Source organism: Lacerta agilis, chromosome 16 (assembly GCF_009819535.1).
Source record: "Lacerta agilis isolate rLacAgi1 chromosome 16, rLacAgi1.pri, whole genome shotgun sequence".
Taxonomy (NCBI): Eukaryota; Metazoa; Chordata; class Lepidosauria; order Squamata; family Lacertidae; genus Lacerta; species Lacerta agilis.
The window spans coordinates 23,482,479-23,611,673 of NC_046327.1; the positions used below are offsets into that span (position 1 = coordinate 23,482,479).

Below are 129,195 nucleotides of genomic sequence, written 5' to 3' on the forward strand. Positions count from 1 at the left end.
CACATTTCACCCCGTGGTCGCCGTCGCCAAGAGAGGTTTCCTGTCTCTGTGGAAACTCTGTCTTCGGATCCCATGTGTCAGAGCTCATCTGGGAAAGCATTTCTTCCTCGAAAACTGCATCAGCTGGAGAGATGCGAGGCCGCTGTTCTCCAGCCTCTGACAGTTAACTCATTTCATGCTGCCGTGCAATCAGTCACATGCACGGGTGCAATATAAGACCCCCCCTCCCTTTTATTATGCAATGTGCGGATAAACACACACCTACTATAATAATATTAAATAAATGTTCTGTATTCCAATCCATCATAGCCCCGCCACGGAGAAAACACAACGACCCTCGTTTCATTTTATTTTTTAAAAAGCAACTCTTACACACGCAAGGAGGGAGTAGAGAGGCGCTCGGTTTGTTCCCATTCTCTGCTTTACAGTACTTTCGGCACAAGATCGGGGTTTTATAATCTGAATTAATCCGGAGCAAGTACCGCCGCTTGGTTCCGTTTACACACAAACGTGACTATCTTCACTCCACCCATACTTCTCCGTTGAGAGTGAGAAATATCCGCTCTTGCAGCAACCCTGATGATACACCCGGATGACTAAAAGGGCGTTAAGGGCCATCACAGACCCAGTCAGGGCAGGTGATGCTGAGTGTGCACCCTTAGTGGTTATTGGCAGAGTTACAGGGCTGAATAATTCATCCTTGCCCAGTCCTCACGCAGCATCTGGAAGGTAGGAAACACTCTGCACTGCAGGGTTAGCTTTGTGGATGTAGGAAGCCTCTGTAACAGGCAGATAAAGCCTCTTTTGCCACCTAGAACCCTTTAATGTCTGGAGCTGCTAATTTGCTCGGATCCAGTTGCGATGAAGAAGAGGTGCGGAAGAAAGGAAAATCGTGAGGAGGCCGAAAAGGCGGCTATTTCCATAGGAAGGGGGAACTGCACGCTGGCGCAATCTATCGCCGTCTCTGCATGAGTTCCTGTTCTGATACAGTTCTGCAAACACGCCGTTTCCCCTTTCCCGTTTCTGGCCGATCCAAGCGGACGGGGCTGGTCCCGAAGCGAGAAAGAAAAGAAATAAGAAAAGCTTGCTGGACACCCCCCCCCTTGCATAGTTTACGCGGCGCTTTTGAGGCTGGCGTCAGCGGAGCTGGGAGGGAGGAAGAAACAGCCAACCAAGGGAGTTTCTCATTCGGGATCTGCAGTAGCAGAGGCGAGAAACTTCTTTTCCCAGAAAAGACTGGACCTGGTATACAAAAAGGAGACGGCGGCACAAAGGCAGATCCAGAATATTATTTATTGCAAACGGGCGCGCACGCTCTCTGCTCCCCGCCGTCTCCCTGCCCGCGCAAGAAAAGGCAACACAGCGGATGCGAATCGGAGTGGATTTCGCCGCTGTCCCGCCAGTATTTTTGAGAGGAGGGCCAAAGGGTGTGTGCGCGCGTTTAGAAATCCGCTGCGTGGATGCCCTTCGCTTTCCCTCCCCCTGACGGCGTGCTGCTGCTGCTTTTGCAAAGAGGCGGTGCTGCGAGCAGCTGCTGCTGCGTTTCCTGAGGAGATCTGCTACCTTTGTTTTTCTCTTGCACCGAATTACACCCCCACCAGGAACACCCCGCACACGCTCGTGGGCCAGGCGTGGAGGGAGGAGGAAGCAGGCCGGGGGGGGGGGCAAGCAAGGGGCAGCTGCCGCTTCTCTCTCTCTTTCTCCTCCCCTCCTCCCTCCCCTCCGCTTCCCTTCTACCCACCCCCGGTGTACTTTGCTCGGCTGCTCCTCCTCCTCTTAAGGAAGTTTCCTCCCCCTCTTCTTCTTCTCTTCTTCTTCTACGAGCGCCGCCGCTGCACTTCCCCGTATTTCGCAGCCTTGCCTAACCGCCCGCCCCAACTACTCCCGGGGTGGGGGGAAAGAGAGAGAGAGAGAGAGAGGAAGGGCTTTTGGCCGGCGGACCCCCCTTTCCTCCAGCACAGTGGGGCTGAGCAGGGCACCGGCGACCCCCGGCCCCTGAGCGAGGCCGAATGCCGGTGGCGGCGGCCAACTCGCACCCCCGCGCGGTGCAGCAGCCCGACGCCCGCCCCTTCGCCGCCTCCGTCCGCCTACGGGACCGGGACCCCGCCAAGCACCAGCACCAAGGCGCCGAGGAGCGCCCGGAGCCCCACCGCCACGGCCAGGCCGCCGGGGAGGCGGCGGCGGCGGCGAGGGCAGCCGGCGGCAGAACGGCGGCTCCTTCCGGCGCCGCTTCACCGCCCGCCCTACTCGCTTTCTCGCCGTCTTCTCCGCCGGGCCCGCCGCCGCCGCCCGAGCCCCCACGGACTCGTTCGCGCTCCCGCTCCGGATTCTTCAGCCTCCTCGCCATGAACGGCGGCGGCGCCACAGCCACGGCAGCTGCCGCCGCCGCGCACTTCCAGCCGCCTCCGCCTCCTCCTGCCCCGCCGCATCTCCATGGGCCGAGCCTGCCCGAGTTGGGCGCCCGCAGCCAAGGCAGAGGGAGCCCCGCTGGACACGGGCACCCGCGGGCCCCACCGGGAGCCAGGGCGCCCGCGCCAGGTAACGTTGGGGGCCCAGGCGGGGTTTGGGCGATGGAAAAGACGGGAGTGTGGGGCGCTTGGGGGGTTGGCCATGTGGGAATGGGGGAACGGCTGTGTGGAGTAAACACGGAGCGGCGGGGGGTGGGGGTCTCGGTGTGGAGGAAGAGGCCGGCGGGGAGGTGGGGGTTGGAGGCAGCCTCTGAGGGAACGGGAGGTGACAGGATGTTTGTGAGGTGACTAATAAGTGGGTGCTGAGGTGAATTCCGCGTGAGGCGCCGAGCAAATATTCCAGAAGGCGAGGGCTGGGAACAAAAAAAGGGGGGGAGAAACACCCCACAAAAAGGGAAGCGCGCGGGGGCGGGGGATCGAAAAAAAACTTGGGAATGCCTCGGCCAGCCTTCAACTTAATCATGTTTACTTGGGAGTGAAGTCCCACCGAGTTCAATAGGGCGCAACTTCCTCGTGAAGTGCGTTTAGGATGCCACCCTCTTAAAAGCCTCCTGGCCTTAACATGATGCGTTAATTTGCCAGGTGCGGGGTCTTCTCTTCTAAAGAGAAGCCATAATAAACCGAGGAAATGATTAAAACCCAGAGACAAAGAGTACAAAAAAACCACCCCAACCACCAAAAGCACCCCCCCCCAACAACATGTGTTAGGCAGGATGGAAATGGAAACTGCTTTTCCTCAGAGGGGTGGGGTGGGGGCTGAAGCTGCACCCCCACAAAAAAAACCAGCATTTTGATTTCCCACAAAAGTTGTCACATTCAGCGCTACTTCTCCACAGCTTGTTCGCCATCACCCCTTCCGCTTCTCAGTGGTGCTTTCCTGTTCCTCTGTGTTTGTGGGTCGGTGTTAAGTGTGTTAGTGTAAGCATTCTCTTCTAATATGAAGGGCATTAAGCATGCTGACTGTTTTTGTGTGGAGGGGCCGAGAGAGGGGAGAAGGCCTTGGACATGGGGAGGACTTTTCCTGTGCTTCTGTCGCCTGCATGTTGGTGACACATGTGTATCTTCCACTTCTGGGAATGAGGCTCCTGATTCTTTAGTAATAAACTTGGTGTAGTCTGTGAATCGGTGTGGACGATTAAATTGTGTTGTCACCTGGAATTGGAAGCTGGAAGACTGTGTTTGGAGTGAATGGCAATACTGTAGTGTGCATATGGAGATGAAAAAGAAGCAGCTGGCTTTGGGGTAGGGAGAAAAAGTTCACAATGTGGTAGACTAAATAACTTGAACAATTTTGCAGCTGGTGATTTTCAGAACTGCTAAAACTTTTAAGTGCATTGAAGCTAGAAATAATGTGACGAAGTTCAGTGTGGCGTTGAACCTAACAAGGTGCTGTGGTGGGGGAAGAGAGGGGGGGACTTTTCACCTTTCACAGATATCAGAATTTGTGACCCTGGAAGACCTGAAATGCCTGCCAAAGAAAACTCTAGACCCGTGGTTCCCAACTTAGGGCACCCCCCCCCACAGAGGGGCAATTTGATTTTTAAGGGGGGCAATTTGGAAGCTTGTTTAGACCAAGTTAATGGCCTTTTAGGCTTTCTCCATGTGATTAGGAGTTCACTTTTTGAATAATAAGAATTATATGTCACGGGGGGGGGGTCAGGATTTTAGAGATTAAAGGTAAAGGGACCCCTGACCGTTAGGTCCAGTCGCAAACAACTCTGGGGTTGCGGCGCTCGTCTCGCTTTACTGGCCGAGGGAGCCGACGTTTGTCCGCAGACAGCTTCCGGGTCATGTGGCCAGCATGACTAAGCCGCTTCTGGCGGAACCAGAGCAGCGCATGGAAACGCCATTTACCTTCCTGCCGGAGCGGTACCTATTTATCCACTTGCACTGGCCTGCTTTCAAACTGCTAGGTTGGCAGGAGCTGGGACCGAGCAACAGGAGCTCACCCTGTCGCGGGGATTCGAACCACCAACCTTTTGATCAGCAAGCCCTAGGCTCTGTGGTTTAGACCACAGTGCCACCCGCATCCCTCATGCTTAGGTTGGGCATGGCCAAAAAAAGGTTGGGAACCACTGCTCTAGACCCTAGAACAACCACTGTCACATAACATGCACTATATTATACAATAATATCCATACCAAGTAGACATCTGTACAGCAAGTATACATGGTATATAATTTTCTTTTTTGGGGAGTGTTCTGTGTTTTCTTAGTTCCATAGAAAGAATCATGTCATTGACAGGGGAGCTTGTAGTTGAGAATGCCCATTTATTTGTAAATGAATTAAAATATTTTTTCCCTTTGAACCTGTGATTGTAATTGCTTTCTTGACTTTTCAAAATCTTATTGGTTCTGATTTTGACATGAGGTGTTCAAACAATCCCATGGCTTTAAGAATAATAACTGATACAGTAAGGCAATATTTTCAGGTGTTTCATGACTAATACCACTTTATGGAATTAATAGTTTGGAATAAATTAGAAGTGCCAGAGCTTTAAGTTTTCTTGGAAGTCACTCCCTCTGTCCTTGATCTTCCTCCTAATTCCACATGTACGTGGGCTGGTTGTTGTTACTCACTAGTGAAGGAAAGGCACTCTACAAGTTGCATTGCTCATATGAGCACTTCTTTAAAAATCAGGTGTCAGGTATCCATGAGTTCTGTATCAGATCAGGCTCTTGAACTACACTGTGATAAGTTCAAGTTTTATCTAAATTAAGCAACTTTTTCTGGGCATAGATGTCAACCCTCCCTGCTGTTTCCCAATGCTATAATAAGGGAATTTCCCACAAAAAGGGGAAAGGTTGACCGCTATGTTTCTGGGTGCTGGAGATAATAATTTTCTGCACTGCACCCACTAAGTAATGTTAAAATGATCAATGTATTTTATTAAATGTCAACTTTCACCTCGGTAAGATAATCTTAGATATGATTTGCATTTAAAATAAGAATTGCCTTTTAATACTTGAGGACATGAATTCTGTTGCTCTCCTGAAAGTTCACATGTAATAAAGCCCCATGAATTTGCATTTGTGGGGCTGGTATGATCTGAAAGATGACTGGTCCTAATTTCTTCAAAAACCTGTAAACCTAGTGTGCTGATGAAACAGCAGAGAAAACAGTACTTATGGGCTGGGTATGTATTTCTTTCAGCAGGGCAAAATCTTTTTTATTATTATTGTGGTAGCTGAATTTCAGATAACCAAAGAAAAGTTAAATACATCTTTTATTGAATTGGCTTTGTGCTGAGCAGCTGATAACTGATTTTGAATGTTAGGCCTATGTGTAAGGGATTATTTACAATAGTATTCAATGAGAGATACATCTTTTTCTGTTCAACTTTAAGAACTACAAATATTTTTAAGAATCTCAATTCTAAACATTCTGGCAGACGCTTTGTTATTCCATTTTTATTTAATTTGAATACTTTTGAAGTCATTAAATGGAGTAATGTGGAATAAAGAGCAAAATATGTGACATAATTTGTAATGTATAGAGAACATGCTTCAGTACTAGGTTATTTTAAATGTTTAGCTAAAGTGACTGATGTAGTCCTGGGGCAGAGCCAGTAATGATGGTACATATAATACTTTCAAATAAAGTGTTAGTTTTACATTGGGCTGTAGTAAGTAATTCAAAATAGTTTCAGTTCTTCTTTTCATTAGAGTTACAGTATTTCTTAGACTTGAAAAATTCAGACATGCATATTTACACCTGCACATGATTACTCAAGAAAACGCACTGAGATGATGGAACTAGTTTCAATTAAGTGTGCATAGGATTACAATTGTCATAGGAAGACATAAAGCACTCCTATCACATCTTGGAGACAAGTGTTAGACTTCATTGCATTTTATTATTTTAAAAAATAAATGGAATAGACTTCCAATTAATGATGTCATTCTAAACCAAAAAGAGGTTAGTTGTAGATGATCAATCCCTTCTTTTTCACATAACAACAGTGGCTTATCCTCGGATAGTTTCTGGTTGAACTATTGCTTCAGTGGAGAGTAAACCAATTGGGAGTTCATACTTTGGCTGACCTTTGTAGCAAGCCATTGTCATCATTAATACAACCCTTTACCTTCCCCTGCCCTCTTCCTATGTGTGCTATGCACAATCTTCAAATCTGCTTGGGGGGTTGGGGGAACCCCCAAGACCCATTTAGGAGGCACATTATTCAGTTTATTCAGTCATTGAATAAACTCGTTATATAAATTTAAAAACCTGTGGTAAGCTTTCAAGTTATCCAGAACTCTTCTTCAGGCAAGATGTTATACAAAGCAGGGGTTGGGGGACACACACAAAGGAAAACAAGGTTCAAACATTAGAATGATGTTGTAGCTGTGAGGTTAGCTTGTTCTAAGATTGCAGGCTGGATAAGTCCCTCTCAGGTGCTACAGAAACCAGGTTACACATGTATAATTCTGGGATAAAAAGGCAATGACTGCTACTCATTTCTGAGAAATTAAAGTCTAATTTGTAACCCAGATCAATCCCAAACCTTAAATGGAACACACAGGTTGCTGGGTAGGCAGAGACCAGAAGTAAAGAGAAACATGGCAGCCTTTAATTTAGCAAAGCCACTGATTAATTTTGATGTACTAAGTAAAAAAGCCAAATGAAGCCAAATTGTATGGTATTACCAAGTGCTTTGAGGGGATGTCCTTGGCTGTGCTAAATTAAAGAGATCTTGTGTAATACCTTTCCTGATGAAGAGTTCTAGAGAACTCAAAAGCTCGCCACACTTTGGTGACATTTTGGTTGGCTCTACTAAAGGCATTGCCCAAATGTGACTGTTGGGTAAGTGAGGTGTTTCGTATTAAGCTGGGCTTGGAGAATTTGGGAGAGGAACAGAGTCTGCGGCTGCATACACCTTACCATTTATTCTGGCTCCAGTGTGCTCCCACTGCTGAGTATAAATCTGTATACAAATGTTGTTACCAACAACCCTGTACTGTAGTTCAAAGCTTTCCAAATGGTGTCGTAACACTTTAGTGTGTCGGCTGCAGTGTGTAGGTGTGTCACGCAAACACTCCCCATGTGTCACCAACATGAAAAGTTTAGAAAGCTCTGCTGTAGTTTCTTTAGAAATACTGTTGTCTGATGCTTTTTCTCTCAAACCAGCTTCAACCTGGAATGAAAACTTAAGCTGCATTCACTTTGCAGTTAAGTTGAGGTGTGCACATTGGAGACAGCCATTGTGCATGCATGGATGACAGCTTATGCACAGATGAGATCTTCATGTTCGGGGGTGAGGGGTTGCAGGGGCAAGGAAACCAACAGGTAACATGCATAATTGAAGACATCCCCACATCTTCTGTAGTGTGCATATAAAAGTGCATATGCAACTTGAAATGCAGCAGGGGAAAACTTACCTCACTGTGTTTTAAGCTGCTAATGTGCACATAGCCTGACTGTCTTGTCCAGCAGAAGCTGAGAGACTCCTCCCTTCTCAGATTTCTGTGATTGAGGGGGAAGGGGGAAGGGTCTCTTGCTTTGTGCTGGGCAGCTAGCAGAAGATGATAGCCAGTAAGAGACATATGGTCATTGCTGTTGACCACACAAATGGGCCTCTGTAACCATTGCTGTTCCTCCCTACTTTGTTTCTATGCTGATAAGATGACATAGTGGAGGTTCCATACTCCCTTGTATTGTGTATGAGGGTGTATGTGCTTTTGAAAAGAGTGTTTCAGTGTAGAAGAACTAATTTTTGTAGTTTCAGCTTCTCATGCTGCTGGAATTCCCTCTTCTACCGGTAATAATAAGAGTGTTGTCCTCTACTGCATCTGATGGTATCACCCCCCCCCCCTTCTCTTAAGTTAACAGGTGGGAATCCTACTTGTGGATTCTCCTGATCTATCAAACTATTTCTGCCTAGAAGGACAGACATACTTACACTCTCCTTTCAAATCAAACTGTCTAGCTATTTTAAGCAGCCCAGAGGACACAGTAGTAAACTGCTGCTGGTCAAGTGCAAACTGTACAGTGGTGTAAGCATGCAGTAAACCAGTAGTATAGTTGTAGATTGAGCATATCTATATGCAGCTGGAAATTGATATATTTTGTGGGGTTTATTTTTAAAAATAAAAGATTGAATTATTAGCATTTCAGTTGTGTGTCTTTTTAAACAATCTTGTTTATGAATTTTGCAAATCTAACATATTTTAAAGCCTATATTCTTCTAATCTTAAACTGGAATCATGATCCTTTATCACTCAAATTGAGTTGAAGTCTGCTTTTTCTGTAAAAAAGGAAAAGAAAAAGATAAGCAGGTTAAAAAAGACATCTGAGTCAAACATAAAAATATGACCTAGTTATAGGACTGTTATTACTATGGGCTTTTTTTGAACCAAAGAACAAGCAAACCATCATCATTCCTAGGGTATAGGAACCAGGAGATGTAATTCTGTATTTCCCTAGGATCATCCACTGGATCCCACCTGGATGAACTTGTTATTTCGTTTATGCCTTGTACCTCCCTGAGATCTGCAGTGTGTTCAGTTCTGAACATTTTATTATTTTACTAACCAAACAAGGAGGATATTTACTTTTGATTTCATGAAGAAACACTGTTTTGCTCACTAACAACAAGCAGTTTTTAGAAAGTGATAGGCACTCAGTGACCTTGCTTTGTTTGTGTCCTGCATGTAGATAGAGATAACCAAACAGAAATCTCTCTCTCTCTCTCTCTCTCTCTCTCTCTCACTCACACACACACACACACACACACACACACACACGGCCAGGGGTAGCCAATGTAGTACATGCCAGATAAACTACATTTTTCATCAGCTCCAGCATTGGTCAGGGATGATGGGAGCTTGAAGGTTACTATCTAAGCTTAAAATAATTATAGGAATATCATCTTATGATCGTTAAGGATGTCTTTATTTACAAATCACTGTTTTACTATTTTATAGTAACCAGTTAGCATTCAAGTGTATTCAGGAAATGTATGAACTACAGTTTTACCTACTACTGGTGCATCAGGTACAGCTATTCCTAGTCAGAGATAGCCTGACCATGGTGATCCATGCATTGATAACCTCAAGACTTAATTGTTCCAATGCACTGTATGTGGTGAAGACTTAATTGTTCCAATGCACTTGTATGTGGTGCTACCCATGAGCCTAGTTTGGAAGCTCCAGCTGATGCAAAATGCTACGGGCAGATTTTTTTTTAGAACAGGGACAGGGTACTGCCAGCCCATAACTGAGGTGCTTAAAAGCTTGCACTGGCTGCTCATATGTTACCAGCACAGGTTCCAGGTTCTTCTATTTTTACAAGGTTTTTAACAACTCTGGTCCAAGATATCTTAAGGGCCACCTGATGGCTTATATTCCTGCTTGAGCACAAATAAATTTGGGGGAGTCTCTTGTTTGTGGTCTCCCATGTCTCAGATCCACAGCTTGCAACTACTTAGGAAGCTGAGCATTCAGTGTTGTGTAGGCCTAGTCCTGTGAAAGTCCCCCCTGAGATTAGAAAGACACCCTCCTTGCTGAATGTCAGGCACATGACAAAGACATTCTTCTTCCACCAGGCATATTAATGTAGTGTTTGGCTTAGTGGTGCCTTTTTATTCTCTGTGAGGTTTATTTTTACTCTCACTGCTTAGAATTGATAATGATCAAGCAGTATATAAATGCAAACCATACAATATGGAGTAATGTCAGAAGGATAACAATGTTACAGTAAATGCAAATAATTTTGTGGCACGTTGAAAGACAAATTTATTGTGGCATAAGCTTTTGTGGGCATGAACCACTTCATCAGATACATGGGAGGTGTGATTTATATTGGTCCACTATGCCTCCATATTTAGAATGTCACTCTTTAGAGAATAAAAATTACATTGAAAGTACTGGTAGCTTCAAAATATGCACCTGTCCATATCAAAATGACATATTTTAAGTCTTGATGGGGTTACACTCCCTCTGAAGTGGGTATGTAGCTTGAGGGTATTTCTGGATCCTTAGTGTTGCTCGAGGCTCAGGAGGCCTCAGTAGTGTGGAGTGTCTTCCATCAGCTTTTGCTGGTGGCCCAGCTGCACCCATATCTGGACAGAGATAGCATAACGTACGCCATCTGGTAACCTCTAGGTTTGATTACTGCAACACGTTATATGTGGGGCTGCCTCTGAAGCATAGCTGTCAACTTTTCCCTTTTCTTGCGAGGAATCCTATTTGGAATAAGGGAATTTCCCTTAAAAAAGGGAAAAGTTGACAGCTATACTCTGAAGATGGTTCAGAAACTTCAGCTGGTGCAGATTTGGCAGCTAGGTTGCTCACTAGGGCAAGACAGTTTGAGCATATTACACTAATCCTGGCCCAACAGTACTGGATGCCAGTTAGTTAGACCAATAAAAAGTACTGGTTTTGGACTGTAAAGCCCTAAATACGGTAGCTCAGGACTGCAATACCTCGAGGACCGCCTTTCACCATAGGAACCAATCCTGTGATCATTATCTGAGGCCCTTTGATGCCATATCTTTAGATGCCATGTGAAATTGTTTCTCTTCAATCACCTGTTCAGCTAATTAACATTTTATGTGGAAGGGAGTTTATTGGTTTGGTTTTTTTTTAAAAAATGCATTTTGTATTCTCATTTTGTATTTTTCTGTTGTAAACTGTCCTGGGATCTTTGAATGAAGTGCAGTATACAAATTTAATAAATAATAATGATGATAATAATAATAAACTTGGCTCATTGTATGTTACGTAAACATTGGAGGGATAGGTGAGCTAAAGGAGTGTCAACATGGTATTTTAAACTGTCACTCTTTGTAATCCCAAATAATTCATTTAGGCTTCAATCCTATGCACCGTTCCCTGGGAGCAAGTGCCTTCCTCCTGAGCTTAGAGAACCTATGTCTAAGACTAAACACACATAGGATTGTGATACTTGCAGGGGTGTTAGGAAAGTATAATTATGGAGTTAGTGCATTTAGAATTGTTTGGGCCACATCTTCAGAGTGCTCTTTAATGAAATTGGCTATCACAAAAGTACTGCCAAATAGTAAGATGGGACAGTGAATTTCTGTGCTCAGTTCTTTTTGTTTTATCAGCAGTCTTGGCAAACTTGAGTTAAAGTGTTCTGTGAAATTTATTAGTCAAACTTTGTTCTTATTTCCTTACTTTTTAAAATGTAATCTGAGATCACTACACTTAATACATGATAGAAGTGTCACTGTGGTTCAGTGTTAGAAACTGAGATGAAAGCTAGGAGCTAATGGCACCTTAAACCTAGGTTATGGGTGCAACAATGGACTGTCTAGGCTCCCTTTTTTATAACAAGAATACAAAGCTGAAAATGAATGAACTGCAGCTAAAATATTAAGTTCATTTTTTACATGGTCTAGTCCAGGCATCCCCAAACTCAGCTCTCTAGATGTTTTGGGACTACAACTCCTATCACTCCTAGCTAACAGGACCAGTGGTCAGGGATGATGGGAGTAGTAGTCCCAAAACATCTGGAGGGCCGAGTTTGGGGTGCTTGGTCTAGACCTTCCCTTGCCCACGTCCCTAATATTGTTAAATGGGTCTCTTCTCCAGTCTTCAGAGAGTAGCTGGAAGTGGAGAGACAGAAAAAGGTCCTCCTTTTTTCCACTCTGCAGTTTTAATCTGAAATCTTAGGTGCAGTATGGCACTCAGAGCTCAGAAACTCCTCGTGCTAATGAAATCCCCTGTCACAAAATGTGCCTAGAACAATGGGAGTTTCAAGCACTGCTGTGGTTTAGAAATTAGTGTTCCAGTACTGACTAGGCAAATCTGGATTCAACTCCTGTTCATGAGTTCATGAGCAAGTCATTCTATCATCCTTGGTATATTTATGGAAATGGTATTGCTAAATACCAACTTTACAGGACTGATGTGCAGTTTAATAAAGTGAAAACACTTTCCCCAGATGAATTCAGGAAGTAGAAAAAACTGTTTGCATATCAAATGTTATGAAAATCATTGAGGGAGTATATACATTTTGTTAAATAATTAAAATAAATGTTTAATATGCATAATTCAGGTTTTCATCAGTATATTCATAATTAATGCCAAAGTTATCTACCACAATTTCATATGTATGCTTATTTGATGGCAAATGTGCATAGGATTGCAGCCATAGGTTGTGTACATACTGACTCTGAAGCACATTCTCCTCCTCAAAGTAATTCTGGGCACTGTAGGTTACTCCTCACAGACTTACAATTCCCAGCAATCTGTAGCAAACTACAGAGCCCAGAAAAAATGTTTTTATAATGCTTTAAATATTGTGTGCGTATTTGGCCTTAGTCATTGAATTAGCAAAGCAATATTGGGATGGGACATTTTGCTGAGCAACTTACCGTAACTTCTCTTTCATATAAGAACTAGATCCTAGAGACACAGAGGCAAAATGAGGAGGAAAGCAGTCTTTAGCCATATCTCTGTCTTGTAGGAGATAGAGAGGGAAGCAGCTTGGGCAGGTTTGCTCAATATGTGACTTCTATATCAGCCAAGCAGCCCATTTATTGTGGCCTGCCAGTAGCTTGCAGTCACCATTCCCTTCATGTTTTGCTGTCCTAGACAGGCAGAAAAAACCCAGGAGGTTTACCATACATAACTGCTGGTTGCATTTGGCTTGGTGAGTCGGAATTTGTACAGGCCTTGGCTAGAGACAGGTTTCTCGGTTGGGAGGTGAGATCTTCCTTGTAATGGAACATTTTAGTTGGCTAGTTTATTTATAAGTACTGTAGATGTTTTCGGCTTTATTAAGGGAAACTTTATAAAAATAAGTTTTGAATATGTCAAGGCAGTTTTTGGGATACCCTTGCTTTCTTGCTAATACCTCAAATCTCTCATGGTATTTAGGATTGTTTTATTAACTGTACTAAGATCTTTAGGGTTAGTCTTCAACATGGTTCAGTTTCATTTTTTTTAAAGGCAGTAAAAGTGTTCATAATCAAAAGGCACGTATTTACCAGTTTTACTATCAAATACTGTGATGACAGGGTATGAAAAGCTGTCTTCTAAACTGCTTTAGTTTGAAAGAATTCAGTCAAAGTGATCTACGCCCTTTTTTGAATACCAGTATGTAAAATTCATCATGTGAAGGTTATAAACCATGTAAAAAGCAGTGAATGAAAAACCGCTAGTTCACAGCAATCTTGACAGATGTTGTACATTTTCAGCAGTGTGAATCTTGAATTGGCACAATATTTTTAATTGTTTTAAAGCAGTATGTTTTGGCTTGTAATTGAAAAGCATGTACTGTAGCTTTATAGCAAGATGTATCCTTAAAATTGACATTTCATGATACCCTTAAATAAAAAAATTGAGTTTTCATAATTTATTTTGAGCAAGTACAATAGTTTCTTGGCAATTTAAAAAATTGTGATTGATTTTTGGTAGATGAAAACTGGACTTCCATATTTAGTCTGTGCCTCCTTTTAATACCTTAAATTAGGTTAGTCTGCAACACATCCTTAATGAAAACTTGGACAGCAGAGGTTTACAGTATTTAATGGAGTGCAGACATACAGAAATAACTCAGTACCTCTGCTAAGTGACATTTATCTTGAAGCTTCGGAATTAATTACTAAAGACTTGGAAAGTACAGTTAATAAAAGAATTAAGTCTCTTCTTCTTCTCTGCCTTTTTTTTTATTTCTTCTTCTTCTTCTTCTTCTTCTTTCTTTCTTTCTTTCTATTTTCTCTTTCTCTCTTTTAATCTTATATCCTTCTCCTTTTCTCGTTTTGCTTTCTTCTAGTTAGCTAAGATATGAGAGATTTATTTCTTTATTCTTAGGTATAAGGAAGTATGCATCTGTATATGCATATGCTTGTATGTAATTATATTTTAATTGAACAATAAAGGATTTTTAATAAATAAATAAATAAAAAGTCTCAATAAATAAGTAAATATATAAATGGCAATATTTAATAGCCAGAAGCACATAACTTAAACATTTCCCCCATTTCATGTAGCTGTTGAGAGCTAGTATTGGACTGGGAAGAACTTGGTCAGTGAAGTTTACTGGGTGGCATGGAGTTTGTCAGTACTGTATCAGCACCAAACCTTCCTCATGATGGCTGTTGTTTGAAATAATTTCTAGACCACCCTTTATTTTTTTTAAAAAAATCCCAAAGCAAAACACATCTGAAAAAGACCATGTGAAAAAATGAACCCATAGCCTATGTTTAAGGTGCCATTTAGCTCCTAGCTTTCAAGGTGGTAGGATGCTGGAGTAGATAGTTCTCATTTAGCAAGTTCTAACAAGGTTCTTCCTATAACTTGTGTGAGTCAATGAGTCCTAAGACAGAACTTTCATGTCTCATGTCACCTCAAGAGACACATACACAAAAAGGAAACACAATACCCAAACTCAAAAGTAAGCTGAGGTGCAGAAATAGGTATGCATAGAAATCTGTATATTATACTCTCCCCCCCTCATAAACATGCATGTGCACATACGTGCAGCCCCCGTTTACGCATGGTCAATATATTCACAACCGTGCATACGTGTATTGTGCTGAACCCAGAAGCGACCTGGAAACGTCATAAAGATGTCACTGAAACATCGCTAAAAAGGTGGAAGCCTGTTTGCAGGCTTTTTCAATGGGCTTCAGTTATACACAATTTCACTGATGCATGCAGTGCCTTGGAACATAACCCCCATGTAAACGGGGGCCTGCCTGTAAAAATATTCATAATAAATATTTCTGACAAAACTGAAAACCTTGGTCTGAGGGGGAAAAATATTTACAGGAAACTTGCCTATCTTATCTGTAGAAAATCTGAGTACATAAAATAAGTCTTGAAATATGTAGGTTGATACCGAGGTGGTGTTTTTTCTAGTGCCCAATCTGTAAATATAGATAATTCCAAATTCACCTCATGTCACTTCAAACATGATGCATTTCAATTGAGTTGTTTCACTCATTTTGTTATTTGTCGGCTGCTGAATAATCAAATGATGTATGAGAATATGTGAACTACATCAGTTATCTTTACTGGGAACTTATCTATCCACCCTTGCCCCTTTTTGAATAAATTATTGTAGCATGAAGAGCCTGGGTGAATTTAGTTGCATTAACTAAACTTTGTAAAGGATTATTAAGGCTTGGAATAATATTAGGCCAGAGGTTTGCAATGCTGCATTTTTAAATATGAGCAAAACACTCATGGATGAAAGATGGCAAATGGTTGAAATAATTTATAAGTTCATCTCATGTATTGCTAATCATGTTACCAGTTTTGAGAGCATACTTCTGCTAATGAAAGCCTGCATCTGAGACTTTAGGCATTTGACAGATGTAACATAAATTGCACTGTTAAACTAGCTGTGTCTATGAATAATAAAATCTGCAGACAGAAAAGTATTTCATAATTGCGGGGAAGATGTATTTCTGTATGGTATATTAATATGAAATATTGGAGTGAGTGAGAATTGTTCATTTTCACTCTGTATATATTGGGATACCCCCCCATACCAGCTGAAAAAATGTGAAGGGGTTCTTCAAGCAAGGGCATTTTGAGTCTGCAGCTCCTATTGATTTAAATGGGAGTTTAGTATCCATTAGCTTTCTGAATCAACCCTAAGGCAGTTGAAGTACCAATGTCCTATGTTATAAGGTACAGAGCTGACATCTGCATAGCCAGAGTCCATCTGGATATGGCATAAAGTCAGCAATGGCTTAGCTAGAAATGAGGCAGAGATGATTTGGAGATGTTACTCTCTACCATAACCTTTGTGAAGCTGACAGCAGACTAAAAGATTTAATTCCATCTTTTCAGAAACAGATATAGTAATACACATGCCAGCTGATTATTTATTAGTCTTAGCAAGATATGCGTAAAGTGTCCAAAATGCAGTCCAAGGCACATCTGTAAATAGATTTAATGAAATATATTGGATTTATACAAATTAGCCAGGCATTTTGGCATTCAGTTAACCCAGGTTTTTTAAGCAGCTACTTGCCTGCGGTGAGCAAGAACAGGTGATCAAAAAGGAAAGCTTTTTAATATGGGATTGAATGTTTGTTTCAGGTTTCCTGTGCCATACAAATAACTAAAGCAGATATTTGATAAAGTAAGCTAGTTACAGTTTTGGTGGGTTGTTGATTTGCAGGAGTGAGTTGCCAGCTGCCCATTTATTGCCTCCAGGTGTTTAGCAGAGCAGCAACCATTGTAACTGGTGGGAGTGACACTTGGTGGGGCAAAACAGATCCCTTGATTAAAAGCCTATTTAAACAATTGTGCAGAAGAGGCAATGTTAAAGAAGTTTGGTAATGGTGAAGGAAGTGGCAGTAGTGTGAATAGATAAGAATTATATTTTCCATATATAGAAATGCTGAGTATGGAACTGGCCATGTGTGATGCAGCTAATTTATATTAAGATGATAGAAGTGTAATTATCAGTTCAGGGCTGCTGTGGGCTATGCCAATTGGGTGTCCACACTAAGTTCAGCATCACTATGGCAAGCCGAGGTATGCCAGATTGCCCAAGGAGAGGTGAACTGGTAGTGGGACCGCGCTTGTGAATAGCTGCTGGAGCCTTACCTGGGCAAGACAGTGAAACCTAGAAGTGTGGTTACCTTCAAAGGGAAAAAAGGGAAAGGGTGGCAGTAGTTGTGGAGAGGGCAGTACATGTTCGGTCTTCAAAATCATACCCAGCCTCCATCCTCCATAAAGCACAGTAGTGGAAAACTCAGAAATTTGTTCATTACGCTGTGAGATTTTAGCATTCTTAATAAAGTTGTTATCCTACTGTGACTTTCAGATATTACTAATGGACCTTTGTGGGTTACCTATGCTTTTTGTGCACTCTGGTGAATATCAAAATTTGTTATCCAAAAGAGAGGTCTTAAAACTATAAATAAATTTATCTACTACCACCTGAAGATGGAAGTTTACTTTGAAGGTGTTACATGCCTGCAACCACTAAACAATATTCTGCTTGGCTGCTTCGACTATTTTTACCTGGTGCGTCAAAATTAATGATATAAAAATACAACATTTTTCTTTACTTAATTTACTTCTGCTTTCTCACAAGAGAAAAGAAACCCATGTGCTCTATTTGGTGCTGGTGAAAGGTCTGAGTGAGTGCTGGCTTTAATAGTTTCAATTTAAAGACTACAGCCATTCTTTTTCTCGTTCCAGCAACACTTAGGTCCCATCTACATCATACATTTAAAGCACATCTTCTGCAAGAATCCTGGAAACTGTGGTTTATTTAAGGGTGCTGGGAATTGTAGTTTTGTCAGAGGTAAACTACTTTCCCCCAGGATTCCTTTCTTTGTGGATGGGGCTTTGGTGTATGGTGTATGCACCAGTATGCACCTTGAAGCTGTTTTCCTCCAAATGGAGACTCGTTTAATTAAGGCTGTCAAAACCTGCATTATTTGTGCAGTCCATCTTGGGGCACTGCAGACTTTGGACCTTAAATGTCATACTACTTTCCCCCTCTATATCCCATCCTCAATTTTCTTAACATCCAGTCTGATAAAGTGTTGTGGAGAACTTGAAAGTTTGTTCACTATTTGTAACATTTTTGTCACTCCTAATAGAACCTGTATTAGCCTGTTTTTGAATCAGAATTAGTGTCTTAACAGGTTTGTGTTACAATGCCTCTGTCCCAAAACAATAATCCTAGCAAAGAGATGCCCTTATGCCTGCAGGTCTTGTTCTCAGTCTACTTTTAAAGTTCACTTTATTGCATGCACAACACAAGTTATTTTTAAAACACATGCCATTGCCACTTCAATACAAACTTATCAAAGGAGCTAAAATGTGAAGAATTAACTACAGCTCCCTCTTAGATTGGGAACAAAACATCAAGCTGTCACAAGCTGAATGACATCCAAAAATCTTTAAAGGGATATTGTCAGGGAAGAGAGAAGACACAATATTACAACTAGTCTTTTTTTGAGGGGGGCAGGGAGAGTGAACTTAAGGGTATGTGCAAACAAAACATCAGTGATGGAGCCACTCTGGAAATATATTTCCTGCATTAATGTTTGAATTACTCTATAGTGGAGCTTGATGGGAAAACATTTCTTCAAGTTTGCCTTGGAAAACAGCTGTGTCCAGTGTTGGTTGGCTGCTGACCTTTGATGTCATGAACCAACCTCCTCCTTTTCAAAGAAAAAGAGATTGCTTTATAAAAACACATTAATGAAAATTTAATTGAATAAATGCACATGTAGAGCTTGGGGGAGGGGAAGAAAGCACACAACCTGCCTGAAAAAGGGGGGGGGAGGCCGAACTACTAACTAAATTAGCATTTATATTGCTGGTAGGTCTGTCTGTCACATACCTTATGAAGGTGGGAGGATGCCAGGCTTACTATGGGAGAAAAATCCTGCTGAGACCCCTCCTTTAACATTTCATTTGTACACAGCTTTCAAAAGTATCATTTTAATTACAAATTAACTGCTTCCATTTTTGCACCTCTCTCTTCATCCTGTGTTTACAGAAAGAGCTGAGATTTCACTTGCAGGATGCATTGTTTTCTCTTGTATGTTTTTTTTATTAAAAAAAACCCTTTGATTATTGATAAAGCAGCGATTTTGTAGCTGTGCTTCATCCTATCACACATCCAGGTATGGATTTTCTCAGTGTCCTTTAGTGACTGAAGAGGCAAGCAAATACGTAGCTGGAATGAAAGGGGCAATAGGGATGTAGGCAGCAAAGGGAGAGGAAAAGATAACAATTGGTGATGTTCAATAAAGCAACAAGGTTATCCCTGTACAACAGGTTTCTTAGACTGAGGGTCAAATAAGACAATACTTTAAATTGGTTAATGCATTTAGTGTTTCTGATTTTTCATATGTGGGAGGGGTTGGTTACCAGAATATACATAAGGGTTTGTTTCTCTTTAATGCTTTTTCTTTGCACTGTTGTCTTGTCAAAAACTAACCTTTCCTGAAGCTGTTTATTGCCTGCAAGGGGACCTTGGAGCTATATAGCAGGTTGTATCTCAGAATTAACTTTCTGAGATAAACTGTTTTCCAGGACCCTGGAAGTTTCTGGTGTGTGGTGTTAGTTTCCCAGCTTGAAATATCTGCAGCTCCCTCTTTCAACTAGTAGCAAGGGTAATTCAGGGAGTATAGGAAATTGCTTGTGATGTAGGTTCCCTTTTTGTGGTGCTCTAATCAGGGTACAGAAGTAGCAGCTACACTTTTCATCCCTGAACCACCTTTGCCTCCAGATATCTTTCTGTAGTTGTCTTCATTCATCATTGGGCTCTGTTGCATTTGCCTCTTCACTATAAATATTGTGAATGTATACATAAACTTCTGTGGGAAGTGCAAGGCAAAAACTTACGTAGAAAGTGTAAACAGAAATCTTCTATCCCAACTGTGCACTAGGGCTGGGCAATATCAGATTTTCAACATCGTGATATATCACCAGCCAAACATCGCAGTCTGGCGATATACCATGATGCTGAAAAAACAAGCTGCATTGGCCTCAGCCTGCAAGGCACCAGGTGAAATTGCCATAGCTGAGGCGGTTTCACCCCAGCACCTAGCAGGCTGGGACAACACAGCTTGTTTGTATGGCTCAGCTGGGCTGCAGGAGGGCTCCTGATCCCCAGCTGAGACATCCCAGTGCTCATGGACGAGCGGGGAGAGCACCGGGGCTCCTTTGTGTGTCTCTGCTGGGGATCAGGAGGGCTCAACATCCTCAGCAGAGCCATCCCCAGTGCTTCCCCTGCCCCCATGTCAGTGCTGGGCTGGGGGATCCTTTAACTGCTTGACTGAGGTGAGTGGCAACCACACACTCCTCAGCCAAGCAGTTTAAACATGCAGAGGGAGGAACAAGCTGTATTATCTCACTGCTGCAGCTTTTTTCCTCCCTCTGCGCAGTATGAGGGCAGAGTGGGATGGCGATTTCACTCAGCGATATACCACTGGTGAAACTGCCACCACTCCTGAGTCCCTCTGCTAGCAAGGCTCGCTGGAGGAAGTCACTAGCAGAGGGACTCGGGAATGTGGGGGTTTCACCAGCGATATACCGCTGAGTGAAGCCAACATCATGGTCTGCTCCTCATACCGGTCCTGGGTGAAATATTGATATACCGACCAGGCATACCGTGCACCAATTTAATTGTTTAATTGCGATCCTGTTGTTTGAATCTAAACCAAGTTGGGCTTCATTTGCAGTTGGCTGGAAAGCAAGTAAAAGGGCTTGATTTTGAGTCAGTCTGTGTAAGTGTTAGCTCCGTGACACAAGGTTTATTAAATCTGTTCTGCCTGCCTGCATACAGACAAGGGAGAGAAGTTATATTGTTGTCTTGCCCTGGGCTGTTTTTCATTGCATTCCTGTGACTAAAGCCTGTAGTGTGGGAGGGTTTATAGGAGTGTCTTTCTGCCCACAAGTTAGACATGGGATTTTTAACCTAAGTCAGTTTCGGAATATCTCTGCCTGAACAGTAGATTTAGAACAGTTTTGCCCTGCCTTTTCATAGAGGCTCAAAGTAGCTTTCTAGTGTGCTATTGTAATCCTTTCCCTGTAATGATTTCTAGCCCCTAGTGGAATACAGTGTCTCTGGAAAGGAAAATCTTAAATTAGCCTTCAGTATTGTGAATAGCATAGATATTTGTAAGTAAATTGTGGCTTCTAGCAACATGATGGAATGCATTTTGGGGAGGGAACTCCATGACATGTAGCATATTGCCATAATTTTAGACATTCTGTTGTGAAGTGCCATGCTTTAATGCACACATATTGCTCTATTGCATTACAAATACACCCCCTTAAATGTGCAAATTTACACCCTTAAACATGAAAGCTTAAATGGCAGGTGGCTATTTCCTGATTTATCATTCAGATATACAGGGGGCATTAAATACCTTTATGTGGCTTCAACTGGTATTTCTTGTTGAAAAGATTAAAATGTAAAAGGAGGGGTTGGCGGACTGGCATTGCACTATGATGAGTGTGACTGAAGGAAGAAGTGAACTGGAAGTTCTCATGCGTTCTGAAAGTGGATGGAAGATGTGCAGGTAGATTAAATGAATGTAGCAGAAGTAGTCTCATTAAATGAGAGATCATCAATCTATTGTTTCAACAGTTGGTCACAACAGAAAACAAAAAGTAAATAATTGCATAAATAAAACATTTACTTGAACTGACATTTGTGCAGGAAAAATAAAAAGATAACGTGCACAAAATGCAGGAAAGAGCAGTATTCTTGGGGGGGGGGGGATGGCCAAAATTTGATAATTGTATATGGGTGGTTTTTAAAAGATATTTTGTATATACAAATCTCAAAAGAATGTAGTCTTTTAGCCTAAAAATCAAAGAACATATTCTATCATAAATTGTACCAATTTGTATCTCAAATGTGTTTTGAAAACAGTTGCTGGAGATGGGCAGAGCAATCCTATACAGTATACCAGTTATGTGGTGGTGGGAATATTGTGGTGGAACAGCACACTGTATGTGTTCAACCTGGAAGGAGAAAATAGTCGCAGAATACAAAAAGGCTTAAAAATCGCAGGCATCCTTGGAATGCCCATCAATAGGGGTGTTGGCTATAACATACACCCCTTTGCTGCCCACATTTGGAGCGAACCAATTAGCTTATGATGACTGAGACACATGTCTTTACATCACCATACATGCAACACACATGGTCATGCCAGAGCACCCCCAGTCCATCAGCTGCAGTAGCCTGGTCAGCAAGGAAAATGTTACTGGTGCCTCCAGACATCCCTATAACCACTGGTTTGGAGCAAAATGTGCAAGGGAAGGAAAGGGAGCTCATACAACACAGCATCTGAATGGGCAGGTGTAAGTGGTGCTCTGCCTGAAGAGGGGACTGTAGTGACTTGTGAGTATCCATATCCCTTCCCCTTTGGAGTTGCATTTGAGGTGTGTGTGCAGTGGTGGTGATAGTTTGTTCTGTTCCATGCATCCTAGCTTTGATCCTGCAGGGCAAAAGAGCTCATGAGCATTTGGCTAGCAATGACAGTGAATGGAGTGGATTGTGCGGCTTGTACCAACAGAGAACTTACTCTGTTGGGGTGGGGTGGTGGGCAGGAAGTCTGTCTCCTTTGTGTGGGAGAAATAGTTCTCCCACTGTTGGGGGTGGGAGGAAAAGCATTATGCTTCAAACAAGAACATAAGAATAGCCAACCTATGGGAAGTTCACAAGAAAGACCTGAGCATAACAGCACTCTCCCCACTTGTGATTCCCAGCACATTGACATTGTGAAGGTATACTGCCTTCAACAGTGGTGGTAGAACACAGCCCTCATGACTAGTGGCCATTGATGACAAAATACATACGACAAAGGGGATGGGCTAAGACATAGGAAATAATTGCAGCAGTTACACTTGGTGGCATGGTTGCCCACTTTATAGGATGTTCTGTCCTGACACCCCCAATTGCAGGAGTAGGGATGGTTGTTGGGTATTTGGGTCTGGTGTAGTAAAATAGGGGTGCTTTCATGGCAGTGACATATCTGGTGGTGTGGTGGTGGGGCATCTACCATATCTTATAGCCTCTCAGCCATGGCTGCCATACCCCAAACAGTAATAATCTGGACAGAAAAGTTGTTGGGCTTTTTTTTTTTTTTTTTTTTTTTTTGCTTTTGCAAAATCACATAAAAACTTGCTGTTTGGGGACTCTTTTTATGGATTATTGGCAAAAACAACACTGCCAACATGGGCTGCCATACGTCCAGATTTTCCTGGACATTTTACCAACTTCCGCCCAGACACTGCTGCCGACTGCAGTATTCCGGGATATTCCAGACATATGGCAACCCTAGAAGGATTGCTATGTTCATAAAGAAATGTACGTTGAAGATTTTTAACCTGAAGTTGCCTGCATTGCCTTTCTGGGCTGTAATATTAGTTTGATTCTACATTATAGATGTTTACCTGCTATTTAGCTAGATTTTATTTCTTTCAGACTGAGGGCTATACAACAGCATAGCTGTCTGCCCAGGCTTTTTTCTCTTTCTCCTCTTCTGCATACCCTTCTCCCTCTGCTACCCTGCACAACAATATTTGTTGTGTGAATGGGTTATTTGTTGTGTGGACGGGTTACTGTTGCTGAAAAGGGAAGCACAAAGGCTAAAATGTGGTTTGGGCATTTGGGAGTGTATGTGGACATGACCATATGGAACAATTATCTGTAAACACGGGTGTCTTCATTGAGTTTTGTCTGTATTGCTGCAGTTTGTATGATCACAGCAAAAGGGGCTTCTGTAGTTAAGTCAGAGTGACTACCTATACATTGTAGAGGCACCAGTTCCCATATCTTTGTATAGGAGCAATCATGCATGTGAGCAGAATTAGAGAGAGGGATTGTAGTTTAGCTCTCTTCCTGATGTGTTAAATTTTCTATTCACAAGTGTTTTATGTATGATGGAGCATTAAAACATGCAGTTTGAAATGTGTAGTCCCTAGAGGGGTGACTATTCTGTATCTGGAGATCATCTCTAACAGAACAGGGGAAGGGCATGCAGCACAGTTGTAGAGCATTTGCTTTGCATGCAAAAGGTTCTGTGTTCAATCTCCAGCATCTCCAGGTAGGGATAGAAATGTCCCCTGCCTGAAACATCGAAAAGCTGCTGCCAGTCAGTCTAGACAGTACTGATCTAGATGGACCAATGGTCTGACTCAGTATAAGGCAGCTTCCTAGCTGTGGATTTTACATGTCATCTTCTTTTGCGAAGATGAAAATTGGCTAACTGCATGTGTCCCATCCAGTCTTGTGTAATTGTGGATAGGAATTAAAACATAGGGTGGTACAATAAATGATTAACATGCCATCATCAAGTCAAGAAAGAACATAGCTGCTGGATTGCTGATGACGTTGAGGGTGGATCCTTGAACAATGAAATGCTCATGGCCAGGGGCATTGAAACTGGCTATTGCCAGATAGATTCAGTAACTAGGAGTAAGAATTTGAACTGCATAAACTGCTAAGATTCTCCTGTTCAAATTGGTACATCTACCAAATTATGTTCCTTCTGTTTGGTAGTCCTATCTAAATAGTTCTGAACTTGTCCATATAATTTGGTACTAAAGGAGGAGGCAGCACGAGAGTAAATCACATGTGTGTATATGCACCAGACTATTGATTCTATATTGTAACTTCACAAAAAGGACTTCCTGCTATCAAATGGAAATTTGATGTTGCAGTGTTTTGTCTCAGATGACTACAGCTATTTGATGAAATAATTTTGCGGTCTGTTTTTCCCCGCCTCTTGCACTCTTTTATAAGGGGTTTATTTTGCCATCAGCCGTCTTCCTACTTGTGCTAACTTTAGGGTGCACCAAGTCAAATGTAAGTGAAGGTATGAGGTGGGTGGCATGCGAATGGCTTAAATTGAGGGGATGGAAGTCCCCAACTATTCCTTTTTGACTATAAATATGATGAGATGCTACCTAGTGAATAATTTAAAATCTGTCTGTGGGCATGTTTATATTTCTGTATAAATGTATGCTGTTTACATTGCTGGCAGTTCACTTGGGTTTACACCAGCTCATGTAGGAAATAGGAGGGGAGGGAACTGAACTGTAAATATAAGAATAAAAGGGATTTTACAAGTGTTTAGAATCATAAGATAACAGTAGGGGTAGTTTGGGTGTGCTTTTATTTTGCTTAAAGAGTGTAATCCTTAAAATTGCAGAGCTAAATGCATTTGACACTCATTTTTTGAAACCCCCCCCCCCATGTTCTTGATTTGGTCAAATCAGGTTCCAGTTTTATCGGCCAGGTCTTAATGGTTGAAGCATTTTCTGCTGGGAAATAAGTGTCGGTGATTACCCTTAAACTAGAACATAGATTTCTTCATGTGTCTCTCTTTATATGCTGTCTTCCACTTCTGTGCAGTTTCTGTTTTCCTGAAAATGTAAATTCAGATGTAGTGGCAATATGAGAATGGGTTTGAACAAAGCTTTTGTTACATCAAAGAAGGGTTAATAGGATTCTAGAAAACATCAAAAGGAGTATTATCAGAAAGACATTGGAAAATACTACAGTATTTTACAGAACTCTGGGGAGACTTCTGCCTTGGGCTATAGCATCTAACTTAAGGATGTTCATCTCCTATAGGGATAGACAAAATTAGAATTGTGCGACTTACTTAATTGGTGGGTTATTCAGTGCCTTGACCGTAGCCCTCAGAAAATCTGAAATCTGTACAGTTGGAAGTTTTATTCCATTGTGTTGTGTTCTTACAGTGAATGTAGTATGATTAGTGATGTGTTTTAACATTAACAGTATAAGCTGTATGTTCGCATTCTTGGTCACTCTTCTTCAGCCAACTTTTCCACCTATCTCTAGTGCTTTGGCCTTATAATCAAGAGTGAATAATGATTTGATTTCCTGCTACAGCAGCATGTTTGTTCCCTCTTTGTCTCTCTTCATTTGTGCACCATCCATTGCCTATCTTTTCTTGGGAATTACCGATTACCTGTCTTGGAGGGGGATGTGCTAATGGACTGTGCTGGTGCAATTCAACTTTATGTGCATTATTTGCATCGAAGAAGAATATTGCTTGACTTGTCAGTGACCAAGTCCCAAATATTGTCAGCGACATGCTGAGCTTCCAACACACTGGATCCAGCATAAATTATGATACTAACATTAGCTTAGTGGTGGATGTCTGGAAAGGCAGAATAAGAAGAATGGATGTCATCAATGGTATTGTACAAGCCAAACTTTAAAAGCCTCAGAAATAGGACTTGGATCAAGGGCTTAACATATATGGCAGCAGTGAGGTAGCTATCCTTACTTCAACAGGAAGGAGGTTCTAAAGCTTGGGGCAGCCATCGTAAAATTCTGATTCTGAGCTGTTTGCTGCAAATGGGTTCATAATGTCAGTTGCACAGCCAGTAGAGAAGGGGTGGTGTACTTTTAAAGGTTTTTAAAACAGTGAGCAAAAGCAGTATGTGTTGTGGTCACAACTTCCTTTCTCCCCCTCTTCATTTTAAATGAAAATGCATTAAAGGGAAGGAATCAAGGCCACCCATATGCAGAGAGATTCCTTCACTTCAGTAAAATTGTGTCAAATGGACAATACCCAGGATTTCGACATTTTCTAACTAATAAAGTAGTTGAAATAATTTAATGTGGGTATCTAATACATGTCTGCCTTTTAATCCAACAAATCTCAGGTCTGTATGTCTGAGAACAGTTATTCTGCCCCCCCCTTTAAGGGTCAGCTAAGCTGATAGACTCTTAAATTATCAAATACAATACTGCTTGAGGTTCTTTGTGCTGAAATAGGATGACTGGGTCAGTCTTAATCGGAAATAACCATGACCCGTATTACTTTATTGTGACTTCCTCCTAACCCCCAACCCCAAAATCTCATAAAAGGATTTCCAGAAATAATAGCTTGTAAGAGCCAATACACCACACAACTTCATGGATGATATGGACTGGGAAGTGAGAATCTTATGGGCTGTGAACTCTTACTGATATGTTACATACATGGTTTTTCTGTAATTCAGAAGCTGTCCTGGTCTTTAATGTTTGAAAGTTTTATGTGATGTAGGTTGCTATTTGAGTCCTGTAAAAACTAGTGTGACACTGGAACACACTGGAGACTGAAATTGATTTTAGACAGGCTACTCTTCTCCATCATGTGCACATAGTTTATCAAATAGATGCCTCTCTGGTCAAACAGATTTTGGAACCTATATAAAAACTTGCAGTACATATTATCAAAGGTTGAAGTTGGATGAGTATACACATGAGCAGAGATCCTTCCTTAAAATTGCCTTTGAGTCCCTGAAAAGGTGACTGTACTTAAGTTGTAGTGGGAGAGAGAAACTGATGGCGGAGCACATGGGTATGGGCTGGGGGGCAGCTGCCCCCCCCAGACCAAGTAAAACAATCAAAATATTTAACTAACTGATCTTCACGGCAGTTCTGCCCCCACCCAAAAAATCCTGCCTCCCCCCCCAACAAAAATCCTGGCTATGGAGCAAATGGGTATGTGGTCTTTCGAGAATGGCATTTCTATCTCAGCTATGCAGCATCATATAAAATACCAAAACACAGTGGTATTTTGTTCTCTGGTGCTTTTTAGAGTTAAGCAAACAGTTTTCATAGGAGAAAGGAGGCAAAAAGATTATTCTTTACACAACTCTCTCCTACAGTCTCACTGTAGAATTCACTTAGCATAGCTCTCCTCTGGTCTTGAGACATGACCCTTGGGTTTAGCAAACAGAAACTACCACGGGGAAAGAAAAGCAAAGGGTAGTGTGCTGAATGAAAGATTGATATCAATAGGTCATAGGGCCATTGTTTTGCTCAAAGGCTGCTTTAAGTATGCATTTACATTTCTGTTGAATATTCAGTAAGCATTTTTCCCTGCTATTATGTGTGTGCTGCTAGCATCCTGGTGCTCTGAAAGAAGGGTTAAGAGTTCAGAACATAAGCAATTGATGATAAATTCCAGCCTCTTAGGGGTCTGGGTCTCCTTTCCTTGCATCTGTTTCCATTGATGCATTTGCCGCTAGAAATTAATGTATTGTGGCATACAGAAGCATCTGCATATATTTGGTTTCCCCCTACGTTGCAACCACCTCTGAATCTTTCTGAGAGTATATTTTAGTTTAATGATAGTCATGTCTCTTGACTTCTAGTCACGGGAACACATTATTTGAGGACAAAGTAGATGTAATACAGAAGATTGGTGAATAGTAGTTCCCCAAGTGCTGAATTCCTAATATACTCCCTCGCTGCTGTTGCTCTTGACACTTATTCAAAAAACGGAGATCTAATTGAAGAATTTCTTGCATCATGTCTAGTAGGTCCATAACAGAAAGGGGTGTGTGTGTGTGTGTGTTTGTGTTGCTGTAGAAAAGTGAAAGGTTTGTGGAACTTTCATCTTGGCTTGCATATGCTTTTTTAGAGTTGTAAACTTAAATCTGAAATTCTTTGCGGCCTGTAGGTGTTCTTGCTGCTGATTATTATTGTGGTCAAAGAAGCCTCACTTGTTCCTTGAAAACACCTGCATGTTGAACTGGGGTTTGCATTTGAAGCAAAATATTTTCCTTGATTTGTACATCCATTTTCATTCATGTCTCAGCATTTTTTATGCTCAGTGTAAATCTACCTGTTTTCTTTTAGTTGGTCTCTAAGGTGCTACTGGAAGGAATTTTTTTTCTTTTGTGTTCTGTACTGTATTTTCCTTCCCCGCTTAACTGGGTACAGTAGCCAAGCTGGCATTCAGACAGAACTGTGCCAAAATAAACAAAAAAAGAAAAACCAACCATCCATGGAATTGCGCCCTGGATGTTTGTACCAGGTTTCATTCTAATATTGTAGCCATGAAGTATGAAAAATAACATAAATATTCAGGGGAGAAGGAACATTCTTCCTCGGGATCTTTTCAAAATCCACTCCTTTCCCCTACCGGAACACTGGGAAGCTCCCATGAAATACTTTTATCTTTTGAAGTGAGTTAAATGTTTGTACCTCATATTTTGGGAAAGGCAATCTACTGCGTTTGAGAATGATAATGTGCTATTGAAAAGTGTTGTTATCCAGATTAAAAATTTTTTTTTAAATTAAAATAAGTCTTTATTAAATTTGTGTTTCTTTAAAAAAAGAACAAAACAAAACATTAAATCTTTCATCACACAAATAATAAACATAAATTTACAATAATCTCTTTCAAATTATACATCAACTTTAAAATATGACTTCATATTGCTTCTACAACGGTTTTCTTAGTATAATACTAAATTTGATATGCAATATGCTGCTGGGCTCTTAGTAAAAGAACAAGTGCAATGTTCCCTTTAAATACACACACACACACACACACACACACACACACACATTTTAGTATGACTGTACAGTATAAGACTGCTTCTGTTGCCAGATAAAACACTTTCTTCCAATGCATGGTTTTGTTTCTATTTCCAATTCACTCCTCCCCTCAACAAAGCCATTCTCAGATGGCAAAAGCTAAGATACATTTGCTTAGGTAGCATAGATACAGCCAGTTGTGTGTGTGTATCTCTCTCACTTGTATTGAGTATATTCACAATTTTGTTTAGACAAAAGTGAGACATTTGTACTTTGGAGACTGCAAGCCTATATTGTTCTTGCTTGGGAGTAAGCACCACTAAACAGATTAGGGTCTGTCTTCTGAGTAAACATGCATAGCATTGCTCTGTAAATTTAATAAATTTGCCAAGTAGTATAATTATAGTATGCTAACTACCTTATAAATTATGCAATTTATATTAAAACTGTAAGACAAATTTAGGTTTTATAAGAAAGGAGTGCATTTCAGTTTCCGTATTTCTGTTTTCCCTATGGCTTCAACAGTGTTACATCTTTAGTTGTAATGCTAACATTTATTAACAAAGTGTCAAAATGGTGAGTTAAACCAAAGGCCTTATGTCACTAGGCCAATAAACTGTTTCAGCCTTAACAAACTGCCTTTTCCTGCCTGCTCCCTTTCCCTTATTAGAATCTTCTGACATTGCAGCTTTCCACTTACCATGTAGTACCTGTATTTCCTCTTGCCGGACGCATGTACAAACACATACGCAAATACAGTCATTTGATCAGCTGAGGCACTAGGGCCATACTTATATGCTGCCCACACAACTCTTGCTCCCTCCCCCCAGCTTCCATGTTTGGAGCTGAAGGGGATTGTTTTGATCTTCTGCAGAGGTGCAATGTGATTGTTGTCGCTGTTTGTTTGTTTATCACATTTATATACCACCTTTATCTTCCAAGACTCTCAAGGTGGTGTGCATGGTTCTCCTCCCCATTTCATCCTCACAACAACCATGTGACTGGCTCAAGGTTACCTAATGAGCTTCATGGCTGAGTGGGGATTCAAATCTTGCTCTCCCATTCCATTACTCTACACTGGGTCTTCAGAGTCCTTGGGACAGTGTAAATGGTCTCATATTATCATTGGAACAGCCCCATGAACTAGGCTAGAGAGGAGAGATGGGGATTTGCCCAAGGCCCACCCTGCTTCAGAACTGGAAGAGTAGAGTGGGGTTTGGGTCATCACTCTCGCATTTAAAAGTCTGATCCACATAATCTGTGATACATGGACAGACATAGGTTGAAGATGGGGTTGCATTTACTCTGTGAAGATAAGGCGTGACCACCCAAATCTTTCTGCAGCATCATAGCTTCCTTGTCTCTGTGTATATTAATAACTTTAAGTATGCTAAGATAACAGTTTGATTTAGATGGGAATCATTTGTGGTAGAAAAAAATATGTAGTAGTGTGGCTTATGGAAAGTGTCTACACTTCTGAAAAGCACACCACCAAGAATGATCTGTTAGTAAGGAAGGGGAGAGAAACAAGAATTCACTTTCAGTTGAGCCAACTAGGATCATTTTGTTGTTACTGCTGTAATTCATGCTCTTTGTAAATGTTGTAGTGCACCTAAACTGGGAGGCTGTGTTGTTGTTTAAATACATACCGGTATATACTTGGAGTACAGATTCCAGTACATGTATTCTTATACTTCCTTTCAAACCCAGCCATTGTATCTGTTAAAATCTGACTTGAGTCAGACTGAGTCTCTATGCCAAAATTCCTATGCAAAGGAGCCAAGTTCCTACTCTTTTCTTTTATTTTCTTTTGTAAAAATTCTTGGTTAATATAATTTTACAGTCACAGCAGTTTACAGTTTCATTCCTACTGTGATATGTCTTATATTGGCAGGATTGGGAACTAACAGGAGAGTTACCCACAATGAGAGTTGATAAAAATAAATGGGGGGGGGTTACAGCTTTGTCTATTTGGCAATCTGTTTATGTCAAAATACTCACTCCTGCCACTGCTTCATAAGCAGCAGTATACTTAGGTAAAGGTAAAGGGACCCCTGACCATTAGGTCTAGTCACGGACGACTCTGGGGTTGCGGCGCTCATCTCGCTTTATTGGCCGAGGGAGCCAGTGTACAGCTTCCAGGTCATGTGGCCAGCATGACAAAGCTGCTTCTGGTGAACCAGAGCAGCGCATGGAAATGCCATTTACCTTCCCACTGGAGTGGTACCTATTTATCTACTTGCACTTTGACATGCTTTCAAACCGCTAGGTTGGCAGGAGCAGGGACCAAGCAATGGGGGGCCACCCCGACGTGGGGATTCAAACTGCCGACCTTCTGATTGGCAAGCCCTAGGCTCTGTAGTTTAACCCACAGCACCACCCACGTCCCAAAGCAGTATACTTAGTCTATATATATATAAACGTTCAAGATGGGTTGTTTGATGTAGCCGCAATGCTCCGTAACTGCTTTACTGATTGCCTTCAAATTTGGACATTCCTTGGGTATATGGGAGTGATCTTGCATGCCTCGATTGCAAATATACCACACCTTTCATAGGTGAAAATATGATTTTACATCAAAAAAATTTACCCCCTCCAGTAGACGTTTGAAGGTATAGCACAGTACACTCGTTTCTACCCCTCCTCCTCTTTTTCCACCATCACTGCCAGCAGCCCATACAAAGACAGATCGCCCTAAGACATTCCCCGACCCTCGTGGACCTGCAAATTGCCACCCGCCATTGCCAACCTCGCGTCGCCAACATGCAGAGCCGAGGCACGCAAACCGGTAAGCCCCTGTTCCACAAGTTGCTGCCTACCCTCCCCCACCTCCACAGGCAGTGACTTTTAAACAGAGCGAGCTTATTCTGTCCCCACTGCCCCCTGTACAGAACCGAGCCCCGAAAGCAAAACTTTACCCCATTCGCACTTTATGCCGCTTCCTCCGCCGCCTGCACACAGCCAGAATGTCATAAAATCATGCCTCCCCAATTTTTGCAGTTCCTTCGCACGTATCCACAGTCACAGAGCCGGACCATCAAACTGCAACCCGGAAAGCCCCCCACCACAAGTTGCTCCCGCCCATCGTCCACCTCCAGAGGCAGCGGCTTTCCAACAATGAAAACGCCGCCTGTAAAGAGTAAAGGCGGAAAACAGACCTGCGCCCGCAATTTCCTCTCTCAACTCACCAACCTCCACAGCCAGCACGGCCAGAAAAAAAAACCTTCCCCCCCCCGGTCCTTATTTCTCCCCCTTCCTAGCCGTGTCTGCCATTTCCTCCCTCACCTTGCCCACCTCTAAAACCAGGACAGTGCAAAACAAAACTTACCATAAAACGCATGGCATTAGCCGGCTACACCACGGGTAACCAACCTAGCGCCCGTCGATAGATCCACCCCACTCACCTTCTAAATCCGGCCAATGGACGGTCCGGAAATCATCCCCTTTTTTAAATGACTAGAATGTACCCCATACAAAAAAATCTTCCACCCTCCAAAAGACATCAAAACCATCAAAACAAACCAAGACAATCATAAAAAGACACCTCCTAACTGGACAAAGACAAAAACTACACGTCAAAACAGACTACACACACCCTACACTTCAACAAATTACGGTATGAAAACCATACATTTCCTCTTTTCTACTATACAAAAGTTGTTGACAAAATTCCACTGCCCTTCCCTCTCATAGTGCCTCAGAAAGAATTACAGTGCCAAAGGCAAGTCAGTGGGGCTGGTAGCTAAGTGGTAGAGCCACATAGAATCATAGAATTGTAGAGTTGGAGGGTACCCTGAGGGTCATCTACTCCAGCCCCCATAGTGCAGATATCCTGTCCACAGTTGTCCCTGGTGGACTCGAACCACCAACCTTCTGGTTAACAACTGGATTTACTGACCCATTGTACCACAGCATGCTTTGCATGAAAGTCCTTGAATCATTCTGCAGTACAATTTTATGATAAACTCAAGTACAGGGCATTGGACATTAGAAAGCAATTGTTGGGGTGTACTTTGCTGCAAGGGGCCAATGATCTTCATAAGATAATTCCACATACTTAGCTGTTCCTTTTTTTTTAATAGCAGTTCAGGGCTCAGTCAACATTATATCTGCACTAGCCTTACATGTAAAACAGTAGGAAGCGATACCCTAGTAGGATAAAGGGACTGATTCAGACATTGTGTTAAAACCATAGTTAAGGTTAAAAATCCCTGCTGCACTTCTTCTTTCTCTCTTTGCTTGGGTTTAACCCGGGTAACAAACCAAACAAGCTGGCTTTGTGTGTGTTTCTCTCCAAACAAACCATGAGTGGAAGCCAAGGCTTGCACTTTGCTTATTACTTAAGGTTTGTTTTGGAGAAACAAACCAGGAGAGTTAGTTCACACATAACTCAATGCCAGCCTGTGGTCTGTCTTCCCCAATGTGCCAATGGAAGCAACAGTGGAGGAGTGCAGCATGGACTTTTGAGCAGTGTACACCAACATACTGCTTGTTCACATTAAACCCCAGTATAACCTTAACTATGGTTTAAAGTGATGTCTGAACCTGGCCATTAATCATGCTCCTAATAGGTCAGGCATCTGATTATTCTATTTTCTAGAAGAGAGGAAATAATGAATTGTAACTATGTAAGATGTGCCAAAATGATTCATTGTCAAACTGAACATGTTAGGTACAAACATACAGTTCTTCTGGGAGAAAAGAGCTAAACAGTTTAACTAAAATAAAAGAGCATTCTACTCATATTTACTGTTCAGCTTGATGTTAGCTTTGCAGTGGCTCTTTCCTTCCGCAATTTATAAACTGGACAGTTTATTAAAAAAATTTTTTTTACTTAATAACGTTGTGGCAAATAATTGGTACTGTTTGAGCAACCGTACATCATGTGTATGAAAATGAGTTTTGGGGTGTTGGGGATTTCTTGGGTTGAGTACAAACTACCTAGATGAATACATCAGAAGACTGGGGCTTAGTTTGCATGTAACACTAAGCTAAACCATGGCTTAGCACAAACCAATTAATGTGTGGGTTCCTAGAGCAAAGATTCCAGTCATTTTGCTCCTCGGGTGGTTCTGCTACTATTTTGCTTTAAGTCAAGCCGGATTTTGTCTTTGCATTATATCCAAACCTGGGTTCATGGTTTATTTCCATGTTCAGTAAGCCATAGAACAAACCTTGGCTACAGCTTGTGGTTTAGCTAGAGCGAGAGATATCACAAGTCCAGGTTTCAACGTAACACTAAGCAAAATCATGGGTTTACTCACAGAAATTTGGGAATAGCACAATCTGAAGCGACCATTATTTTATGTCCAGGAAATTGCACATTTAGGCTATGCCATGGTTTAGCTTAGTGTTGTATGTGACCCAGGTCTGTGTGCCACAGTAAAAAGGTAAAGGGACTCCTGACCATTAGGTCCAGTCATGGACGACTGGGATTGCGGTGCTCATCTCGCTTTACTAGCCGAGGGAGCTGGCGTACAGCTTCCGGGTCATGTGGCCAGCATGACTAAGCCGCTTCTGGCGAACCAGAGCAATGCACGGAAATGCCATTTACCTTCCCGCCAAAGTAGTACCTATTTATCTACTTGCACTTTGACGTGCTTTCGAACTGCTAGGTGGGCAGGAGCTGGGACCGAGCAACGGGAGCTCACTCCATCGCAGGGATTCAAACCGCTGACCTTCTGATCAGCAAGCCCTAGGTTCTGTGTGCCACAGTGATATAATTTAAAAGTCCCCATGTTTTTAAAACACCCCTCCTCAATAGGTGACATAGCTGTTAGGACTGGGAAAGCTAATCTTTAAGTAGAGTGGAAGCCTCCAGAATGCTGGTTCTCTCAGACTTCTTTTGTTGTTGTTCAGTCGTTCAGTCGTGTCCGACTCTTCGTGACCCCATGACTTCTTAGGTTAGGTCATTTGACTAGAAAACATTCAACATTTTCTGCTAAAAACTTATGTAATTCATTGATTTGTGTGTACGTATTATCTGAATTAGGATCTCTATTAAAATAAAAGATACCTATGGGTTTCTGATCCCCTTTTTATTTTTATTTTTGCCTGCATATTTTTTGAAAGTTTGTGATAGTACATATTTAAGTTTTCGGCGGCAGCTGCATTGTCCATGTTTGAAGTGAAAACTATTAATCTAAGCAGCAGTGAGGGCTAGAAATGCTAGTGGAGCCTAGGATTCTTAGGATTTTAGGAGCATCTAGGCTGCAGAAACCAGTTTTTTGTGATATAAATTGTTGCCCGCCCCCAATTAGTAGAATTAATTTTCAGTATAGTGTTATGTGAATACTGTTGCCCTGAGTCCCTTTCAGTGTACTCGTTTTTGGAAAGAAGATGTCTTTGCAGGTCTTGCTTTATTCTTAGCCTCTCACATTCCAAGTATTACCTTGATGCTTAGTTAAAATAGTGGTGTCTGTTATGGATAATTTCTTTGCAACTGGCCATTTTGGCTTTCTGGATTTGAAATGCCGAGGCACATTTGAACTTGCAAGAACTTACAATTTTTGCAGGATTTTGACTACAAATATTTATTACAACTGTTATTCCTTCCCCCAAAGGAGACTGGACTATAGTATTTCAGGGCACTGGGAATTCAGTGTGCCCCATAATCCCTTCTCACAGAACTACAATTCCCAGGGTTTTTTGTGGGAGGAGAAATGATTCGACTGTTAAACCAGCCTGTGCAGTGTTTATACTTTCCAGTTAATTGCTACCATTTCCCCATTGCTTAGGCCTCATGTGACATCTTAAGGTGGTTTGTCTAAGATGCTACATACCAAGTTACTCAGATATAGTTTTCTTGGCCCTTTCCCTTACTCCCTTGTGATAATAATTACACAAGTCCACTAATTACATGAGCTCAGTATGTTGACTATTAGAGAGGAAACGGGATACCCCTTGTTGGATATTAGAAGAAACGGGATATCTCATCTTTTAAAGAAAATGCAAACTATTCTGCTTGCTAGTACACAACACAATGTATCAATATTGTGTTAGACCTATTATTTTAATAGATACTCATACCTTTTTTGCCTCTATCTTGAATTCTGTACCAGTACACAGTGCAAGTTTAGATGTGGCTTTGAGGTACATTTCTGCATAAAGCCTAAGGTATACTTGGACAACCAAACTACCAACATCAAAGCTTATGGAATCCTTACAATTTGGTTACTATATTGATTGCTATATTTTTAGTCTATTTTTTGTTTTGTTTGTAAGTAGTCCAGGGAATATTTTTTGGTATTAGAATCATAGAATCATAGAGTTGGAAGGGACTATGAGAGTCATCTAGTCCAGTCCTCTGCAATGAAGGAATCTTTTGCACAGTATGGTGCTTGAACCCACGGCCCTGAGATTAAGTCTCATGCTCTACCGACTGAACTATCCAACATTATTTTTTGTTGGCATCAGTCTGTCTTGAGAGACAATGGAGTGTGCATTGAGGGGTGAAGACAAAGCAGTGAAGAATTGAAGTGCCTGCAGAAACCGGTAACTCACAACTACTGTCTCCTACATTGATTTGCTGTGTTAGCAGCACTGAAGTGACCTCTCTGGGGCACAAGCCTGGGCAGTGTGTATGGAGGTCCTGGGTTGCCCAGAAAACAAGACACCCCCCCCCCCCGGTCTCACCAGTGTGGTGCAAAGGAAAGCAGAGCAATACACTTGGCACCAGCTTGGCTGCAGGAGTTGCCAGAAGGAGGCATAAAAGGTGCTATCAAACTGCCTTAGGGACCCCACTGGATTTGTGTAGGGTTTACTTGTTAGCTTTTTCTTCTCCCGAAGATCTCCTGCAAGGCAGCAGGTATGGATTTTTTCTTGGGAATTACTCACAAAGCCTTTCTCATGAATGAGTGTAGCCGCAAGGCAGCAGAGGTTTCAAATCAGAGTTATCCTTCTCCTAGATGGGCTACTGGTAAAGTCTGAGACTCTTAATCTCAGGGTCATGGGTTTGAGCCCCACATTGGGTAAAAGATTCCAACATTGCAGGGGCTTGGTCTACATGACCCTCATGGTCCCTTCCAACTCTACGATTCTATTATTCTACCTTCCCTGGTTGATGAGCCCCATATGCCCCTCATTTCCCTCTACAGCACATGAATCCAACAGTAAATGACTAATAAATAAATACTACAACTTAATAGAACTATTGGACATCTGCCCTTCAGATATTCACATTAACATTAGATGATTTTTTAATTATAAGTTGAAGCCTAATAGCACATTCTAGAATGTATTGCCACTTATACTAACTTTGCTTAGGTAACAGATAAAATTGACTGTCTAAAAATTTCTTGCCATGAAATTCACATTTGTATAATTGATTTAAAAATTGGCTCTTGTGAGCCAATAGAGCAATAATTGATTTTTTAAAAAATAAAATAAAATTGGGCTTTGTTCTACACAGAGGGAGGGCAGCCAGATGGCATACATTTAAGGCCTTAGTGAGATTTGACCCAGGGGTAGGGTGGGGGGTTGATTATGTATCATTTCCAGTGTCTTGGGTTGCACTTCATTTGCATATTTTGAAATGGAGCTAGAGAGTCACTTTGTAAACAGTTTATTCAGCAGAATACTGGAATTGGAGCCCTAAAATCAGAACCCTGAATAATGGAAATCATAACTAAAGCATACAGCTGTAGTTGCACCTTGTAGAAGAGGAATAATCCTGCAGATTCGAGAAAAGAAGTAGTACAGTGACTTGGAAGATGCAAGCAAATTATTGGGTTTGGGGTTTTTTTAATACAGTGAGTGAATTTGAGCTTTTCATTGATTCATTCATTTGTTACATGCATAATCCCACTTTTCCATAGAACTGAAAGTGGTGTTCATGGTGTTCCCAGGCAGTGTGCAGTATGGGTCTAGACAAGAACCAAACCTGTTTTAATTTAGCAAGGTGGCTATATCACATGTCTTCAGACCAGCAGGACGTTTTATATAGAAATATGTATCTAGAACAAATCTGTTATATTAAATAATTAAGATGTTTTGGGATGGGGTAATAGAAAGTTGAACAAGTTAGAAAATATTACCAGGGTATTTTGCAAACATGCTGGCAAAAGTTTCTAGTGGCATTCGTAATACTTTGAAAACGTGTAAGTGTATATAATATCTATATAATATAGACAAAAGTAAATGCTGAGCTTGAATATTGCCCTTCATGAAAACAAGACTGGGACAGATGCTCACTAATTGGAGCGAGACCAAGACAGACAGGGAGAGTGAAAGTTAATTTATGTTTGACGGGCCATGAAATAACTTTTTCATTTTGGCCCTAGCATGTCATTCTGTCTGACTATTAATGTGAATTGCTGTACTAAGCACTTCCATCTACTTTAAGATCCTCAAGGCGAGGCAACAGAATCCTGTTTGATTTTGTTCATATATACTTCTGTTTTAAGGTGCAAGTCACCTTGTGAGTTTAACCTACTTGAAGTCTGTTGTGAAGAATTCTGCCATCTCTATTTAAATATTCTGCAATTGTCATGAACAAGCACTTGGAAAATTGATAGGTGTTCAGTGATGGTGTTGTATACCTGAAGGAGCATCTCCACCCCCATTGTTCAGCCTCAACACTGTGGTCCTATTCTGGGGGTCTTCTGGCAGTTCCCACACTGTGAAAAGTGCAGTTACAGGGAACCAGGTAGAGGGCCTTCTCGGTCATGGCGCAATCTCTGTGGAACACCCTCCCATCAGATGTCAAGGAAATAAACATCTATCTGACTTTTAGAAGGTATTGTAAGACAGGGAGGCTTTTAATGTTTGATGTCTCACTGTATTTTTATATTATGCTTGAAACTGCCCAGAGGGGCTGTGATATAAGTAATAATAATTAACAAAATGATGATGGTGATGGTGGTGATGATGATGATGATAGAATATTCAGGTTGGCCACAAGTCATTGAGGATGGCAAACTACTTTTTGTTGTAGGCTACCACATTTCTGTGCTAAAAGCAAAAAAACTGAAGCAAAAACCCATCAAGCATGTGCACAAAAATAAGGGGTCTTGCCGGGGTGTGTGTGCTTTTTGTGCTGCTGAATATATAATTTACACTTACATGACTAATACTTAAACACTGATTTGTGAGAATACTTGTCATAACCTAAGGTTTTAGTCAAAATATTGTAGGCAAAATGAATAAAACATTTTGGGGAATCAGAAGTGCAGGATTGAGGGAGAAAATTAATCTAACCTTATATATATTCAAGTTATGAGAAGTAAAGATGCATTCAGCTACATGGGCTGCTGTGCAGACTGACATGAGCTAGTATGTTACGACTAATGGGCTTCTTATATTCATGCATTGTTAATGTTACGCTCAGACATGTGCAGCTTATACTGCAGTCTAGCATGTAAAGTTACCAGATATACTCAGTTCCGCATAAAGTAACTGATTATATTGGAGGTGAGTTTGCAGGTCTCACAACCTGTCACGGTAAAATGGTACATGATCTTGGAAACCCATGTATTTTATTTTTAAAACAATATCCTTTATTATAAGCTTTAAAATGTACACTCCTTCACTGTGGGACTTCAAATATGGCATAGAATGGTCTTGACATTGTGGAACATCTAGAGAATTGTATTAACTTTAAGGTGAAACCACCCATTCTTTAAGATCTCAGGTGAACTTCCAGAAAAATTATTATGGACAACAGGAACAGCTGCTTGCCTGGTATTTTTATTCTCTGGGGCTAATATGGCAATAATGATGCCAACTGTCTTATAATGAAAACAGCATTCAAGTAGTTGGCAGTTTCCAATTAGTTGCTCCGTTTACTGGAAAGAACAACTTTCAACAGCCTTATAGGTTTTATTTCACTTGGCAGTAATTGGAGTAGGTGAACAACAACCGGCTGGAGTTTACAATGCAGGGCTGGCAGAGAGGCAACTGATATGTGAACTGGAGAAGCAGCAAAGAGAGTGTGATCAACCCTGAGAACAGCAGCAGAGGAAAGATTGCATATTCTAGTTTCAGAAGTGGTATATATCCATATTCAGACAAATTATTTAATAAGATTTCTTGCCCATCCTCAACATAAGATCCCAGGGTGGATTACAGCAATAAAATACAGTACACAATTTTAAAAATTTGAAACCATTGCACAGAAAATTATTCCAAATGGAACAAAACTGTATAAATTCAGCGGAAGAGGTGTGTCCCACAAAACAAAGCTGCAAAATCCTTACAACAAAAATGCTAGATGCACCTTTGTAGGCTGGATTCCACAATGTAAGGGCTGCCACAGAGAAAGTCCTCACCTGGGTTGCCATTCCCTGCACTTTTGAGGGTGGTGGCACTACCAAAAGAGCACACTCTTTTGTCCTGATGTCCCCTGGACTCGGGGACCGGCAAACCAATGAGTCCCTGGATTCCTGTACCGGAATATCCTGCATTTGCATAGGCATGGCCACATCACATGCCACGCCTATCACCTGAAACAGAGCCTATCCGCAACTTACAAGTTGTGACTAATTGCTACACGGCAGGCGAAACCCAAATGGCACCAGCCAATCGGCCAAGTGGGGAAAATTCGTGCTGTGCCCCTGTCTCAATGACAGACGACACATGATGGCGTAGCAATGTCAAGCGCAAGCACTAAATACAGGGTGAAGGTGGGTGGGTGTTCCGATGTGTAAGGCCCCAAAGAGGAAGCTCAGCAGCCTCGCATGGGCTTAAATAGGTCCCGCATTGCTGTATTTTACGACGCCCCATTTGTCAGATTTCACCCCAGCAACACGGGACTGATCTATCAGGGGTTGTGGCCAGGATTTCCAGTTACCCCACAACACTGGGTCGAGTTGCCGGTTGCACCGCAACACGTGCCCTCTTTTAATGGAGGACCCGATTTATCGCACAGCCCTAGAAGGAATGGAAACCCCCTATCTGATAGTGACTAACCTGATTTCTGAAGGCAGGGAAAACTTGAGAAAGATTGGTTGGCTTAGTCAATGGGCTTGTATGGGAGAAGGCAGTTCTTCATTACCCTGTCCTAGACCCTTTAGGTCTTTGTAAACTAAAACTAGCACTCTGAAGTATTGCCAGAAGTTAATGAATATCTAAAGTGAATCTCTAGATAGGCAGGGGGAAATTGCTGTCTAAAGTCCTGGAGAGTCACTGCCAGTGCATGTGTAGACAATAGAGCTAGATAGACCAATGGTCTGACTCTGTATAAGACACTTCCCTATGTCCCTAGAGACCCTCAATGTTTCTGCAGCTGGAGTAATGTCCACATCAGTTCTTGCCTTCAATCAGTTCTTTTTACGTTACACCAGTACTTTCCTGATTATTTCCTTGCATCATAACAATGTTCACCCATTCCTCTATTTTTACATTTTCCCCCAGAGTCCTCTGGCCTATTTAGAGTACTTCTCCCTCCCCCTTTGATGAATCTATGTCCACAGTCAAACTAATTTTTGCCTATGAAGCCAATTCTAGCTGTCCACATTTGGGGAAGTTTGTAGCTTGTTTTCTGAACAGGGTTGAATTGCTGTTATATGGCAAGTTAGTTAGAGGTCCCCTGAGCTAATGTTATAACTGCTAGAAGGAAAGTCTGTATGTACTGATAAAAATAATTGTCAGTTTCCTGTTTTGAACTGTGCATTCTATTGCTATGGCATATTTTGTCTGGGCCACTTGACCAGGACATTCCTTTAACAGAAGAGGCTCTTCTGTAGAGTTTATTATGACAGTGTTCAAGGTGAGGAGATGATTCATGGGAGCACAGAGCATAGTTTTCTGGATTATTATTTTTGCCATTATTAAAAGAGGCAGCCAGCTGGTTAAAATGTAAAATACATGTATGGGACGTTTTCAGATATACCGTATGAACTCCATCTATAGATACTTGCATGAATGAATGCTGGAGTGGTCTGGTTCACCAGCTGCATCCCCCCTCTCCCATTCAACATAAATGTACATAAAAGAAGGTGCTATTTTGTATTTCCAGTTACAGGTGGGTAGCCGTGTTGGTCTGCCATAGTCGAAACAAAATAGAAAATTCTTTCCAGTAGCACCTTAGAGACCAACTGAGTTTGTTCTTGGTATGAGCTTTCGTGTGAAAGCTCATACCAAGAACAAACTCAGTTGGTCTCTAAGGTGCTACTGGAAAGAATTTTCTATTTTGTATTATTATGTTTGACTGTGTTCATCTTTTCATTGTTAATTTCTCTTAATTAAATTAAAACTATAAATATAAAATTTGAAAATGTCAAGTGGAGACAAAATTCTAAATAGTATAAACTTTTTCTGCTCACCTAAATACAGAATGGTTGTACTGCAACATAGATGTGGCTTTCACAGATGGTGCTTGACAGCTGAGTTGTGCACATGGGCAACAATACAAATGTTTCCTCACCCTGTGTGAATGTTTGAAAGTCAGAGCATTAAAAATACATTTTGATCGTTATAAGTGTACTGCAGGGGAGTTCTGTTTGTTAAATAGGAATCACCCATTGGAAGGTAGTTTCCCAAGTATTTCGTGGTATGAAATGGGGGGGGGGGTCTGCTTTTGACGAGATAATGTCAAAAATTCCACTGAGGATATGTAAGCTTTGATCATGTCTAATTTAGCTCTCTCTAGTTCAGCCTTCAGTTTCTCTTCTTCCCCCCACCCCTGGCAGCCACACACACACACCTACATGCATAACTTTCCTTATGCTGTTCTAAAATCCCCATTCTCCTGTAGGGGAGAAATGTGATCCTGCGTGGGTTGTCACCACCCATCTCACCACTGGTTATAAAGTATTTCTGTCATCATAAAATATCAGTGTTGTGTACAACATAAAGACATAAAATACCATTTAAAACCATTTAAAAACAAGACAAATAATTTAAATGATTAAACTACTGGGTAATAAAAAATTTATACAACTACTGTTATAAGAACAGCCTTCAAGAGACACCTGAAAGTCAAAAGTAAGAGTGCCTGCTGAATCTCTTTTGGAAGAGTGTTCCACAGCAAATCTTATCCATATTTGATATACAGTAACTGGGGGAAACTGCTCATTCTGCTACACCCAAATCCCTCCCTCCTTTTTGCAAAATGCCTGCAACAGGGGGTGCTTTGAAGTAGCAAAGGGGGACTACTGCAGACACTTTCTCCCTCAAACTTAATTACCTCTCCCCTCCTTTATCTCTGCCAGAATTCTCACTCAATTTCAAGCCACTAATGTGAATATATGTGAACAGACAGTAAAATAAATAAGACTTTTGAAGTGCATTGAAATAAAAGCAACTGTTTTGTAGCACCTCACAGTTTTATGTGTCATAAGCTTTTGTATATCCAGAGTCCATTTCATCGCAGACATAAATTGGTAAAACTTCTGATGTAATTTGTCAACACAAGACAACTCTTTTCCTCTTTTCACCTGACTTGTTCATAAATATTTGTCCTGTCTGGCTTTGTTTCATGAACCAAATTCAAAGGAGGAGGAGCGATCGGACAAATCAGAGCATTTTTTGAGTTTTCCCATTTTTTTGTTGTGTTTTTTTTTGCTTTTGGGTGTCAAAATTCCGTGGTTGGGAATCAATTAGAAATAGGAAATTGTCAACTTGCTATGTGAATGCTTGCCTAACAGATTATTTCCAGGGAAAGCATTGTTTTGGTAAGCCAGACCTGCATGTACTGACCTAGATAGTCCATTGGTCAGACTCACTATAAAATAGCTTTCTATGTACCCAGTAAGTCTTCAGAGCAGAGCTAACAAAGAGAATCTGGCTACAAAATAAGTATCAAATGTGACAAGGAACTTGCTTAATCATAAGGGGAAAGTGGAAGGCACCACCCCAAACTGTGGAATGCCCTCCAGGATCCACTGGGGAACTAGTTTCCTGTAGCCTGAATGGGAAAAATGTTAAGTACTGTATTCTGAATGGGAAGCCGTAACATTGACTTATAAATAATAAGGTGGAACCACACTCATTGAAAGACAGCAGTCAGGATCTAGAGAACATGGAAAGTGGCTTGCTGCATTCAAGGGGGCTTTGGACATTTGTTTCTCAAACTGCAGCTCTCCTTGTTGCACATCAAGCTTTGTTCCTAATATTGAGGGGACTTGCAAAAGCAGCTTGTGATACGGCATGATGGGAATAAACTGTTTGAAGAAAAACAAGGCCAAAATCCCACTGGGCATGTGCAAGCTCTTGGGCTTGCCAGAAGCAGCTTGTTGTGTCCCCGTATATTTTGTGCAGCCGTGACAAGAACTGTGCTCCAGTAGCTGTGGTAAAGCCAGCTAGTTTGCTAGTGAGGTGGCTCAGGCTTCAAATGATGTGAACTGGCGGTAGTCCATGAACAAACATCCAGAGGCCAAGTACTGGGTAGGGCTGGACATGTTTTTACTGAATGCAGAATAGTGGCTTCATAACAGAACACTGTTTTTCCATACTTCATGCTGATCAGGGAGGAAAAGGAGGGGGGAAGAGCAGTGATGTAGGGAAGGGAAGGGAACTCCAAACCAAAAGAATTTCTGTGGCATAATACGACTAGTAGCAATTGCTGTGGGACATTCTACAAGCTATTTTTTTCAGCTTCATGGGCTAGCAGTGGCATTTCAAGTGTATGGGTGGAGAAAAGCATGAAGGGCTCCTTTTAAGCATCACGTTCCTTTTCCTCTTCAACAGTTAGGTTGAAATAGTTCTTTAAAATACTTGAAATTAAGTGCAGTTGAAGAAAACAAAAATGCACACAAAGTGAAAGCCATGCTTTGAGAGATAGACTGCTCAACTGGAAAACTCTCAGGGCAGTGTACATAATAAAATTATTAATACGTAAAATCATCAGAGCTGTTCACAAGTATACATAAAATTATTATCAACAAAAAATGGATAAAATCAGAAAATCTTTTCAAAACAAATATAGACAACTAATTATATGTCTGGGTAGGTTTTCTGAAATACAGTAAAGAGGTTTTCAGCAGGGATCTAAAACAATATAGTGAGGGTGCCTATATAGGAAGTGTATGTAAAACAAAGTGTTTTGGGAGGAAGGATACTGTACTTACTTGGAAGAATGTTCTGGTAAAATCTGTTTAACAGTCTGTATAATTTTCAGTGTGCTGGGAGTGTAAGCTTTCTCACGTTACAGGGAAATTCTTGTCAGGCATAAGTATTCAAAGCAAGAAGAGTGGCTTATAGCATCTAGATTTAAACATTTTGAAAGCTTATGACATTAGGTGGTCCAGGAAAAGACCACGTCATTTACACTATGATATTGGGGAAACCAGCATGGACCCAAAACTTTGGTCTCTAAGAATTAGATTGTCACAAATGTAGTGTTAAGGATATGACAATCTAAATACTTTCTTTTAAATAATACCTTGGCAACAGATTCAGTTCAAAGAAGCCATATCAATGACAGGTACTGGCTATGTTTTGCCCACACCTCTTAATATTTATGCAGTTGTCCTCAAGTTGATGGCTTTGGGGTTTGCTGTTCTGTAGTTGTGTGTATGTGTGTGTGTGTGTCTTCAAAGGATGAACATACACATGCAGTTCAGAACTGGTCTAACTTCTCCAATAGGTTTTTATATACTGTATACTGGATATGTTGAATATGCCCTCATCATGTAATGAGTACCCATTTAAACATATATTTTTTACATTGTTTTTACATTGTTTTTATAAATGCAAATATCTTGTTTTATGCTGGTCTGTGACCGAATAAAGTAAGTATACTGTATACAGATTGCCACAGAGAAGAAAGTGTGCTTCAGTATTAAAGTTCTGTGTTTAGTATTATAATAAAATTGCCTATCCTTGTAGCTACTATTCTCCCACACATTTGTAATCTCTGTTAAATATCTAACCTGACCTGTGTAACACACAAGATGTACATAACTGTCTATTACAGCCTTCCAGCATACAATGTGTTTTCATTAGATCTTATTGCCACTTGCCTTGAGCTGATCTTATGCAAAAAGGAAGAGGCATATTGCCAACTTTCAGAGCAGTCCTATAGATGGGGGTAGGCATGTGACCCTGAATCTGATTTCGTGCAGTCCTTTGCCTAATTTCAGAATCCCTATGCTAGTTTATAAATTCAGATCTCTGTTCCTCGTCTAAGGAAGATAGAAGGGGTGGTGCAGAAAGAGGAAGAGGGCAAGGGGTGGCCCTACCTACCACCACTCATTCTGGCCTTGCCCGCTGCATGGCCTTTCACAGATTATCCCTTCCAGCTCTTAACTGAAAAAAGGTTGCTCACCTTTGCTATCGATGCCTGCTCAGAAGTAAGCCCCACTGAGATCTATAGTACGTATTACCGGGGGCGGGGGCGGTGATTTTATCCCATAGTAAGGTTTTTTTTTTGTAAATAACTTTAATTTTAAAGAGAAAATACAGTATCAAAACATCATGCTTTTTACATGCATAAAATATTGTTTTGAAAAGGGTACAGAATAAGAAAAAAATAAAAGAATTGTTAAAACAGAAAAAGCAAAGGGTACTGATAAAAGGCATATTATGCAATTATTGAAGAGTAAAGCATTCTACATTACATTTATGTATTGCTATAGAGGAAAGGGGAGAGGAAAGAGTGGAGACAGTATCCTGTAGGATTTTATATTTAGTCATTTCAGGAAATATACATTGTATTTTTAAGCAGCACAAGTTTACTAATACTGTTAAGTGCATATATACACATAGAATAAAAACATACATTAAAATCAGTAAAGGTATTTTGTTTTGCCTTGCCATCCAAGCTGCTTTAGTGTCTGTTTAAAAAGTAAATGAGCCTTTTTCCACCACTGCATATATACGTGTATCTTAATGTTTTGGCAGTAAAACACATACCAACCTCTTGTTGTGCACCCACCCCATTTTATTATAGAAACACCTTAGAAAGTGACAAAGGAAACAGGAGAATAGACTTTTATTGAAAAGCCGAGGGAGAATAAATGGCAGAGGTTCTGTGCTCTTTGGCTCAATCTGGGTTAAGTAGTTACATCAAAATTGTCAATTGGAAATGAAATTGGCCACTGTTAAATTCATAGCAGTTTGAGAAACTCACGAGAGGCATGACACTTGGTTATTTATCTGCTGACATTTGTACTGTATCTTCTAAGAACCCCATACTTGATACTTTAGTCTGGCAACAACTCTGTGAAGGTAGGCTTATGCAAGGAGGCAATGGCAACTTTCCCTTAAGTCCCCTCCATTGAGCCTTAAAAGCTGAGCAGATTCTCTGATCTGGGTTACCTGCATCTTAGAACTTAGTTCTGTAATCATTGCACAAATGTCTCCCTTAACTTGTGCTTGTGTATTCTTGGAATACAAATATTAAATCAATGAACAAGTGCACATTGTTAATCTGGAGAAAATGTTTTGGCAGTTCATGAAGAAATGTCTTCCTCCTGTCCTAAAACCACAAAGACGAAAGCCATGATAGCTAGATTTGAGTATATGGTTTGTGTTTTCAAATGCATTTTCCCCTTTCTTTACTTGCAGGTGGTGTTGGTGCTTCCTTCCAGTGCCAGTTAATCCATCAAGACCACATCTGTACTGATGACAGTGACAAGGTAACTGAATTAAATGAGTTTCCTTCAGGTATTAAAAGTGTCAATTTTATGCAATTGAAAATCTTGTTTAGTTGGAAGTTTTATAGCAAAACTGCTTATTTGTCTCAAGAGGATGTTGCTCTTTATTAAAACGGTGTACTTTTGTGTCATTTTGTTTTTTCTATTGCCACCACCCCCATGCGATGATGGGTGATAACTTGTACACAGAGAATTTCTTTTCTTCCTCTCGCAAAGTACAGCTGCTCTCATTTGGTTACTTTTGCCTTGCAAAGTATGAAGGAGTGTTGTGTGTGGGAATTTTCAGTTTCTGTTATATTCTCTTTGATTCAGAAAATATTTGGGTCTCCTTTCCTTCACTCCCAAAACTCACTTTGGGCCCACCTCAAACACTGAGATCACATGGGTATGTGGTTGCAATGCAACGTCGTGGGTAAAATGTGACAAGTTGTTTGTGTAAGCTGCTTCCTATTACGTAGATTTTAACTATACTGAAAGGATGCTACTCTTCAAATATGGCAAATGTGTGGTTAGCATAAACTGTTGGTGTGGAGCTCTTTTCAGATTATAAATTAATGTACACTTCTCAGATTATATGACTAATTTCCATGGCTTCCTGAGCTTTACAGGAAGGAGAAAACAACTACAATTAAATAAGTCTGTCACAGGAGAAAATTGTATGCCTCTATAAGGTCGTTGCAACTTGGAAGCAGTAGAGAGGATAAACTGCATAGGTGTCCCCCTTCCCACAACCCACACCCTGGACCTAAAATGAGAAGGTTCTCTCACCAGCTCTTCTGCTGCAAGATGAAATGGTCTTGTTTTTAGCCACCTTGGATTTTCTGTACAGCAAATTCTGAAGTTGAGAATCTTCTCACTTAGAGCTGTAAAAATTATTCTGTGTGTCTCTTCCACTCAACCATTCAAGGGAGAGGGAAAATTTACTTGCTTCCGAGCTAAGGATTTTAAGAGGATGTGGTTGTGGTAGCTACCTTCCCCCACCGCCTACCATTCAAGTTCTTCTGATGGATAGGGAAGGTGACAGTTCTCTCAGGTTGGAGCAGGGGTAGAGGTTCCAGAAGCTATGAAATCACTTTGGGGGGGGGGTTGAGTACTGTGGGTCCAAGGAATCTCAAGACAGGACTGAAAGAGGGTTCAGATCTTAGCTTAGTGATGAATAGGGTGACTTTGTGGGGAGGGATTGCTTTTTCTGCTTTAGTTGCCCAGTTGTAAAATGAGGAAAATATTGCATAAAGCTGGATGCAGGGAGGGAGGGAGGGAGAGAGAGAGGGAGAGAGAGAGAGAGATGCATAGAAAACACACCAGAATAATCACATGCAATATAAATACTTAAAAGAAATTATTATTTGAGAAGTGATGCTTTTGAGTTTGCACTTTTTGTGCTTTATTTTTAAATATGCTAATATGCATTTATTTCACCTTTTGCTTTTTAAAATTTCATCTTTGGTTTTAAGAGCAATTGAAGTAGCATTTGTCCTGCATTAGCGATGGTGGCATTTTGTTGTCTTTAGGGAGGGTGCTCAATATAGTTGTTCTCACATCACATTTTGTGTGGAAGCTGGCCACTGTTAGACTAGGTTTTAGAAAGAAGAATTAATAGAAAGTACAAGTCCTGGTCAACTATTTATAAATGCTTTTTCATATCAGTATGGAATTCATTTGTTGTAAACCAGGGTCTAGAATGTAAAACACATGCCAAAAGAGTTTTGAATAACATCAGTCCTCATATTTCCACTTAAATTTATTGATTTTTCTTTCACTTGGACAGGTGGTGGTGGTGGTGTGTGTGTGCCTAGACATTCACTGCTGATTCCATAGGAAAGATAGGTGATTGCACCCACCCATGTGGTTTGGTCATTAGATAGTCACCCAGCTGCTAATGGATAAATAGATCTCTTATGGTTAGACATATAGATATGATCTGAGATCAGCAAAAAGCCAGAGTTAGGCTTTTAATGTGTTGCCTTAGGAGAATAAATGTCGGAAGCATCACTGATACTCCTCAGAATCTTTTAAGAGTACCACTGATTCTTCAAGACTTTGTGCATGTTTTCTAGCTGAAATCTGCTTGGGCTTTAGGGGCCAGTATATCTGAAATTGTCTGCTGTAATAAAGAAAGAGGTTTGAAAAACTGCTGCTTTAAGTGCATCAAGCAAAACAGGTGACAGAAAAGCTTCACTTCTGAGTATTGCCTTCAGTTTCTTAGTGTGATCGTGACTTCACATGTAACATTTTTAATGTGCTATTTTAAGCATTTTCCAGTTTGCAGCTCCCTTCTCACTTATTTTGACTAACCTTTGTTTTAAATCCAGTCATTAGTTATTCTCTATTTGTGGCATCAACAACACAAACTTTCCTCCACAGAGTGTTTTCACTGAAAATAGTGTCTGCAGCTGATGAAGTCTGCCTACCCCCACCCCGCATCTTATCACTGATTCTCTTTGATTTGTGCTTCACTTCCTGGATTCTCCACAGGAAAGTGGGTTTCCTGTTAAAGAGCCTCTTACCTATCAGTTTATTTAATTAGAATTTACCATATTTCAACATCTTGCAGCTCACTAGCAACATCCCTTCAGTTGCCTTACCCATACGAATTGTTATGTACTGACAGGTATTACGCTAGATAAACTAGAGTTGATTAAAGGCAATGGGTATAGGGCTGCTCTGGAACACAGGGGGAAAAGATGGTGGTGGTGATTTTAGACTAGTGGATTTACAAAGTTAGGTGAATTTATCTGAATATATTTCTAGATTTGGAAAGCTCTGCAACATATTCTACAGATCATACAGAGGCAGAGCCTAGAAAGGCACAAATATAACTGCATTTTAAAGGCAATTCAATAACATTAGAATCTGATTTATCCTGCTTTCTTCCTCCCATTACTGTGCTAGATAACTGCTCTGCAGAATGTTCTTACTCCTGCGAAGTAAAAAAAAGACTTACAAATATTTTTTCTTTTTAGTTTCTCTTAATTTTTTCCTTATTTTGTGGTGTCTACCAACTTTGCCCTTTAATATTTTAAGTTCTGATTTTTATAGCCACCTCTTCATCCCTATTATTTCTATTTCCATGACAACTCTGAAGATACTCTGTTGTGGCACCTTGATTTGAGCATGCTCCAGTGAGTTTCATTGTTGTACCCTTACTCTAATTCTGTGCTTTCCCCCAAAAGTTTTTACTTTTCAGTTGATATTTTAGAGCCTCTTATTAACATGGAACTGATTGAAGGATTATTAATATTGATTTCTTGGTAAAAGGTGCCTAGTTTTAAATATGATACTTGGGACCTATTTCTCTCAAGGATAGTTTTGTGGCTCTGTTGTTACTATATCAAAGTCAACCAAACTGTCCATTTTAATTTGGCTTGGTGATGATGCACAGTGCTTCAAACAAGCTCTTGGAAGATTTATTGAACTATTAGTTAATATAAGTGTTGTTTGGAACTTTTCTCTGATATTTAGGAGGAAAACAGCACTATCTGGAAATTGAAATGTGTCACTGCCTAAATATTTTCCACACTTAAAATACTTTACTTTGATTCAGGAAGGAGCACAGTCAGTATGATTTAAGAAATTTTATAATCTAGCTTCCAGTAGTGATAGTTTTCTTTTCTTTTCTTGCATTCTTCTGTTGTATGATTCCTACAACTACAGGATGGGTTGAAGAAGAACTTTTCTAAAATGGATTTTGTGTTTTGTTAATGTACCCCATGCCTGCCAGGCATGATCTGGTCCATGAGGTCATGAAGAGTCGGACACGACTGAACGACTGAACAACAACCCCTTCAAAGCTTGCAAAGTGAGGGGATTCTGCTGGGGAGTCTATGACAAAAAAGGCTTGGGAAAATGAGCATCTCTCCTAACAACTGTAGCTTCCAGCACTGTGTATATTCACTTGACTTAAGAGTTCTGGCATTTCAGCACAGTATAGAACTGAACTATTATTGCTCCATAAAATAACTTGGAACCTGTAAATGAAAATACTGTTGTGTGTATCTTTTTAAAATTAAATGACATTTTTGTGCCAGAGAGGCAGGTTTCATTGCTTTCTAAAAGGCAAAGAAGTTGCAAAAATGCTGTTTAGTAATGTTCCCCGGAGGTAAGACCAGATAGGAAATAATTTTATAGGGCTAGTGAAACTGCATTTTGTGTATTTTTTTTACATCAGGCAGAAGTATATTCAAAATGTGAAGTAAGTGTGTATCGCATATAAAAAAGAAATGTTGTCAGCGGTTGCATTATTCTGCTGTAACACACATACACTATATTTTATTTTAAAACATTTCTCAGCTGCTGTTTTGAAGCTTAAGGTGGTTTACACAATTAAAACAAAAATGAAAATACAGAATAGACAGCAACTGGGACCAGGGGGCAGAGTGGCAGGGGGGAGAGCAAGCCAAACGCCAAACAGAATACAGTGGTACCTCTGGTTACGTACTTAATTCGTTCCGGAGGTCCGTTCTTAACCTGAAACTGTTCTTAACCTGAAGCACCACTTTAGCTAATGGGACCTCCCGCTGCTGCTGCACCACCAGAGCACGATTTCTGTTCTTATCCTGAAGCAAAGTTCTTAACCTGAAGCGTTATTTCTGGGTTAGCGGAGTCTGTAACCTGAAGCATATGTAACCTCTGAAGCGTATGTAACTCGAGGTACCACTGTAGATGTGCTTTACAACCCTTCCTAAAGGCTAGTATGGAGTGGGAGCCACACCTCTTGAGAGAGATTGTGCCCATAGCATTGGGGGAAATGTATATTGATTGCTTCTAGCTGCAACAGTTTGCACACCATCAGTCGTGTGTGTGTGCCATGTACTCAGTTGATCTTTGATGTTGCTGAGGCCTGAAAGATATGTCAGCTGAGCATGCAACCTAGAACATGCCTTAGCAGGAAACTTGTTGTGTAGAGTGGACTCTGAAAGTAAAGCGTTCAAAAACCAGACACAACTTTACAGCTGAAAAATTATACAAAAAACTCCTCCTAGACATTCTTCACTGTTCCCCGACCCCAATTTATATTATCATCTTTTTATGTTTTTCCATGTCTCTCACACTGCTTCTTGCTACATTCCTTTTGGAGCTAGTTATTATTTTGGTCCTGTTAGACTGAAGCAGAAAGTGTGCTTTAAAAAAAGAAAGGCCTCCCTTTCTTTAGGCAGTGTTTTGTGACCGGCTACATAATTTGTTTGGGGCTGTTCTCTTGGAAGAAGGTATCACTTTGCTTTACCTCAGGATATACTGTATACTCAGCAGATGTAGAGAAGAGGAAAGGACGACAATATTTATTATTGGCATCTCTTATTTGCTTTCTATCTATGAAACGTGAGAGAGATTTTTTTAAAGGTTCAGGAGAAAAATATTGTTTTCAAATTGTTTATGATTATATAGAGCATTTCCTAATTAAGTCTTTTTTCTGTCTGCTGCATTTTCATTACTGAAGTTAGCCAAATTCAGCAACACCCCAGCAAGAAATAACCTTGAGGTGTACATGCGTGGAAGAGTGATAAGGTTTTTTTAATTTCTTTATAATGGTGTAGCATCAGAAACAGGGAAAATGTGAGTGTTTGGTGCTCCTCATGTGAATGTCATAGGCACTGATCAATAGGTGCCTGTGATACTAGTGCAACAGTACTAAAATACCTTTGTCACAGATTTGCACTTGATAGAGCAAGTACAAATTTACCAATGAAATTACTTGCTGAGATGGCGTAATGTGTGCATGCACACATGCGCCTGCCTATCTGGTAATCATCCACATCTGGAACAATCCTAAATATTTCTGAACGAATTATGAAAAATGACCAGTGGAACACGCCCCCATGCACTAGGTTGGTGTTTAATCAAAGGGAGAACTTCCCTGGCTTTTTCACACCACTGCCACAGTGCAGCAATGTCTGCTCTGATCTTCTTGACTTCTGGTCTTTCCCAGTCTATGCTATCCACTACAACTTATTTCCACCTGAACTAATATAGCTGCTTGTGGTTCCCATGGTGACTGGCAGTAGCATTAGATAATGCCATGTTCTGTTGCAGCTGCCAACAAAAGCCGGGCTCCTATCCTGGTATTTTTGGCTTGCTCTCTGCTCTAGTGCTGGCTGGCTATTATGAGGTATGCTTTGTACCACATGTTTCAGCAGTTACATAAAACGTCCCAATTTTTTTAGGCATATTAAAATTGCTACTGTAATTTTTGACTACTTGTGTACCAGGTTTTCTCTTGTGGAATTACAGCAACCATTTTGATGTTCCTTTGACTTGAGTGAGTTGGTGTGGCAAAGAAGTATTTGTGTGTTTGTACATTTTCAATGCACTCTCAATCTTCTATGGTTCCTGGCTGGTAGAAGAGGTGGCCTCTCTTTTGGCAGGGAGGTGTTTCTGTCAACTGCAAGGGCTCTACTGCTGTGGAGGCTTTGGCTTTGCCCAGGCAGGTGGAAGGCTACTGCTGGCAATAGGAAGTGTGGGAGACCAGGGCATTTTGGGGCAGGCAGCCAGAGATGTACCTAGGTTCCTTTGCATCCTTGGCAAGGAGCTCTATTGGCACCTCTGAAGCCGAGAGAGACCATGGACAAGAAACTGAAAAAGGTTGTTTTTTGTCTTTTGCACTCCACCAGCGACTTCCTCCGTGGGCATTGGGGTTGGCTCCGTTCTGCTCCGCCTCCCTCTCCTCCTCCATTGTTCCATCTGCCTGCCTGCCTTCCTCTGGCAGCCCATGCCAGCAGCCAGATTCCTCTGCTGAGGTGCCCGGAAGAGCCTGCATTCCTTGCCTAGCCACTCAGAGAAGCAGAGGAGTGGCCCCAGAACACAGATGGGTGGAGTCCTAGCCACTCTGAGCCAGAGTAGAGAGGCACAATTTATGTGCCTGCCTGGGCCCTTAGTGGGGGCCAACCTAACCAATCCCTATGTATGCTCCTGCCAAAGCCCCATGGATCCATGGATCTGAAATAGAAGGGGGGGGGAGAAAAAAAAGATCAGAGCAACCACCACCCACCATTTTTTGCCCTCACTGGTGTGAGCCAGAAGAGCTTGGGGTGTTGTGGTGGATCTGCTGCTCTGCCTCTCCCCAGTCCCAATTATGGTTGTTATCGAAACATAATTTCAAAACTTTGTGGTCTTAGTTAAAGATACAATATATATGATTCTTGAACAAATCTGTTATTTTGTAATGTTTGAGTGCTCAGTCTTTTGACCTATGCTGTATCTATATACATTTTCATTCTATTAAAATCAAGGGAAACATCCAAGCCTTTAAGTCAAATTGGGCAAATTGCTTTAAAAAAATCTATCTCCTTTCAACTACCCCATTGTGTGGTGGTGGTGGTGTTTGCACTTAACTGCTTTTTATCTGTTATCAGTCTTGTATCCTCATGAGTTTTGTATTGGTGCTTCTCTTGGAGGGGGCAGCCACAGCCACCATTACTTACTTGCATAAAATAATGTCACTGTGAAAATTGCTGATTAAAACTTGCTGATTAATTAGCCTTGAGGTTGAGCTTTAAAAATGCAGCTGGGAAGCAAATACATCAGCCTAAAGTACTTCGAAAAATAGACAGACATGATTGGCTTATCCTAGCTCAGTGGAGGAAAGTATTGCAGGAAGGGAAATGGAAAAGTATATTTCTCTTCTCTTCAGTCTGACCTCCTCTTTTTATAAAAGACCCTCCATGAAAGTGGCCTCCCTAACTCTTCACCACCGGCTCACATGGGACCAGCACAGATAGTTGGGCCTGGTGAGCACTTAGTGCTCCCAATCCCTATAGTTGTGACTTGTGGGTTGCCATCTGTTTTTATTCTGATCTTAATCTGATTTTAAGGTGTATTTTAATCAATTGTTCGACTTTATGTTTTTGGTGCATTGTATATTTTGAAGTTAGCCGCCCTGAGCCTGGTCCTGGCTGGGGAGAGTGGGGTATAAGTAAAATTTTATATTATTATTATTCTCCTGTGATTTTACTAGTACCCTCATTTTTGGAGTCAAATGTGACTGTGTTGAATTATTATTTTTTCAATTGGCCATTTATATGTATATTTAATTTAATAGCACAATGGTAATGGCTCCCAGTTGGTTTGACAGCACTTATATCTCACACCGGGTCTTGGGCACCACTCAAGCTGAAGTCCAGGTTGCTGCCCCTCTGGTCAGTACCAGAACCGCTGTTCTAGGGCACAGTCACTTAAGATATCTAGAATTTTTTTATCTTAGTGTTGGAACACATATGTAGCCAGTCCATATGAAGCTAGTTAAAGGCTCCCATTACTACAACATTTCCTCTTTAGGATGCTTCACTGATTTCAGCTTTCATCTCAAAATCTCTGAGCATTTTGATCAGGAGGTTGATAGCATGTTCACATTAATAATTTTTTGGGACCTGGTATCACTACCCAAAACAATTTTATGGAGGAATCTTCCCCTTTTAGAATTTCTGGCTTACTGGCCTTGGTGTCCTTTCTGACATACAGAGCAACAGTGAGTCCTTTCTGTAGAGTTCTCTCCATTCTACCAGATTTCTGTTATACCCTTTATAGCAATGCTGTCCTTTTAAGACCATTTACCTGTCATGGCTCTGTTGATTCTTGGGTTCACACATGAAAGCCAGTCTAGGACCATGTAACCCCCCCCCCCCCAATACCCTATTTATAATAGGTTAGAACTCATAAAAGCATCAACAATAGGATCTAATTTAAAGAGTAAAATACTTTTAAATGTGACTGTTGGATTCCCCCCCCCCCATCTATGTTTCTTAGGACATTGTTTTGTAGAATGAACCTTAAAGCTTGTTGGAATCACTATTGGCCGTATTACCCTAGTGTCTTTCTGATGCACCTACTCAACAAGGGAAAGTGTCTCTAAAAAATCGCTTTGGGAATCTTTGCCTGTCAAAATATGGTGCTAGGCTTAGCAACAGTTGCTAATCTAGGACCACCCAATGAGGAAATAAATTCTGAAATTGGCCTGCTGTATCTAGATAGTAATTACTATAAAAGCAGATGGGTTTCCTTGCCTTCCCATTAAGACAGTTTGCCCTATGTTTATTTAATCAGTTGCCTAATCTGATTGGTAGGATGTTCTGGTGTTTTGAAGGGACAATGGGCGTGAGGAAGGTTTTGAGGGAGCTAAACAGAGCTGGGGGTTTGCTCTCTTGAATTCTGAATTTATCACTCTAAGCAGCTCTCATTGTCGCACTGTCAAGGTGTCTCTTTCTCTCTCCCCTCCCCCTCCTTTCATATTTACTGTAAAGACTGAGAATTACCGTGTACTGCACTATAGCCTTTTTAAAAATCGGTTTTTGAGATTTAAGGCAGGGTTTAGTGCTCCCTCCGCTTAGATTTCAACCCTCGCCTCGTAAGGCAAAACGTTCATGTACTCCGGTTCTATGTTTCCAGTCAGCCGCCTCCTGCCTGCTCAGAAAACAGGCCACGAAGGAAGCAACCCTCGCTGTTCGTCTTCCAGCAGCTGTTAACTCAAAGCTATACTGCTGTCGACGTGGAGGCTCCATCTGGAAGAAGGGGAGCTGCTGTACTTGCAGCCCAAGCAGGTGGGCCTAGCAGGGAACGGGTGGGAGGAAGCAGCAGCTACAAATTGAAACTAAAAAGCGGCCTCGGCTCCGCCTCCCTTAAAGGAAAGAGCCGATACAGGAAGGGTTGTTCTGTAACCACGTGCGCAGGCGCCGCAAAAAAAAACACCAAAAACAACAAACCGCGCGTGCGTGTCTTTGCTGCCTGCGTCATCGCGTTGACGTAAAGCAGACCTACCCTGTGTGGTGGTCTCCGCGTAACTGAGCTAAAACAAAGGAAGACGCGGGCGGGCGGAGGGAGGGGGGAGAGAAAAAAAAGGAGGCGGAGCCCGAGGGCTCGCGGGCGGGCTGGGCAGCTTGGCAACCGCGATTGGTAAGCCGAGAAGTCAATTCAGGTTACGTCACTGTATCCCTGCTGGCCGAATGGTAGGTGGAGGGGTTCCAAAGGGAGGGGGCGGGGCTGTAGCATCATGGAGAGCGGCGGAGGTGGTGGCGGCGGCGGGCTTGGCGAATGCTGCCGGCAGCCGCGGGAGGGGACGGCTCCGGGAGTGCTGGCGGCGCGGCCGGGTCCTCCCTGCTTGTGATGGGCGGATGGAATCGCACTGATTATCCCGGAAGCCATTGCAGGGGGCGGAGGAGGAGGTGGTGCTGGTGTGGAGAGCCCGGGCCTGGTGTTGCTGCCAGCGGTGGCCGCCGACCCCAGACCGGAGGAGTTTCCTGCTGGCTCCGCTCAGGTACCTGTGCCTGTGTGGGGAGAGCGAGAAATCTGGGATCGGTTTATCTCTCTCCCCTCCCGCCTCCCGTTCGGCTCCATTCCATCAGGCTCTGCCCTTCCTGGCTTACAGATAACGGGTTTTCTCTCAAGGCTGACCCGGGGAGGGATGATACGCTATTTTCGGAAACGATCCCGGCCGGGGGGAGCTGTCTGGAAGACGCTGCTAACCTCTGAGGGGTTTTCCCGCCCAGTGGACGGGTGGGCGGTTGACACGTCTCCAGTTTGACGCGGGGGTGGGGGGAAGTGTCCCGATAGATAAATTAGCAAAAGGGAACAGCAAAAATGGGACGCGCTGGATCCAAAATTGCACTGTGAATAAAGGGCAGCAGGACCCACTGAAAGCAGAGGCCCCAAATGGCTGTGCGGAGGGGGTTGGTGCTCGCTTTTATTCTCCACCACCACGAGTCTTGTTCCTTGTGTCTCCTACCCAACTATCAACAACCCTCTATTGTTCATTATGTGTTTGCAGAGAACATACCGGTATTTATTTTTAAATGAAACACCCTTTCCATTTGCCTTTATTTCAATCTATAATTTAAAATGTAAATGAGCACAGTGTTTTATAGGGCAATTTAATCAGCACACCCCCTTCCTTGCCCTATGGAACTTGTCCTCTGCTCAAGCGGGGGGGGGGGGGCAAGGAAAACTGCACAGTTGTGCTTACCTTTTAGTTGTAGGTGACTTCTGAGGGAGAAGTGAATGGCTTCTAAGTGCTTAGAAGTTAACCAAGTAAACTTTTGGGAACAGATTTCCTATAAATTGACCAAATATAGATGATTGTGTTACTAAAAGAGTTTGTACAAAGGAGCATGGCAAACTAAGCCACAGTGGCCACATATGGGGTAGTGTAGTAAATCATTAGAATCAGTATTTGCTAGTGCTGAATGATGCTTATAATATAGTTGCAAAACATTTTTCCTAGTATTGTGTCACAGGAGATTTTGTTATTGCTGTAGGGATTTCCTTTTATAGTTTATTCTAATTACTGTTATATCCCCCATTCTTTACTCCACCTCCCCATAGTTGTTGCTGCTATTTTCAAGTGCTTTGAGAATAAACATGTAAATAATTAAGTGTGGTGAGATGTTTTTGTGAAGAACTTGGGATTTATGCACCCTTTACATTTGTTAACTTCTTCTACCTTTTTTAGTAGCAGTTTTAGTCCAGGTACAAAAAGCATTTATATGTTGTTCTTCTGAAATAGGTGGAGTGGACAGAGAAAACATTGGAAGGGAGAGGAAAAAGTATTCAGTGAAGAATGAAAAGAAAGGTTGGTGTGACAGCAGTGTAAGGAATTGTATGACAGTGTCTACATGGATTATTGAAAAGCTATACAATTTCTTTAATTGCATACTTAGCAGTTTTCCTGAAGACACATTGCATACTTGTGTAAAATTAGTCCACTTGTTTCCATAGTTGTGCATGATTAGTGCAGATAGTACTTGTAGGGCAGATCTGGGGGTTTACATTTTGGTAAACAGTAGTGTTTGCCATTCTTTCAAGAATGGTGTGAATGTGAGTTGTGCGGTTTCTCTTACATCGTATGGTTAAAAAATATTTCAAAATTTATTTTCTCTGAACCACTCAGCCTTTTATATTTTCTGCTAGCATTACTGCTCTGTCACTCCTTAGGTCTTATTGGTTATATGTTAACTTTTTCTTGTGTAGACAATATTTCTTGTGTAGGTAAATGTGTGGAACTGTACCTACACAGGTAGCACATGAAGCAGCAAACAGCTTTTGTTGGTTACCTTTGTTGGGAGAGAGGCAGGGGGACTATGACCATGTTGATTCTCCTTGATATCTCAGTTACTGTCAATACTTTTGAGCATGGCATTCTTCTGGAGTGGTTAGGCAAATTAGGAGTGGGCGGCACCACTCTTCATTGTTTCATTTCTGCTTGGATGGACATTCTCCAAAAGTGGTGCTTGGGGAATATTTTTTGGCCCCATGGAGCCTTCAGTGTGGGGTTCTGCAGTGTTTGATTTTACTCCCATGCTGTTCAACATCTGTATGAAACTGCTGAGCGAGGATAATCTCGAGTTTTGGGAGTGTATTGTCAGCAATGCGCTGGTGACACACAACTCTCCCTTTTCTTTTGCATGCGCAGGTGTGGCAGTGGATGTGCTAGGTTGATACCTTGCCTCAGTAAAGGACGGGATGAGAGCCAATAATCTGAAGCTTAATCCAGACACAACTGAGGCACTGTTAGTGCATGGTTCCCTAGACTGGATGGGTGGGGTGGGGCATGCTCTGGATGACATTATGTGCTTTCTGAAGGAGGAGCAGGTACCTAGCTTGGAGGTACTTTTGGATCAATTACTGTCACTTGAGACTGAAGTGCTTTCAGTGATGTGGAATGCCTTCCATAAGCTTTGTCTGGTGGTGGTCCAGGTGAACCCTCATCTGGACAGGGACAGCCTAACATCTGTTGTCTACACTCTGGTAACTTTAAGTTTAGACTATTGCAATGTGTTACATATATACACTAAGTCTATACACATATATACTTTACCTTTTACCTATACACTAGGTCACTCTTTGTGGGCCATTGTGAGAAAAATGGTTGCTTTTCTGTTCTATATGCATTGTTTTATTGTTTAAAATGCATACATGCAAGTCCTTGCATCTGGGAAGAAATTCTAAATGAGCACTTTAGGAATAGTAGAAATAAAAGCGTACACTAAATATGTGTACATAAATATATATTTGAGGAAGAGAGGTTATTTGAGAGGCATAATAACTTTAGATATCCAGAACACTCTTTAAAAGCTTATGAACTGATGAACCTATAAAAAGCATGTGTTGTATCCAGTGGTTCACCGTCCCCTCTGCAGTCTTCCATCCCATCCCCCTCTGTCTGGAGCCTCATGCAAGACGTGTACAAACTTGGGCAACACCCCCCCCCCCAACTTCATGACGGAGCCCATTCTGTTCAGAGGAGTCCTGAGAGAAGGAGGGGAGAGAAAGATTGGTTCTGTGAGGAGTCTTCCATTCACACAATTGTTGGATACAACCCCATGTAATTAAGAACATGTTGGGATTTTAACTATAAAACATTTTTTTCTGTACTTGGGGATGTATACACCTCCAACAAATATTTTTGTTCATTCATTTTTTAACTACCTCTACTTGTTAGGGGTTTCTTCATCTGTGAAAAACTTAATTCAAAACAACCTGGCACCCATGTCAGATCCGTGCAGTTCGCATATATCCTGCTAACTGCCCTGTATACATCTGGAGACTTGGAAACTAGCTATTTGAAGAGTTTGACTCCTATTGTATTTATCCAATTTTATAACCAAATAAAAGGCTGTATTCCGTGAAGTCTGGTGAGTGTAAGAACTTCCTCTCTTTTCTTTGTGTGGCCTTGCACATACTGTCAAATCTGTTCTGGGGGTTCCCCAACCCTCCAGAGCAGGGTGGTTGTTTTTTGGAGGGCACACAAGGAGATGGGGAGGAAGTACTGTTACACAGGTACTGTGTTGGGTGCAGTTTTATATTTTTCAGTCAATTTGAGTTGTACAGATTAACGGATTACAGTAAATTATGGAGGGACGTTTTCTTGCACTGTTCTCGCATTTGAAAACAAAAACTCTATATTGCCTCAAATATTTTCATTTTCTCACGCTTCCCAATCACAACATTTTCATAAACAAGTAAAATACGTTAGATATGCCAGAATGATATATATCTGGAGACTGGTTGAGTAACACATAACCTTTAAGCTATGAAAGAACTCCTAGGTGGCCAACTTTAATAGCATTTAGACAAGCCCCAGCCAGAGGAAAACATAAAATTGAATGTGTAAATTAGAGTGATCATACCATTCTGTTGCTGAAGCTTAAGACATCTTGCCAGAAAGATCTAACCAATGATCAATACTGTAATATGTGAGCTTTTCTAGTGCCATATCTCCTGTGTTTCTAAGATGAAATCACTTTAGGGGGAAAACTGACTGGTGCCTAATGTGTTTTGTAGCGGCCTTAATCTGATATCTAAAGTTGACAGTTTATTTAAAACAAATAAAAATAAATAAATAATCCCTTCCAGTAGCACCTTAGAGACCAACTAAGTTTGTTCTTGGTATGAGCTTTCGTGTGCATGCACACTTCTTCAGATAAGTATTTAAAGATTGATTTATAAATAAAGAAATAGATAGATAAAATTATTTAAATTGCTAAGAAAAATTAATTTTCTTGTGATTTGCTATTTCCTGAACAAGGTTGTTCTAAGTACTGGTTTGCAGCTAAATTGAGTTCCAAAGACAACGTAGAAGTATAATCCAAAATCTTTTGCACATACAGTCCATGTACCTTTGAAGAATTACCTTATTTGAGGCATTTTGAAGTCAAACAAGGACACTACACAAGATGCCTTACTGTAATATTTCAAATAGGATTGCCACGTAAGGAGGATCTAAGACAGCACGAGCATCTGGACCAAAAATAATTCTTAAACAAATGCTGCAGCTGCATATGTTGCCACAAGTATTCTGGCTCTAAGGATTGCTGTTGATGATAAAGTTGGAAGAATGTCCTTGTGGCCCACTAAATCGCAGCATATAACCAAGGTGGTTCTGTTTTATGGTTTCCCCTCAAATAGGAAATCTGAATTAGACCAGTTGGGGGGTGGAAATAGATATGGAACAATTGCTTGCTTATGTTACTGATTTAAAAGTATTTAATGATGAAATGTTTGGGCTGCATGGGGCTGCCTTTTTTTTAAAGGTAGTCTGGAAACCGATTGGTTCCAACATACAATCACCAGTTGCTAGTATAAGCAATTAGGTTTGATGTATGTTGTACAAATTCTGCATTGATTACATTGGTTGCCAATATGTTTCCAAAATTAATTTTAAATTGCTTATGCTACCCTTTTAAAGTCCCCAGAGGCCTAGAAACAGTGTACAAAGGACCAACGGCACACGCACATGAACCTACCCACACTGAGCTTCAGGGGCCCTGCTGCTGTCTGTTCCACTGCTAGTGAAGGTTAGGTTGGCAAGTGAAAGAGACACAACCTTTTAATTGGTGACTACGCTATGAAAGTCTCTTCCCCAGGTGCTCCATCAAGCTCTCTTCCACTCTTTAGGTACATGTTTATATTCTGAAATACCACTATGGGGTGCTTTTATGTTAATTTTATACCTAATCCTGCTGTTTTTAAATTTTGTGTTTATATGTTTGAAATATTAATTGTTCTTACTTTAACAAATAATTGATGATAAAATTGCTGCTTTGGAAACATACAAAAAGGTTGTAAAGTCTGCAAATTATTTAGATGTGTGTCTCCCATATGTGGTCAAAATTGCAAAATACTCTGTTTGGGCATATGGTGTGCAAAAAAGGATGTCCTGAACCTGCACTAATACACCATTCTGTAGAGGTATCATTTCATATATGCTGCTATTTATATGGATTCCAGAGATAAAAGGAGATTTTAAAAACCTTTTGCAATAAATTGAACATGTAGGTTAATACAGCATAATCTGCATAAAATTGTAACTTGTATTGATCTTTATTCTTGCAATCAGTAATTTCTTGATCAGATCTAATTTGGCTTCTAATAAGTTCTGATTTCAAGTGTAAATGAGTTTTATGGTGTTTTTGGGTAATTTCATTCCAGTTCCTAAATATGCAGAATTTCTAGTTTAATATTTGGTGCACCTTCTTAGGTAACATACTGGAGAAAAAGAAATAGAAGAAATTATGTTTAAGGTTTTTCCAGTACCAGTAGTAAGGAGGTAATACCTGGCACAGAATAAAAACATGAGAATTTGGTGGCTGAAGAAAGGGTTGCTTTATCTCCTGTCTTCCTGCTACTTTTTTCTCCTCCTTGTGTGTGTCTTGCATGCACACACACTTTATAATATTTTGGCATATGCTGGCTGTTTTTCATACAATGATAGAGGTGGGCCATATTTTTAGAAGTCAGTAGTACAGTATATAGGGATGCTTCAATGGGTAGCTGGGAGAAAGCTGAAGTTAAAAGACTGTGGTGTAGCATTTATGCCGCAAAGCAATGCATAATTGCCATATTTTTCTGTTAATAAAGCAAACATTGCATTTTTAATTATTACAAAGTCTCTAAAATCTGTAAAATCAAAATATTCACAAATAAGATGGATTTCATCAAGGGTTAGGGTGCCGCACAAGGCAAGCAAGAGTGCATTTTTGCTGCAACGTCTTTTTCTGGTGATGCAATTATTCGTGTATATTAAGTCTTCATGGAGAAAGTTGTTGACCTAGAGCACTTACTGTGCCATTACTAACTCAATATTAGTTTGAGTAAGCAATTGTGTTCACACCAGTGTTCGGAAATGACTTTGGGGAGGGGCGGGTGGATAGTGTGTGCAGTTCTGGTTGAAAATATTGCACTCTAAAGACTAATTTCTTTTTGGCTTGACAGTATTGAAAATCTTTAATAGGGGGCTGCAGCCATAGAAGTAAGGCATTGTTTGTGTCCTTGTAGGGAGTAGGGAAGCACAACCAAGGGCATAAGTAGGACTGGATTGTTTGACTTTTATAGTATCTGCTGCACTATCAGGCGGCAGTTGGGTGCCCCAAGAGGGGAGCTCCAGCCTGGAGAGCGAGAGCGAGAGACAACCGTGCTAGTAGCACCCAGCTGTTCTGGTGCACAGTGATTTGCTCCCTTCATAAATATCGTGTCTGTTAAAAGCTTTAGCTGTTTAAATACATGGGTTTTAATGGCACAGGACGTGGGCTTGAGGTGGGTTTATTAATGCTTGATGTTTGGAATGGGTCAGATTTTGTTTTGTATCAAAGCAGATTTTAATGGAGGGGGGGGGAGCTTGGCTTAGAAACAAGTGAAATTCTTGAATTCCTCTCTGTTACTGCAAATGAAGTGTTACCACGGGAGTGTTCCAAATTTTGTCCTGAATTGGAGACTTTGATTTAGAATTAAAGTGGTTGTAGTGTGCCTATCAACCCTAAAAGCTGGCGGCATCCAGCACTTAATACACAATAGCATGAAGTGTGTAGATGCCCTAAATCTGGTAATTTGCAGTGAGTTTATACGAATGTGGTGATAATGTCAGTGCTTGTACAGTGAATGTCTGATGTTGCTGCAATCTTAAGCAAACTTTCCTAGGAGCAAGTTCCACTGAACTTAGGTATAATACATAATATTGTGTTATACATGAGCTATAAGCTTTACTGCTGTATTTCATGGTCTTGTAGAAAGTAACTTAGATGAAATTTGTTTTTAAAATGAGGAACTTTGTGATCAAGATGACACGAGTCTTGGGCAATCTGTGTGTTTCTTAGCCCTGCTGCCTTCACCAAACATCTCTCCACTCTGGTGTCAGTATCTCCTGTTGCTTGTTAGTCCCCATTACCATTTTTGCAGTCTTGTCATCACTTGAGGGTGGTCTCACAAAGCCAGTATGTGAAAAATGGGGGGAAAGTTGTGGACCCAACTGCTGATTTGCACGTAACAGGAAGCCAGCACTCTGTTTTCTTTCCTTCTGGCACAACAGAGGGGTTGGCATTGATTTGAGATGTGTGCACCAGGATACTTGTTCCCAGAAAGCCAAAGTTTATTTAATTGTAGCTTTCCGTTAATTTGTGAACAGCTTCAGTTTTGACACCTAGACAGTATTGAACCACAGAGCTGGAAATTCTTGGGCAACTAGGAACTTGAAGTACCCAGTAGTATCTGAGCTGTGCCAGTAGAGGAGTGTTTCCAATAGCATATTTGAAACGTGAGCATTTTCTCATGTTTTGATAAAGTAGCCTGAAGTCAGTAGTCACCCAGCTTATCAGATTTGCAGTATGGGACTCTATGCTCCCCCACCCCTTTCTATTGCCTTTCCCCCACCTCATTTTAAATAAATAAATAAATGGTGGAACCGTTACTGTAACTATCCGCAGGTCAGGATGCAACCCACTTGTGCGTCTCCGCCCCACTAGTATTTATTTATTTATTGCCCAGCCTTTACTGTAAGATCCTAGGGTGGGTGACAACATCAAAACACAATATTAAAAACAGTTTAAAACAAGTTACAATCATCAAAATAAGGTGGGTCCTAAAAATATACACCCCAAGTTTCAAAAGCCAGGTTTAAAGAGGCGTGTCTTCAGCTTTCTGCAGAAGCTGTATAATGAAGGGGCCAGGTGGACCTCTGTGGGGAGTGAGTTCCACAGCTTGTTGGCCACTACAGAGAATGCCCTCTCCCAGGCTGCCAGCCCCCAAGCCTCTGACGGAGCAACTACCGAGGGCTGCCTCTGCTAATCTCAGCAACCAAGAGGGTCTGTAGGGGAGGGGGGATTTGGGGGCCTAGTTGAATATGAATAAGGGCTGTATTAATGACATCCCACAAAGTCATCATAAGTGTATATTAACCTAAAGGTGGGTAGTGTTCTGTTTCCGTAATTTGTGTATTTGTCGTTAAGCTGCACTGACCTGTCAAAGATAATATAAATGGAAACTGTATTTAAATACGTACATCTTAGATGCTGTAAATACTATGTATTAGAAAAGTAACTGTAAGGGATATATCAAAGCTAGCTCAGCAGACCAAAATTTGGCTGCAGTGTAAGTCACATACCTAGTGGGTGGTGAGTGCACTTGTTGAGCTGCAACTCAATCTGTCTGTAGCTGCTGCTTCTTCTTCTTCTTCTTCTTCTTCTTCTTCTTCTTCTTCTTCTTCTTCTTCTTCTTGACATGAAAGTTGTGCTTAAGCAAGCATATTTCAAAATGGGTATACCGTAACACTTATTCCCTTCTAACAATTCTCAGTTTGTACTCTGTTCTCTTCATTTCCCCCAGACATAAGAGAAAAGGTTTAGAGAGAATATGAGCAATAAACTGCAATATTACTGAAGTTGTGAAACATCTAGACATTTAATTCCCGATATGTTCTTCGGAAATGTGTAATGCCTAGTTCATTTTTATTTTATTTTTAATTTCGGAAATGGTGGTTCTAATAAATGCTGTTCTAAGTTACCCTTTATTTATTTATTTATTTATTTATTTATTTATTTATTTATTTATTTACTCCTTGCCCCACAGAGTGAAGATAGTCCAAGTCCCAAGAGACAGCGCCTTTCTCATTCAGTCTTTGACTACACAGCAGCATCACCAGCCCCATCACCGCCAATGCGACCATGGGAGATGACATCAAATAGGCAGCCTCCTTCAGCTCGACCAAGCCAACATCACTTCTCAGGGGAACGATGCAACACACCTGCACGCAACAGAAGGAGGCAAGTATAATAGATGGACAATGGTTGTTAAGTCAGCCTTCCTGACTGAGGATTGGAGCTGTTTACATATCAAGCTCTTACTTGAACAGCCATTTTCTGAGCTATCAAGTTTTATTACTATTAGAGTTAATTAAATAGTTATTTAAGGAGGTTGTGGTGTGTCTACTCTCCAGGTGTACATGTTTGTGGGTGCTAGTGTCCTGGAAGTCATGAGAACTTCACCAAGCATGTAGTGTTTTGTACTGCAGACAAGCAAGTTTTATCACCTTATTGTACTGGTATTGTGAGAACTGATGCCTACTACTTAGTAAATAAAAGCTTCTTCTTTTTGGTTTTTGACTGCCTGTGTTTAGTTATATCTAGATTGTTTTTTTTTTTTTAAGTTCATCTTCTTTCAAGGAATGCATTGTATTTCCCACCCACCCCTTGTCTTCACAATAGAAGTGAGGAGTGTTTGGCTTAACAATTGCACCTAAGCAGCTTGGCAGAGATGCCAACTGCAAAATAAACCTGAACAAAACTCCAAAGGAATATATACCATGTCCAGCTACTCTTAGTAGTATTAACTTATTTTGTTGTGGTGCAAGTCGTGAACTTCATGGAGCTAAAATTGTACTGTGTTTCCAGGAGCATACAAATGATTGATTGTCTCATAATTTTTTCTTAAAATGCATTATTATTATTATTATTATTATGCTTAATGACTGTGGAGACAAAGCTAAGGACATCTTTACAGCATTTGCTATAAAGACTGATGAAAATGGATCTTCTTTGTAGGGCTTCCAGTAATTGGATACCAGGGGTTTTTTCACCTGTGTAGATTCCCTCCCTTCATGTTTGTATCTCATCCTTTCTCCAAGGAGCTCAGTATAGCATACATATGAATTATTCATTTATTGCCACAACCCTTTGATGTAGGCTAGACTGAGAAATAGCAACTGGGCCAAGGTCATTCCGTGAATTCATAGATGATCAAGGAATTGAACCCGCATCTCCATGATCAAAGCCCACCATTTTAAGAATGATCCTGTGGTAGAAGCACTTTTAGATTGCCCCAGGCTGACTTTTCCTTGCACTGTAATGGGCTTAAAAGATTACATGAAATCTATCCTTCGCTGAGCTCATGTCATGTCCTACAGCATTGGTGAGGTTTCATGCAACTTTTGTGTCTTTGACGTGAAAACCAGTCTTGGGCTGACCAATAACTGGCTATTACTGTTGTTTATAATTTAATATATTTACTGTATTTTTCCATGTATAAGACTAGGTTTTTTCCTTAAAAAAATAATGTCAAAGATTGGGGGGGGGCGTCTTATACATGGATATATCTCCCATTTTCTTAAATCTGAGATCCCAAAGATAGGGGTATAAATAATAAATTATTATTATTATTATCTTATACATGGGGGCGCCTTATAGACGGAAAACTATGGTATATGCTGGTTTTAGGATGAATCTCACAAAATGGCTTACATGAAAATAAGCATCAATTAAAGCCATATAATAAAACAAGAAAGAATAATACTTTTTTGAAAGCTAGATTTCTCCTCTGAAGAGAAGATGGTCCTTAAGTAGTCCCATCTAATATTGGAGAAGGAAAGCTCACCTCAACTGGAATTGGGGAGCTATGAGGAGAGGAAGACAGCAGTGAGAGGAAGTCTCAAAAAGAAGACTTTGGAACACTTCTTGCATGCCAGTAAATTCCTCTTACCTACTACCAAGTTCTGCAAGAATATGCATTAAGATTGCAGTGTGGAAGAAAAACCACCACATTTACATGATGGTCACAGAAAAGTTTGTCAGTTGGCAGCAATCATCACAGGGAGAGTTAGTTACATAACTTCCAACTCATGTGATAAGTTCCACTTGACCTTCATTACTGTTAACTCTGAATTTCAGGGAGAAAGGGGCTAAGTGATAGCTTTGGTATTATTTGGTTGGAAACTACAATGACGGTAATCCATATTTTCTTATAGCTGCCAAGTTTTTTTAAGCAACTGCTATTTGACTTCGGGTATTCTGTTTACTTGATAAGGAAAATGATGTTAAGTGTTTACAGATCCATCTGATTTACATAAATTTTGGAATGCAGAAAGTACAAGTCTGAAGTTCATAGTCCATCCTTGAACAAAGGAGCTTCAGGGGGATTAACACTACATGTATTAATTGGCTCGCTAATGCCAGGACTTCTGTGTCATCAACTACTGTTTGTGTGAATAGCCACTGTTAATTAAAACCATTATCACTGCTGTACTTTTCTGCATTTCATATCCTTCTGACCTCTGATTATAATCCTTTCCCTGCATACAGTCATGTGTGTATGTACTAGCGACTCAGATTAACACTTCATGCAGCTGATGGAATAGCCTGTGGTCCAAGAAAGCTTATGCCATAATAAATTTGTACGTCTTTAAGGGGCCACAAGATTCTTTGTTTAATCTAGAAGGGAAAGGTGTGTAAAAATAAATAAATCTTTGTCCAATTTGATTATTTGCAGCCCTCCCGTTAGACGCCAGAGAGCAAGAAGAGATCGATTATCTCGACATAATTCCATTAGTCAAGATGAGAACTACCATCTCCCCTACGGACAACAACAAGCAATAGAAGAACCCCGAGCCTTCCACCCTCCGAATGTATCTCCCCGTATGTTGCACCCAGCTGCTCATCCACCACAGCAAAACGCAGTGATGGTTGACATTCATGAACAGGTATTTGAAAGGATGGAGCACTGTATTCCTAACTCCTGGTAGATGGGTTACACCCCTCACCTCACTGTTTAGGGTGTGCTGCCTCTAAGGCTGGATAATAGTTTTCTGTTCAGTGGCTCTCAATGCAGACAGTCTAATCACAGCTGCTGCAGAGACATGGGGGTGTTGCTGTAATAAAAGCCCTGCTTGATCAGGCCAAAGGCCCATCTAATCCTGCATCCTGTTCTCACAGTGGCCAACCAGATCCCCGTGGGAAGACCATAAGCAGGACATGAGCCAGTAACACTCTCCCCACTCATGTTCCCTAACAACTGGTACCTAGATGTATAATGTCCTCCAATAATGGAGGTACTACACAGCTATCATGACTAACAGTCATTGAAAACCATAGCTTTCATGAATTTGTCTAATCTCCTTTTAAATCCCTGTTTGGCTAAAGGCCACACACATCATCTTCATATTGAGGGTAGTTGTCTCTTAGATTTCACACTATGCTGTTCCCATTGTCCACAAGACAAATGCAGTCATGTGATTGCATGAATTCATAGTGGCATGGAGAACAATACATTGGGCATCCCTGCTTTACAGAAAGAAGGATGCTGGGGGGGGGGAGATGGTGACTCTTGCCATTTCTTCTCAATTGACTTGATTCAATTTTTAGAAGGTCATTGGTGCTTTGCACAATGGTGACTTGCACAGTTTCACTATAGGTAGCCAGTTGACAGTATTTGTGAACAGTGTCCTAACCTGGTTATAGTGCATTTGTAGAAAACTGGAACTGAGTCATCTCAAATGTTTTCATATATTTTGTTTCTAAATCCTGTCTTTGTTTGGTTTTGAAATATTTACTAATAGTCTTTGTGCTGTGAAAGAAAAAAGGAAAAAGTTGAGCATCCTTCCGAGGTTGGTAACTTAGCAGACCTGCTGAAAGCTCTTTGCATTTTTCTTTACAGATCCACCAGGGCACAGTCCCTGTTTCATACACGGTGACCACAGTGGCACCACATGGGATTCCACTTTGCACAGGTCAGCACATACCAGCTTGCAACACACAGCAGGTCCCTGGGTGTTCCGTGGTTTTCAGTGGACAGCATCTCCCTGTCTGCAGTGTGCCTCCCCCAGTAAGTAGCATCTTAATATTAATTTCGAAAACAAATGCTTCAAATGACTTTGGAGGTTGCTGAAGACCAAATGAATTTACTTAGAGCTGAATTTTCTCTACTTGGAAATCATATATTACTTAGGGTGATGTGACTTCTAATTAAGTGTAAATACGATTTTAGCCTTCGTATAAGAATACTTCAGCAAGATTTTATGTATATTCCACAAACTTTTAATTATTTTATCAGTAGAATTTTGTGGGGTGGAGGGGTTGGATGAGTGTTAACCTTCTGTGCCCTGTAAAATAACTAGTACACTGAAACTCTTGAAAAAATCCTGGATTCTAAAACATAATCCCTTTCTATGCATTAAAAAAAATCTGAATACAAGTAATCCAGATTTATGGTCCAAAGAGAGTTGGAGCCTCATCCTCTGTGTTCAGATTTCAGCAACTTCTGTCTTACTTTGCATAATTTATTTGTTTCTGCTAGGTGTGGAAAGGGTCCATCTTTTCCATGGGAACTCTGTTCGCTATAAATTGTGCTTTGTTCTTAAGAATGTAATGAGGAATCAAATACTATGTGTTGCATAACGTTTGTGAATGTTTCTTTTCTTTTTCAGATGCTTCAGGCATGTTCTGTTCAACACTTACCAGTTCCATATGCGGCATTCCCACCTCTCATTTCTAGCGATCCATTTCTTTTGCATCCTCCACACCTCTCCCCACATCATGCTCCACACCTGCCACCTCCAGGCCAGTTCGTTCCCTTTCAGACACAACAGTCACGGTCGGTAGGTATCTTTTTAAAAAACAAAAACCTTACTTCCTCTTGTAGTTGGTTCTGGAACAGTGGATTTAAGGTGGGATGCGTTGGTTGGCTGTCTTGAAAAGGAGCCAAAATCTTTCAGCCAAAAATCATGAAGACTTTTGCAAGTGAGAGCAAAGCTTCTAGTATGGAAGTCTGAACTGCAAAATCTGATCTACGAGCTGAAAGCCGTAGCTGCTTTAATTTCCAGTCTGCTTGAAAAGCAGAAGCAAAATGGAATCTTGAGTGTTATCCAGCGCTGGTTTCAGAGCAACTGAACTACAGAGAAAAAAGATGGAGCTCTTACTATTTTGAATGGCCGTGTTCCTTTTTGAGCCTTAAGTGCATCTAGAGATTTAAGAGCTTTTTTGAAAGATGGCATTTCATATTTGCAGTCCATAGTGTGTGTTAAATTTCTTTACATCCCATAATATTAACCATTGTTATATGGCACACATAGTATTTGAGAGGTTCAGATGGGCTTTTTAATCTCATTTGTGGAGAAAAACGTGATCTGGTGCTTACAAAAAGGTACCAGTATTCAAACTGAATCTCAAAGCAGATCTGTAGGGGATTCTATTATTGTGAGACAGTTGCTGATAATTTCTCTCTGAAGGAAGAGTGGGCTATGTAGAAGGGAATGAATGATGATATAGTCCCCTCTGTCCTTCAGCACAGTGAGTGCCTGTTCCTCATCATTTTAGTTTTTCCTATCCAGAAATAAAAAGTACAATTAATTTGGTTGATAAACTGCAATGAGAGTTAATGTATGACAGGGTTTCACAAAATGGGATTACCTGATCCCCTGCTTTCCCAGGGAAAGGGGCATTGCATGTGCATGAAATTGGTGGGTCACCCTGTAACATTAGAAATCTGATGATAAGTAACCTAATCGGCAACCAGAGCAGCTCTTGAATGGACTGAATGCGCAACAAGATGTGGCCTTCTCAGCCCCCAGGTTTTAAAGTGGAGGCTAGCACACACTCAAAAAAAACACCCCGCTCTGAAAGCCTCAAGCTAGGGATGAAAAAGGTCATTTTGCATTCTAAGCAACCAGAGTGTTACCACGTATAGATACAGATCCTGGAACAAGAACAAGTGAATGTTCTCAGATACGTAGTAGCAGGAAAAAGTTGCACAAGATCATAACATTTGTACTGAAATAGGCAGCAAATATCTAATTACAATTTGATAAATACTCAGAACAGAGTTATTAAGCATGAGAAACGTGAATTTCTGGCAAAGTACACAATGAAAACACACACCAATTGATTAAAAGTCATACTTCAGTGCAGTATGAATATGTTTTTACTGTGTAATATTGACTAGATAAACTTTGACAAATAACTATTTTTGGCAAATAACTGGTAAATTTTATGTTTCACAAATGTTCATGCTTTCCTCCCCCCCTCCCGTAGCCTCTTCAAAGGATAGAGAACGAAGTAGAGTTGCTTGGAGACCATCTTCCTGTAGGAGGTTTCACCTATCCGCCTTCAGCCCACCCACCAACATTGCCTCCCTCAGCCCCACTGCAGTTCTTAACGCATGACCCTTTGCACCAAGAGGTGTCCTTTGGAATAGTAAGTCATGGCTTTCAGTATTTTGCTGTGATTTTCACTATGCATTTATTACGCATTATGATTGTACTAGCATGTTCTGCATTGTTTCCCCGCCCCCTTTGAACATGCACATTTACTTATTTAGTTACATTAACCTCAACATGTGCAACTGTTGGAAACAGAAAATAAATGAGCCTTGGTTGGGTAGTGAGATGCTCTCATGGTTGCAAGGAAGGGAAGGTGATACATGCCAATTTCTAATCTTCAAAGCAGCTACCTCTATCTCCCCCCCCCCCCCAAAAAAATCATCTCCAGAGGGTTGGGGGAACCTCCAATACAGCATGGGAGGAAGCACTGGGGACTGCTGGGGTGCTGTGGGAATCAGCAGAACTAGCACCCTAGCCCCAGGAGTGCCCAGTTTGCAGAACAGGATTCTCTACTAGATTTGACTTGGTTTCTATTCCACAAGTGGAAAGAACCCTTCTTTTCATAGATCAGCAGGTTTGAATCCAACTCTAGAATTAGGACTAGTCTAAACAAGAGTTTTTAATCAAATTTTCGATAAGCCAGAAATGGAATTGTTTGGTCAAGGGGAGATTCACTGTGTTGAAAACACTACTGAAATGTAAAAGTATGACTTTTCCAGTGCCAACGTGGGCTGATAGACTGCTGAAATTTGCCCCCTGTTTGCATTAGCCTTACCCGCCTTTCATGCCTCGAAGACTCACAGGACGCAGCAGATATCGATCTCAACAGCCAATACCGCCACCTCCTTACCACCCCAGCCTATTGCCATATGTGCTGTAAGTCTCCTTGTCTTTGTAGCTGTCCTTGGTAGCCTGGCTTTAGGATGGATAACACCGTTTTCTGAAAACAGCAGCCTAGACTTGCCCTCCCCCAAAAGGGAACCCTCTGCTTCAGTACAAGACAGGTTAAGGGAGACCTCAAATATTTTTATTCGTTATTAGTGTGGATGCTGTAACATGATCCTAAGAGCTTCAAGTAAAGAGAGCAATCCTATGAGAAGTTCTCCTACCCATCCCCATTATGATGAACAGTGGCCTTACAAGAGCAGCACTGTGTTTTCATGCTGCTCGCATTCATTGAAATGAGACTTTGATAAGTTTCTTGCTCTGTTTCCCTCCTCTGTACCCAGCCACAAATGAGAGCAGTCCCTGCCTCTCAGCCAAACCCTCTAGGTTTGCCAGAGGAGTGAGAGGGTACAAGTGAACCAAGCCTTGGTTGTGGTACAGTCTTCTTATGAAGCATGTGGATAGTCCCTCTCAGATAAATTATTGTGGGCCAAACCATGTTTAAACAAGGCGTTTAAGTTCAGACCCAAGCCCAAACCATGGTTGAAAAACACCATGGTTTGTAAGCCAACAATACCTATGACTTCAGCTCATGCTTTGTTTCTAGAAAACAAAACATGGTTAGTTTTCTGGGTTAGCCAAACTGGACTTTGACGAAACAAACCATGGCTTGTGAATCGGGCCAATGTATAAGCAGGTAGTATTACATGTTTTTGAGTAGCTTCAGTAAGTGAATTTGTGATGGAGAGATGTTTTTCCTTCTGCTTCCCAATTCATAATTACTTAAAGCCTGCCTGTGCCTTTTGAGGTGTACGAGGTGCCTACAGGGGAAAGGGTCTTGATGGTGGTGGCACCTTGACTGGTGATGTTCTCCATGGGGAGGCTTGCTAACCTCTTGTTGTGATGTGATTTTGACACTAGACAGAGGCACTTAGATTATTGTAATTTTAACCTTTTCTAGGCCAACCTGGAACCCATTTAAAGGGCAGAACGTAAATCAAATATCAAAATGAATTATAAGCTAAGTTAAAGTACATTTTAAATAAACATCTGTCCAGCTTGCCTCTCTGGAAGCATGGGCATGTGTAATCCAATGTGTAAAATTGTAGGAGAGCCAACTTTATAGAGATTAGTAAATAGCTTTACCTAGTACTGAATCGGAACCAAATTTGAATTTAAATTCTTGACCAGTTTTGAAAGCCTCCAGGCCAAAATTAGCAGCTCTTTCTCTGTATGTGTATGTGTATGTGCACAAGTAGCAAATCATGATGCTAACTTCCTTTTTTTCTGCAGATCAATGCTTCCAGTGCCACCTGCAGTTGGCCCAGCCTTCAGTTTTGAGCTGGATGTAGAGGACGGTGAGGTGGAAAACTATGAGGTTGGTTACAGATTCAACATTTACGTAAATCACGAGGCTTTGAGTACGTTCCTTAAAATGTTGCTTATTAAACTAGCAAATTGCATTTTGCTGGAATGACAAAAAATAAGAATGCAGTGGCTGCTACCAAATTATGTTTTGTGAGGACGTATACTTATGCTAAACAATTTTTAGGATTTTCTTCCTTCCATGAGAGTGCTACACAGGGCTGCATGTTGGGCCTCTTGATGTAGTAGTCCCAGACAATTCAAACGCCTTATGACGCAAGTTTGCAAGATTTTCCAGTTTTTTACACTACTGGTTTTGCTTATCATCCCTGATGATGATGTGTTATGAAGAGTGCCTGAGTAAAGTGGGTGAGTTTTTAAAAGGTGACCTGAAAAGGGCGTCTTTCTTTCATAGGCACTGCTGAACTTGGCCGAAAGACTGGGAGAGGCCAAACCGAGAGGACTGACAAAAGCAGATATTGAACAACTTCCATCTTACAGATTCAACCCCAATAACCATCAGTCAGAACAGACTCTGTAAGTTCTTTTGCTCCTCGCTGAGGCCTTGGTATGAAGTTGTTTAACCCTGGTTGACTGAAATCCAGCATAGAATATAACTGTAACATAATTAATAAATGCATTCACTTGTCTTCCTTTTTAATAGTACTTTCCAGCTTCGAAGTTATTTAACTGGTAGAGTAAGGGATTTTTAAAAAAACAAAAACAAAAAAAACTTCCATGTATTGGTGAGCCTTATTAACAGTTGGGTTGGAATATTCCATAAAGATTTCCCCATTTTTTAATACCGGTACTTTGATTTAGATAAATATTGCTCACAGTCCAGTGAGCTGCACAGCTAATGATGAGTTTGCTCCTCCATCTAATATTACCAGAGTCACATAGGAATAGCAGGGATGGTGTGTAGCTTTGCACACCTTACCTTAACATGAAATCAGTGCTCCTTTTTTAATTTTTTTAAAAAGCCCCCAGCTCCACATGCCACATGGCTATCTGCTTTTATAATAGGAAAGTTATAAAATCAGATTGTATTGTGGCATGGAATGTTGCTTTTTGAAGAGAAAAATGAAATACCATAATAGGCACACAGAAACAAGAAACTTGTATGAATTGTGGTCACTATTCACATGAAACTGAGCCTTTACAATTCCAATCTCCCAGTAGTCCTGCTAGATTTTGTATGTGAAAAGTAACTACCAAGTGTTTGCATTAATGTGAAAATTGAATTGGGGAGTTGGCATTTGCTACACAACAATGAGCCCTAAGCCCTCTTCAGGCTTCCCAACAACAGCTTTTAAGTCACTCATTTCTAAAATAATATTAGAATCTGATATTGGCCTAGAAACAGCATTTTCCTTAGTTGCCACAGGATTCCTTCACCCTCCAGTCCTGAAGTCAGATTCTTTCGGCTGCCAGATAGGATTGTCTGCCAGCTTTCTCTGCAAAACACATTTGTTTTAATTTCTACATTGCAATCTCAAGTAGTTTGCAAATAGCACTCCTGGGAGAAGCAAAGAAAACTGTCTTGCTGATACAGTTGGTGCTGATGCTCAAATTATGAGTTGTGAGCTGGGGAGCCCATGGTTCAAATTTCACCCCAGGTGTAGAATCATTAGGTAGCCTCAGCTGACACCTTTTTCTTCCATCCTTGGCTCTTCACTTTCATTACAGGGTGGTGGTAAGAATTACTGTCATATGTGTGGTGCTTTGAACACTGAGAGCACTATATAGATATGTGCTATTAATAGATAAAATCTTTTGCTCTGGATTGATAGTTATTTGTTTTCCTAATCTTGCACAGTGCAGTCAGTTAAATAGCTATGATACATTGGGCAAGAAATATAGGACATAACATATTGTATGTTATATCCCATTACATATTTATAAATAAAACACACACACACACACACACACGTGTGTGTAAATAAAAAACCAACAGTGGTAAACCCAGCACCTCTATATCAGCAGTTATGCCTCAATGAAATGTACTGCAGTTACTTTATATTTTAAAAGTCTTTGTTTTAAAAAGCAAGGAAAGGCCTACATTTTCAGATAAATAAAACCAAACTGTTGTTGCTCTTTCTGAATAAGGTATTCTGCAATTTTCTCTTCTAGGTGTGTAGTGTGCATGTGTGACTTTGAATCAAGGCAACTACTTAGAGTTTTACCGTGTAACCATGAGTTCCATGCCAAGTGTGTCGATAAATGGCTTAAGGTAATAATAATAAAAATAAAAGTAATACATAGTTTTAGAAATGAAGTGCAGTAGTCTAGATTTGTACTGCATGCCATCACTTTTGCCACAATATCTGTCGGTATACCACCATTAAAAAAAAAAAAGTATAGAGAAAACTTGTTAACTGTCCATCACGTGACATATATTTATTTTTGTCCAAAATGTGTCTTTGCAAGAATGACATTGAATGTGAAATATAACCTAATTTGTTTTAAGGTTGAGAAGGAACCAGAAGCAGCAAAAGCAGTATGATGACAGACAGTGTACACATGATGCAAAATATGGAAGTATAATTGAAGTAGGAAATTAATTATGAATTTCAGAAAATGTACTGAATTTCCATCGTGTCACTGCAGTGGTAAATCCTAAAACATCAAGACTGCAGAATATATGACTTTGTACAGCAAGGTCTATTAACTTTGAGTTTGCCTTGTTTGTTCATAAATCATAAGGTTGTGGCAAATTTAAGGATTTTCTGCAGCTCCTTATTACAGCCACTAGATGCCGCCATTTCTTTCTGCATAGCACAGAAAAGAGCTCCAAGTAGCAGAGAACTGTAATTATAATGATCAGCGGTTTTCGAATGGTGTTCATGGCAACGTTATATGCTGCCTTAAATTCAAAGTGCCCTGTTCAAGAAGAAAGGCACTTGTGCAAGGGTGGAAGGGGGTCTGATTTCTTGTTGTTGCTGATTCCCCCTTCCGGTTGCAGCTCCTCAGATGTTACATGATGTTCTTGAAGGTCTCTCAACACTCAGAACCATGTGTTTTTTTTCCCCGGGGTCCTGGGGCAGCAGCAACAAGAATGAAGCCCTGCTCCATGAGCAGAACTTTGCTCATGAAATGTAGGATCCAAACCACCATTTCTGAAGAATTCAAAGTACATATCTGTGAACTTCAGAAAAGGTTGCAAGAGTTATAGTCATTATGGTGCATGGTTTTTGCATACTTAAAAAATAAAAAAAATCCACTTAACCATGTTAGGGAGAACACACAAACTAGTATCTCACCTGCTAAAGTCACCACCAGATGATCTTTACCACATCATTAAACAACGAGACCTTCACAGTTCCACTGTAGTATTTAATGCAGGGCATGATTAAAATGTGACAGCAGCGTTCAATACTCTTAATTTCAGAAGCTAGAGGAGTGTATGCACAAGAGGCTCATAGATTACTGGTAGAACTTAAAGTGCGTTTAGCAATACAGTGGTGCCTAGCAAGACGAAAATAATTTGTTCTGCGAGTGTCTTCGTATAGCGAATTTTTCGTCTTGCGAAGCACCAAGGCAGAATAGCGGTTTTCGTGGGGAAATTTTTTTTTTTCCGTCTTGCGAGGCAAGCCCATTGACTTTTTCGTCTTGCGGGGCAGGCTTCCACTAGCAAATGCCTTTCGTCTTGCAAGTTTTTCTTCTAGCGAGGCATTCGTCTAGCGGGGCACCACTGTAAATAGTAACTCCCCTGTCCCCGGACACCTTATTTGAACCCTTTGGTGCTGTTTGAAAGAGAACCCAATACAGTTTTCTTGGTTTGAAAGTTTGAAAATGTGTGTATATGTGTGAATTATAGATCTCTGTGTGTGGCAGGCAGCTGAGCACGAACTGACTTAGCTGAGAAGCGTTCTATCAGAGTTGCCACTTGAAGTCTGCACGTTAATCATGTGAAGGAGACATGAGCGGCTGATAAAAGTTCTGACTGCCTTCATCAGGCTGTCCTTACTTATTCACACATGCTAGCCTAGGTTTTGCTTCTGAATAGGAGTAGCTGGGAATCACAGCTGAGGAGAGTGCTTTGCGCTCAGTTCCTGGTTGTGGGTTTCCCATGGACATCTGATTGGCCACTGTGAAAACAGGGCGCTGCACTAGATGGGACTTCAATCTTATCCGGCAGGAGTCTTACGTTCATCACTTCCTGTTTGGGGAGCAATCTGGTCTCTCCATGGTGGCTAGAGGAGAAGCGCTTTGTTCAGCGTTTGTGATGCCTCTGCTGATGGGGACACTGGTAGCAAACATTGTGGTACTGGACAGAGCAGTTTATACGCCAAGAGTGGCTGGGGCAACCCAAGCAGATGTGCCGGGTACAAGCAAAATTATTGGAAGTCAGATGACTGACCTCTTTGGGCATGTATTTACATGAGAATAAGATAAAGCTAAAGTCAGTAGATTTCACTGAAATCTGGGTTTTGATGTGATTCTCTTTCCTCTTAATTATTTTACCAGGGATGTATGGTTCAATGTAGTGATTTTTATTCTATTTTATTTTATTTTTGCAACTCAGTACATTTTCTTTAACAGTCTTTTGTGTGAGATGATGTACAATACATTAATGCCCGTTTTTATTCTCCAGGCAAATCGTACTTGCCCCATCTGCAGAGCTGATGCTTCGGAAGTGCATCGTGACTCAGAATGACCAGTCTAAGAGCACAATTCTACTTTGGGTGTTCCTAGTCACATGTGTATATATATATATGAACTCTCCATTGAACTTAACCCGTGTGGCTTCCAGCCTTCCCTTTACACAAAAGGGTCAATGGACCTTTCTTTGCACTGTGTGATTTAATCAACTATAAAGCTTATAATTAGTCTTCACAATTATGGGATTGTTATACTAACTGTGTGATTGGAACTCCAAAGACTTTTTTTTCTTTTAGCTTAATTTCGTGTGTGCACTAACATTCCCTGGTTTTTGTGTGATCATTCCGAGTGTTGCTGCGAGATTACAGTGGAACGTGATCTTCTAGCATGTGCTTTTATATTAAAAAAAAAAAAGTGGTAGCTCCAAACAATATAGCAATCTACCTTATATAGAGCCTTCAGATACTGTGAGTGGGAATAAACGGTGCGGGTGGGTGCGTTGATCGCAGGGTGTTTGTGTGTATGTGGGCGAGCAAGTGTTTGGCCGGTAGTGTGTGAGAGGACTTATATACCAGCATGTACTGAGGATGTATGTGTGTAGTATTAATTATGCTGCAATGTATAATCTTGTGTGTTATTTAAACAGTACTAGTACTGTACACTGGTTTCTTTCCTTGCGTTTGCAGTTGCACACTGAATGCTCTAAGGGTGCAGCAGTTATTGACATTTGATATTTCATCCCCGCCCCTCTCCAATTGTATTTAATAGTACAAAAAGGCCCTTTTGCTTTTATTCAGACAACAATTATGCTTCCCTTTAATTGGAGATCCTTTGTCTGTCATTATACAGCATATTGCTTCCTCGGTTACTACAAATAACAGATTAGCCTTTCTTTTTTTTAAGGCTACAAGAATTTTCCAAGTTTTTGAGATTCGCAGCTCACTGCTAAATTTATAATGCATTGCAGCATTGCACAGCCAGGTAGCAATATTAAAAATTTCTCAACTGGTGATTGAAAGTTGATGCTGTCCTCTCTTAACTTTCTAAAAACTCTTCCAAGCCAACATTGGTTCTTTTTCTGTTCACTTTCAAAACTGGATTTTTTATTTGAGATGCTGAAGATATATCATTTTGTTCGTTTTCCAGTTTTGTCCATAGTTACAGAAATGGAGAGGATGTTGGAGTCTTGTGCAAATGCTTCTTGTATTGTTGGCAATATACTTGCTTAAAACCCAGTTTAGCTTACAAACACTGGCACTAAGTCACATTCCTTGCCATACGCAAGCAAACATGTACAATTAAAATAACTTCAAAGGTATCCATCTCTCTTTTCCTTTTTAAAAGCCTCAGTCTCATGAACAAAATGAAATCCTTAGCACTTTCTTCAAGACAGAATACAGTCGTACTTTGGATCTCGAACATCCTGTGACTCAATTGTTCTTTCCTGAACGCCGCAAACCCAGAAATGAGTGTTCCGGTTTGTGAACGTTCTTTGGAAGACAAACATCCGACGCAGCTTCCACGGCTTGCGATTGGTTGTAGGAAGCTCCTGCAGCCAATCAGAAGTCGCGCCTTGGTTGTCGAATGTTTTTGGAAGTCAAACGGACTTCCGTAACAGATTCTGTTTGACAAACAAGGTACAACTGTATATGATTTTTACCACCCTAGCCGTGGTACCATGTTAATATTTTACTGCCTGGCAAAAAATGCCACAGGATACAATTTCTTGCTTGCTAAATTTACTTGGTGGCAGGCTTTTGTGTGGTGTTGAGACATCCTCAGTGTCCTATAGTATGAGGAATATTCATGTTCAAGAATGGGCTGATACACAAAATCAAGGAAACAAACAAACAAAATGCTGTGAATTTGGAGTTGACCTCCTTTCAACTGCCTTCTGACTAATTTTGTATTGGGAAAAGATTGGCTTTGGTTAACATTTCAGACATGGCATTTTTACACTTTCTTTTTCAATACACAACATGGCTACCGTAGTTCTCCCAAGAGCTATACATTTCTTTGTGGATCCTTTGCGTTTCTCTTGCATTCTGTGCGCCATAGTTTGTGGTCGCAACAGCACAAGCGCCACAGCTAGCAATATTGCTGCAACCTGCTGCCAGTTGGCTTTAAGTTTGTGCCCTTTTTTTTGTATGCTGCTATGTGTTAAGTCTGTTTATTCGTCCAGGAACGGTGTTGGTTGTAAATCACCCTTCTTTCCGAAGGCTCTGCTGACCAATCGCAGCTTGTGGTTTTGCAAAACTAAAAGCACAATCCCCTCTACTTTGTTTCAGATACTGTTTGCCTCGGTTTAGTAGCTAGGCACCTTAGTCTGTCCATAGTGTCAAGAAATCAATGTTAACGAAGCAAATGGAACAGTTTGACATACTGTGTATGACAGCTTTACAATTATTAGTTTCCCCCTCAGTGTGTGCTATAAGGAATCGCCGGAACATGTCAAAAAGGTTAAATTGCACATAGTAAACTTTATTTTTTTAAGCAAACAAAATCATGGGTTGGGAGGTTGGGGACAAGTGTTGCCACACATGTTTTACAATACTTTTGGGTCTTTTTTTAATATTGCTGGACAAAAGAAAAGATTTTTACCTGTACAAATCAAATCATAACACTACCCTACTCTGTGTCCACTGTCAAAGCATAGAAATAAGGCACTTTCTCTGTAACAGGCTAACAAGGCACATAAACACTAATTTTGAGAAGGGGGGACCTGGGCGCTGAATCTGGATCCATATTCCAGTGTGGCATCTTGTCCCTTGATTCCCAGTTTCATTTGAGCGAGGCTGTTGGTGGAGGGATAGGGCTGCAGTAGGGACTACTATTGTAGTATTCTGAACTTAATTATTGCACTCCTGTGGCTGATCTCTTCTTTGAACGACTTTTGTTTGCATGGGACTCTTGCAGATGTGTGCAGATATGCTTCCTGTGGTTAAGTGTCTGTAAGACACACATGTGCATGTGTTCTCAACCAGCTCTGGCTGGCTGCAGGGGAGTTCTTAACCCATTGCTCCCAGCAGAAGAGAAGAGGATTCATGCTCAGCCGTTAACTGCCACGCATAACGCACCATTTGTGTGTGTCTAATTCCACAGCCCTCAGTGGTGCCTGACAGCACCGAATTGTTTTGGGTAGCCTTTGTCCCCTTATCCCTACCTCTCCCACTAAAGGAAGAAAAGTTGGCTTTATCATGTTGGCACTGCTGGGGTTTTATTTGCATGAATTGTCAACTTAATTTGACCTTCTGTCTTTTTTAAAAAAATAAAAAAATGGGTATAAAGGCCTTATGGATCTCTCTAAGGTCTCACTTTGTGGCTTTCTTTACAGATTTATTTTGTGTAAAGTAATTTCTTTTGTATAGAGTTTTGTACAGTCTCCAGAATGTGATATTTGTCGCCGCTGTTAACATTTACACCTCTTGTAATATTTGGGATTTACCAACTCCTTTTATTTTGCTTTCCAAAAAACACCTTGCAGTCTTGGTTACTATTAAATGGCCTAAGAGAGCTGTGGATCTCTCACCTTCTCTCCCTTCTTTGGTACCTTCAGTTACCTCATTTTGCTATTTTGTGTTGCAAACCAGCTAATGATTATGAAAGCTTATGGGTTTTGTTAGAATCATATTTGTCAAGTGTTTTCTTCAAAAATCATACTCCATTGTATCATTTAACATGTAGTTTTAAATGTATTATAAATATCTGTAACCAAATCATTTGAAGGCTTGATAAATTTTTAACAAAATTTGTACATTTTTTATGAGAGTTACTAGTAATGCTTTACTAAGTAGTGCAATGAATTTTTATTTTTAATCCCTGTGCCCAATTTTGGAGTTGAGAGGGTTGTTCAGTAATAAATGTATGATGTACACTTATACAACTTTGTGTTGCTTCTTCTCACACTCGAGTACAGTGTTGGTTCTCTGTAGCTATTGGTCATGGTTTAAGCACAGAATATGAAATTTGTTAAATTACATGATTCCAAATGGAAGCAGGTATGGAAATCCCATTAACATTTGCCTCTGATTTATAAATTACATATCTGTGGAAACATTAACACAAACCTTTAAGTCCCAGTTAAGATGGGGCTACCCAAATTGTACACAGTATTCGAAAGGCAACCACACCATATATTTTTTTACGAAGGAATGATACCGGCTGTTTATTTTTTAAATTGCTTTCCTAATTCCGAACACTGAATTTGCCATTTATTGCCACTGCACACTGAGACCATGTTTTCACTGTGCTTTCCACTGAAAGTGGTCAGAGTGGAAAGCATAGAAAAGTAAAGAAAGCAAGAAATCTCTTTCAGTAGTAAGCTAGAACATGAGAAGTTACATTTTTTGCTGTTGTGAGTTTGCTATGCGTAGAAAACCTATCTGGTTGGCACTTCAAAGTACAAAGTACAGTTCAGACTTGCTGCACCTCACCCTGATGTAACAGGTAGAATGGCTTTAGCCAGTGTGAAATATCTGCTGGGGGCAGAAGCAGAGATACCAACCATCTCGCTGTATCGGGCAATGATTCTGAATGAAGAAAACATCTATATATGGTCAAGTAGCATTGCCAATAGTGTATGTGGTTAATATTTACAGGGATACACTTAGGTTTTATGTCACATGATACTGCCCTTACATTTAGGGTTGTAATTGCATTCTCCAAAAGCAACCTTGAGTGTGCATGTGCTTGAACATGTACAGAGCTGGATTTCAATGTTGTAAAATCTTTGGTCTCTTGGAAGTTGGGCAGGGGCTGCACACATGCTCAGAGGCAGGGTGTTCTCTTAACATTCTTCCATGTCTACGTGCCCCTGCCCTGCAAAGGGAAGAAGCCTCTCTCAACAATCCTTTCACCGTTCACTCTAGCTTCCCTACACGTTCACAGTAAGTAGCAGTGCATTATCACACGGTGTGAAGGGACTTAGTCTTACTGGCCTCGTTTCAATGTGGGTCTGGCCAATCCCCCACTGCATGATCATGCGAAGCTAGCCATATCCTTAAACCCAGAGGGTGAGGATCAAGTATGGTTTTCTTTTTTTTAAAGCACTAAAAGTAGAAATTGTAGAAAGATGTTGACAGGTTTTTCTGAGCACTTGGGGTCAAAAGAAAGTAGTTTGGGGGGAAAAACACGTTTGTTGAGACATTTCATTCCAAATCTACTAGACAGAGCCAAATAGAGGAGGATGACAGGTGGGTGTCCTGCCCTTCTAACATAAATCCTGGCTATGTCCATGCTTTCACTCTACGATGTTATGATCCAGCTGGTGGAGCAATTCAAATCCTGTCCCCACCTGCTGCGTCCGCTCTCTTCGTGAATCCCCTCTCTATGGGCGTAGCCAGGATTTTTGTTGGGCAGGTAGAACCTCTATTTGCTATGTATTTTTTTTTCAATGGGGGCAGCTGCCCCTACTTACCTCCCCCCTCTGCCACGCCCATTCCCAGGGCTGGATTTAGGTTTGATGAGGCCCTAAACTACTGAAGGTAATGCGGCCCTTTATATGTCCAGCTGTCCTGTGTCAACAACAAATTGTCACTGTTTTTTGTGTTGAATATATGCTATATGGTAATTTATGTACCTAATAGGTATCTAAAGCCATTTGCACATGTTGCCATGCAATCAGTCCATGCAGAATGTAGGCACCCTATATATAGAAATGAGCAAACCAGTGATATTTTAGGGAGCAGGCTAGCAGGCAGGGCCCATTACTTACATCACAGGAGCCTACACAACACAAAACGCTGTTGCTGTACTTAGGTTTTATTTTATTTGTTTTTTATCTTATATTTTGGAAATGTGCATCCAGTTCTTTTTTCCTGTAAATTTTTTTGAGGCCCCCAAGAGAGTGGGGCCCTAAGCTATAGCTTGTTTAGCTTATACGGAAATACGGCATTGCCCATGCCCCTCTCCACGCCAGATCTCCCTAAGTTTCGCCTTCCCATTCCCAGCTGTCGGAGGAGGCTGCCCGGCGCCGCCCCGCCCTGCCCCGCAGCCCGCCTCTCTCCCTCTCCTGGAGCCGATGGCGCGGCGGGAGCAGGAGGTGGTGGTGGCGGTCGCGCCCTGCGATCTGTGCGCCCAGGAGGACGAGCCGCGCCGGGCGGAATGGAGCTGCCTCACCTGCCTGATGTCGCTGTGCGAGGCCCACGCGCGGCCCCACGGGGCAGCGGGCGGGGAACCCGGCGCGGCTTTCCGAGGCCACCGCGTGTGCGCAGCCGGCGAGGCGGCGGCGGAGTTGTGCGCCTTGCGAGAGCGGGAGCGCTGGTGCGCCGAGCACCGCGGGCGCCCGCTGGAGCTGTTTTGCGAAGAGTGCGCGCAGTGCGTGTGCGCGCTCTGCCCGGCTCTGGGCCTCCACCGCGGCCACCGAGTGAACCTCATCGCACAGGCGGCGCAGAGCAAGCGGGTATGCGGGCACAAAAGTTCTTCCGTGTTCTTTTTTTGCGGGGGAGGGGGGGAAGGAATTTGTGTCCTTTCAGAGGTGATCGCACTCCGACTCCCAGTAGCTCCAGCCATTAGGCCAGGGATGATGGTCTGTCGACATCTAGAGAGCCACACCCCTCCGCTCGTAAGATTTTCCATGGCTAAAGGATTACAAGAGTTGCGGAGAGGAAGTGCCGTCACACTTTTAAAGATGACTGGATTTATTATAGCTTAAGTGGGCATGGGGTCTCAAGTCCACGCCTATCTTTCACTGCCTCCCGCAGTTTGGCCAAACTCATGCCAGTCGCTTCGAGAACACTGTCCAACCATCTCATTGTCTGTCGTCCCCTTCTCCTTGTGCCCTCCATCTTTCCCAACACCAGGGTCTTTTCTAGGGAGTCTTCTCTTCTCATGTGGTGGCCAAAGTACTGGAGCCTCAACTTCAGGATCTGTCCTGGGTTAGCAGGACTGAAGTTAGCAGGATCTGTCCCCTGGGTTAGCAGCACCGAAGTGACCTCCCTGGGGCGCAAACCTGGGCAGTATGGATGGAGGTCCTGGGCTACCCAGATGACCAGACCCCTCTCTCGGCCTCGCTGATGGGGGTCCCAAGGAAAGCAGAGCAATACATTTGGCACCAGCTTGGCTGCAGGAATTGTCGGAAGGAGGCGTACAATGAGTCATCCAACCGCCTTAGGGACTCCAGATTTGTGTTGCGTTTACTCCTTAGCTGTTGGGACGCGGGTGGCGCTGTGGTCTAAACCACTGAGCCTCTTGGGCTTGCCGATCAGAAGATCGGTGGTTTGAATCCCCGTGACGGGGTGAGCTCCTGTTGCTCGGTCCCTACTCCTGCCAACCTGGCAGTTTGAAAGCACGTCAAAGTGCAATGCTCCGGCGGGAAGGTAAACGGCGTCTCCGTGCACTGCTCTGGTTCACCAGAAGCAGCTTAGTCATGCTGGCCACATGACCCGGAAGCTGTACGCCGACTCCCTCGGCCAATAAAGCGAGATGAGCGCCGCAACCCCAGAGTTGTTTGCGACTGGACCTAATGGTCAGGGGTCCCTTTACCTTTACTCCTTAGCTGTTACTTTTCCCAAAGATATCCTGCAGGGCAGTGGAGTTTTAGGTTCAGAGTTTTCCTTTTCAATCCACCAGAGCCTGTTTCTGCATGCAGGGAAAGACCCTAATTCACCGAAGGTTTGAGCCCCATCAGCTACCCTCAGCTGGTTTAGCCAGCCAGCCAAAGCTGATGCCAGGGTGTAGCCGCCGTTGCATGCAGGATGGTGGACAAGCAACCCCAGAAGGAGCACAACCCTAACACCCAGTGCACCCTAATTTATTACCACAGTTCCCCTAAACTTTTGGTAGCTCTTCTGATACAATTTATTTCCGGTATTAGGGTTTACGGCTTGTTTCATTCCACACCCAATGTGTAGTATGTTCTCAACCAGTTCTGCAAAAAAATGGGTGTGAGGGGTCCCTAACTTCTCTACCAGCCTATAGAGGTTCAGTGCCTTTAGCAGCAGTTTGATCTCCAGATGATATGTGCTATCATTTATATCCCTGTTGTGAATATGTTCCCTTCACTAGAGCAAGCTGCTGTTAAGGGCAAAGGAGCAAGCCATACAGTTTTGTTTCTGGTCTGTTGGCAAGCTTACTCTCAGCCTTGCTTATTAAAATTGGTCCCCCCATAGAAGAGAATTAATTCACGTTAACTGGAAGAAAAATGCACAGTGAATAACTATCATGTGCGACTGATAGGTATATATGCTAGCAGAAACACTCTGGTGAGCTTATATGTTTTGTGGACTTGCTTGCAAAGCGGAATCTTTAGTTGAAGAATCTACTTGTTGAACAGATTAGAAGTTGCAACTGAAGGTCTGAAGTGGTCACAATCGGTGATGTGTCTTTTTTACACTGGGTAAAACAGGAAATCATGAGGTCGTATGTGAAGCAGTTGACCCTGAAGAAGAAGCAGGAAGTTGACAACATAAAACATATAGAAGAAGCTGCTAATGAGCTTAAGGTAAATCAAGATGTGCTAATCTCCATAATGATGGTAGTATTTATTTGCATAGTGTCCTTGCGGGGCCAAATTGAACGGGATCACAACGATGTCTCAGGGAATGGGGTGCTTCAGAGTTTACATTTGAAGCACAGTCGTATCTTAGAAATGAAACAGAATCCGTTCCGGAAGTCTGTTCGACTTCCAAAACATTCGGAACCAAAGCGTGGCTTCTGATTGGCTGCAGGAAGCTCCAGCCAATCAGAAGCTGCGGATGCCCCGTCAGACGTTCGGCTTCCAAAAATAGTTCTCAAACCGAAACAGTCACTTCCGGGTTTGCAGCGTTCGGGAGCCAAAACGTTTGAGAACGAAGCTGTTTGAAAACCAAGATACGACTGCACCATGCAGCCTCATTAACTTCCCTTTCCCACCTCATGGGGCAACTATGACAGGTGGGTGTGGCCCACCTGTCAGTGACCTGCTAGTGATCTTGTGACTGTGCTGGATCTCAACAAGAGATTGCAGGTGATGGGGCGAAGTAGGGAAAAGGAGGTTAGGCATGACTCCCTCCACATGCTTCATATATCGCAAGGAGGATGCATTCATCCTCACCAAATTTATAGCAACACCCAGGCTCATTTTTCTCGCTAACTAAAATGAATTCTGCTGCATGCAAAGCAGGCTGCTTAAGCAATTGATCCAACCCCAGCTGGGCCACCCCTTGGCCTGTAGACCAAAGGGCAGAAAAGCTGCAGGTCATCAGAGCCACAGGAGCCTCCCCACCCACAATGTTTAAATTGGCTGGCTGCCACTTGGACTCCAGGCTCATTATTAGCATAAGTATAGCAATCTTCTGGATTCAAGGCCAAACTGCACATGGGTGCTGCTTTGGCAGGATATTTATTTTCCCCCTACGTTTGCAGTTACAGAGGCTGCAAACACAGTGGTGTGCTTGTATGAGTGTTCATGTGCATTCCAGGGATGCAGGTGGCGCTGTGGTCTAAACCCCTGAGCGTCTTGGGCTTGCCGATCGAAAGGTTTGAATCCCTGTGACGGAGTGAGCTCCCGTTGCTCTGTCCCAGCTCCTGCCAACCTAGCAGTTCGAAAGCACACGAGCGCAAGTAGATAAATAGGTACTGCTGTGGCGGGAAGGTAAACGGTGTTTCCATGCGCTCTGGTTTCCGTCACAGTGTCCCGTTGCACCAGAAGCAGTTTAGTCATGCTGGCCACATGACCCGGAAAGTTATCTGTGGACAAACGCCAGCTCCCTCGGCCTGAAAGTGAGATGAGTGCCACAACCCCATAGTCGCCTTTGACTGGACTTTACCGTCCAGGGGTCCTTTACTTTTTACGTCTTGTGCATTCCCCTCTGGCGTTTTATCCACTCAGTATCACACCTCCACAGGTTACTTGCTCTCTCCACACCTGCGCCCCCCCCGCCGCCCCCGAAAGGTACAGCTACCTTAAGGACTCTCATTAATGCTCAGCTCAATCTTTTAGCACCTACACCAGTTCTGTGTTTCTTTTATCAAATGTAAATGCTGTTCTTCCTTTAGAAAGCCCTGAGCATCATACATGGGGCTCGCAAGTGGCCTCCCGTCCGTCCGTCTGGTCCACATCTTCTTAACTGTAAATAACTTTGTTGAAACACTTGGTGCTGATACACTTGGTGCCTCTTAGGCCAGCTTCTCATGAGAAGAGAAGACTCCTTGGAAAAGACCCTGATGTTGGGGAAGATGGAGGGCACAAGGAGAAGGGGGCGACCGAGGACGAGATGGTTGGACAGTGTTCTCGAAGCGACTGGCATGAGTTTGGCCAAACTGCGGGAGGCAGTGAAGGATAGGCGTGCCTGGCGTGCTCTGGTCCATGGGGTCACGAAGAGTCGGACACGACTGAACAACAACAGGCCAGCTTTTGACAAAGGATCTGGCAGGAAATGGGCCAGAGTTTGAACAGCCTTGCTGTTTGAAAAGCAGCCTCAGGGTGGCAGGTGGTTGCTGTGGACGAATGCTTCACCCTTTGTCCTCCCACTGTTTGCTCAAAGCCACCCTCTGCAAGATACTCTTTTCTCTAAGTATCTCTGCAAGATACTTTTCTCACACTCCTTTAACTGAGTGTGAGAAGGGCAGGTGCTAGATTTTGAATGAGAAAAGAGCAAAAAGGAGATAGCTCACGATCCAGCCCTCGGACAATGTGCTTTAGAGCCACAGTTCCCAAACTCTCCACCCCATGGACCAACCACTCAACAAATGCTGATGGTCCTACTGTAGCAATTGGCATGTGTTGTGCTAGATGCTGTATGGTTTTCAATTGTATTGTTATCGCTTCTCTTATATTTTATTGAACTGAGCTTTAATTCTGGAATTCAAGGTTGAGTACAATAAAATGTAAAAGAAGCAATAAAAATACAATTGAAAATCAATATGACTATTTACTGCAATGGATGTGGCATCACCTTCTTCAACCACAAATGTACCAACATGCCCGCAGACCACCTGAATGAAACTCATGGATCACAGTCTGGGAATCCCTATTTTGTGAATGAGAATCTTGGGAGCGTATCATTGAACAATAATTTTAAAAAAATTTTAAAAGACCGTTAATAAAATTAACAAAGTTTTTATACTGCTTGATTGTAATAGAACCCTCTAAACCATTTAGAAGAAATTCCAAGATTACCGGTAAAAAACATATGCAATTAAAAACATTTTAAAATAATTAAAATTAACAGTCAAAAAAGGTTAAAGCACAACATCCACATGTCTGGATAAGCATGCCTAAACAAAAATGTTTTAAGCAGGCGCCAAAAAGAGAATAGCAAGAAAGAATACAACGGAAAGAGAGAGAAGCGTAAATTCTGCACATTTTCCAGTTGTTGTTTTTTTACTTAAAAAAAATGGTTGCATGCTTAGATCAGAATAAAATATGAGAGGAGACCTTTGTGGGCTGCACCAAAGGTGTGGGGAGCCTCTTGACCTCCAAATCTTGCTGAATTATTACAACGCCCCATTCAGGCCTTGGCAGCTTGGTTGTCTGAATGTAACCTTTCCACAAAGGCCTGTAAGCACCTTCTCTTTTCCCCTGGAACATTTGTGTTTGGCGGCATTCTTGATTTGGTGCTGAGGTTTTGTTTTGTTTTACCTGCAGGCACACATGTTCGAGAGCAAAACCTGGCTGGCAGGGAAGTTTGCTGAGCTCCGGTTCTTGTTTGCCGAGGAGGAAACTTTGACCAAGAGATACATTGATGAGAAGGCCCAGCATGCCTTGATGGCGTATGAAGAACAGGCAGAGGCTTGTGAGGGCCAGATCCAGTTCATAGACGGCTTCACAGACAGGATCAGGCACATGCAACTTCAACCTGACCCCCTTCTTTTGCTCAAGGTAGAACAGTGCTCTTCCTGGTTGAAAGTGTGGAAAGGCCCTGTTGCGGTTGCCCTATCATGAAATATCCAGCATGAAATGCCAGGCCCCATTTTCTCCATGGTGTGATTCCTACTGTTGCTACGATATAGTTCCTTCAGCATGCCTGCTGCTTTGTAAAGTAATGCAGGCGAAACAGGCAGGTCCCCGCCCCTCCAAGCCTACAATCAAAACTTCGTCACAGAAAGAATATGTGCAGCACATTTCTCTGTCTTGACATTTTTAAAAATTGATTTACGATTATAGTGTTGATTCACACACTTGTCCTGGCATGGAGCTTATGCACCCACTGGTCTTGCAATGTGGGTCTTAGGTTCACACGCTCCTCTCTGCTATCAGGAACGCAACCTTGAATGGGAACCGGAATTTCATGCTGGTCGATTTCCACACCCTGCTTTTGTGATCTGCTCTCCGCCACAGCAGTGAAAAAGTGTGGCGGTTCTCTGGGACAAATCCTACTCACAAGGGCATTTAGACAGGCGTGGGTGGCGCTGTGGTCTAAACCACTGAGCCTCTTGAGCAGAGGACAACAACCTAAGGCCCATGGGCCGGAAGCAGCCCATGAGGGTCGCTTAATCGGCCCATGAGCTTCCCCCGAACCGAGCCACCCACTCGGCAAGTCCCTGCACACTGTGCTAAAGCAGCGCAGCGCAGCGTGGAGACTCTCTTCCGTGGCTCTTGAAATCGCTTTTGCGCATGTCTGTGGCACCGGAAAATGTGTCTGCGCATGTCCGCTGCACCGGAAATAGCTTCTGCACATGCCCAGACGCTGAAAATCGCTTCTGTGCAGGCGCGATTTTTGACGTCTGGGCATGCACAGACGCAATTTCTGGTGTCATGCTGCGCTGGTCCGACCCATGAAGGATCTCTGTGGGAGTGATCTGGCCCAAGCCCAGTAAGCCTTGCCGACCCCTGCTCTTGGGCTTGCCGATCAGAAGGTCGGCAGTTCAAGTCTGTGCGACAGGGTGAGCTCCCATTGCTCTGTCCCAGCTTCTTTCAACCTAGCAGCTCAAAAGCACACCAGTGCAAGCAGATAAATAGGTACCACTGCGGCGGGAAGGGAAATGGCGTTTCCACGCACTCTGGTTTCCAGAAGCAGTTTAGTCATTCTGGCCACATGACTTGGAAAGCTTTCCATGGACAAACGCTGGCTCCCTCAGCCTGAAAGCGAGATGAGTGCTGCAACCCCTTAGTCAAATTTGACTAGAATTAACAGTCCAGGGGTCCTTTACCTTACACACTTTAGCCTACTGTCAACATTAAAGGGTGGTATGGGTGAGCCCTTTGTCTACTGTGTTTATTGTTATACTTGTTCATTAATTGGTTATGTCCCTAGTCCTTAAGCTTATGAGATAAAGAAATACCAGTTCGTCCATTTGACGCCAGACTGATGCCGGCCTCTCCTGCCTCACAGAACCCTGAGGCATCATGCAGCTCCCACACGGATTGTACCCAAGGAGCACCACACACTGCAGCATGGGTGCTAGGGATCAGAAGGCAGGCATTTAAGAATTCTTGTCTTCCTCTGCAGGGCTATTGTGCAGCAGAAAAGGAAATAGAGAAGCAGTTGATCCCCTCAGAGCAGCTGGCTCCATTGCCCATGTCGTTTGAGCACATCACAAACCACTTCTTGCGCTTTCTTGAGTTCGTCCAGTCTATCCTGCAAAAACCACTCAAGGCTCGGCTCAAGGAAGGTACATGAATGTGTGGAGGCAGATCATCGATATCACTGATAGCCTTATGCCCCGTGAGTCCTCCTTCAAAGCCATCCAAATTGGTGGCCGTCACTACCTCATGTGGGAGAACCATGTCTTTTCGTCTCTCCGGAACCTCCCCAAATTCAGCTTCCTTGAATGTCCATGAGTTCTAGTATTGCAAGAGATGGAGAAAAACGTTTTTCTTGGTTTGGCTTAGCGTGTCAGATGAACCAACTGTCAGGCTTCGAGGAATCAGCTCCCTCCCATGGTGGCAGCCAAGAATCAGAGAAACGATAAAAGTTCTTACCAAGCTATTTATTCAATAATTCACAGAGAGTGACGAAGGAATGCAGTCTTCCCTAATTAACGGCATTGCTCCAAGTAAAGTCCCACCCCCTTTCATCTCCCCTATTCTACGTCACTCCAGTGTCGACTAATCTGAGCTTTTTGCCTCTGAGCTCTCTGTTCTACTACCCACAATGCGCACCTGGTCCTGGGAGGGGGGGTCAGGAATGCTTTCCAAGGACACTCTGTCAGCTGTCTCTCCCCTGGTGCTTCTTCTTCTTCATGTTGTTCCTCTTCCAATACTTCCAAGCTTCTGCCCCCTGCAGCCTCTGAACTATGCCCTTCTGCAAACCACTGTTCTAAATCTATACCCTCCTCCTATTCTCGGGCAGGTTCAGGAGAAAGGGGGGGGCGGTCCTCACCATTCCTCCTCAGTCCAGCCCCTGACACCAGCTCATTGTCTAAATAGCATCTTTGTTTTGACTTTTTGTTTGCTCAGATGTCTTCAGCAGCCTTAACAGCACCTTGAAGAAGGACCCCGGTTTCTTGTTGAAAGCAAACTCTTCTGCCAATCGCGCACTCTTCTTGAAACGTACGTATTTCCTGTGTGGGTGGTGGCTGTAGGTTTCCCCATCCTGCCAGCCATGGTTGTTGTTGTTGTTGTTCAGTCGTGTCCGACTCTTCGTGACCCCATGGACCAGAGCACGCCAGGCACCCCTATCCTCCACTGCCTCCCGCAGTTTGGCCAAACTCATGCCAGTCGCTTCGAGAACACTGTCCAACCATCTCATCCTCTGTCATCCCCTTCTCCTTGTGCCCTCCATCTTTCCCAACATCAGGGTCTTTTCTAGGGAGTCTTCTCTTCTCATGAGGTGGCCAAAGTACTGGAGCCTCAACTTCAGGATCTGTCCTTCCTTTTTTTTTTTAATAAGAATTTATTGGATTTTAATAATAAACATACACAAATACAAATACAAACACTACAAAAACTACAAAACAAAATAAACACAAGCAAAACACTTATTCTTCATCTAAAATCTGTTCCTGGATATCTAACTTCCAATATTCTTTCGAGCTTTCCTTTGGTGATTTACCCCATGTTTAATAAAACCTTATACAGTTTTGAAACTATTTTGGCCCTATCTATCCTATATCTTTTCACTAATTCTTTGAAGGGGGTAATAATTCTTTTACCACATCTTTTAACTTCTTCCTTCAACAAGGAGATTTGGTTTTGGTTTTTTTGTAACCAATTAATCTTATTCCAAATTCCACTTTCCTCTTCCATCATACCTTGTGTTTCCCAACTTTTTTCCATATCCTGGATTGAGATCTCCTTTAATTTATCCCCTACTTCTTTTGGGATGAGCTCCCTTAACGGGGCCAATTTATCATACTACCACATTTTTGTAAGAGGAGAGAGGTCAGGAAAAAGCTCTTTTCTCCACTTCTCCCATACCCAAATGGGTCCTGTAAATGTTGATATTTTTTCTACTTTCCTTTTCTTCCTTTCGAATATTCTTATCTTCCCTCCTACCGCTTCCAAATTCTCCTGCTCTATACACCCCAAATCTCCCCCCTGTTCTCCCTCCAATGTCTCAGTTGGTAAGCTTCATAATATAAAACCAAATTGGGAATCCCCCATCCTCCATCTTGGATCCTATTGTACCTATATCTGCCAGCCGTCCTTGGTTTCTTGGATGCAAAAACAAACCTAGCAATTGTCCCTTGCCACCCCTTCAAAATTCATTCCGGTGTATGCCAGGGTAATACATAAAAAAGATAAAGTTTTTGATACCCAGATCAACTTAACTAATACAATTCTTGTACTAATTGATTCCTTACTTTTCTCCCATGCTCTCAACTTCGACTGAATACCGCTCCGTTTTTTTTATATAATTATATTCAAATATTTTCTTCACATTTTTAGTTATCATTACCCCTAAATACTTTACCATCTTATTTGCTATAGAAATACCCAATAATTTAGAGGCTTCTAATTGAATTTTAGGTTTCACATTGAAGCACATCATTGATGACTTAGAAAAATTAACTTTTAACCCTGATACTTTTGCAAATCCTTGAAAAAATCATTTTAGTGGCACCGTTGCGGTCCCTAGGTCCTTGACTGTCAGGATCATATCATCTGCATACATTGTCATTAGTTCCCCCTCTGCTCTCCCTTTCCCTGGGATTTCGAATCCTTTAATCTCCCTATTCTTTTAAAGTTTAATTGATAATGGTTCCAATGCTAAAATAAAGAGCATGGGAGAAAGTGGACATCCTTGCTTTGTACCACTTAACATTTGGGCATACCCCTCTGCCGACCCACCAATTCCTACCATTGCTTTGGACTCTGTATATATTGCCTCAATCACATTTCAAAATTTATATTTTTGAAATATATTTTTCAAATAATTCCAATCCACCAAATCAAATGCTTTATAAATATCCAATGACAGGAGAGTAAGAGGCAAATCCTCATTTTTTGCTAAATACACCATACCCATCACCTTCCTAACTGCCTCCACCAAATACTTCTGAGGCATAAACCCAAATTGATCTTTCCCCACTAATTGTACAATACATTTTTTTTAGCCTTGTTGCCATAGCTTTGGCGAATAGTCTATAATCCATATTAGTAATAGATAATGACCTATAAGAATCTGGCAGGGTTTGATCTTTCCCCGGTTTGGGGATTAATACCAACCTCAACTCCAACCAGGTAGGTGAAGCTCCATTCAAAATTCCTTAGACACCATGATGGTATTGTGTCCCACAAGAAGTTCCACTGGTCCTTGATGTGGACAGGTCAATATAAGGCTGCTGGTTTTAACAGCTTGTGTTGTGGTTATTTCCTTCCTCAACTGTTGTTGCTGTCGAAGATGTTTCTCTCCAATGTGTTACCTATGAATGTCCCCCCCCCACAGATGCAAGATCCCCCACGCTGGAGGTAAATAGCGTGCACCCCAGGTTAATTTTGTCAGAGGACCGTCTTTCAGTAAGCTGCAGCTGGAGGAGAAGACTTTACTGCTCAAACCCAGAGAGATTCGATACTGTCTGGCAAGTCTTGAGCAGAGATTCTTTCTTTGCCGGAAGCCATTACTGGGAGGTGGATGTGCTGCAGGCCGAGCAAGGGTGGTGGGTTGGGGCAGCCTACTCATCCATCAGAAGGAAAGGAGACTCTGAACTTTGCCGGTTGGGATGCAACCGAATGTCCTGGTGCATCAAACGGTTTGACTTTGAATACTGGGCGTTCCAGAACGGGGAGAGAGTCCCTATTCGGGCAGAGGATGATCCTGAACGAGTTGGGGTTTTTCTGGATTATGAAGCTGGGATCCTGTCTTTCTATAACGTGACAGATGGGATGGCACATCTGCACACGTTCCGCTGCAAGTTCACGGAGCCGGTTTATCCAGCGCTGAGGTTGTGGCAAGGGACAATAACAATGTGCAAGATAACTTAAGGGCTGGTTGCACAAGGATGTGGGGGAGACCCATGCTTCTCATCAATGTATATTGTGATAGGTACTTCAGGTTTTTAACAGAAAAAGGCACTTTACAATACTGAATCATTTCCTAATGGCAACACATCACTCCGGAAAATAGCTGTCTATATGCCGTTTTTGCACTTTCAGTAGAAGTTGCAATCTACCTCACAAAGTTACCATGAACGGTGAGGTAGGGGAGAGCAATGCAGAGGATATAAAGCACTTGGCCAATTAAAAAAATGCTGAAACAGTATTTGCCTTGTAAAGTTTTCAGACGATAATTGTGTGATTACTGAAGACTGTCTCGTAACCCCATCTGTCTATTAAATTCTTTGGGGAAGGCTTTGAGCCTCTAGGTGTATATCCAATTTGCACTGACTTTCTGGGTCTAATCCTGGTTGCAAGGAGGCTCCTGTACAAATAAATGGCAAGCATTGCTGCTTTTTCTAGAATGGTAAAGTGATCCTGTGTGCCTTGGAAAACTTATGACGATGCATCTTGCCTTGGAATACTTTGCAAAGCAAGGCTGCTTAGCAGACAATAAAGTATCTTTGAACTGGTGAATTGCAGCCTGCTTCTTAATGATGTGGAATCTCATTCCAGAGAGCCAAAAGAGGCAGATGAGTACCTAAGCTTTCACTAGGGACCTCTGACCATTAGGTCCAGTCGTGTCCGACTCTGGACTTGCGGTGCTCATCTCGCCTTATTGGCAGAGGGAACCAGCATACAGCTTCCGGGTCATGTGGCCAGCATGACAAAGCCGCTTCTGGCGAACCAGAGCAGCGCACGGAAACACTATTTACCGTCCCGCCGGAGCGGTACCTATTTATCTACTTGCACTTTGACGTGCTTTCGAACTGCTAGGTGGGCAGGCGCTGGGGCCAAGCAACGGGAGCTCCGTCACGGGGATTCGAACCGCCAACCTTCTGATCAGCAAGCCCTAGGCTCTGTGGTTTAGACCACAGTGCCACCTACTCTCACTACTCAGCTGTAAATATTTGTAGTGGCAAAGGTAACTGGGAGAATTGGCACTGGCTGCCCATTTGCTATCAGGCTATGGCCAAGGTGCAGTTACTGGAATTTAAATCCCTAGGCTGCTTGGAACCAGGCTATCAAAGAGTATCTTATGCCGTATATAAAAAACTAATCTGGTGCCTATTGAAGATCTTCCATTTTTAACAAGCCTTTTAGAAAGTGGAGATTTTCATCGCAGTTTGCATCTGTCTCTGGCTTGAAAGCGTTCTTATAAGAGTTTATCAAATCACTTCAGGATGTTTTACGGGAAGTGATTCATCAGTGGCATTATTAATAACTAGATGCCATATTGAAATGGTTGAAATATGACATCGTCTTCTAGGAGTCTGCCTTTATCTGTTGCAACCGTGGCCGTTTATTCATAAACAGAGCTTTATTCATTTGCAGGTTTTTAGTTGTTCAGAGACCTTTTGCAGCAATAGGCGTTTGCTGTCCCCAGAGCAAAGCTGCTTCTTCCTTTATGACCCTCCCCCAACACACCCCTTTTTCTTCTTCCTGCCCTTCCAGCTGGGAGCTTTGCCAGGGTGAGACTTAGGCACAAACCCACAGGGAGAAAACTGTTGATGGTTCTGGTGATGGTTCAAAAATTCCTGCCCCAAAATAGCTCGCTTTGTATACTATTCCGGCCACAGTCCTTGCCTAGCTATGTGTTGTCCATGGCCCTGGTCACTGTGAATTAAAACCCATCATTTCAGGCTACAGTGATGGCACATTTTTATCAACTGACACTCTCCCAGCATGACTTTTACAAGTCAAAAGACCACAGGAGCCATTGATCAGTTCATCCCTTCTGCAACCTAAAAAAACCCAAGATAAAAACATTAAAGATACAAACAAACTGTCAGAGAAGAAGTAACTTTGCCCAAGTTTTATTGTCCACTTAAAAAAATTAATTAAAAAACCCATCAGTCATTATATTGTCATTGTTTAACTCAATCATTAACAGCAAAATCATGATTCAGAAAAGTCCTGTGCAGACATTTGATCAGAACAGAGTGAGGGATCAGGATTGTGCTGACTCTCTCACCCCTGCCTCCCAAGCTCCAGTGACACCCACAGCCTGGGACAGAACGTTTGCAGAGCAACATAGGGCCGAGTCATGCCATCCAGCTTCCTGGATTTTGTGACAGCACCGTCTACACAAATCAGGCCTTATGTGCATACAATCCATCGAATTGTGATGCCCAGTGCAGAGGGAAGCAAGAGCGATGCGGGTGGGCTGATGCAATCCCAGTACCACAACCTATGCATGGGGATTATGCTTAAAGCAAATTGAGCTCAAGTAAAAACAACCTCTGGCCTTCATTTTAAGCGAAACACATTCCTTTTTATCAATAATAACAACAATAATTTATTATCAAGCTGAGGCAGAAGTGTGCAAGCCCCATTACCTAATAGAAACATTTCTAGATTCATTACAATGAATCTTGAATAGTCATGATCTGGAAAACCTTGACAGTCTGACACTCCAACCTTAAGCATGCTTGCTCAGTAGTGCACCCACCCAAGTGCAGTGGGATTTTACTTCCAAATAAATACATGAAGGCAACTGTTAGTTTTCTCTCACAGAGCTCCATGTTACTAGCCTTCATGGTGTGGAGACAGGTTGAAATGTTAAAGTCCACTAAATGCTCATGAATCTGAGTGGCAGCCCGTTATTAGACACATGATTTCTCCTGCTATGCTATTTTATAGGCTCTCCTGTCAGATGAATTGTTTCCTTTATCACTGCTGTCCCAAATTATATCCCAGAACTTCTACATTGCCTCAATTTACAACAGAATCTCCCACAATTTGAATAGCTAAAACTGAAGGCACACACAGCACACCTATGCCCCAAAAGATTTGTTTTGAGAAGTTTACACACCTAGTTGTGTAACTGCAGCAACCATGTACAGCTTGTATACATTCAGTTTTCCCTCTGCCATTCTTTGTGATGGGACAAGGAGAAAACTTCTGATCAAGGGCACAGTGGAGATTCTTGTACAGTATATATCTTGGAAGTATTGCAAGTAGCATAGCAACGTCTCGTTCTGAATTCTGAAAACACTACAAAAGGCCTGGAACACACGTCTTGTTGAAGAGGCATTCATTTGTTGGCACTGATCCTGCCCACACAAATACATATTTTTCCAAAGCCCTGCACTACCTTTCAGAAAAGTCTCTCTGGGTAGGTTAGTGTGTCATGGCTTAGCAAAAAGCTTTCAACAATAAAGAAAAACTAAAGATCCCCCAAGAAGCACTACACTGAATTGTATTGAAATTTTAGCCTACCCACAAGAAAAAAATCACATTGCGGTTCCCTTCCCCAAAACCCTTCATTTGAACCTCAGCACATTCTGGTTTTAGTATGTTGCCACAGTGCTTCCCAAGGTCCCATTTCACAAAATAATCACAAATTAGCATTTCACTTTTTTCACATGGTTTTCAATGGCATCTTCGACGATGGTTTCATCTTCACCAATATTTATCCTGACCTTCTTGCCAACCAAGTCGAAGATGTCTTCTGGCGGGTATCCTTTGGGTTCCCCCACTTTTACCGTGAGCATGTCCAGTGTAAGTGTGGTACCTTCAGGAATCCGGACTTTGGCCACTACAGATTTTCCCAACTACAGAAAGACAAGTAGAAGGAGGTTATGTCTTGGGGTGGTGAGCCTGCACTCTAGGTGCAGTCCCCAAGTGGTACATGCAGCAGCAGTTTGGGACACAGCTGCTCAGCAGCAGAAAGCTCATAGGTCTGACTATGCCATAGGTCATGGTGTTGCCTGTCTTGTACAGTGGTACCTCGGGTTACATATGCTTCAGGTTACAGACGCCGCTAACCCAGAAATAACGCTTCAGGTTAAGAACTTTGCTTCAGAATAAGAACAGAAATCGTGCTGTGGCAGTGCAGCGGCAGGTCCCATTAGCTAAAGTGGTGCTTCAGGTTAAGAACAGTTTCAGGTTAAGAAGGGACCTCCAGAACGAATTAAGTACTTAACCAGAGGTACCATTATACTTAGAGGAGTGGCTGCCAAGACCATATAACACCGGTCCTGAAGGATCTTCATTGGCTCCCAGTACGTTTCCGAGCACAATGCAAAGTGTTGGTGCTGACCTTTAAAGCCCTTAATGGCCTTGGTCCTGTATACCTGAAGGAGCATCTCCACCCCCATTGTTCAGCCCGGACACTGAGGTCCAGCTCCAAGGGCCTTTTGGCAGTTCCCTCATTGTGAGAAGTCAATCTACAGGTAACCAGGCAGAGGGCCTTCTCAGTGGTGGCGCCCGCCCTGTGGAACACCCTCCCATCAGATGTCAACTCTCTGACTTTTAGAAGACATCTGAAGGCAGCCCTGTTTAGGGAAGTTTTTAACGTTTGATGTTTTATCGTGTTTTAATATTCTGTTGGGAGCCGCCCAGAGTGGCTGGGGAAACCCAGCCAGATGGACAGGGAATAAATAATAAATTATCATCATCATCATCATCATTGTACTATGCTGCTATTTTCTCCCCTGATCCGGAAACCAGAGGTAAAAGAATACGGGAGGCATACAGTATATGCACTGCATCTAATACAGCCTTTGCCAACTCAGTGACAGGGCATCTGTTTTGCATGCTAGAGGTCACAGGTTCAATCCCAAGCAGCTCCAGTTATGTCTTACAGGGGGGAGGGCGCCTGTATTAAACACCCTTTAAATGCTCTCTCTGCTGCTCTCTTGTCAATCCATACCAAAAATACTGTATCTAAAAATACCTGCAACTAGAATTGAAGCTCTGGGGCCGCCAGGAGGCTGGAGGATGCATGGGGAAAGCAGCTGCTGCTGCGCTACCCCACACATCAGCTGTTAGGCGGAGCAGCTGAGCTGTGTAAACAAAGCACTGCTGTGCCTCCAGCTTCTTTGGGGCTTCCTCCACACTCACCAACGTCCTCCTCAGGCTTCGGGGACTCTCTAGCTCTCTCCCACCATTATTTAAGTATTTCCTGGCAGCACATGCCTATGCAGGAGTCAATCATGCATAAGTGGGGTGACACCTGTAGAAGGATTTCTTATAGTGGCAGGCAAGTGCTACAAAGCAATCTCTGTATTACCTTACTTGGATGGATGTGTATGAATGCTGCTGCTACCATCAGTAACCCAAGGTTAAGCAATCCAGAATAAGTGGGTCTTGCAGCACTCAATAATAAAATTACCTTTTCATTGCAAGCCACTTCACAGGACAGGAGCCGCTTGACTGGGGACCCCATGGCTTTCTCCACCATCCGGATGCTTCTCACTAGTTCTGCCAGTTCTTTTGGCTCCAGGGATGCTTGATGATCACTGCCTTTCCAGGTTTTGTCCAGTGTAATGTGGCGCTCAAGGACTTTTGCACCCATAGCAACTGCTGCAATGGAAATGGCTATCCCAGTCTCATGACCAGAGTAGCCAATAGGAATATCTGGGAAGGTGGACTGATATTCCTAGGAGGATAGAAAAGTTGATGGTAAATACAAAGAAGAGGACAGTTAACCACCAACATTAGCTGTTACAAAATGCAATGAAATTTAGTTGTGCTTTATGTGCAATTTTCTTTGGCCAGAGTTTAGCACAGTCAAGGAGCTCTTAAGTCTGCTGAAGAAGAAGAAAAGGATTGAGGTTTAGGGAAATTAATTCTGTGCTGGGCTGAGGCCTCTCTTTAGAGTTGGAGCAAATTCCCAACTGCACTTGATCTGTCGTCTTGCTCAATTAATTGGTTCAGAAGGAAAATAAGGCACCTTAGGAGAATTGCCATGCCCTCCACCCCACCCCACCTCACTGACCGTTATGACACGAAGGTTGACATCTTCAGGCTGAAGAGGGTAAGCACTGGTACACTGGAGAAAACAGAAGTTCGGGTTAAGAGGTTTCACCAGCTTGTAAACTTGTTGCATTGTGTTCATTGACTGCATCCCGCTCGAAATCACCATCGGGCGACCTAGAAGGGAAGGTCACCGAGAGCATTTTGTAACTCCAACATTCTGTCTCATACAGCTACATTATACAAACTGGTCAATTACTTGACAATTAGTTTTTGTCTGCCTATAAACTGGATGGATTTATACCAACCCACTTATCCATAGCCCACTGATGCCATTTCTGCAGCTGGTCCACACAAATTAATTTGTCTCTAGGCCTTTACTTGGTTCTCAGGACTCCAAGTTCTGGTATCCCGAGTGCTTTTTGCTTAGCTGGAATGTATCCTTTAACTGGTATAAAAACTAAGGGTTGGCAGAATTAATTGATTCTGCCTGTAAATTTCATCCACTTTGGCTGTAAGGGGAACACAGAGTTTTGTTTCAAAAAAACACGTCAGAGCCCAGAGCAGATTTAAAGTAGAGAGAGCACAGAGCAACTTAGAGACAGGTCAGATGTTTTTAAAACACAGATAAACAACAAATCTTGGGGCCTGTACACCCTCTTTATAGGCCCCGTTTCTGAGCAAAGCTACTCCAAGGAACTTACATGATTTAAAAAACCCTGAAATGCAACAGAATACAAAATATAAATACAATATAATTTATATAGATACCTCAATATTTAAAAAGCTAGGTATACTAATAAACCACTCCAGAACATAAAATCCAGTTTTGTACTTCACAGATAGGTATATAAAAAGTTGTGTAAGCAACCTGAAACAAATCTGCAGTCTTTCTAAGGGACTGGAGTGCAGTGATCCTCCAGAGGTTGACAGACAATGAATTCCAGAGTTGTGAGGCCACCACTGAAAAGACCTTCTTCCTCATAGGAGGTAAGGACCAAACCATGACTACAGTTGAAAATGGCAGTCCTCCTCTACCCATCCATCATTAACGGGAGTGTGGGAGAAGAATGTAGAAGATTTCTACTAGACATTAAGGTAAGATTACCAGATTTTTTCAATGAATCCGGGGATACAATCAATTTTAAAAAAAAATTAAAAGGGAAAACGTTATTAAAAAAATAAAGAAGTAATATCTTCTCATCTGTGGTCTCCTCTGTTGTGTGGCCTTCCTCTGGGTCCCTCCTTGCACTGCGATCCCCTACAGGCTTACTCGGGAGTAAGCGTTGGCAGAAGCCCCCTCTTGCTGCTGCCCTGCCTGCCTGTCTGGGCGTCTCCAGCTCAGGAATCATCCACCGGCAGGTTTGGGGCAGAGCCACTGCTGCTGCTGCCACGTTTCCCAGGGACATTACATGAAATCCGGGGACATCCAGGGACAAATTTGCAAATCCGGGGACTGTCCCCGGGAAATGGGGACGTCTGGTAACCCTACATGAAGGATGCAGATGAAAGAACTATTGTCATTTTTTATGGTAGCTGATATTTACAATTGTATCTAATTTGGGTATACAGTTGTACCTCCGCTTACGTATCCCTCTGGTTATGTAAACTTCGCGACAAACCCAGAAGTATATTTCCGGGTTTTTGTCGCGCACGCATGCGCAGAATCGCTCTACTGCCGCACATGCATGCACAGAAGCAGTCTCTCTGGTTGCAAAAACCTCGGGATCCGGCCGGACCTCTGGAACAGATCCCGTCCACAACCGGAGGTACCACTGTAATATGGCAGGGTGCTCTATCAAATTCATACATTCTCTCATCAGATGTGATACCATTAGGAGAGTAGAAACACTAGCTATATTAAGCAAGTTATTAGCAAATCACCTTTTTTGGCTGTCTTTTCCAGGTATGGGAAATTGTTAGTGTCTCCGGATCCGACTTTAAAAAATGGAACATCCAGATCATGCAGAAACTCTACAGCCATCTGTGAAGAAATACTTTTTTAAAAAACAACAACACAAAGATTCCTAACATTAACTTTCTACACGTCAAATAAAGACACTCTAGCTGGATGGATGTGCCTCCTTTCCCAGAAACACACAGCAGAACAGCACATGACTATGCTCATACACAAGGAATACAAATAAAAACTAGAGTTCATGCTAACAATAGCCTGGGGGTCAAATGCAGTTTTCCAAGCTTCTTTATCTGGCATTCAGGACTATCAGTGTTGCACTCTTTTTTTGGAAATATTGTCTGTGGCTGGAATGTATCCTTTAATTCTAATCATGCTTCTTGCTTGGCTGGATGGAAGACTTGGAGACGAGTATGTGCAGAAACTAGCCTACTGTGCAAAGCTAAAATCTGCATCCGTTGCTCCGCCTACAACTGACAGGTGGCTCCTGGAATGTTGTCCAGGAGGGAATGTCCTTGGGCTGAATAAGGCTCCTCCCAACCCCACACAGATCTGCCTCAGAGTATTAGTCAATGCCACTGATTCTACCTGGATATAACCAACCCTGAACCAGACACCATAGGTCCACCAAGCAGACAGTCTAGCTCAGTTGGTTAGAGCATGGTGCTGATAACACCAAGGCTGCAGGTTCGATCTCCTTATGGGACAGCTGCATATTCCTGCATTGCAATGGGTTGGATTAAATGATCCTCAGGGTCCTTTTCAATTCTACAATTCTATGAGGACGTACCATAATATCTGTATGCTGTTAGCATTTCTGAAGGCAAAGTGTTGCATAATGGAAACTGGTTACCTCAAGCCCAGTGGCCTCATAGACTTGCTGTCAGGTCCCCGACACAGTGCTTAATATAAAAAATCTCAACATTTTATGCACCTCAGCTGCTTTATCTTGAGCCGAGATACACAGGCAAAGGACTCCCCCTCCACCTACCCCACCCCTAATGTGAACCTCAACAGAGGCCTTGCCACAGCTCTCCCTTTAGGCACCTCAGGCTCTCCTCATCCCTGACCAATAACTGATGGCTGAGACTAATGGAAGCTGAAGCCCATAAACAACTGGAGGGCAGCAGATTGACTGCCTCTGAGGGAAGTGAATCATGAATTGTCATGTTTTGAATTTCTTTGAACAAAAGATTAAAACTATACTAAGTATGCTTTATTTTTCTGCTTAAATATTTCAGCTCCTCTACTTTCTTAAAAGTTCCCCCAAGTGTGCAAAAGTAGATCAGCTGAAATACATATGGAAAATAAATGATACACCTTTAGTTTTTCGTGTGAAATGCATGCCAACTCAACTTCAGAACAATATTCAACCATTTACTTATTTTTCTTTATTGTAATCATAACCATGTGTGGTTTTTGTTTTTGTTTTTGAAGCAGAAAAAGTCAGTCCAGTAAAGATGCTAATTCTGAATGCCATCAGCAAAGCACTTATGGATTCAAAATTTCCAAAAAACCCACCAGTTCATACATTCCGCAATGGAAATTTCAGCAGGTTTGACTTCTGCATTCAGTGTTACAGTCATGAGACAAGACACTATTCACCACAGAGGATCCCTCTGGGGGGAATCGGCAACCCTTATGCAGGGACCATGGTCAGACACTGGAAAACATATGTGATTTTTACATTTATACTGAAAAGGTTGCAACTAGGCAGAAGACACTGCTCTAAAAATACTGGTGCTAGTTCATTTCCTAACCTGCTGAAGGTGGACTAAGGACAGTTTTGAAATTCTGGTTCCCTGTGTGCCCTGCGTACTATGGGGTTGTTCACCAACTTGTGGGTAATTTCAGATGTGCAGCTCCTTCTTAAAACAAAACCTACATCTCACTTACCTCATCCATGCCTGATGCTGTGAAGAAAATGCCAATCTCCTTTGCATATCGCTGCAACTCTCGATACTGATCATGGCTGAACTCCAGGTGGCGCTTGTGCTCTCCGTAAGTTTTCCCCCAAGAGTGTTTGGAAGTGTATGGCCTCTCCAAGGCTCGCTTATTGAATTTGTGCTCTAGTTCACTTTTCTGAAACTTGGCACAATCTGCTCCGCATTCCTACAAAGACACAAGCATTACAATAGTTCTTCAAGGTCACTGAACATGCTCATCTCAGTCCTGTGTATGCACACCGCTTGAACTGACCATGCCAATGCAAATTTAAAAAATATTGAAGAGTCCTTCCTGAGGCATCTTAAGGACATAGACTACATACACACCATTTAAAGACTTTTGGAACCGGAGATTACCTCTCTCACACACTTACAGTTCCCAGCACTCTTAACACAGTTCCCAGGATTCTTTTGGGGAAAATAATCTGCCTTAATGTATGGTGTGTACGCCACCTAATAAATTTATTGTGGAATAAGCTCTGTGGACTTTGTCAGATGTACACTGCGCTAAACAGCCATTGAAACAAAGGAAAGTTCAGCAAATAAGACTCCTCTTTCCATTTCAGATTAGGGTCTTGTAGACGAATGAACCCAACTGATGAACCTTTTAGAACCAATTCTAATCACATAGGAATTCAATGTTTTGCATTTCTGATTATTCCATCAGGGCATCCTCCAACAGGACGCATTAGGCAAATCCCACCCATTATAACAGAACTTCAGCTCCATATGCAAGGGCTGTAGCTCAGTGACATAGTTGAATGGCTGAACAGGGAACTAAGCCCAGATGCCACTACAGAAGAATGGCTCTATACTCTGTCTCCACAATTGCAAGAAATAATACTTCTGAATACCAGTGGCTGGAATCCACAGGAGGGGAAAGTGCTCTGGTCTTACTTGCCAGTTTCCCACAGGTACCTGGTCAGAACATCCTGTGACAACAGGATGTTTAACTACGGTAGATGGGCCACTGGCCTCATTCAGCAGGCTCATTTTATGCTTGTTTCTTAGCCAAATCTCATTCATAGGGTTGACGCTCACAATGTCAGTTGGGTCTGATGAAACCCTGAGCTCCTTGGAAGGAAGGATATGGTGGAAATATCATAAAAAGAAATCAGGAGGGGTTTTTTAAAGAGCTAAAATACAAATACCCCTTGATAACTGATTTGTGACTTACAATCTCCCAATTCTCATCATTTACACATTACCTTTATTAAGTACAAAAGGTTTACAAACCTTAAGTGCCAAACATCACCCTTTCCCACTCCAAAATTTTCTCCCCCTCAGACCTTTTGAATATTGATGAGGGGCTTTACGGACCACATAACAGTTTTTCCTGTCTGTGGTAACAACTGCAATGTCCTGTACAAGATCCCGCATGATTTCTAATTGTCTTTTTTAATTGAGTTGCTGCGGTGCATCTGCATGAGGCTCATGGGTCACTGGACTAAAGTTTGTGAATCTCTGCCTTAGGGACTGTTATTACGACTATTTTATTATTATGTTGTCTATTATTATGCTCTATTATGTTGCGATTATTATTTCCATAAATTATGTTCTTAACGTACGCTGCCCGGAGATATTTGGTTAAAGGGTGGTATATAAATCAAATAATAAAATTCTTGCCAGCTCTCATTTTTGATCCGCCTAACGCAGTCCCACCTCCCACTAAGTTGATTATCATTAATTAGCCATTATTATTTGGTTATCCCCCTTCATGGATCACTGCCTTGTCGTGGCGAAGGGGCTTGAATTACTCAGGCAAGCTATGGACAGGTCAAGATGGACAGGTCATAGCGGAGAGTTTGGACCAAACGTGATCCACCTGGAGAAGGAACTGGCAAGCCGCTCCAGTATCCCTGCCAAGAAAACTCCATGGACAAAGACAACAGGCATATAAAAGATATGACGCTGGAAGATGAGCCCCTCAGGTCGGAAGGCGTCCAACTTGCTACTGGGGAAGAGCGGAGGACAAGTACAAGTAGATCCAGAGCTGATGAAGCGGCTGGGCCAAAGCCGAAAGGACGCTCAGTTGCGGATATGCCTGGAAGCGAAAGGAAAGTCCAATGCTGTAAAGAAAAGTATTGCATAGGAACCTGGAATGTAAGAACCATGAACCTTGGTAAGCTGGATGTGGTAAAAAATGAGATGGCAAGAATAAACATTGACATCCTAGGCATCAGTGAACTAAAATGGACAGGAATGGGCGAATTCAGTTCGGATGACTATCATATCTACTACTGTGGGCAGGAATCCCGTAAAAGAAATGGAGTGGCCCTCATAGTCAACAAAAGAGTGGCGAAAGCTGTACTGGGATGCAACTTCAAAAATGATAGAATGATCTCGATACGAATCCAAGGCAGTCCTTTTAACATCACAGTAATCCAAGTTTATGCACCAACTACCAGTGCTGAAGAAACCGAAATTGATCAATTCTATGAAGACTTACAACACCTTATAGAAATGACACCAAAGAAGGATGTTCTTCTCATTATAGGGGATTGGAATGCTAAAGTAGGAAGTCAAGAGATAAAAGGAACAACTGGCAAGTTTGGCCTTGGAGATCAAAATGAAGCAGGGCAAAGGCTAATAGAGTTCTGTCAAGAGAACAAGCTGGTCATCACAAACACTCTTTTCCAACAACACAAGAGACGACTCTACACATGGACATCACCAGATGGGCAACATCGAAATCAGATTGATTATATTCTCTGCAGCCAAAGATGGAGAAGCTCTATACACTCAGCAAAAGCAAGACCTGGAGCTGACTGTGGCTCAGATCATCAGCTTCTTATAGCAAAATTCCAGCTTAAACTGAAGAAAGTAGGAAAAACCACTGGGCCAGTAAGATTCAATCTAAATCAAATTCCTTATGAATACACAGTTGAAGTGAAGAACAGGTTCAAGGATTTAGATTTGGTGGATAGAGTACCTGAAGAACTGTGGATGGAGGCTCGTAACATTATACAGGAGACAGCAACGAAAACTATCCCAATGAAAAAGAAATGCAAGAAAGCAAAGTGGCTGACCAATGAGGCCTTACAAATAGCGGGGGAGAGAAGACAAGCAAAATGCGAAGGAGATCGTGAAAGATACAGGAAATTGAATGCAGATTTCCAAAGAATAGCAAGGAGAGACAAGAGGGCCTTTCTAAACGAGCAATGCAAAGAAATAGAGGAAAATAACAGAATGGGAAAAACCAGAGATTTATTCAAGAAAATTGGAGATATGAAAGGAACATTTCGTACAAAGATTACCACAATTAAGGACAAAAGTGGAAAGGACCTAACAGAAGCAGAAGACATCAAGAAGAGGTGGCAAGAATACACAGAGGAATTATACCAGAAAGATATGGAGGTCTCATACACCCCAGGAAATGTGGTTGCTGACCTTGAGCCAGACATCCTGGAGAGTGAAGTCAAATGGGCCTTAGAAAGCCTTGCTAACAACAAGGCCAGTGGAAGTGATGATATTCCAGCTGAACTATTTAAAATATTAAAAGAGGATGCTGTTAAGGTGCTGCACTCAATATGCCAGCAAGTTTGGAAAACTCAGCAGTGGCCAGAGGATTGGAGAAGATCAGTCTACATCCCAATCCCAAAGAAGGGCAGTGCCAAAGAATGCTCCAACTACCGCACAATTGCACTCATTTCACACGCTAGCAAGGTTATGCTTAAAATTCTACAAGGCAGGCTTAAGCAGTATGTGGACCGAGAACTCCCAGAAGTGCAAGCTGGATTTCGAAGGGGCAGAGGAACCAGAGACCAAATTGCAAACATGCGCTGGATTATGGAGAAAGCCAGAGAGTTCCAGAAAAACATCTACTTCTGCTTCATTGATTATGCAAAAGCATTTGACTGTGTCGACCACAGCAAACTATGGCAAGTTCTTAAAGAAATGGGAGTGCCGGATCACCTCATTTGCCTCCTGAGAAATCTCTATGTGGGACAAGAAGCTACAGTTAGAACTGGATATGGAACAACTGATTGGTTCAAAATTGGGAAAGGAGTACGTCAAGGCTGTATATTGTCTCCCTGCTTATTTAACTTATATGCAGAATACATCATGCGAAAGGCTGGACTGGATGAATCCCCAACTGGAATTAAGATTGCCGGAAAAAATATCAACAACCTCAGATATGCTGATGATACTACCTTGATGGCAGAAAGTGAGGAAGAATTGAAGAACCTTTTAATGAGGGTGAAAGAAGAGAGCGCAAAATATGGTCTGAAGCTCAACATCAAAAAAACTAAGATCATGGCCACTGGTCCCATCACCTCCTGGCAAATAGAAGGGGAAGAAATGGAGGCAGTGAGAGATTTCACTTTCTTGGGTTCCATGATCACTGCAGATGGTGACAGCAGTCACGAAATCAGAAGACGCCTGCTTCTTGGGAGAAAAGCAATGACAAACCTAGACAGCATCTTAAAAAGCAAAGACATCACCTTGCCGACAAAAGTCCGTATAGTTAAAGCTATGGTTTTCCCAGTAGTAATGTACGGAAGTGAGAGCTGGACCATAAAGAAGGCTGATCGCCGTAGAATTGATGCTTTTGAATTATGGTGCTGGAGGAGACTCTTGAGAGTCCCGTGGACTGCAAGAAGATCAAACCTATCCATTCTCAAAGAAATCAGCCCTGAGTACTCACTAGAAGGACAGATCCTGAAGTTGAGGCTCCAGTACTTTGGCCACCTCATGAGAAGAGAAGAATCCCTAGAAAAGACCCTGATGTTGGGAAAGATGGAGGGCACAAGGAGAAGGGGACGACAGAGGATGAGATGGTTGGACAGTGTTCTTGAAGCTACTAACATGAGTTTGGCCAAACTGCGAGAGGCAGTGAAGGATAGGCGTGCCTGGCGTACTCTGGTCCATGGGGTCACGAAGAGTCGGACACGACTGAACGACTGAACAACAACAACAACATTTGGTTATCTCCCCTCTCCCACATGCAGCTTCTATCCACGGTCCCGATACCCGAACCAAGAACCGGCAGCAACCAGCCGGCCATCTCCGCTCTGCACCCATTCCCCATTCTCTCGCCCCTCGGCCCAACTGCCCCAGCCTTGACACCCACCACGTTGCCACCCCCGTTGGCCACGCCCACCTCCCCACCTTAGCCACTCGGATCATCCGCTTGGCGGTCTCCAGGTCCCCCTGATGGTTCTGGCCAATCTCCGCGATAATGAAGCAGGGGTGGTCCCCGCCGATTGGCCGGCCCGGGCACAGTTCGAACTGCAACGGCATCGCGGCGGCCGTTGGTTGAGCGTTGGGGGTGTAGAGCGCAGAAAAACGGCAAACCGCGCGCGATCAAGGCACGAACCCAACAGGCAGAGACGGTTCCTCGGATTCTCCCGTCGCGCGTGCGTAGAGGGGGAGGGAGCATGCGTCACGTATCCGCCAATGACAGCGGGGATAGTCGGCGCGCTCCCACACACACACCTCCCGTCCAATCGCACGGGTCCTATCGGAGGCAGCCCAGCCAATCGAGGTCCGACACAGCTACTGGCATAAACCGGGTGGTGGCAGGCTTGCTCTATGGCAGCCTCCCTCAAAGTTGGGTCTCTAGGTGGCGTTGGACTACAACTCCCGTCATTCCTAGCTAGCGTAGCCAGCAGTTTGGGACGATGGGAGTTGTAGTTGAAGAACAGCTGGCTGCTCAACAGCCTTGGCCCCGAGGCACAAGGAAGAGGAAGCTTGCCCAGTCCTGAAAATGGCCCTTTGCGGGCGAGGTCTCTTGGTTAGCCGTGACTCATGAGGGCTGTGCCAGTGCCAGGCTAATGACCAACCCGGCTTTTGAAGACTATTTTCGTTATAGGTGCCAAATACTTCATTGATTAGGCACATGGCATCGAGTTTTTATTGGTGGGGGCAGTTGCTGTTGTCTTCTCGGCCTTCAAAGCTTTATTGCTTTACAATAAAGAGCAAACGCCAGAATATGTCAATCCCCAATCACCTTTATTCGGAGATAATTCCTATTTACTGCTAAAACAGCGTCCCAGACAACTCCTTCTTAGGCATATTAATGTCCAGTTCGGGCACGCAGACTGCAGCCCCACCTTGGCAATACCAGGCGTACTTACTCGGAGGAAGCCTCCTTGAACATGCGGGGCATGTTGACTGTCTTCAGGCCTATGTACACCCACATGGAAGTGGCTGCGCAATTTCTTAACGGCATCTACTCAAGTCCTATTGAATTCAGTGGGGTTTATTCCCAGGTAAGCGGTTAGCATTGCAGGCGTTATTTTCTTTGGAACCGCATAGGACTTACTTCTGAGTGACTGGAAAACAGCAGTGCATAATTCCGCTTGGTCAACCGCATTGTGATTTCTGGAGTTGGGTAACTTACTAAGTGCTGCACCCATTTCCTCTGGCCTGAAAAGAGAATGGGCACACAAACTCAGGAAGATTTCTATATCCTTCATACTTAAAGCTTAAAGCTGGTGTGGAAAGCACATAATCTCTTGGTTACTATTACCATTCTCAAAATCGCTGGGGGGAGGGGGGGATGATGAACAAATGTCAGTGTTTGGAAATAACCTTTAGACTACCTGACATTTCAGATGATGTGGGAAAGGAAGTTTGCAGGTTAATATGCGTCATATTTGTTTGGGTATGTAACAGAGTTGTGAAACTATTCAAGCATTGTATTTTTTATTTTTTTAAGTTCACCTTGTATTGAGTTTTAGAACCATATGCATGGAAATGCATACTTTTCCTGTTCCTTTCCTCTCCAGGCTTATCCCTCCTGTCTGCAACTCAACCATACAGTTTACACAAAATAAAAAACATAAAATTAAAAAATTAAAAAAATCCTTCCAGTAGCACCTTAGAGACCAACTAAGTTTGTTCTTGGTATGAGCTTTTGTGCACATGCACACTTCTTTAGATACACTGAAACAGAAATCACCAGACCTTTATATATAGTGAGAGAGTGGGGAGGGGTATTACTCAGAAGGGTGGTGGGAATGGTCTTACAGGAAAAGGCAAGGGGTGAGATGGCTAAAGATAGCTTTGTCATGTATAATGAGATAAGAATCCATTCCAATGTCTTTGTTCAGACCAGGTCTCTCCATGGTTTTAAGTTTGGTAATTAGTTGCAATTCAGCAACTTTACAGTTTACACTTATTTCACAGCAGACAAATAAAGTTTCTGGTAAATACAATATACTCAACTGTGTAAATATATAAATGGAAACTGCAACAAAATGTTGCAGTATGTCTTCATTCCCTAACAGGGATGCTTCTGTTTAGGGTTCCAGTCAGCCTCCTTTGTCTGTAATACTAAGAATGAGGGACTTAGGAAGGCAATTCACCCTCTATAGTTTTCCATTATTCTTTCCCAATTGATGCTCAAATTCCTTATCTATTTGGGCTTCAAGGAGTTAACCCCTTTAACCTGCTTTTTTAAAGCTAGAGTTCTCCCACACATGCTGATACCTCTCTCTTGTTTCAGCTCATGCCACTGAACTCGCTTGATGATTGATAACTTTACCACCCTATAAGGCACAATGCTGCTAACAAGAAAAACATAAAGTTCCAGCAAGCTACCCCACATTAAAAAAAAAAAATCTTCCCAGTTGTCGCTGCTTACAAATCATACTGTAATGCACCACTTATTTTGCCTCCTGTTCAGGTGAAACGTCAAAGCTCTACCTGTCAGTGGCAGAAACCAGGTGCTGCTATTTGAAGGTGTGGGAACAAACAATGTTTAAGAACAAGCTTCAGAGTCAATACAAAACAATTACTGTAACCTGGGATGAGCTTCATGTGCCAGAGACAACCTGTTTGAGCTGCATAGGTGTGGTAGTATTTGACCAGAGAGAGTTACAGTAATTTAATACCACAAGGGGCTTTAGAACTGCAAACCTAAATATATTTATCGGGGTGTAAATTTACCTAAATTCAATGGCACTTCATTTTAAGCTGTTCTTGATTAACCCTGGGAGGCAGGTTAGACTCTGAGAGACTGTGACTGGTCCAAGGTTACTCAGTGAGCTTCATGGTCGGGTGGGACTGGAACCGTGGTCTCCCAGTTTCTAGTTCCAATCAAGCTACTCTATAAGTCTAACCTACAGAGTTCTGCAGAGCTCACAATTATAAATGACAGTGAAGCAGTGCCAGTAAAAATTTGCCTGTTCCTGTCTTTCTGGCATTAAGGAGTTTTGGAAGTTTCACCAACCACATTTGTGTGTGGTAGACATGAAAAGCATAGAAGCAACGTTTTTTGTTGTTGTTGTTTTTTTAAAGGGGCAGTCTTAACTTGCATGTGTTAAGCAGAAGCAGATTGATATGGCTTAGCAGCGGGGTGAAAATTGGCAAAGGCAAAGCTCCTTTATCTTGAATAATTTCACAGCTTTTCTCATCCATGCAAATCAAGTTGCACACCTGTCAAAATGTTCTCTTTCATAGATGTAAGAGTAAAGGAGCCTTTTTCTCATTTGCATCTGTTCATCTTTCTTCCAATTTTCTTCAATAATATGATCATGATTTTTTTAGAGTTTAGGACAGTGTTCTAAATCCCTGTACTAACACCTGAAGTAGGGTTGCCAAGAGGTTTATTTTTACACTGACGTTTGCTCCTGTACCTTTTTAACAACATCTTGATTTACAGTTAGCAAATGCTAACATTTATTTCCAAGATGTTTAAGCTTAACCTACTGACTTTTACAGATCAAGCTGCTATTAAATGCACAGGAGCAACACCATTCTTTTTCTAGTCAGTTGTCAGTGCTATCTGTGGGTGATCCTATATGATAATACCTATATTCCAAACAGAATTGCACTCTGTCCCTTTTATGCAAATATCAAACACTGTTATTAATTGCCCAATTGTTAAAGTGCAGATTACACAATTGTGACAAGAAACAGAACATCTGGAGGATGAGTCAACTACCCTTCCTCCTACAGCATTTTTAATTCAGCCTACAGGGAAACTAGAAGCTGAAGAAGCTGCCTAGACTGAGCATAAAGCAAAAAGAAGTTGTTTAAGAGAAAGAGAAAATGCTGAGGTTGTAATGCTATGCACACTTTACAGGCAGTCAACCCCATTCAAATTAAGATGATGTGTATTACTTTCCAAGTAATCATGCATCAGATCAGCTGCATATAATGTTCTATATGGAAAAAGGTAACCAAAATAATCATAGGATTATAGCCTCTTTCCTGCTAGGACCATCAAGTGTTGGGGACCGTTTAGGTTCCAAAAATATGGTGTTTATAACATTTGAATGGTACAGTGTCACAAGACACTTAGCACCTTCTTGTATAGATTTGGGGCACAGTAATGAGGAGAGTGAGGGACGCAGGTGGTGCTGTGGTCTAAATCACTGGGCCTAGGGCTTGCCGATTGGAAGGTCGGCGGTTCGAATCACCGCAACAGGGTGAGCTCCCATTGCTGTGTCCCAGCTCCTGCCAACTTTGCAGTTCAAAAGCATGTCAAAGTGCAAGTAGATAAATAGGTACCACTCTGGCAGGAAGGTAAATGGCGTTTCCATGCGCTGCTCTGGTTTTGCCAGAAGCAGCTTAGTCATCCTGACCACATGACCCGGAAAAACTGTCTGCGGACAAACGTTCGCAACTGGACTTAATTGTCAGGGGTCCTTTACTTTTTCTAATGAGAGTGCAGAACTGTGGCCTGGAGTGACTTACCAGGTTTCTGAAGAGATGGGTCTAGCATTGTCTCCCAGGGCCAGGCAACACCTCAGCTTGTGGGAACAGCTGTGCTCATCTTGACAGACCGTTTGCTATACATTTTTGCTAGTAAAGCAGGTACCCTGCCTTGGCTATAAAGCGCGCTGGGTGGGCATGAAAAGTTATTGGGTTATTTTATTTTCTTCTTCTCCCCACTGCTGGGCATCACTTCAGTTTTCAATAAGGAGAAGAGACTTAAGTAAGGGTGGGGAGGAGATTGATTTTTTTTTTTTTCATTTTTACCCACTCCCTGAAGCCAAACCATAAAGTCATTCTTAAAGTATGGTTTGCAGTATCAACAGCCGCTGAGAATTCCAAGAGAATTAAAAGGGTTGCAAAGCAAATAAATTCGAGCCTTTGACAAGTGTATCTTGTACAGTTAAATTGTTTATAACATTAGTTCACCCCTGACCCAAAGTGAATGATACATTAAATGCATACAGGCACTTCCAGGGTATCCAATTTTTCTTGTTAAAATAGCAGCCATGGCAGTGGCGATGGGGGAATCAGAATCATGGCATGTGGGAAGAGGGTTAGAGAGTTTAACCTTAAGCACCCATGAAAATGCCATTGAAAATGCTTCCAAAGATTTTTGTCCTGAGAGGTAAGCTTCCACTGGCACTGGAGAAAGTTTCCCTAGCTGGGGCAAATAGCAACTTTTGCACACAATTTTAATCAGGACTGCAGTAAAGAGGTTACAACATACACCCATCATCATGTACTACAGTTCTTATCAACCCCCCCCCCCAGTGGTTGCTATTTAAATAAGAAAATCATACATGCATAGACATATTGAACATATAATTTTGTTTGGCCCTTTTTGTGAAAAACCAGTGAGCTGGCCATTAAGCACAACTTAAAGCAACACCGCTTCACAGTCCCATGGCACCCCTGTTGCTGGTTCACCTTACCACAAGCCAACTCTTACTATCCATTTCAAGGCCTTTCTCCAAATCCTATGTACGACATGCTGAAACCAAGTCATATCAGTGGAATGTTTGCCCTATCAAGGCATTATCAAAATACAGATACCCAAATTTGGTTCCACTTTGGGGAACAGAATGCTCTGTTATTTAGATCATAAACGGTTGAACCTAATAAATTAAGTGGGAATGTATTCCTATTTGACATCACCACAGCATTTAACTATAACCTAACATTTCCTTGGGAAGAGTTTAACAGGTAACCTTTCAATACAAACACACTCTAGATAGTATAAGTGAAACCACCTCACCTCCAATCAATGGAACCTCTTCCTTTTTGGATCGGGTTTAGCTGAAGTGAGACTGATATTCTCTCGGTACAAAAGGGACAATTTGAAAAGATGCTTGTCAACACATGTCACAGATAATTGTGACCTAGCAGCTTTATTTGATGACATCACTCCTTGTACCCAGAGTAGGGTCTTCAACAACTGGGCAAAGAGTCCTCTACGCTTATAACATCTTCCTTAATTCCAGACAAGCTTGGCCCCAAAAATGAGGATGCAGTTTACAGAAAAGAACCACAACAGTTTTATGATGCAGGCCCTCAACAAACAGAGAAAGAACCGGGAGTTTTGTGATGTAGCTCTCAGTGTGGACCAGAAAGTCTTCTATGCCCACCTCAATGTTTTAGCAGCCATGTCCTCCCATATTAGGAATCTGATATCCAGCAATGACATGAAAGCGGATGATGAACTCTTCATTATCATTGATGCCAAGTTCCTGAGCTCTGAGTTGGTGGAGCAATTGCTTGACTACTTCTATACTGGGAAGATTGTAATTTCTGAGAAGAACGTGGAGGACCTGCTGAAGGGAGCCAAGTATTTCAGTTCCCCATCTCTAAAGAGCCACTGTTCTGACTTCCTCCTTAGGTCCCTTAAGAAGAACAACTGCCTCTACTACATGCTCCTGGCCACCTCATATGATATGAAAGAGGTGGCAAATGCTGCTTATGATGGTATACGAGACAACTTCAACTACTGGGCAGGCCCTGGCATAACAGACTTTATGCACTGCCCCCCTAACGTCTTCAGCAGGCTCCTAAAGGATGAACATCTTCATGTACAAAACGAGGACCAGACTCTCTCAATCCTCCTCCAGTGGGTGAAATACAGAAAGGCTGAAAGGGAGAAATATTTTAAGAAGTATTTTACCTACATTCATTTATCTGCTGTCTCCACCAGTATGCTTCTGTCCACTTGCCGTGAAGTGTTACTCTTTGCAGATCACACTGGTCCCCTGTCCCGGATAGAGAGCACTTTGAGTGATCGTAAAAAGGGCAATCCTCAAAGCCTGATGCTTCAACAAAGGAAAGGGGCGTTAATGGACTCTGTGGTGATCTTAGGAGGGCAAAAAGAGCAGGGTAAGTTCAACAGTGGTGTTTTCGCTTATATCATTGGAGAGAACATCTGGCTAAAGCTGACAGAGATGCCTTACAAAGCAGCTGCTCTCAGTGCAACATCTCTAGGGAGATACATTTATGTTTCTGGAGGAACAACAGAGCAGATCTCTGGCTTGAAAACAGCTTGGAAGTATGATATAGATACTAACTCCTGGATCAAACTTCCGGATCTGCCTATAGGTTTGGTCTTCCACACCATGGTAACTTGTGGGGGGGCAGTGTACTCTGTAGGAGGAAGCACGGCCCCAAGGAAGTACATTTCAAGTATCTACAAGTACGACGAAGGGAAAGAGAAGTGGATTCTTGCTGGAAAGATGAGTATTCCTATGGATGCAACTGCATTGATCACCAAGGGAGACAAGACTATTTACATTGTGACAGGAAGGTGCTTGGTGAATGGGCGCTTCTCCCGAGTAGGTGTGCTGGACTGCTTTGATACTCAGACTAAGAATGTAGTGCAGTACATCACATTTCCCATTCAGTTCAATCACAAGCCCTTGCTGTCCTTTCCTCAGGAGAATGTCTTGAGCATACAAAGCCACAAAGAGAGTTTGGAAATAAACTTGCAGAAGATCAAAATGAGCAAATCCACAAAACTTGTCCCACTCTTGCCGAATAACTACAGCTTGGATCTTTCACATGCAGTGTGCTCAATTGGGGATAACAAGGTGTTTGTGTGTGGTGGCCTGATTTGCCCAGGTGAGACACGTCCAGAGGAGTATGCCATCAACCAGCATGCATATATGTTAGATCAAAGTCTAGGCGAATGGAGGATTTTGGCTAAGCCTCCAGAAGCTCTGGATTGCCCTGCTTGCTGTACAGCTAAGTTGCCATGCAAGATTCTCCAAAAAACTGTAGTCAATTAATAAGGGAAGACAAAAACAAACCAGAATTTCTAGCAATAAAGAATGACTGAATTGTAAATCACAGGTAAACACCAGGTTTCTTCCCTTCGTCTCTTTATCATGTACTTTGTTCAGCAGTGTAACTAGGGTGGGCAGAGCCAACCAAGACAGGGGCACAAATAGGTCATGTATTGATAGTTTAAAAGGTAAGATTGTGTCATGTTTTCTTTTCAGCATGGAATACTTAAACATGTTTTCAAAATGGTAGATGGAAAGCCAGAATCCAGCTTGCTCTGAGGCCAGCCCGAGAGCCACCATTGCAGTTCCTCCTTGGGCTTTGTGCCTGGAGCCTAAGGACCTCTAGCTACTGATTGCCACCATCTGGGGAGAAAAGCAAAGAAATGTGATGTTGGATTGCAGCAACCAGCACAGCAGCTTCTGGGAAGAAACACTCATCTGACCAGCGGGACTTTGGAATTGCAGCAGCAACAGCTTCTAAAGTTCACAACTATTCTTAACTATCTTGCTGCTGGTTTTTCGGGTGGCAGCGGCAACAGAGAATTAGGGGCATAATAATGACTAGTTATGGCACTGACATATATGGTTCTGTAGCACTAAGGCAGCCTGTGCTCTGTATATAACCAGGGGTGTCTGTCTGCTTGTTCTCACCTGCTTCCTACCCCTTAGGAAGCACAGTCTACTTCCTGAGGAACTAGAAAACGCACAGAATTTTAAAGAGGAAGAGATGTTACTAATGCAACGTTATGATTCTTTGATCTTGTGACTCCAATGCGAGTTTGCTGACAAAACCTTAAAGAAGGCCTAAGCCCTGCTTTCGATTCCATTTTTGTTACTGGATGGACACAGTTGGAAAAAATAAAAGCCCTCTGCCAGTTCTCTTCCTCAAGCAGCTCTTTTGCCATTTACAAATTGCCTCTGGACCTCAAAGGAAGAAAATGGGTGTTATCGGTGCCATAGACTTCAATTGGTTTAATAGTAATGATCTTACCCATAGGGCCCCCTGGTCAGAACTGGGACTATTCTGCACCCCTGTGAACTTTTTGCTTCACAGGTGAAAAGCCACTATTGGTGTTCATTATAGTCTTCCCTCCTGGGGCAAACAGAAGGGTATGTGCAGTTCTCATCCCATGGTGCAGAAAAGGGGTTTAACTCACATGTCATGTTCCAAATCCAGATTGAGGGCCCTGTGTTGGACTATGATCTGGAACACCAGAGTTGGAATCCCCACTCAGACAGGAAGCTAATTGGGTGACTTTGGGCCAGTCACTGTCTCTCTGCTTAACCTACCTCACAGGGTTGTTGTGAGGATAAAACTGGGATAAGAGAACCATGTTTACCATTTTGAGATCCTTGGATAAAAAGGTGGTACAGAAATGTCATCAAATAAACAAATGTTATATGCAGTCACACATTTAACATAACATTTTCGTTTGTGTGCCTGGCTGCTATGAAAAGTGAGAGCAGCATAGCAGGTTTAAAAGGAAGGGAGAACGGCAGAAGCCGTTTTTTCCTCTTCAAAATCACTCTTTCCTGACCCCTCCCCCCATTTTATACTTCCTTGACCATACAGGGACATATCTGCCAATCTCCTATTCTCTGGCCAATCAGCTCTCTCTATCACTCAGCCAATCCTAATCCAAAAATATGGCTATGGCAAAGAGGTGCTTCCCACGTGTCTCTAAACTGGAAAAACCATGTGACTGATTGGATTGCAGGAAATTTAGCCCTAGCAGAAAGACTCTTATTCCATCTGTTATTATGGGGCCGGTCCAGCACAGTCACCAGAGCAGATATGGGAGGAGTCAGGAATGCTTCCAAAACAGCCCTTTGTGCTAGCATTAGCCCATGCTTTCCCGGCAGGGCAGAGAAGCATCAGGAAACACTTCCTAATTTGAGGAGCATTTTGTTTGTTTGTTTGCTGAGTTCAGTATTGTTTTGTGACTTTGCTAGAAAGAGCAAGGAAGCAACAGCGAGTCTCTTTCAATAAATGAATTTACTTAATCATTTTGCATTTTGCATTTATCTTTCTGGGAGGCAAAATAGTGGGTGGCTTGCATATATATTGCAACAAACTTATTATTGGTAATAATTTCTCTACATTCATTCATTAAAAGCTGCTGCTGCAGAAGCAGCTGACAGGGCAGGGCAGTGCAGTGCAGATAAGGTAGATTTGAACTGCGTGTAATTACAGAGTATTTTCCAGGGTATTTCCAGAAAAGGTGTGTAGATCTGCTTCCAATCAGCCCCTCTCCTAGCAGGGTATATATCTTGAATGCACAGGAATTGGGTGGAGGGATGCTGTTGCTATTTGAATTTGTCTTGTGAATTTCTAAAATGACAAATTTGGGCTGGACATGACTTTACTCTACATCCTTTCCCAAACCTGGAAGATAGTATCCCAAATCTTGAAAAATATATGAGGCTGATTATGATTAGTCTGGTGTAATGACTCTGCACATGAGCAGAGACTTCACATTGTCAGGACTGAGCCATACACTGCAGATATGTTCAGCCGTGCACTGATGTGCCCTGGCTTCAATGAAACAACCTCTCTTTTTTGGATAAATTACCACTTTGAATGATGAATACTGAAGTTAAAATGATTTTGGGGGAAGAAAAGCTACATGCAACTGGACACACGTTTTCCTCACGTGTTGTACAGGCAATAATCATTTTAGGCACATCCAAATGATGCATGATCGTGCATGTGCACATTGTACTGACGCATGAAGTAGGCAGAAAATGGGGCTAAACAGGCTTACACACACTTTGCCAACACAAGCGGGGGTCAGGAATGCAACTCCTGTGCAAAATGGTTTCTGGTATATAGGGTTTTGGCAACATGATTTTGGCAACAGATGTGTAGGTGTAACTCATACATGAATTTGTCATGTGCTAGGCTGAATTTCTAAATAGGAGGTATGGAGTCAATCTTGTCTGAAAACCATACTTTGGCTGTGGAAGCTCTTTCTTTCCCTGTCCATAGGTGTGTGTATAATAATTGATTTTTACATTTATTTTAGAGAGAGGAGACAATGGCACTCTGCACATGTGAAATGGCTCACTTTCCTAAATAAGTTCTGTACGAGTCCTATTGTGATGAAAACAGCAAGGTTAAAAACTGCAGCCCTACCATGTCAAATTGCTACCAGTTGCCATTGCCTTTCAGTGTTCCTTCCTTGGCTAAAATGACATATGCAGTGTCCCTAAACCATTTTTATTTTTAACCCAGCTGCCTCAGAGGCTGCAATCTTAAGCAAAGAGTGTGTGCTGGGAGGGGGGTGGCTGCATAGCTTAACTCTTTCTCTTCCTGTAGCCATTCCCCCCCCCCCACTCCCACGCTCAAAATCCCCCTGTAGAAGCTTTTCTTCCTAAGCAAGGATGGAGGAATACATATCTTATTCCCCACCCCACCCCACCCCAAATCAGTAGGAGCCCCTTAGCCCTGTCTCTGCTTCCTAACTCTCAGAAACACCAGTCAAGCCCTCTCTTAGAAGCATGCTTCACTGCAGGTTGCTAAAGGGTTAATCTGCCCTTGTTTTTCCTCTTGATAGGCTGAGGGCATTTCACAGAGGGAGCTGCTTTGAACCGTCTGTTCAGTTCTTGGTCTCTCACAATCCATACATTCTTGAGCATATCTTTAGTACAATGCTATTTGGATAAGTCTCATTTTTAAAGTTTCCCAGAAGTCCAAAAATCCTGGCGTACAGCAACTGGAAAAAGATTGCTCAAGAATTCAAGGTCCTAGCTATCCTTCACAACATCATTCAGTCATTTTATTTGTATGCCGTCTTTCCAAAGTTAAAACCATGCTCAAGGTAGCTTACAACATATAAAAAATACATAACTACAAACATAACAAAAGTAGTCATAAACCATAAACAAATCATCAAAACACACATGTCCAAATTGAACCATTTCCACATAAATCATAAGATCCAATATAAAAACAAATGACAGCAACAATAGCAACAACCCCCACCAACAGCCCCCCTAAACAATACCCCAGCTCCTTTAATAATCTTTAAGGCATGTATGTTACTAGGTGCTGCACATGGTTAAAATCCAGGTCTTGCTAGCAGGTTTGCAATCTAATATTTGAACCAGCTCATACAGGCTGTGTACACATTACTGGCTTAAAAGCACAGCTAGGTTATTCTTTTTCTCAATTTGAATAGAAACTGGTTTTGAGGGGAAACTCATCAAATATTTTGTGCAGTATTTCATAAGAAACAACAGGATAGTCATGGACCGTAGCTAACATCATGTGCACATCGCTTCCCAAACCAGCAGTGAGAACGCACTAGAAGCATAGTAAACTATGAGTGTTTACAAATCCTCCGTATCATTTAAGTGGGCCTAGACCCAAGGTTGGCTGCAATCCTAAACACATTTAAATGCTGTAATCCAGGATTTTTGAATTTAATTAGATTTAGGTATAGGATTATGAGGTCTGGCTTTTAGGCTGTAGCTGTATTCCATTAAACAATAAAAAGGGAGAACAAAGAATTTGTTCATCCCTAGGATGACCACTTATTTTATTGTAAAATACAGACCCCAGAAGCCCATGAGAGGTAGTTGCCTGTAATTTGGAGAAATCTGGCAAGGTGAAGACAGAAAAAACCCAATTAGTCAGGAGCAGAGTCAGATAGTAGGTCATGGATTATGGGTGCACTGCAGTTTGTCAGTGAGAGGCAACCAGAAATAATCCCTGCCTGAAGTACAACCTGGACGTGGGTGCCATGATAGAATCAAAAGCTATGTAATATATACAATTGGAAAAACAACATTGTATCCAGTATTATTTCAAATTGGAACAGATTCCCCCGCAAGGTGGTAGACAATCAGCTTGCTCAAAAGCCCCGATATGTAGCTTTGCAGGCCAAACAAAAGAGCCCACTTCCTCCCTGCTTGCATTTTTTCCACAGGTGAAGACATTCATTTACTAGAGTATCCCTAATTATTAATGCCATTCACCACTGTTCTTTAGCTACATTTTAGCTGGACTTTTGTCTTTTAATAGAGTGCTTCTGCACAGGAAGTTTTTAGGTGCTTTCCTGACACTTTGCAGGTTTTCTTAACAGAAAAGTGACTTGTAAATTTACAAAGTAAATACTAAATATATCCACACACAAACATATTAAATAAGGTAGCTGTGTACTCCATGGTTGTTCTGTCTTACTCAGATGAATTGAGGAGCAGAAATTACACCAAATCCAGGTCTATAAAGAGGAATATGTTGTCTCCTGCTGCCCCTTCCCGCAATTGCAATTGAGGTGAAAAAGGGTTGTGGTGCGTGGAGGTGGGGTCGGGGTCGGGGAAGAGAGTTGGACTTTTGAGCAGGCCATGGGGTTGCATATGAGGTCTAGGGCACTGGCCCACTAGCTATTCCATTCCAGCAAAACTAGTAGTTGCCAGCCAAGGGACTAGGATGACTCTGACTGCAGTAAGGAAGTTGAGCAACCAAGCTTACAATTGCACACATTTCCAGAGAAATATAACAGACAGCGGAACCAGTTGTCCTTTAGAAGGAAGGGAAATGAGAAACAATAAAGCTTGTCACCAGAACTGGCTGACGTAAAGTTCTGTGAAACTATCTTAAGACCATCTTGCTCCAGTAAGGATTCATAATAAATACAGGGCTTTTTCTGACCTTGTTCCTGTGCTAAAACAGCCTGCTATGAAAATATCTATCAGGCCACACTTTCATAATTCTGGTTTAAAGGTAAAGGGACCCCTGACCATTAGGTCCAGTCGTGTCCAACTCTGGAGTCGCAGCGCTCATCTCGTGTTACTGGCCGAGGGAGCATGTGGCCAGCATGACTAAGCCGCTTCTGGCAAACCAGAGCAGCGCATGGAAATGCCATTTACCGTCCCGCCGGAGCGGTACCTATTTATCTACTTGCACTTTTGACATACTTTCGAACTGCTAGGTGGGCAGGAGCTGGGACTGAGCAACGGGAGCTTACCCCATCGCGGGGATTCAAACTGCCGACCTTCTGATCAGCAAGCCCTAGGTTTACATGCCAGTCAAAACTTCACCTGCTTTGTTTCTGCATCTCAAGTCACTGTAAAAAGTGCAGAGGCAATGCAAGTTAAACAGCTGGCAACCCCAAGAAAATGGATTGCAGGCACGGAGTTTTACATTAAAAGAAGAAACCATTTAATAATAGTTGTGAAAGGGGGGAAATTGGCAGGAGAGGGGAAATGCTAAAACAGCAATCCTAAACACACATATACTTGAGAGAAAGTCCCACAGAATTAAACATAATTTACGTCCAAGTAAATATGCATAAGACTGGGTTAATGGGTTATAAATGATGCAATCTTATACATACATACACGGGAGTAAAACCCATTGAAAGCCTGACCAAACAAAAACATTCTATTAAGGACACTATATTTTCTTTTTTTAAACTGAGTATTCAATCTACAAAAACAATGCCGTTTTGGAAAGGCACTTTCAAAAAATTAAATGCATATAAATTTCAGGTAAAATTTCCTAAAGGGCTTCAGGCATGAAGGAGGAAAGTATGCTAGGCAGCATGGGCACTATTTAATGGGGCAGGGATGAGGAACCCATGGCCCTCTAGATAACCATGATTCCCATTATAATTTCATAATGATATTCTTAATCTCAGAGTTGTGGGTTTGAGTCCCACATTGGGCCAAAAAAATAAAATAAATAAAAATCTTGCATTGCAGGGGATTGGACTAGATGACCCTTTTGGTTCCTTCCAACTCTACAATTTGATGATCTATTATCATTGGCCATGTTGGGGCTGAAGGTAATTGTAGTCTGAAAGCATCTGAAGCACAGTGAAACCTACGAAACTGGTGTGACTAGAAACCATCACATTTCCCACACATTTTTTGAATGTGTGATGGGGGTACAGGATTGTATATCCTTACTTGTGACCTTCCTGCATTTACTGTATTGGAAAAGTCAGAATAGTACATTAGGCATATATATCCATAGGCTCTATTGCAACCTTCATAAAAACAAGTGGAAGTTAGAAGATGAAACAGAACATATGCTTGCTCCCCCCCTTTCAAGGAAAGTCCAAAAGGGGATAAATGTAGCACAGTATAAAATGAATGTGCATCACAGTCACTGACAGCTCTACAATAAGTTTCAAAATTTCTCTATTGATCGTAGTGGACACATCCTTTTTTATTCTTCTTTTTTCTTTTCTTGGATACATCCTCAAACTGGATCTATAAAGCCTGCAGAATAAAACAGTAAATGCTGTGGACCATACCATATGATCCTTCCCATAAAAGTCACACTGAAGGCAGAAAACGAACACATCAGAGAGAAGGGTTCTAAGCTAGTTCCCTACTTGCTGAGATAGTTTTCTGTTTGCAAGATATTTTTGGTGTTGTTTTTTTTTACAGTGGTCAATACATATCCAAAAGTGTTATCCCCACCTGCAGTCTGTTGTACCATCTCAGGTCCTCATTCCATTAAAAAACAAAAACAAAACCCTAATCTGTACATAACAGGGAACTTCATTATGTTCTCTAAAAAATAGAGAAATTTTATCTTTCTAGGCCACCTTCTGTTGAAATAAGATTAGAGATGTAGAGGCTGTTCATGCGAGTTCCCACACACTCCACATTGTCATAACTGGATTCCAAACAATGGTCTTGCTAGGCCACGGTGTGTTATCTGGTTCAACATAGCTCAAACAGGAGGGTCTCACACAATGCTTTTTTCTGGGGGTCCTTAAGGGTAAGCAGTACCGGCACTTCCCCCCACTAAATGTTAAAAGTGTGGCACTTACGGTAACAACTTCATGGTAAGTACAGCACCTTTATAAAATAAAAATAAAAAAGCAGCAGCAGCAATACTGGTTTCACTCATCAAATATAAAGCAAAACAGTGTTGTCAGTCCCAACCAGCTAAGTGGAGCTCCACTGAACTCAGTGGGACTTATTTCTGAGTAGACATGTATAGGATTGTGCTGCACCCAAGCTCTCATTTCATTTCCAGATCAATCCTAAATGTGTTTTACTCAGCTTTTGAGTTTCAATGAGCCAGGCTCCCAAGGAAGTACAGTGGTACCCGGGTTAAGAACTTAATTCGTTCTGGAGGTCTGTTCTTAACCTGAAACTGTTCTTAACCTGAGGTACCACTTTAGCTAATGGGGCTTCCTGCTGCCGCTATGCCGCCGCCATGCGATTTCTGTTCTCATCCTGAAGCAAAGTTCTTAACCCGAGGTACTATTTCTGGGTTAGCGGAGTCTGTAACCTGAAGCATCTGTAACCCAAGGTACCACTGTATGTGTAGGAATGCTGCCCTAATCCACAATAAAATGGACATAACCTTGTGCATGTCTTAATATAGAGCACAGCCAACAACAGCTCTGCTCTACTGACAGACCAGGCAGGGCCAGATTTAGGTTTGATGAGGCCCTAAGCTACTGAAGGTAATGGGGCCCTTTATATGTCCAGCTGTCCTTTGTCAACAACAAATTGTCACTGTTTTTTGTGTTGAATATACGCTATATGGTAATTTATGGACCTAATAGGTATCTAAAGCCATTTGCACATAACAAAATATGTATTTTATCAAAGTAATTGTTGAACTGAAATACAATTAAGTAGTATATTAATAGTGAAATACAATTAAGAACATGGACGCGGGTGGTGCTGTGGTCTAAACCACAGAGCCTAGGGCTTGCCGATCAGGTTGGCGGTTCGAATCCCCACGATGGGGTAAGCTTCCGTTGCTTGGTCTCTGCTCTTGCCAACCTAGCAGTTTGAAAGCACGTCAAAGTGCAAGTAGATAAATATGTACCGCTCCGGCGGGAAGGTAAACGGCGTTTCTGTGCGCTGCTCTGGTTCACCAGAAGCGGCTTAGTCATGCTGGCCACATGACCCAGAAGCTGTATGCCGGCTCCCTCGGTCAGTAAAGCAAGATGAGCGCCGCAACCCGGGTCGTCTGCGACTGGACCTAATGGTCAGGGGTCCCTTTACCTTACAATTAAGAAGTATATTAATTGTTGTTGTTGTTGTTCTGTCGTTCAGTCGTGTCCGACTCTTCGTG

General features: G+C 42.1%; 4 protein-coding genes across 9 annotated transcripts; 3 read left to right on the forward strand and 1 right to left on the reverse strand.

Moving 5' to 3' along the window:
* The first annotated feature begins 2,385 nt into the window (after positions 1–2,385).
* On the forward strand, positions 2,386–81,558 carry RNF38 (ring finger protein 38). 6 transcript variants are annotated; one of them, XM_033172770.1, is made up of 13 exons: positions 2,386–2,538; positions 47,682–47,752; positions 67,091–67,284; positions 69,782–69,992; positions 70,946–71,113; positions 71,715–71,885; positions 73,318–73,479; positions 74,155–74,261; positions 75,564–75,648; positions 76,051–76,172; positions 77,769–77,868; positions 78,106–78,187; positions 80,233–81,558. In XM_033172770.1, exons 3-12 carry the CDS (start codon positions 67,178–67,180, stop codon positions 78,139–78,141), a joined length of 1,269 nt encoding a protein of 422 aa, XP_033028661.1. In that variant the 5' UTR covers positions 2,386–2,538; positions 47,682–47,752; positions 67,091–67,177; the 3' UTR covers positions 78,142–78,187; positions 80,233–81,558. The 6 variants fall into 6 exon arrangements, with proteins under 6 accessions (XP_033028661.1, XP_033028660.1, XP_033028665.1 ...); XM_033172769.1 differs by lacking the exon at positions 78,106–78,187 and having other exon boundaries at positions 2,388–2,538; XM_033172772.1 differs by lacking the exons at positions 2,386–2,538; positions 47,682–47,752; positions 78,106–78,187 and adding exons at positions 57,681–57,705; positions 59,259–59,324.
* Positions 81,559–86,326: 4,768 nt separating this feature from the next.
* Positions 86,327–98,000, forward strand: TRIM14 (tripartite motif containing 14). The gene is made up of 6 exons (XM_033173693.1): positions 86,327–86,640; positions 88,585–88,680; positions 91,807–92,040; positions 93,611–93,773; positions 94,561–94,653; positions 96,992–98,000. Exons 1-6 carry the CDS (start codon positions 86,365–86,367, stop codon positions 97,525–97,527), a joined length of 1,398 nt encoding a protein of 465 aa, XP_033029584.1. The 5' UTR covers positions 86,327–86,364; the 3' UTR covers positions 97,528–98,000.
* Positions 98,001–99,498: 1,498 nt separating this feature from the next.
* Positions 99,499–112,514, reverse strand: NANS (N-acetylneuraminate synthase). Its single transcript, XM_033173075.1, has 6 exons — positions 112,315–112,514; positions 107,153–107,368; positions 105,226–105,325; positions 103,364–103,518; positions 102,758–103,024; positions 99,499–101,195 (listed from the first exon to the last, which is right to left on the reverse strand). Exons 1-6 carry the CDS (start codon positions 112,444–112,446, stop codon positions 100,986–100,988), a joined length of 1,080 nt encoding a protein of 359 aa, XP_033028966.1. The 5' UTR covers positions 112,447–112,514; the 3' UTR covers positions 99,499–100,985.
* Positions 112,515–118,177: 5,663 nt separating this feature from the next.
* On the forward strand, positions 118,178–120,217 carry CCIN (calicin). Its single transcript, XM_033173074.1, has one exon. The coding sequence runs from the start codon at positions 118,371–118,373 to the stop codon at positions 120,141–120,143; it is 1,773 nt and encodes a 590-aa protein (XP_033028965.1). The 5' UTR covers positions 118,178–118,370; the 3' UTR covers positions 120,144–120,217.
* The last annotated feature ends 8,978 nt before the right edge of the window (positions 120,218–129,195 follow it).

Excerpts from the sequence above, each read along its gene's own strand:
- RNF38 (XM_033172772.1), top strand. Across the intron at positions 69,993-70,945 it reads TGGTTGACATTCATGAACAG|ATCCACCAGGGCACAGTCCC; the intron begins GTATTTGAAAGG and ends TTTTCTTTACAG. Across the intron at positions 71,886-73,317 it reads AGACACAACAGTCACGGTCG|CCTCTTCAAAGGATAGAGAA; the intron begins GTAGGTATCTTT and ends CCCCTCCCGTAG.
- TRIM14 (XM_033173693.1), top strand. The coding sequence starts at position 86,365 with ATGTCGCTGTGCGAGGCCCACGCGCGGCCCCACGGGGCAGCGGGCGGG. Across the intron at positions 92,041-93,610 it reads ACCCCCTTCTTTTGCTCAAG|GGCTATTGTGCAGCAGAAAA; the intron begins GTAGAACAGTGC and ends CTTCCTCTGCAG. Across the intron at positions 94,654-96,991 it reads TCGCGCACTCTTCTTGAAAC|ATGCAAGATCCCCCACGCTG; the intron begins GTACGTATTTCC and ends CCCCCCCCACAG.
- CCIN (XM_033173074.1), top strand. The coding sequence starts at position 118,371 with ATGAGGATGCAGTTTACAGAAAAGAACCACAACAGTTTTATGATGCAG.
- NANS (XM_033173075.1), bottom strand. The coding sequence starts at position 112,446 with ATGCCGTTGCAGTTCGAACTGTGCCCGGGCCGGCCAATCGGCGGGGAC. Across the intron at positions 105,326-107,152 it reads CAGCATCAGGCATGGATGAG|ATGGCTGTAGAGTTTCTGCA; the intron begins GTAAGTGAGATG and ends ATTTCTTCACAG. Across the intron at positions 103,519-105,225 it reads GGAAAAGACAGCCAAAAAAG|GTCGCCCGATGGTGATTTCG; the intron begins GTGATTTGCTAA and ends CTTCCCTTCTAG.